The sequence below is a fragment of the Onychostruthus taczanowskii genome, unplaced genomic scaffold, assembly GCF_017590055.1.
Source record: "Onychostruthus taczanowskii isolate IOZ18803 unplaced genomic scaffold, ASM1759005v1 scaffold8, whole genome shotgun sequence".
NCBI lineage: Eukaryota > Metazoa > Chordata > Aves > Passeriformes > Passeridae > Onychostruthus > Onychostruthus taczanowskii.
In genome coordinates this window covers 10,321,109-10,464,916 of record NW_024505892.1, presented here as the reverse complement: position 1 = coordinate 10,464,916, position 143,808 = coordinate 10,321,109, and the positions used below count along the sequence as shown (strand labels likewise).

The following is a 143,808-nucleotide window of genomic DNA, read 5'->3' as shown; positions in this document are numbered from 1 at the left end:
GCACCGTCCCTCCTCTCGGAACCCCAGCGATAAAGGGAAGGCAGTCCACAGCCGGGAAAAAAAGGACCAGCAAAATAAAGGAAAAGAGGAAAAGGTAAACTTGAAAACAACTTCACGGGGTTGAGATACTCAGTTGTGCTTTCTTACTACTGAGTGAATTAGAAAATGACATGCCTATAAAATGTTTCTTCTGTTCATGTCAGTGTGCTGATTTGAATCTCACCTTTTAAGATGTCTTTTCTTCGTGCACAATGTTGGTTATGGATTAATTAAAAATAAGCAATCGCTCTGGGAAGTTGGGATCTGGTAAATATATCTGAAGGTCGGTGCCAAGAGGGTATTTCCAGGCTCTTCTTGGTGGTGCCAAGCAATAGGACAAGAGGCTGCAGAAACAGATGCGTAGGCAGTGCCACCTGAACGTGAGGAAGCACTTTTTTACTGTGTGGGTAACCACACACTGGAACAGATTGTCCAGAGAGGTTGTGGAGTTTCCCTCATTGGTGATACTCAGGAGCTATCTGGACACAATCCTGTGCCGTGTGCTCTGGGATGATGCTGCTTGAGCAGGGAGGTTGGACCAGATGACCCACTGTGGTCTCTCTCTTCCAGCCTGACCCATTCTGTGATTCTGTGACATGTTTACTGCAGCTTGAGGGCAGTTGTTTAAAATGATACCACTGAATTTCTGAAACAGAGCCCAGTGGAACTCATTGACATGGAATGTCCTTGTGGTATAATTGCTTTGAGTATAATTTAAACCAAGATTGACTTGCCTCTTCCAAAGCATATCAAGATTTACTTAATCCTTAAATGAGACCCTTGCCTTTTTTTTTTTCCTTTTGAGATCTGTTGCTAGCTCCATACTCTCTTCAGTTGTAAATGAACAAAACCCCAGCATACTTGAACTATTATCTGTTCTTGGCAATCGGAGTGCTTTAATTTTTGCTTTGTGCTCTGGTCTCTATAAATTTAGCAGATGACCAAGGTAAGAGACCATACAGGAAAGATTCATAGTTTTTCAGGGTCTAAATAAATCAAATATCAATGCAATAGTTTGTTAGCTTCATCAGCCTTCAGCTGTGGCAAGGTGTCATGGCCTGTGGAGGTAGTATAATCTACAAGGGTAGACTTGTTTAGCTGTGTAGGCTACTACTTTTATTAGCAGCTAAATTAGATTGCCTTTGAGTGATAATCCTCTCTCCATTAGAATATACCCACAGAGAGACAGGAGAGGTCTCTTTTTCTCTTTTACAGTTGTTCTGTCATCACCAGTGCTTGCAGTTAAATGTATAAAACCAGGGTATGTCTAGTGTATTTTATTTCCTTTCAGTTGCATGGTCTCTGCTGTTTGAGCCCTTTCAACTATGTAGCTTCTTTGCTTTGACTCTGCTGCAGAGCTGCTTCTCTGCTGTTCATGTCCATGCTTCTGTATCAGTTAATTAGCTCTGGTTTTACCCCTGTGGTCTCCCTGCAGATCACCATTCTCATTCTACTTATGGAAGTCATGCTTAATTTTTTTTTTTTTTTTTGTGTCCCACATACATGGCATATTTATGACACTTAGAGAATTTGGGATACTCTGTGTGACACTTGTGGTCCAGTCTTACACATAATTTTCCCCTGCTGTGTCTCAGATAGTTTCATGTTTCTGTGGGAGAAGAGGCAGAAGCTGTTTCACTGGGATAGGTGTATGCAGTTTTCATTAGGTACCAAAACAAAGAAACTGCCTCAGTACAACATGCTGGCTTTGGGGAGAAGGAAATGGAACCAGGGCAGTACAGAAATCTGGGTGAAACACACAGATCCATCCTGCAGTGCAGCCATAATATGGATGCTTCATGATTTTCATGCTGGTTTATGTTGCCATCTTCTAAAAATATGATGCTGTTGTGGACTTGTGGTAAAAATTCATTAGTAGCATAACCTTTGTTATGTATTTACATTGTTATATCCTTTATATGTAGAACAAATCCACATCTGAGATTTCAGAGTCTGAACCAAAGAAATTTGATAGTACTGGATATGACAAAGATTTAGTAGAAGCTTTGGAAAGAGATATAATTTCTCAGAATCCAAACATCCGATGGTAAGTTTGAGTACTGCTGCTAGTCTCTTGAGCTGTTTCTGTTTCCTCTCGCATGGTATGACAAGAATTAAGTATTTTAACATATAAAAAAGCATTTTACATATGAAAAGTACATACAGGATTTCCTTACTGCCTTTAAATAGGCAACTATTTATGTCCTTGTATACTTCTAGAGCTCAAAAATTTTTTTCCATGCATAGATTCATAGAATAGTTTGGGCGGGACGGACCTTTAAAATCAGCTAAAGCAGTCCCCTGCCATGGCAGGGACATCTTTCTCTAAATCAGGTTGTCTAAAGTCCTGCCCAACTTGGCAATACAAAGCTTCTCAAAATTTTCTGAGAGTCTTAAGATCAATTTTTGAGATACTCTTTTGCAGTGTAAAAGTTTCTAATTTCTGTCAGTGTCTCTTCATTTGAAAATCTGTTTTGCTACTCTGGGGCATATCAAGTCAGAAAACTGATTAACAAAGATGTCAATATAGGAACCCTTGGAAATGTTGCTGGATGTAATGTGGCCACGAGTATAAAATATAATCCTGTGCCAATGCCTTTACATAAACGTGTTAAATATTAAACCTTATATAAAGGCTGTTTTGTGTTCCAAATGTTTCCAAGCTTAGGTGGTTTTGTGAGGATTAAATGAGCAAAATTCTTCTGGCAAATAAAGTAGGCTTTAAAAAAAACCAAAAAGTCCCACAAAACACTTAGTATGCATGCAACTGCCTTAGATTTCAGTTTAATATTTAAATATATGTTTTGGTTTTTATACTGAATCTTAGATTGTGACTTCAGATTTTAAACTAGTTCTTCATATAGATGTGTTTGGAAACCAAAATGTTACTTGGGCACATGCTGATAAGAGGAATGCCCTAAAAGTTACTTTCAAGGAAATAAGACCAGCCTATAAGGTATCTAAGAATTAATACTTTTATAACCCTGTAAAATAATTCTAAAAATTTTGTTTAATTTGCTCATTTACTGGTCTTCAGCAAGTTGTTCTTGTAACAATGAAAGATGGTATTTAAGTTTCAGGGACATCCAACCTCTCAGCAAAACAAGGAAGGCTAACTACCAATTATGCTAAGTTTAACCAGCCTGCTTTCTTCTGCTTGTCTTTCTCTGAATGCTGACAGTGGTGAAATAGTTCATGGTTTTTTTTTTTTTTGCTTTTGCATCCTTCTGGAGCCTGCCAGGTGTCAGCCAGGCAGATGTCAATTGTAGCTGTTACAGGCTTTTGCAATTAGAATGTAAATAATTCAGGAAAATTAATTAGATTTCTGGGAGAGCCAATGTGTAGCAATAAGTTTAATTGTGCAGTTTTTTGAGCTGTGGAGTGATTCTTTTGCCTGCTGTCTGAATCTCTCAAACAACTTTCTTTTTCTTGTCAGGGATGACATTGCTGATTTAGTAGAAGCCAAAAAGCTGCTTAAGGAAGCTGTAGTTTTACCAATGTGGATGCCAGAGTTCTTCAAGGGGATTAGAAGACCATGGAAGGTATGAAAAAATCTGCTCCTGTGATCATAAGTAGGATTTTGAGATTAGATTTTGGCAGAACAAGAAATTTCAAATGTTTTACAGTTTAAATAAATTCTTCCTACGTTTTAGTAACAAAATTTATTGTATATAACAACAAAAGAAAGATGTCAGCCGGATACCTGCACAGTGTCTTCAGCTAGGGGGTGTTTGCAAGTAAGCAATGACTTTAATTACTTACCTTTGAATTACTGTTCAAGGGAAAATTTGCATCCAGTCGTTTACTATTACGCTAAGCAAACTCTAAAATTCTCTGGTTTGATTCTTGTCCTAAAAGTAGTTCTTTTTCATTTTTATAGGGTGTGCTGATGGTTGGTCCTCCTGGTACTGGAAAGACCCTCCTAGCAAAAGCTGTAGCCACTGAATGCAAGACAACTTTTTTCAATGTTTCTTCTTCCACACTTACCTCAAAATACAGAGGAGAATCTGAGAAACTTGTTCGTCTGCTGTTTGAAATGGTGATTTAAGTTTCTGGTCAGAATCAGTGAGATAATTAAGTAGAATCACCTCTGAAGCAGTGAAACCTTACCAAGGTTTCAGACTTAGAGCATCCATAAATAGCTCTCCAAGCTTGGAATGCTTGGGCCATTACTGATTTGCCCATTTGCGTTTCAAGATTATTCCTAAATGGATTTATAAAAGCTGAAAAATAGGTTGTCTTTTATTTTCAGGGTTAACTTGCTACATTAGAGGTAGCTCACTGTAAGCTGGTGAGTGCTGCAGAACCTACTTGAATGGAAATCTAGGGATGGAGTTAATTGCTTTCTGGGTGAGAACCCTATTTAGGTTGTGTGCTTTGTTGTTTCTGTGGGTGGTTTTTTGTTTGTGGTTAAAAGAAGTGGCCTCCCAAACTGTAGTTGGCTTCAGAGCACATAATACTTGAAATGGGCTCAGAAAATAGTTGGGGTTTTTTTCCCATGTGTTACGAGGTGTTGTGCAGTGTTTGCTGAGGTGCCCACTACTGAAGGGGACAGCAGAGTTGCAATTGCAGTAATCAGAAAAGGCAGGAAGTAAAAGATCTTTTACATTATAGTTTGTTAGAGATACCAGCTCATTTAATGTGATTGGTCAAAAATACAGATAACACAATGAGCAGCATGTCAACTGCTCTCATACAATAGCTTTTATTATCCTGGATCCTTGTCTTTAAATGCACTTGTTTTCAGAAAGGTCACTTATTTTGCAGTTCATCTATCTCTTGGACAAGCTCCATGTCATGATGTCCCAGCTTAACATTCATCCTGGCTTTAACTGAAAGTATTTCACTATTCCAGCAATCTGTGATGACTTTCACAGTTCAGAATGTTACTCCTAATGTGGGAAACTGCCTATAGCTTATGAAATGTTTGGTTTTAGCCCTAACAACTACAGGACTTAGCCAAAAGTCGTTCTGCTCAAAGGCTCTGGATGAATGCACAGCTGCTCTGTACCTGAGAGCTGGGGTCCAAGAGAGGGAAGGGTGGGGATCCTTTGATACCTAGGAGCTGGGGTAAATACATCATTACTCTGCTCTGAATATGCTGCTACTTCTTAAAAGGGAGTGAACTGCTATTTCAGCTTCTGCTTTATCTTTTGCTTTCTTCAGGCTCGATTTTATGCCCCCACAACCATATTTATTGATGAGATAGACTCCATCTGTAGCCGCAGGGGAACTTCGGAGGAGCACGAAGCCAGCCGACGTGTGAAGGCAGAGCTGCTCGTTCAGATGGATGGTAAATAACCTGATCACTGGGAGCTGCTGGACTGGGGGAAACTTGAGGGACCAAAAAAAACCAAGGAAAACTTCATTCTTCAGAAGCAGTTTTTCAAAAGCCTTACATGAAATAGGTTAAATGCTACAAGTGACATTATTTAACAGTCTTTTGGCCTCTGAGATATGATCTTTTATTAGTGACCCAGAATAAGGAAGATTCAGTGGAAAATAGAAGAAATTTCAAAAGAGCAGCAGAAAAAACCCCTGCTTCTCTCAGTCTTTGCCTGGCATATCACTCACTTCTTCAAAATTGAGTAAAAAGTGCTTCAAAAGAACTGTTACCTGTTTTTATTTAAACTTCAAAGGCAGCATCGCATTTCACTTCTTTGGGATCTCTTTTTCTTCTAAAAATATAAATAACAAGTGAAGTTCTTCTGTTTTATAGAAGTGGTTGAGAGAGTTCTCATTTTAAAACACTGATTTCACTACAAATATGTGGCTAAAATTTCACAAATCAATGAAGTTCAAAAGTAGGTAACAATGCAGAGTTGCTGCAGAGGCCTTTATTTTCTGTTCTGGGGAGCAGAGAGAAGGAAAGAAACTACTGAGAAGTGCTAATCTATGGACTGCTTTGTGATAGAATTCCATGAGTCAGAAGATTTGCATATTTATTTCTCCTTCTCTGATGTTGGTACCCTTTTATTTTTGTCTTTAAAGAGCAGCAGAGCTCTAATACTGTTCTCATATCAAGTATGTACATAATCTGATTTTATTAGTAAGCACTATTTCAGTCCTTTTACTTAGGCATTAATAAATTGTGTTTTATATGCAGACTCTCAGGCAGAGTAGGTACAGCAGCTATCCCACAGCCCAGTCCTGTTGTTTTAACCAAAACCAGTAGATACAGAGAATAGCAACTTTAACAAAATCACCTTCTTCCCTTTGTAGCAGAGTCATAGTGTTTAGAAACTGAGGTGTTCTGTCTGTCTCTAAGAAGTTCTGATTTAGTCCACCAAATTTAAACATTCACTTCAGCAGTTTGCACAGTCCACCTGTACATGAGAAACCTTTGGCCTGACTTCAGACGTGAAGACACCTTGTAGGGGAGTCATGCTGCTTTAGTGTGGCTGTTGGTGAATACTGTGGGGGATGTTGGTTTTTGATGTGGTGATGATGTTGGGCATTGTTTTGTTTCCTCACAGGCTGCTACAGGATGTTGGTGTGAAAATTGAACCACTGTTGTGGCAGAAGTACAAACAACTCTGCTGTAAAACCATTCTAGCCATGATAGAGAGGAACTTCCTCGTCTGAGCAGAGCCCTATGCCCCTGCTGCTGTTTAAACCAGGCTTCCATTTATGCTTGCAGACTGTCACAGAGATGAAAAAGTGAACAAGTGTTGTGCTTGGTGATTCTATTATGCTTGGGCTCATTAAAGTGCAGTAGTGTACATTTCTGCTTTAATACTGCAGAACTGTTTCCTCTGTACATGAAATTTCAAAAAACATATGCATATTTTACCTCTTTTCTGCACTGCAGGTGTAGGGGGTGCTACTGAAAATGATGATCCTTCTAAGATGGTCATGGTACTTGCTGCTACTAATTTTCCTTGGGATATTGATGAAGCACTAAGACGGAGACTAGAAAAGAGAATTTACATTCCTTTACCATCAGGTATGAAGAACTGGGGAGAGGAGTGGTTAAAAATTCTAATAGCTAAACTTTATCAATATTCCTTTCTAAAGAGTTTTGATCACTTGGTTTAAAAATCTAATTGATACGTGTATGCAAATTCACTTATGGATTCAGGACCAGCTTAAATCTAAACATGAATATTTACCTTTTTAGCAAGTACAGCATCCTTTCCTCATCCTTACCTCTTATCCTCCGTCAATTTATTGTTTATCTTCAGAAAGCAAATTGTACAGACTCAATTTTCTTTTCTGTGATTAGCCAAAGGTAGAGAGGAACTCCTGAAAATAAATCTGCGAGAGTTGGAACTGGCTGATGATGTTGACCTTGCAAACATAGCTGAGAAAATGGAGGGTTATTCAGGTGCAGACATTACCAACGTATGCAGGTAAGCTGACATTGCATCATTTGTGTTATTACTGCTGCAGACTTTGGGAAAACTGTTTGTAAGGCAGCCAGTTTACATGATTAAAGTTATTGGATAAAAATGGACTCGTCTTTTATGTGTGGCTAAAAGGTGAAATACTGCATTAATATGTACCTAAATTTCCATTTGAAGAGTAGTTGTAACCTTGTAATCTAGTAGGCTGTGATTTAGGTAAAATTCCACCTTCTTTCATGTAGACTAAATTCCATGCGTGAGGATTATCCAGAGGATGGTTAACTTGTTGAGTTGCAGTCGTTCTGCTTGGGCTATATGACTTCTGCAGAAATCCATATGTGAGAGGCAACAGGGATAGAGGCTGGAATAACTAAAGTAAAAACATGGAGTTTTCTTCTCTCATGACATGGAAAAGGTGTAGAGTCTTGTGTGATGGTACAAGAGCTGTGTACTCACCACATTGGTTTTTGTGATGAGACTGACTAGAGTTTTCTGCTACCTCCTTCATTTCCCTGAATCCTTGGTACTGTTGGCATACAGTTGTTTGTGCGCCTGTTCTCTAGCCTAGATTCCTGAAATAATTGACTAAAAATATCTTCTAATTCTTCCCTTGTATTTTCTTTGAAAAACTGGAAAGGGAGGGAGAGGACTGATCTGTTAAGGGACAAGTTGTTTTGTTTACATCAGAAGACTTGCACTGGCACAGCTGTGGCAGTGGAAGCTCTGAGATCTGCAGTACGGACAGAGAACCGAAGCTGTTTAAGATGCTGTTGTCATCTGATGAACACCTGTGTAACGCTGCTTTCAGGCTTTGGAGGTAGCACTGAAGCGTGGCAGGGCAAGGCTTGAGCTCCTGGCTGTTCCAGCCCAGCTTCTGTGGGCTTTGAGCAGGGTGAGAGGGCTGGAGTAAAAGCACCTCCCGGCTGCTCCTTCAAACACGGATCCGTTTCTTGCCCACATTCTTAACGTGGTTCTGCAGACACGTGTCAGCGCAGCTGGGAGGACAATGTGCTGTGCCACAGGGATGAAAGCAAGCAGCCTGTACACAAAGCTGCCACCAAAGGCTCTGGCAGCAGGGCCACTGCAGGCTGGGCTAAAAATTCAGACCTCGGTAGAGTTTCCTAAACAAACCTTGCGCAGAGTCTGGGAAAAGAATGGTATGTTAGTTCTTCTGAATCTGTGTTGTGGAGATTTGTTGCGTTTGTGAGGTGGATTTCTGGTGTTCTTCTGATCTTTGGTTCTGCTTTGAAAGGAGTTTGTGCTAATAGGTTCATGTTATATGAAAGAGTTTATTTGGTCTGCTGTTTATTTTGGTCTGTGTATTTTAGCTGTGGTTTTTCTCCTTCAGTCTGTTCCATGTTTGTTGTTTGTAATTAATTTTATATTGAATATCAATACACTTATTTTAGAAATGAAAATACTTGTGATGTTTTTCAGTGAAATTTATGTGTGTATATATTTGTGCACAATTACTTCTGGTTTTTTAACCAAAGCCCCTTTGTACAAATACTATAAAACAAAACAAAAAGATTAAAAAAAACACAAAGAAACCTCTGCATCTGCTATTTGTGGCAGTCTCTGAAGTGATGAGTGAGGTGGCAGCAAGCAGAAATCCAGATGAACTGAGATTTGGATGTACATGGTTTGAAATTACTAAGAAAGTACTTGCATTAACCTATGTATTTACACTTTGTTCATGGTGTCAGCACAAATAGCTCTTGGATATGATGGTTTCATTTATATTGAGACAAAAAGATGTGGATGATTTAAACGTGCTTTTTTATGGTTCAGGCTCTCAGGATATAAGCAGAGTAAAGTTCAAACCTGTATACTATGTCAGTCCTTGCTAGTGACACAAGCAGAACGTAAGAAAAAGTGGACCAAGAGCTCTGGTTTGCTGAAATTACCCTCCTATCTTAAAGAATTTGAAGTGAAGTCCAAAGTTTGCTGAGCTAGAGTGAAAACCAGTCAGAGGTAACACTACAGTTCCTAGCAGTCAGCATATAAGCAGGGGGAAATGAAGGTGAATCTTCATTTTAAAATTCAGGAAATAGAAAATGCATCCTAATTGCAGATCAGATGTGAGTATGAACTAACTTTGAATTGTTGTTTTGGGTGGACTGTCAATGTTGAAAGGCCTTTAGAACAGAACTGGCCCCTGCTGTGTCTTCCAGTGGGTGGCTAACTGTGTTTTGAATAGAGCTTTGGTGCTTCTTCAGGCACCAAGAGTGCATTTGAGAAAGCACCAGGAGTTCAGTTTGGAATACTGGACTGTCCATAAAATGACTTTACAAAAGGAAGTAGTGGTGGCAGCTGCGCTTCAGTTCTGTCAGTGTGTTAAGGTATGATGGGCTTGTTGGTTGGTTGGCTGGATTGTTTTCGCTGGACTTTTCTGATTTTTTAAACTGCTGTCTGGAAGCAAATTAGATGCATGGAATGTCCCCTCACCCCATTGTGTAGCTTATGGTTTACAAATGATGTAACAGTGAAGCGTGGTGGTATTTGGTTGAGATGGAGTTCAACAAGGCAATCTTTTGGTTGTTCTAAAATTTTAGTTCCTGTATTAAGAGATTTTAATTTATTAATTAACACTGAGATTAGCTCAGTTAGACAGAGCATGGTGCTAATAATATCAAGGTTGTGGGTTCAGTTCCTGTACAGGCCATTCATTCAAGAGTTTGACTTGATGATCCTTGGGGGTCCCTTCCATCTTGGAATATTCTGTGATTCTGTGAATTTAGTAAATTCCTGAAGTCTGACAGTTATGGTTTCCTTTAGCGAGAGGGGATGGTACTGAAACAGAACATGCTCAAACCATTTTTCTAAATCCTTCTGGAAGGCAATGTGTAAGTTTTGCTCTCTTTAGAATCTCACCTTCTGATATGACACAATTTACTACTGTGATATCACCGAGATTAAAAGATTCAATCTTTTTTACTGCTAGACAGATTAACAGCATTTTCTTGTTATTATAAGATCTATAACAATGAATTAGCAGGAACTTCAGCCTTCCAGTGTTACCTAATTATCACCTTGCCAGCTCGTCACCTGCTGCTACGAGATTTACTGCTGGAAATCTAAAAGTAGTCAAACCTAACACTAAAGAAAATGACACACTTGTAAAAGCACTCAGTGCTCATTAAGGGCAGAAGTTTGAGGAGCTACAGACAGAACAGATTTTGTTATTTAACATTTAGCTCTTGAGTGTACAGGTTGGAGGTGGATACTGTTGACTCCTCTGTCTTTGAAGTGGGATTACTGTTCAAACCAGAAAACATTCAAAACACTTCAGCTACTCCTTCTATATCTAGGAGGAGTGAAATTGTTATTGCAGTGTTCCTGTTTAAAAATACTATAAACAGCAGCTACATCATAGGCATGCAGTGACATCAGCTAAACTAGTTTGTCTTTACCTCTTTTGCCTAGCCTATGAATAGTAGCTGTTCAGATATCCAGTGAGGATAATGCCATGTTTGAAAAATATGGATAACATGGGATTGTGGCTTGTACAAGCACTTGGAGATCTCCCCGTAAAAGTTGACAGTTCTTTATTGAATCTCTTTGAATGCAGCAGCTTAACTGGAATGCCGTGTTGAGCCTTTCAAACAACTGAACTCAGCATCCTGCACTGAGTAATGATTTTATTTTCTTACCCTCCTGACTAGAGATGCATCACTGATGGCTATGAGGAGGCGTATTGAAGGCTTGACCCCAGAAGAAATCAGAAATCTTCCCCGAGATGAAATGCACATGCCAACAACTATGGAAGACTTCGAAATAGCTTTGAAGAAAGTTTCTAAATCTGTTTCTGCTGCGGACATTGAGAAATACGAGAAATGGATAGTTGAGTTTGGATCCTGTTGAGTTGTGTTCTCTTGAAGAAACCACCTTATGTCTTAAAACAGCTTTAGAAGTAATGGGTGATGTGTCAGTGCACTGCGTGCTCTTTTTAACTTTTGTAATTTAAGAGCAACAGATGTCTAAATAAATTTTTTTTAAATGCAAGTTCTGCATAGCTGTCTTTGAACTAGCTCAGAAGTCACTGATTTGATTTTCAAAATTTTAAAATTACTTTAATACTAGAACTCTTTTCATCAGTTGGTACTGTTGAAAAATTGCTTTTGTGTCAATGAACCCTGTAAGCTACCCCTGCTAAGTGAGTCAGGGGTGCTGAGAACTTGAAAACGGGACAAACAAGATGCAGTTACACAGGTAGTTTTAAATCTTAGAGAATTCTACCTTTAAACAATTGTTAAAGAACCTGTGCAAAGGCTGAGATGTGGAACAGCCACCCTCGTGCTGGAATAGTCAATAAAGTTAGTGAAGTTTGAGCAAGAGGTTAAGATCATCACGGGTTTACGGTAGCTGTTAAATAATATTGAAATACGTCCAGCTGGTGTAAACTAATTCTGTACAGCCAGCAGTGATGCTGTCACATGTGTAGTTTCCTTGTTAGTCTGAGAAATCAAAAGCCTTCTGGCATTAATTCTGCAGTAGTTCTTTTTCCCTTGACTGTCTGCAAGCAGCAAAACAGACTGGTGAGTTGGGTCCTGCTTTACAGGGTTATTCTGGTAAGGCAGCATGTGTTGTGTTTGTACTCAGTTTACAACCCTGACTATACAATTGGCATAAAATCTAAATTCTCATTTTTCATTACTTAACTGCTTCTACATGCCACTTACTATCTGAGTCTGCATTAACCATCCGGGTAATAATTTTAGATTTTGCTGAACAGTGGTAAATTGTAACTAAAGCACCTTTAATTTCTATCCATCTACTACTGTTTGGGAAACACTTCTTCTTGCTAGCTGCTCCCAGTGCAGCCAGCTGTAGCTCTGCTTATGGGTAAACTTCATTATTTTTCATGAACCAAATAGGTCTGGACTTGTTCCAGCTGGTAGATAACATGCTGTATAAAGCTGGCTGTGGAATTCCCGTTCATAATGGTAATGCAGAGTTGCAGTCTGAGTAGGAGGCAAGTGCATCTCAAAGACACAGCTGTGTAAATGACATTATTGTGAGCATCTTGTTCATGTGCCTGAAATTCATTGCTATGGTGTGAGTGACAGCTGGACACGCTGAATAGGGACTTCTGGCAGTGGAGGCTCAAGTTAGACATTGAGATCTTGTGAGAGCTCCTGAATCCCTGGGTGGACCTGGCATGAAGAACCCAGAAATGCAAGAAAAATGTTGAGGTAAGTATACAGGTGTGCACATTTATAGACTTCCGTTTCCAGAATGGAAAACAAATTTACAATTTTCGGATAGTTTTATGTGTCAGTTAATTAAAATGTGTAATATTTTGAAAATGTGAGTGCTCTTAATACTTATCTTTCTGTTTGTGTGTAAGGATGAGAGTGTAGCTGCCAGGTGTTGTTGCAGGTTTCTTCTCCTAATTCACTGCAAACAAACCAGAGTACTTGATCTGTCTCCCACATAAGAAGGGAGGGTAAGCAAACTTTGGACCTTGGCAGCAGTCCATTAAGGGGCCACTTAGACTAAGTGTGATATATTTTGAGAACTCCTAAAGTAAACCTCAACTTAAAAGCAGTACTTTAGTAGTCAACCAGCCCGGTTCACCCTGACTGAACAAAATTAACATCTCTAATGCACAGTATAGGAAGGAAAAGGTGATAGAGGCTGAATTTGTAGCTCAGAGGTTCATTTTGGTTTGGAGCACACAACGTGGTGATGCACAGTTCTGAGGGCAGGAAGGGCTGCAGTGTGGTGCTTGTGAGGAGATGATGTTGCTGTTTCTAGCAACCTACCACTATCCCACCAGGGATTTTTTTGGGAGTGAGGATTTTGATGGTTTGTTTTTTGTTTGTTTTTTTTTTTTCTTTCCAGTTCCCAGTCCCCCCACATACCTTCCCCTAGAGGGCACACCAGTTCACGTCCTGGAAAAATGAGACCTGGCATGCAGGACAGTTGCCCTTTCCTTACTGTCTTAGTTGGCTGAGGTGGTTTTTTAATCAATTTACAAAATAGTTCAGAGTGGTGCCAGCTCAGAGTAGCACTCCTCTGAAAGGCATGAGACTTGTGATTTGGGAAGATTATGTGCATGCTAAAGCAGAAACACAAAAGTTTTAACTTTTTAAAGACTTGATAACTTCAGCTCTAAAAGGCAGCAGAAACTGTCTGGCAGTTACTGTGTTCAAGACTTGCACTCTTTTTTGAATTCCATTAACCTGATTGTGATACTTCTTTCCTGCTGTAACTACAGAAATCAGCCAAGTTTTCAAGCAGTACCAGCACTTTCAGGCTTAGCCATGCATTTGCTGCAGCTGTTTAGAGCAGCTAATCTCCCTGTGGCTGTTGCAGGTGCTGGGTTTCCAGTTTCATAAGGAGGGATGCAAAGAGCACATGCAGACAGCTGCCAAGTTTCCATCTGCAGCATAATTCCTACTGTGTTTGTGCACTAAGGGAGAACTATTGTGTCTCTTGTCCATCCTATTTTTTTTCCCCCAGAAGAAGCTAACTTCAGCTTTGTGCATCACTTCTTATTGGACTATGCAAATGGAGGGGCCAGGCAATATCCATGCACGGACAAGTTTGTCTACACCTGTTTGAGTACTTGCTCTTTGTGCAGTCACCACTCCTGTGCTAATCCTAGCAGTTTCCTGTTCAGCCATGGGTGACACTCCCTCTGCCACCCACAAGGTACTAGAACAAAAAAAAGGGAAGTTTGAGCAGTGTCCCTGTTACTTTGAGCTGGTGTGGTGTGTACCACACTGCACTGCTGGGTGGTGAAGTTTGGCTTGTTTTTTTTACAAGGCCAAGTTGGTGTTAGAAATGTTCCTTTTATCACTGCAGTGCTGTCAGCTCAGTGAGACAATGAGAGCTGTTCCTGTCACAGACCAGCATCTGAGTAGCCTGGATCTCATTAAGCACATGATGTTTCCTTAGAGCAGGAGGAGGGGAGAATCCAGCTTTTCTCCCTCACTCTAACAACTCCAGCTGAACACAGGTAATTCTGATCACTCAGAAGATAACTGTGCTCAGTCTAGTGTCAGGTAGTTACAGTTCTGAGATTTTATTTCCTATTCATTCTTTTGACAAATAATTTTTCTAAGAACAATGAAAAGCTAAGAAACAGACAGTGTCCTGAGTCTGAAATGTTTGGCAAACTGCTGTTTTACGTAAATATAAAAGCACATGAACACAGTCTAATAAACAATTTAAATGTTTATTTGAAAAATGTTAACAGTACAAACTGGCATGAGCAGACTGGGCCTACTCAGCAATAGTAAGCCAGTATTTCTGTAGAATTTAATGGAATTTTCATTTTTCTTCTGGGACTTTACATAGAGTACTGCTGTCACAGATACAAAAAGCAAGCTGGTTACAACTGCTAACAGTTTTTATGAGTGGAAGGGGCCATAAAAATGTAAAGTGCTTGAAATATAAATCTTCCGTTCAAATTTTTGTTTTGCATATATAAAGTGTCAGATCTTTTGAGTAACACAAATGTTTGGTAGTGGTATCTTCCTTGCAAGACATGCTCAACCCTATGAGACCTGGAACCAGGTGGGGTAGCTTTGCTTAGGTTTGCAGGCACAGCTGATGTTTGCAATATTTCTTCATATTTTTTAAAAAGAATGCTATCACTGGACTTAAGGACACCCTGAATTTCATGATCTTATTAGTCAGGACAGCTGACTTGGTTTATGGGCATGAAGGCAGCCAGCATCCTGTCTGAGGTGTGGAAAAGTGACTTCACAGAAGTTAAAACCAATGGTAGTCCTCAGGGTGGAAAGCTGCTCTGTTTTGAAACCTCTGAAAAGACAGCTGTTCTACTTTGAAGCTTCTGAAAAGGCTGCTTGTTTATGGAGAGGCACAAGGAAGTCAGCTTTGGGCCTTGGCCTGAGTGGCCGTTTATCAATTAATCAACTGACTTAGTTTTCTTAGTAGGACAAAAACAAGGTATTAAGATCAGGTGCCAAATACCAGATCAACTAAAAGTGTGTGTTTTAGAAACCAGTAACTCCAAAGTAAATACAGCATTAAGTACATGCTTTCTCATCTAAATTATTTTTCCTGTCTGAAAGGTCTGAAGGCAGGCTGATGGTAGTCACAGGTACAAAGCTGACTTGATCCAGGAGAAGGATGCCTCTGAAAGGTAAGGTTACCTGGCATTAAAAAACAATACACAAAACAATTCTGTGTTCTAAAAATTGGACTTATTCTTTAACTCCCCAAACTTAGTTTAAATCAATGCATCAACCAAGTACTACCCTCATAATATCTCTTATCTGAAGTTGCAATGAAAAATGCTTCCAAAATGTAGTGGCTGTGGTTTCTGAGGGCTCCCTTTGCCCAGTTTCTACATCTGAAATGTCAGCAGTGTAGGCTCTAGCTGCTCAGTTTCATAGTAGCCTAAAACTGTTTGCTGTCAGGACCTACAGCTGATTCTCCTGGACCCAGCAACAGCCTCCAGTTTTATCAGTGTAACATAGAATGGCTTTGAAGACTTGGGATGAGGTCCCAGCTCATGTCTGCAACTGTCATGCACCAGATGAGATGTTCTGCTCATTCTTACTGGTTTACAATCCTGAGTTAAACCTTTACCCTTTTTTAGAGGACCACTTTACACAGGTAGCAAGAAAATAACTATGTGGTTTAGGGGTTGTTTTGTTGGAGGTTTAGTTTGTTGTTTTTTTCTAATGGAGGGGGTGGTTCAGTTTCTTTATACACTCTTAACAAGGCATGAGCAATCCCCATGTTCCTCAACTGGAATAGAAATTACTGCAAGCTGGTTCCCCTGCTCCATACTGACCTCTGCTATGGACAGGTTATCATCCACTTTGCTGAACAGTTTGTTGGGATTAGAATTCTCTTCCCAGTTCCAGTTAGTTCAGTTTCATACATGGCAGTGTTAAACTACTTACTGCCAGTGGTAATCTGCTTACTGCTGGGGAAAGTACAAAGTGTTTCTCCACTCCTTCTACTCTAACCAGGGGAACCCCCTCCCATCTGACAGCACGCTGTGTGAAATGCCAGGGGAAGCACTGCCTCTTTTGTCACTGCAGTTTCCAACCTTCCTGATCTTCTACCCTCCATTTTCCTGGTTTATCAGAAGGACCAAGAACACCTGTACCCCTGAGTGGATACATAAATAAACTGCATGCAGGGCCATTCAGAGGCACAGCTGATCAGCTGCATTTGAAGACATCAGCTGTGCTCGGGGCTGATGAAGCATGCTGCACTGTCAGTCACTTCCCAAAGAATATGGAGTTCCAAGGGACAGCTCTTCCAGAGCTGACTTAGGTTGCTTTAAAGTGCACGTGCTTACCCATTCCAGCACTAAATCTACACTGATTTATAACCTGCAGTTACTAATTCATCTTTCTGCCCCTTGCTCTGAGACCTTGCTTTCCCTAAAAATGTTAGTGTTGCTGTTAACATAGCGACTGGATACAGCCCTTGCAGGCAATCAGCTTTATTTGGGACCTCCTGCCACCTATGCCAGCAGCAGTCACTATGGCTTGGAAGCTGCCTACAGAGGTAGGTCCCCCCCCTTGGAGAACTCCCATGCAAATTTGCAAAGCCAAATTTGAGGCCTTTCAGAACTACTGTAAAACTCCAACACAGTAGGAGTATGAAAAGATTAGGAGATACTGGAATTATTTAGACCTAGTTTCCACCCTCCTTTCTTGGAATTATGTTAATGGCATCTCACAATGTAGTCCTTCGAAGGCTTGATAAAAATTTGGCAGTATGACAGCTCAGCTAAAGATATTTCCAATGAAGTACTTTTCCATGTCTCTCTGAAATGCCTGTGTGTCAGAGGTGCACTTGGAATGGAAAGTTACCAGTAGCTTTCTCACTGAATTCTTGCTACAACTATCCTACAGTATGAGCCTGCTTCTTGGAAGATTCTTTTAGTCAATATTTTGCCTTCATCAAAGCAAAAAAAAAAGAATTACAAAAATTACTTACTTATTTTCACAGGAAGGGAGAATCAGCTTTAAGACTTTGATAATAAGAGATGCTCCAACAACTCCAACAACAACAACTTCCATGAAACTAAACAAGATAGGTAGAGATTGAAACCAGAATCTGCACAACCCTTTTCTCAAGTCTTCCACCCACTGGCACATCACCTACAAAACAGGTAAAAATACAAAGATTGCAAAACAAAGCAACTGCTGGCTTTTGTTTTTTTTTTAGCTACTAGTAAATCACATTAGATGGTGATAATTTTACTTAAACGTACATAAAAGCATGATGGAATTGACTGGTGGCTCAGCCAAGTCTGAAACAGGTGAACATTTAGTTCTCTGTTTATTAAAGGCCCTTTGGAAAATAAAGGACACTTGGACAGAGCAGACAGTGGGTTGCAACTGTGAGCGTTATGGCTACAGAGGAGCCCATGAAACCCATCCTTGCCTAAGCTGGAACTGAACTCTCCAGCTCTCCAGCTGTTACTGTGTTTCCTACAGCTGAGACCAGTGGTCTACTTCTCAGGGGTATGCACTTGGGCAGAGTCAGGAGAAAATGGTGGAATTTAAAGCTAAGCAATATTTGAAATTGTCATAAATTATTAGCTCGGTATAATGTAAATGTCACAACTGACTATCATGAAGTATCTGTGTGGTCAGAACATGGCAATATTTAGAAGCCCAATGGATTCCTACTGGACTTGTCACTGCTGAATGGTCATTTAGGAGGGGGCATTTTTCGGTTTATTTGGGGATTATCTGCAAAAATCCATTGGTCTTAGTGGTTGTCTGTTTTTAAACAACTGTATTTATATACTAATAATTAAAACAATTAAACAAATAGTAAAAGCACCTTGTAAGAAGATGGAGGTTCTATCCTAAGAGGGGTCTCTGGTAACTTGCCAGGTAATGTCTCTTCATCCACTGTAGTTTCTACTTGCTGGATGAGGTACTGACTGGTAGTCTGCAGTGGATCTTGAATATCTGAAGAAGAAGAGCTAGATTTAGGGCAGAGTTTGCTTTTTGTTTGACTCACTCTAAAGGACAATAAAGACATGCTGTGTTTCTCTGCAGAGGGTACAGTTATCAGCAAGAACACAGAAGGCTTTTTTTTGACTTGAGCGGTGAACTTGGTAAGAAGCAGAAACAGTGCAGCCTTTAGCTATGCCCTTAGCTGTAAATTTCAGCTGTCATAAGTTTAAAAGGTGATGGAATAGATTAAAATATTCTACTCCAATTAAATCCTTGACAGTTTTTGATTAAACAAAACTGAAATAAAATTAAGGCATTGAGTAACTTCTATTGCTTTTAAGTTATTCAAGTTTAATAACAGAAAACTGTTCTGTGGTTTGGAATTGACCCAGACAGATATTTCCTCTACAGTTTTCTTTTTCATTCCCAGGAAGAAGGGGGAGCTGTAGAGAAACTTCCATTGCAGATCTGAGAGAGAAATTTACTCCTGTCAGATGTCTGCATTGCAGACTGCCAAGTATCAAGTACTTCAAAGGAGAATAGATTTGAAATCAAACAAATAAAATACCTAATATGAAGAGCTGAATTTAGGTATTTAAAAAAAATAAAAACCAAGACATATAAAACAAAACCTGTCCCTGTTAATGAAGAAATTCTTTCACTATGTAGAACAAGGGATAAACAATGTTCTCTTAGCCTGTAAAGCAATACATTGAATATGGATGAAAATGCTACTGAACAGCTGAGCGATACCTTTTCCTGAGAGGTTGGGCAGTGTAAATAACACGTCGTTGTCCCTTGGCAAGGAGTACAGCATGCTCTCTTTCAAAGGGACGGTGTAGTTGGAATGTCTAAGTACTCTCAGGTCCTTTACTAAAATATCTATTTCTGTTACTTCTTCCTGCTGAACCTACAAAAGATGCAAACATGGTATTACTGAGCTTAAAGCAAGACTGAAGCAGCCTGGCAGAGGACAACAGTACATCCCAGAAAACTCCAGGCCACTAAGATGTACACATAGAGCTGTTATAACATGAACTGGTATTCTTTGTTTTCACCTGTCACACTTCTGTAGACCATACCACATGAGAAAGTATGCTGAACAGACTGGGTCTTGCTTCCTGCAAAAGCACATGGTAGTCAATCCATGGGCTTTTAACCAAGTCTTACATGGTACATCACTATACTCTTGCAGGGAGGCATTTTAGGGCATGGAAAGCTCACGTACGTAGTGAAAGCACTTGCAAACATCAAAATTCTTGCTGAGGCAAGGCTGACATTTCTGGTTTTGCAGGAACATTGCTTGTTTTCAACAACTGAAAGCCAAGTGTTGCAGCATTTGACAGTGTCCTATTTGAAACCCTTGTCTCCAACCAAGAGACAGATGGACTTGGGAGTGGATATGGCATTGGCTGGGTGCTTGCACTCTAGGAAGTTGCTGCCAATGGCTCAATATCCAAATGGACATCAGTAACAAGTGGTGTCCTCAGGGATGGGTATTTGCACTGCTCCTGTTTAACAACTCTGCTGGCACCACGGACAGTGAGACTGAGTGCACCCTCAGTTAGTTTGCTGATGACACCGTGTGGTCAACCTGCTGAAGGGAAGAGATGCCACCCAGAAGGAGCTGAACAGGCTTGAGGGGTGAACCCCTCACGAAGTTCAGCAAGGCCAAGTGCAAGGTGCTGTACCTGGGTTGGGACAGTGCCAAGCACAAGTGCAGGCTGGGCAGTGAATGGATAAAAAGCAGCCTTAGAGAAAAGGACTTGAGAGTGTTGGCAGATGAAAAGCTCAACATGACCTAGGAATGTGCACTCACATTCCAGAACGCAAACTCTGTCCTGGGGCTGCAGCAAAAGCAGAGTGGCCAGAAGGTTGAGGGAGGTGATTCTGATCCTCTGCTGTGCTTATGTGAGATTGCTTTTGACTTAAAAGGAACAATCAAGGAAACAGCATTAGCTTTCTGGTTGTTTTTACTAGGTCCCTATGAAAATCTGAAATGCATTGTGGTGTCTACTTTGAGGCCTGAAATACAATGCCACTGTTGTGTAACAAGTGAAACCACAATTCTTAGGCTATTATCAGTGGGATAAAGACCTCATTGGAAAAGCTACAGACCTCTCAGTGGGGCTTTTCACTAACAGACTCAGATTCTGACATGATACAGATCCGTGTAAAAACTACTACATGCTGACCATGCAATTAATCAAGGCATTATGAATGCTATCCTTAAAAAAAAGAAAAAGGCAGCAGAACACAAGCCAGCTTCAAAAAAGCCTGGCCACATGTAAGATGCAGAGGTACAGAAGCAGAAATATGACAGTTTCTGGCTTGAACAGCTGGATCTTTTCCACAGAACCTCTTTAGTTAGTAAATCAACTACACCATACGCAGGTGATTTTGAGAACTCAGTTCTGCACATTTCAACCTCAGCTGCAACCCCTCACATTGACTGCTATTTGTGCAAATACAGTTAGGATCAGAGGGGTGGAGATGCTTGTTCATCTCAAAATCCATGTTCATTATCAAGATTCAAATTATCTTACATGGAAAGTCTTCTAAGACTAAGCTCTCAGGTGTAGTGGGCTTTCACAGTAAGCCCACGTGCCATAAGAGTTTCCTGCTGCAAGCTGTTCCCCATGCTACCTGCTGGAAACCTTTGGTTAGCTTGGAATAAACAATGGGGAAAACCTCAAGAAGCAGAATGAGCCCGTGCCCCTTTTGTTCATTTTGTGTATTATTTTATTAATCAACTCTTGCTTGTGAGTCTGGCTTTGCTTGCACAAGTTCACTTATTCGAAGTGCATGTGATATAGTTAATGATAATTATTATAATATGAAAAGAAGCATTAAAACTTGAAGTTTCCTCTTGAGACACCCCCACTATTATGCTGCCAACTTTGCTGCTGTCTCCCTCAGTACTGTGTTAGTTAACATTAATTATATCGTTTATGTTCTAATCACCAGCCGGATATATGTAAACCTGGTAAGCCCTGGGAACGACTTGCCTCTCCTAAATTAAAAACAAAAGCAGAATATTGTAGCAGGGCTTTTTTTTACCTGTTTTCCATCAACTTCTGTCACTTCTTCCTGAATGACAATCAGCTGCAAATCAGACGTGGATGACAAAGGCCACTCGTGAACCATGATTCGAACACTGACGGTTCCCAGCTGCTGCTGATCCAGTAAGTTATCCAAGCTTCTGTTCTCCACTGTTAACACACAATGTCATGATTTTCAAGGAGAAACCACCTCAACCAGAAAGCAGTACCCAGCCATAGAGAAAACAGGTGCAACTCCGACACAGCTGCCTTTGCACGTGCAGCACCTGAATGGAGGAGTACCACTAGCATCAAGCCAGAGATGCCAGAACAACAGTACAGAACATCTTAACACTTCCAGTAACTGCTTTTACAACCAGTAGTAATCTGGGCAACAGCTAAAACAGGTGCCATGATTTCTTACCAGTATATCTCCAAATCAGACCCAGAGCAGGCCTCATAACACAGCAGAGCCGTACAGTCCCCTGACTCAGGGAGCCTGCAAACAATGTCACATCTCTGCCTTTGAGGTTTGCATTTAAGCACTGTGAGCAGAGCTCTTTGGCTTGGTTATTGCTGCATTCTTATTTCAGTTGTCCAAAGGAGTTCATAAGAGTAATGTCACAGCCTAGCCAGCCACCTATGTAAATAAACATCTTGGTTTGCACAACGTTTCCCTTCCTCTGAATACAGAAACAAATATGGTCTTTTCCAGGCACACTGCATCTCCTGCTCAAGTTGAGTGCCAGTTCCCTCCTACGTATTTTTCTGTCCCCCTCTCTGTTTTCATATGTGACTGGTGACACCTCCACCTCTCTTCCTACCCAAAAGCTTTCAGCTCTTTCAACAACTTAATATTCTACAAGTACACATGGAACTGCCTTTCTACCCTGGCTGATTGTGGATAGTCTTAGTATCCTTCTCCCAGCTACCACACCTCTGCTTCAGGTGAGGGCATGCTAGAACTGAAGTCTGGAGAAGCACAAGAGCGGAGGTGGGAGATCTCTCCAGCATGCAGATACCATGGGACACGAACTGAGACCAAACCATCCCTGCTGCTAAGCCACTGGTGCTGTGTGTGTGTCACTTGCAGATCTGAGCCTGTCAGGTAATGTGGGATAAGGCTCAACCTGGGTCTCTCAGTCACACAGCAACTACTCAGTGTGTCCACTACTTTTATGCTGTGATCCCTGTCCTCATAAAGCCATTTTTCTTATTTAAAATATAGAAAAATACTTTCTGGTATAATTTAGTAATGCCTTCCATTGCCAAAATAAGTAGCAGAAGGAAAGTTCCCTACAGGTGTGAGCCAGGGCACCGACCTGGTTGCTGAATATTTTCTGACTTGGAGCAGCAAGCATGCACTAAAGGCCCAAAGCCTCTAAGATGCCAAGCAGCTGAAGCTCCCTGTGTTCCCAGCTTTTACCATGTGTCAGGCTGTTCAGCCACCACTACATTCACAGGAGTGACACACACACTTCTAAAACTGACATCTGGGGGAACTTCAAGTGGGGATGTAGGTGCCAAGAATGATCTGACAATGATGTCAGAGCGGTCTCCAATATTCAAAAGCATGATTATTAAGGTCAAGTTTTGTTTTTATATACACTCAGGAGTATTTCCCCCCTCTACTAAAAAGTATCTTGATATTTCTTTAGCATTTTACAAACACTACCTGAATCTGTTGTCAATAATTTAGTAAGTAAATAGTATAAACATTACCTTACAGTTAAGAGAGAGGTACTGTGCTGGAGACTCAGACGCAAACATGGAGGTAAAGAGCTTCAGGTTTCTAGCTCCCAAGTCAAATCAGTATTTTCCTCACTGTTTCAGATTCAAAACTAGTCACAGCAAGTGCTACAACTACGATTTGGAAAATTAATAGGAACTACAGAAGAGTGCTCAGGAGCTCTCAGAATTAGTCAATAAAATCATATCTATTTTTCTGGAGTGAGTTATTTTGCAAGTAAATGACATATTGCCATGGTTTTGTACCAGAAAAAGAGCATGTGATTACTGGTCTCTCTTTCCAGAAAAGAAATATTGACAAATTAATAATTGATCATGCTTGGAAAAGAAGGGTTCAAGCAACAAGGTCAGAGCTCAGAGAAGCAATTTGAAAAAGTGTTAGTATTCTGTAAGTGCCTGACGAGGATGACCTCAGATATCAACTGACTGTATCTCATGCAGCAGAAAACTGTTCTCAATACAACAAAGGCTTAAATCAAATAAGCCTAATGGTCCTTGTTTAATTAATTATACAGTATGCTCTGTGGATCTCCAAAAAATCACACAGTACTTTTTGTTTTTTCACAAAATATGTAGCACTGAATCAGTGGAAAAACAGCAGGTTCAAGACAATTTGAAGTCATTAACTACTGCAGTTATTAAAGTGCAATATTTGTACTATAATATCCTACCCAGCAGAAACTTGTTTGTCCAATAGTTACAGAAGTGATATCATTAAAAGATCTTCCTAACAACAATTCATACTTTTGTTATTGAATCTCCTTCTGGATATATGCCAACTAACCTAGGGACACAGCCATTAGCAGGGTGGAGTCGCATCCTTCTGTTTACATTGTCTAGCTTGTACTGCAAAACATGCTTTTGAAAAGATGGGCAGAGTCTGGATTCTGATTAGACCATTTACACACAATGTGTTAATGTGACTTGATATGAAGGCAGCAAGATTTTTTTGATCCATTTTAATACCAAAATTGTCCTACCTTGGGAAATGTTTTACTTCCACAATGCTCTGGTTTACAAAATACAGAACACACAGTCATTGTAAGCTTTGGTTACTAGACAACAGGGAAGCCAAACACCCCATGGGAAGGAGAAAAAAAAAAAATTAAAAAATAAAAAAGAAAATACTCACATATTACTGTTTGGCATGTTATGTGGGCAACCCCGCTTTTCATAGGAAAGTCATTTAGATATACCTGTCCATTAACATAGGTGATGTTAAAAAGAACCTGAAAGAAAGACAGCCAGAATGAGTGTCTGTTTCCTGCAGCCCCTGTGCTGCAATTCTGCTGTCAGAGGAACACACTCCATACTGACTGATGTCAGAATAAAGGCCATACTTGCAGCTGCTGCGGACTTTGTTTTGTTGCACATTAATCCACTGAATAAATAGAAAAACCGGACAAACCTGTACTTTGTGAAGTTCGCCACTGGTGTTCAGCATCATAACACCAACTCTAATTGCTTCCTGGAAAAAAAACAGAGATGTAAGTTTGAGAAAACACATGAACCACTGCAGGCAGCTTTCTTGTACTGTCCTGACAGAATGACTTCTTACTAACCCCAGAGCACACTCCCAGGCTTTCTACCCAGCAGACAGAAGGAAAAGGAATATGCTTTCTTGTTCCATGTAAGGATTAGCCTGGCTTTTTCACACCTCTTTTTAGTAAAGAGGATTGACGAGAAAGAATGACATCTGCATCCTCCTATGTATAGTTTGTGGTTTTTTATAATAAAGATAAAATAATAATAATCACTTGTTTCACACAGATATAATGGAATTCTCTCATATTAGCTGAAAAATAATAGACCACAAAAGGTAAAAATCAGATCCTCTGTAAACAGTTTTTTAAGCACTCCAGTTAGTCTTCAAAGTGAAGTTAGTCTATACTACAGAATACTCACTTTTGTCAGCAGAAATTCTGTTTCTTTGCTTATGATTCCCAAATTATGCCATACGGGACACCTCAAACTCACAGAAAATGGGGATTTGCTTCTTTCTTTCAAACCCTAATTGCTGTAATTTATTGAATCATTCATTCTGTCCTCTCATTTCTCCCTTGTAATTTCAGGTGCTGCTTTGCAAATGAGACCTTAAGTCTCCCAGCTCTGTCCCTGAAAAAAAAAACAAACTACATACAAAAATCAAATCTTGCTTGCACATAGCTAAAAGTAATGATTGCCACACTGCCTTCCTCAGATACCTCTTCAAAAATAATGTTAAGCTCCATATTTGGCCTGTGGGAGCCTTAAATCATTATAACTTCATTTCATTAACACCAGGACATGGCACTTAGTGCTGTGGTCTAGTTAGCTGGGTGGTGGTCAGTCAAAGGCTGGACTTGATCATAGTCAAGATCATAGGTCTTTCCCAACCAAAATGATTCCGTGATTCTGTAGATCCATTTTCCTCTAGAAAATATCTCCATACCTTCAGCATCTTCTTTAGCTCTGTAGTTGAGTCATTGTTGCACAACCAACAGTTAAAAAGTGAGTCGTGTCTCAATAAAAAGTTGAACATGCTCAGCATTTAAAATAAATAAAAATGTAAATACAGAAAAAAGACTTTCATTTAGTATTTTTACACAACACTAGATTTTCAACCAGAAAATATGTACAGCCTGGTTTAGGAACAGAAAATTCTGAAGCGTGACAAGAATGTCAAAAAATCATTGAAACAATGGGTGTTGATGAGCATACTCAAGTAGCCAGAACTGTCAAAAACTGAAAAACAACCTTCAAGTCTGATTCAGCTGGAATTTGTCATCATGAGAAGAATGGTTTCAAACCTAGCACAGATAACCTTTTGGTTCAAAGTGACTTGGAAATACTTCAGACCCATTTGGCATATCAGTAGGAAAACTCTGGCCACCAAGACCAAAGTGAAATCTTTTCCTCAATGCCCCTTCTATGAAACAGGTTTTTATATTGACTTTTCTTTGAAACTTAAATTCTAACTATTCAAAGGAAATTAAAATTGCCAGATTAGTCAGACAAGTGAACTCTATATAAAATATAAACTGGATTAACAGTATAAACATAGGATATATTCTATCCTGTCTTCCTGTAATTTCCTCAAACCACTAATTTCCTTCTCATATTTTAAGAACTGTATATATTAATAATAAAATAAAAATCCACCAAACTTTTAGATCCTTTAGCTCTTAGCGTTCATAACTGTAAGTCTTTTACACTCTCAAACTGTTGAACAGATTACCAAAACATTGTTCCTTAGTTTTTCTGTTTTCTGGGAATTCAAAGGGCACAAAAGATGGATTTTCCAGGAAGTCTAAACAGTCCTTCATTTTTTAAGCTACGAATTACATCTGAGGTTGTTTTACACAGAAAGTATTTCACAATCATTTTTCAACATCTACAAAGAGACTCACTGAGATTACAAGAAAAAGGAAATGACTGATGAAAAATAGGAAAATCCCCTCCTTTTTTTTTTTTCAATCAAATGCTTTATTTGAAAGTGAAGGGCATGAAGGAAGCTAGATATGCTCAACAATTGACTGTTAAATGTACAAGGTTAGTTATACATACAATGATTAATTTCCTTCAAAACAGCTGTCAGCTCTGTTGGCACAGTATCCACAAGCACTGTTATGAATTCTAGAACATACTTAGAACTTACACTTGAAGAACATGTTATATGTTTAAGAAATTAAATATTTCAGTGGATCACGTCTGTGCTGTCAAAGGTTCAAAAATCAGATCGTAAGGTGCAGACAAATAAGACAGTTTAACCACTTGCTGCTCTGCCACTGAAGGAGAGAGTGCAGATCTCTCTTGCACATGCATTATCCTTCTCTCTCATCCCAAGTCAGTGAGGTAATTTAGCTCCTTAAATTGGTACTAAAACTTTCCCTTTTTTGTCAGACCGTTTTTCTGTCAGTTGAACAAGCAAGGAAGATCTGGACAAGCACAAGAGATCCAAGAACACAGCTGGGAAGAATGAGCTGGGCTCCTTGTTCTGATGCACACAGATTGTCAGACTGCCTCTGCTGCATGATCTGTCTGTCCTTGCAGCATTTCCTTGGGAGACATCTGTCCTCACCACCATCTCAGGTGATGGTGATGCATCTCCATAATGGCACAGATTCATAAAGCTCTTCAGTACCTCGGAGCAATGATCACTATTCCCCTACAGCAGCTGCATCGTGACCCTTGCAATTTTGAGTTCACACACAACAGAGAACTCATGCTGTTGCTGTTCCTGGGACTAGTCTATTCACATCCAGATCCAACAAATTCTACTGAGATCTTCCCATATATTCTGTACATCCATTCTACTCAGTTGTCATATGCTCTCGTTTTGCAATTTATGAACAGGTTGTTCATTACTCTTCTTATCTTCCCACAGAAAACAGCAGTGTTCCAGCTCAGTCTTAACCCTTCCTAGAAGGTGGGTTTCACACTGCTCTCTTCCCATGGCTTCCCACTGCTGCCTCCTGCAGTACCACACTCAAAACTCAATGGGTCCTGCTGTGGCCAATCTTCCTGACCCTACACATACCCCATTACAAAATCTACAGGACGGCAAAAGCAGCAAGATGCATGCCAACTGCAAGGGAAAGCTGGGCAGGAGTGCTGGGGAAAGGAAGCAGCAGCTCACAGGAGAGCAGAGCACCATCCCAGCAAAGCCACTTTAACCCACAGCAGGGAGGAAGTGATGCATGGCACTGCCCCTGTTATCACAGGCCTGACTGGTACCCCTTCAATATCTGCATGTTGATAAGTGCTTCAGGATTAAAGGCCTGGTCTGACAAGCCACACTTGCTAGAAAGTGCTCCAGTGATAATTCAAATCCCCATCTTTCCAGTCCTAGGGCTGAAGACACACACTTACAGAACTTCCTTTCATTTCAACAGAGGAATTTTTTTATGTTACCATAATAAAATTCACAACCTTAGCATGGAAGGGAAGGAAGTGTTTTATAGTGCTTTGTAGACATGTCTTGTGGTTATGTACTTCAGTACTAAGAAAGGTGAGTAACCCCACATGCCTTGTTTTGTGAAAGCATAGTAAGCCAATCCTGCAGTAACAAAGCCACTGAGAGCAGAACATGGGAACTCTTCAATAGTCCATAGTGTTGCACTGTCAATTTCTGGAGAAGCCTCAACTGTGAGTGTAAAACTTGGTTGTATAACTTACAATACACTTTTCAGTTTCAACAGTATCATGCATGTTTCAGACAGGCCTGTAATTTCAAAGGTTCTGAATTCACTGGGATATTTGAAAAAGCAGTGCTTTGACACAGCCAGAATGAAAGGACAGCCCAAGAAGCAATTCAAGTCCCTAAGAATTGGGGTGTGCTTTCAGCTTACCACTGACCCCGTTCCATACTCCACAGCCCCTTGTCCCCTCCTGTGCTGGTAAATGCCTTCACACAAAACTCCAATCTGCACTAAAAATGGCCCTATCATTCTTAATACCCTTACAGGATATAAATGTCACTCCTGAGTTTTTCTATGATTTCTCATCTCTGTTTTAGTACTGCAGCAGTGATATTTACAGCGGTAATGGCACAGAATCTGCAAAGAGGACAGGAAATGTAAGTCATTCTGTTCTAGGACAGCTAGGCAGCAGCTCTAACAGTGTGATGGAGCAGGTTATAGTGAACTAGTGAATTTCTGTGAGCTTGGATCAGCAGAGGTAAGCAGGTAGTGATCATCTGCTATTCCTTTTCTCTTTCACTGTGTGCTACAACAGAATCCAGGAGTGCTAACTGGGGCAGTATAATCACAGCAGCAGCAGAAGAACAAAAAGGAGAAAAGATGTCAGCAAAGAATATAAAGCATCTGGCATAAGTTAAAAGGGAATATTCATTAATTCTCAAAGACTAACACTGCACAAATCTACAGAGAACATTTCACCTAATATTGTTTTTTTAAAAAAAAAGTCACAAAAGAAAAAGCTGATGGGTCCAATCACGGAGGAACTTCAAACAGATCTGATTAAAGATCATGGAAAAACTTTATGCATAGGCAGTGAATACCTGATGGGGTGCACTGTACAGTTTCTCCCTGTACAGGATAACTGTTCAGTCCTACACAGCTGCATCAGTCACACAAACCCCATCAAGATTCTGCTAGCAGCCGGCCCACTTGAAGCACAGCTGTTCTCCATTGAGGCTCTCCAAACAAGGCTCTTTCTGCTACAAGGCCTGTGGGAAGCCAAGTGGGCAGCCCTAGGAACAGATGGCACAATGCCTTACAAGCTGGCCAGCTGTACAGAGACTTGAGAGGCAGGCAATCCCCTCACGGCCATTGCACGGGCACTGCTGATATCCTGTTTGCAACTGAAAAATGTCAGGTTGCCAAACAGGTGAAAAATAGACAAAACCAATAAACTGTTTCTAAATTTGAGAAGAGATCATGGGAAAAGAAGTGTCTGAATAGACAAACAAAACTACCACACAAGCTCATACCACTTGAGTCCTGGCACTCACATGGACAACTGGCTCTAAACAGTTAATTGCATATTGCAATCCAGGGCTCCATGATCCATGCTTCACATAATTCTCTCGTAAGAATCAAAACAGAACTATGTTCTAGAGTCTTACTGCAATCAGGCATAACTGAATTGAGAAGTAACCATGGTAAAAGCTTGACATGACAAGACAGAATTTCACAAGTTTGCAGGATGATAATTTGTCCCTCACATTTCAGAAAATTTTTGTACAAAATTTTCTCCATTGAGATTTAGCATTATTAAACTGCATGACAGTATTTAGGGTAAGATAACTACATCCAGTATTTTCTTAACTAGCTAAAGCTGAACTCTTCCTTAATATAATAATCTGACATGATGCTTTTGCTTTAGTTTGCTTTTCTGAATAAGCACACTTACTTTAATTCCTTCCTTGTTTTACAATGACTCTTATTATAACATGGTTTATCCTTCCCTTTCCTCTGTGTGTGTTACTAGAATTAATTGCCTTTGTATCCTCTCTATTAAACCAACTCATACTATGATATTTTATCATGAGTTTTAAAGGTGAATACTCAGTCTCACATCACAGACACACAGTTGCATCATACTGCTTTCTTTTAATCAAATATACATAAGAAGATGATGTCAGCTCTTTTAGGCCTAAAATTCACATGTGCCAGGCTGCTAATAAAGAAACAGGCATAAAGCAATGGAAGAAACATTCCAGCACATTGCTATAAACAAGTTTCTTCTTTGATTAAAATACATTGTACTCACTGCACCAAATGGTTGACATAGTGAAAATTATTTCCTGCTCTTGTGAAAACCATCTACACAGAGCTTTCTTGCAGGCAACAAATAATATAAAAACTTTCTTTTTTCCAGGCAACTGAACTAAACTAAAAAGAAAAAAAATCTGGTAGGCAAGTATGTTATTTAGAAAGAACTCTGCTAGCCTAAATTATCAAGAGGTAAACAGAATAAGCAAATAACATGGTGTTAGCACTGCTTTCAGCCAGTTCCTATCAGCGCATTAAAAAATACTCTAAAGCACAAAACCTTATTTCTGACCTTGCACCAGAAACATTACTTTAACGTGAAAGCCAGTTGTCTTATTGCATCATTCCCTTTAAATTTTTTAAAAAAACAAAACAACAACAAACCCCCAATTTTGTCTAAAATCAATCAATTTTTAGTCCAGTTTTGTATATCCAAATTTTATGAGGAGAAATAAAAACCAGAACAGACATGCTAATGTTAAAAAAAAAGTCCAGATTTCAAAACAGCTTTTTAAAGAAATTACAAGTATTGCACAACAGTCGAGGCGTTCACATTCCAAAAGAGCTGAACAAAAGCATCTCAGCCTTACAAAATGCTATTCCAGTGTCTCAAGGTTTTTCCTCAGTCCTTCCACTCGGTAAGATCACTGGCATCAGCACGGAGGTAAACTCTGACACCAGCTTTAAACCCCACAAGGAAGAGTTAACAAAACGTGAAGCTGTTAGTAGAGTGGGCTCACAGAGTTGTAAAGCACAGTTGTGTCCAGCCAAAGCAAAGCTGACCATGCTGATGCTGCCTGATCCCAGCCAGTCCCAAGCCATCCTGAGGAAACACCACAGTTATTCTGACCCTACAGCCCACTGTCACTGAGCTCATAGCTTCTGAAGGCAACCTGACAGCATGGCATTCCCACTCTGCCTATTCCCACTGCCTAGGCACTTCTGTTCCTAACAGGCTACCAAAAAACAGCTCCGTGTCAAAAAAGATTGAATCATCTACTCAAAACTTTCTCAAGATACACTGTTCCTTTTGCATCAAAACTGGTCCTGTATGTACAAAACTAAATAGTACAGGAGAAAACACAGGCTTTTATTTTGCTAAGTTTAACATTTAAAAAGAAAAAAACCACTCAAGTAAAGATTTGTGTGTCCCTTTTTGACTCTTAGAAGAAATTTTCTGTATATACTTAGGCCCATATAAAACTAAGAGTGCAGACACTTCCAAACTAGCAAATCACGAGCTCACAAGACCACCTGAGCACAAATGGACAAACTCAGCCCCACTAACAGCACAGCTGTGCCCATGAGGCACTACAGTTCCTAAGTCAGGCCCTACTCACACCCCAAAACACACCTGCCCTATCCCTGGCCCCAAGCTGCTTTACGTGGCACTGCCCCGGCACCCCTGTGCCCTGCTCACACTTCCCCATCCGAAGACAGCAGACACAAATGTGCCTCCGTGTCCTTTAAAACTGCCAGCAGTGACAAAGAACTTTAATGCTACCAAGCTGTAGTTTCAGTGTGGAAGTGTTCCTGGGTAGAAAGTGAACAAGAGCATTAGTCTGAATTACACTGTCACTTGATGAGGCTTTCGGCAAATTCTAGCCCGCACTCCCTTTCTCAGAGGGATAAGCAAAGTACCCAAGGATTGAGCTCCCTCTGCTCTCTTTAGTAGACCTCACTTCAGGAATTCAGGCACTTTTGTAGGTGTCTGAACATCTAGATCCCCATTTTGAAATCAGAGCTATGGAGCTCAAAAGTTCATGAAGAGAAGAAGAAACCAGGAAATAAGGCCAGGAATGAATCCTGCTTCACAACACAGGATGTGCCAGCGCACAGCCTCTACCAGGCTTTCTTGGAAAAGTTTTACTCAAATTACACTAATAAATAAGTAACTCTGGAGGGAAAAAACACATAATAAATTTGGTCAGGTAACAGTAACTTCACATTGGCTAGACAAGTTGACTACAAACCCCTCACAACTCATCCCTCTTGGGTTCACAATTATAACAATTTTAGATGATGTATCTGATCATGATTCAAGCTCAGGCAGAAGTAAGTACCCAGCTCTTCTGTAATTCTAGAGGTCAGAACTCACCTGGTGCTGTGGCAAATCTTTTTATTCCCACTGAAAAGTTCCCTTAAGTAGTACACAAAATATTCTTTCCACTCTTTTAAGAAGCCACCAAATTTAAAACTAATGTCACCAAGATACAGCATAGATATTGGAATAGAAAAACAGACAACACAATGCCCTGTGTATTTACAGATATACACCAACACATCAAAACCCTTTTCTTGGTTCGAATCACAAGTAGGCTAGGCTCAAGTGTGGACCTAATGCAGCGCATACTTCTACAGCACCGAACCATGGAGATGTAGGCAGACAAGCCTGAAAATACAACATAAACACACCCACATTGCACACAAACAACAACCTTCCCCCTCAGACCTGTCACATAGGGCACATCGAATCCTACAGGGACGAACCAGCAAAGGGAGAGGGGAAACCCTGTCTGCCCGCGGCAGGGTCCGGCTCACCCCTCTGAGGGAGCGGGGCACGGGCAGGGGCCGGGGCAGGAACAGGGAGAGGGACAGGGACAGTGGCAGTGGCAGGGCTGGCCCCGGCGGTACCTGTCCCAGCGGCGCGGCCGGGCCCAGCAGAGCGGCGGCCAGAGGCGGCAGCAGCAGCGACAGCGGCAGCAACAACAGATCCCGACGTCCCAGCGCCGCCTCCATCTTGCGACCCGGGAATTAAAAGCAAGTGAAACATCAACAGGCGGGGCCGGGAGGAAGCGGGGGAGGCGGCGGGAGGGGGCCGGCCCTGCCCCGGCCCTGCCTCCGTCCCTGTCGCTGTCTCTGCCCCTGTCACGGCTCCTGTCCCTGTCCCCGTCCCTGGCCTGGCAGCGCCGCCGCCGCTGGGAGATGCCGGGTTCGGGTTGAGGAATAAGGCGCGAGTAGGGAGCTGCGCCTGCAGGAGCCCGTCACGCTTAATAGGCGAATGCAGCCTTTGAAAGCCTTGAGGGAGGTACCCGTATAGATAGTGTTAAGGACTGCAGCTGTCTGTGAAATGTTCCCGGGGGGCGCCTGCTGTTGTCACCTGCTCTGCGTGGAGAGGGTCGTAGGGCCGGAGCAACACCGGGCTGAGCCCTCAGCCCCACGCCGCAGGAGAGGGAAAGCAAAAGCAGGCAGAGTACTCCCGGAGGGAGCAGAAAGAGTCATTGGAAAGGAATAAAGCACAAGATAAAGTTCTTAAGAGCTGCAGGTCAACATCCTAAAGAAGAGGAAGCAGAGGGAGACTTAGTAGTGGCAGTCAAAACCGTGGAAGTCTCAGGCAAAGACGACGAAAAGCTGGACCACCAAGTTCTCAGTGGGTTTGAAGACAAGTGTTTTATTTGCAACAAGAAGGATTGCCATTACCTATTAGCAAAAAATGGTAAGCGTGGCAAATATATGAACACCTTGTCTAGGGAGGTTTTATTACTGCCATAAATTTGCTGTCCTGTTGAAGCAATCTTTAGCCTGATTTTATATTGCTCTATGAGTCCCTATTGGTTGATAATGAACATGAATCATAAACCCCACAGAAACTTCTTATTTTGTATGCAGTTCACATTCATGAGACACTGATACAAACATCTGGCACAAGGAACAAGGCATTGGAAAATGAGGCCTAAGAGAGTCGTATATTGTGAAGTATGTTTCACACACTTCCATGAAACCCTCAAATATGTAATCCCTAAACACATTTATCATCAGCAGTTCCTACTGTTTTAGAGATCGCAAAAGACAGAGCTGACTTATTGCCTTTGTAATATCCATAGATATCAGTAACAGAAGAAGGGATAAAAACTGGCATCTTCATTTCCACCACCTCTCTTCACTATCACCTAGTTTACCTAATTTCTCGCATACTCTTCCTCTAGATTTTTTTTTTTTAAATCTGTTGTGTTTGGTAAATGTAAAAGCAATAGCTAAAGGGTCTGTTCACTGTGCAGCCTCATAAGGCAGAGAACTTTGAGGTAAGTGAGCTCCCCAGCACGGCGATTTGCTGCCTCTCCTGACGGCTGCAGGAGCGTGTTCAGGGATATGAGTGCTGCCAGAATGCAGCTCTTGTCACTACTTGCAGTCATTTGCATGTGCTGGTGGGAGGAAGTTTAAATTACCGAAATTCCTAACTATGAGTTGCATTCTCTAGAACTCAGAGTGGGAGTTGCCTTCCAGTAGGAGACTAGTACAGTGTTTTTTGTAATAGATTCATTACTTCAAATGTATACAAAATGTACCAGAGGCATAATAATTAATGTTATCAAGGTATGTTAAAATGGAGGAAAGCAAAGATCCCTGATCTGCAGAATTTATAGATTCAGCAAAATTCAGGCTGGGTTTTGAGCCAAACTTGAGGAGTTTAGCATCTCACTGAAATGGAATAGCAGATGAATGCCTTTTCATTTTTGGCTATGTCTGCTTGCAAGTTGCCTGGTAAACTATCTATCAAGTAGTGCTTCCCTTCTGTTGCTGTTTCCATTGTTCTTTCCTTTTTCTTCCCATCTTTTCCACCCTCTTTTCTTCAATCCTCTCTCTTACTCTTTTTTTTTTATTCTCCTGGAACTTAATTAGAACTTCAAAAATTATGGACTAATAGTGCTTTCAAGTATTTCTGTTTTCTTCAAATTTCAAAGCTTTCATTAGTCTCACAGTGCAACAGATGTCATAACAGTTTTATTTCATGTAAATGGTAAAATTCCTTGCAATAGCTAAATAACTTATGATCAGTTTCACAGGTGAACTGTCTTTGGGTGAAGGAGGAGCTGCTCAGTGCTAGGAAAAGCTGGGAGCATAACAGGGCTTTCCCTTTGGGCTCAGCTGCAAGGCTCTTAGGCTCCTCCAGTCTGCCAGTGAATGTGTCCTGCCATTTTAAGCTATTATTAGAATATATAACATTTTAAAGTGTTTGATATTGAGACTGACTACTGCTTGAGCTGCTGTGTGCCAGAAGTGGTATATTTAATTGGGTTTTTATTTAAGTTGGAAGTGATGTCTTTGACCTTTCTAAGTAATTGTGAAAAGCTGTTTTTTCTTTGAACCTTCATTGCAGGCGTGGGTTATTAGGAGACAGAAGCCAGTGTAAAGAAGAAGGAAATTAGGATTTAGTTTCTCTTATGAATAAAAAGAGTGATAAAAGCCTGCTCTTAGCAGTATGTTTTCTTACCGAAGTGCAAAGTAAGAGTACTTAGAGTAGCAAGTAAATAGTTAAATTTCAGGCAGCACAGGCTTGCATGAACTGATGTACCATTTACATCCCTCCTAAAATTTCAGAATAATAAATGTAATGTGTGCTATAGTGCTTTCTTTTGTCAATAACTGCTGTATGGATGGCTTAAAACCAGCCTTGAATCAATTCTGGATTGACATACAGTCTGGGAATAAGCTCACAAGAGCAGTACAACACTGCCAACCACTCGATGACAGCACAAACAGCTTTGAGAATTAGCACAATGTGGAGGCAGAACACAATGCCCTGCAGTGCAGATCTTGGCCCCAGGACCAGCCCACTATGTCTCCAGGACCATTCTGCATCGAAAAATAAATTCCCTGCTTGGCTGTTTATAAAGGTGCTGTTATATCTGCTATTACTTTTACTTCTACTTAAAGAGGAGATCCTGCTCTCACCAACCTACACACACCTCTGCACTCCCAGCTCCTGCTCCCCCCTTTCCCCTTAGCTGGTTCCATTTTACTGTACAGTGAGTCAATTCAGGTCACTAATCTGGCAGAAAACAAATTCAGCGATAAAAAAAGAGAAATAGTTTTGCTGCAGATTAGTGACTTGGACAAATCATTATGTGATAAGTACCAGAGCATGATCTGGAAAGAAGTGAAGACAGTGGCCTGAAGCAGACATTCTCTATCCTGGGGAGCAGGATCTCTTCTTTTGAAGGCAACAAGCCTGCTTAGATGAGTTCAGCTGTAACACATAAGCCCAAAAACACACTACATGTGTACATGTAATTACATGTACTACACTACATGTAGTGCATGTGCACTACAGGGAGGGAGTAAGTTCTCTTTGCTTGTCTGTCCTTTCAGAGGTGCTCACAGTACTACAGGTCATGTTGTGACCAGGTACTCACAGTAAATATTGGGACTGTTAATCATTTTAAAACCCTCTAATTAATATCTGTGAAGTAGACTGGGTAAAATAAGCACACAGCCCCTCGGCACCACACTCAAAAGCTGAGTGATCCACATCAAAATGTGCTCTCTCCCATAGGAGGTGCTCCTGGGGTGGTGTGGGCGTGTGTCTTTCATTTTCCACAGCCCCTCCAGGACAGGCTCCCTGGCAGCCTACTCACAGTGTTGTCCACAAAATCGGATTCATTACCTGATGTACAACAAGCCAATAATTACACACTCAAAGGGGTGCTGCACTTTAATTGATGAAAGGTATGTCCTGCCTTGGAGATCAACTCTGAAAAGGGTGTGTCCTATTAAAAACATTATAGTATTGTATAGTATGCATATCATCTGTTTTACTTGAAAGGTGGCCAGTGTAGGACTAGGCAGTCTCATAAAAAGTAGTTATTCAATGTATTCTAGTGCATATGGTCCTGAATGGAGAGGGGGCCCATCCATATCACCATCACCACCATCTCATTCCACAGGAGTACAAATCCTCTTGGATGCTATCAAAGGCAGGCAATAGGATAAAATCCTTTCCTTTTCCGTGAATCAGTCTAGTGGCAGTGTCCTGCACTGTAGGTGTGACAATGAAGCTGGTTTATTTTCAGATAGCGAGATTGGAATTTTTTTTTGTGTTCTTGTGGAATGCATCTGAACATTTCCATGCATATATGTGTAGAGAAGGTGCATATTTGGAAAGGAAATTTAACATGAACATAGATGTCAGCAGCTAAATTTAAATTTTTTGTATTTTGCAAACTAACTGTTGTGATACAGAGCACAGTAATCAATTAAAGCTCATTCTCTGTAAACAGGACTGATATTTTGTTTCCAACTTCATATGATTGTTGTGAAGCTCCATAAATGAAAAGAATATTGAGTTCCTGAATGCAGACTTTTGTTAAGTGCATACTTAATTTTCTCTGACAATCAGCCCAAAATGATAATAATCAAGTAGAATAATTGTCTTGCAAAAAGCAAATGAAATGTGAAACTGAGGTGCTCTGGATTCTGTTAGAAAAAAATGGGAGACATGACTAGTTTGGGAATTAAGGTAAAGGTTCTCTGCATGGGAATTGATTGTTTCTCCTTGTTCTGAGCTCATCACTCCTGCTGCACCTGAAATCGGCTCAGTCACAGAGCAGCCAGTTGCTGCTCACCTCGCTGTGACCTGTGCTGTCAAAAGCTGCCTTTTTGGTGCAACAGAAAACAGCTCTTACAGAAGCACACACTACTGAGGCCAGAGCTTATATTGGGAAATTCAGCTTTCTTTTACCTTTTTGTTTGAATACTGTCTGCTCCTGAGTGTTCTCATTTCCAAACTGCTGGGAACATGAGTCTCCATAGAGCAAAGTACCTAGCAGTAGACCTGGTTCAAAGCTTTTTAGGTGGAAATCAGAGGGAGATTTGTGTTTACTTATTTAGGACTCCTGTGGGTCCTAGCAGAATGTGACAGCAGTCCCAGCAACAGAAAATCACGATGGCTCTGGCAGTCTCCTGAGAAATGGGAAATGCAGGGTAGGGCCTGCTTTCCCAGATTTCAACAAGAATCCTAATAGGAATCTACTAGAAAAAGGGATCATGTTGCAGAAGTCCCAGTGGTGTGGTGGCAGTGCCAGTGCTGCTCAGGCTCTCCTGTTTGGAGGCACTGGGTGCACTGTCAGCGTTGCCTGGTGTGCCTTTGGGGTGTGTATGTACAAAGGACTGGGAGCCTGGGTACTGGGAGCTGGACACTAGGGACTAATATCTGGGGTTTGGTGCTCATAAAACAAACACTGACAGAGACAGACCAGAAAGAATAAGAAAAGCATTATGGACTGAAACAAGATTCTTTATTTCAGTGCAGAACAGAGAAATGGAAGTTACTTTGCTTTGAATGAAAGTACTGAAACTAAAAAAATGAAGCAGATAAAATACATTTGTGTAGTACTAGGAATCCTTGGATATCAAAGCAGTGAAAAATTATAGCTATTATGCTGCAGGATTCAAATAAATATTTACATATCTTTAAACTAATGCACTGCTACCTTGATTTATGTTATATCACTGGTAATGTAGTTTCCAGCTGTATAAGATTTTACATATCTTTAAACTAATGCACTGCTACCTTGATTTATGTTATATCACTGGTAGTTTCCAGCTGTATAAGATAACTACCACTGAAAATGCTATCTTAGCCATCAGTCATTTAGTCAGTGATTTCTTTATGTTTAAAATGCATTGATGCAGAAATAACACTCTGTATCAAGTCAGCTATCCCAAACCCCAACAAAATCAGTCTCTTTTTTCTACCAAAAGAATGAATTTGATCAATTTTGTTAATTACACTGCCCTTTGGTTATGTATTACTATACATAACCAAAGGGCAGTGTAATTAACAAAATTGATCAAATTCATTCTTTTGAATAAATAGTAAATAGTAGGCCCAGTTCACAATCAAATAGCATGAACTCATTGTATTAAAGTAATGAGAAAGTACTGTTTAAAGAAAAGATTGCTACACTGTCATCCTGCAGCACCAAACACAATGGCTGCTCAGGACTGGGCTTTTTCAATTACAGCACTGTTTTTCAGCTTGAATCAGGACAAGTAATTTGTTTTCCTATTAGATGTAGATAATTTACATCTTCAAAGGTACCAAAGCAGACTGACTTAGTGGTTTGCAGCAGAGTCAATAGCCTAATTTACTGATTCAGGGATGCTTTTCTAAATAATAAGCATTAATTACACAGGTATTGCTGTGAACCAAGCCCATTGTCCAAAGGAAGCACTTTTCTTGTTTAATTAAAAGTGTTTACTTAGGAATATATTTTTATAATGGATTTGAATAGCTGCTGTGCAAGTTACTAAAATCATATGCCTTCCTGCTCACACTTGTACCAACACACACACAAAAAAATAATAAACATGCAGTAAAATGCACCATTTAGAAAATAATGTGTAAAAAAAAAAACTAGGTGTTTCCTAGCACTGTGCTGGGACATCCTGCTTCCTTTGGTGGGGAGGAAGATAAAGGTGTAAGTAATGGAATTATTTCCCTCTTTTCCAAGTGTTCAAAGAAAATCAACAGGTGCATTTGGTGGAAAATGTGGTCTTTTTTTGCGTTCATAGTCTTCTCCCAAATGGTTGTGGATAAAGACTGTGTAAGACTAGTGTTCTGCTCTAAGTTGTGGGCTTGGCTGCTTTTTCAAGGCAAAGTCAATGAGTGTCTCCTAAGATCATGTTGAAAAGGAACATCTTTATTAAAGTGTTTGTGCAGTATGTATGCATGTGTCATGATTTTCAACCGGCCTTTCTGGAACAGCGTTTCCAGCGGCTGCAGTTGTTAATGCTGCTGAGCTGTCCTTTCTCTTGATCTGGAAGTGGCGAGCTTTAGCCACACCACAAGCTCCAAGCTCCCCCCTGTGGCACCACAAATTTTATTGTGCAAGGAACACACTTTGCTTTGAGGAATTCGTAAGCAAGACCTCTGAACTTTGAGAAAGTACTTGAGCCTATGCTGGAATGATTTGGATACAGCCCATCCTCCTGAGCAGACCTCTGCATCAGGGCAGGTGATCCCAGGGATTTGCTTGTGCAGCTGGGTCTAGCTTAAGTTCCTTTGAGTAGAGGTGAGGTGACAGACCAGGGAAGCGAGTGAAGGAGGGTGTGTGCCACATCATTATTTAATTGTATTTTCTTTTTAAACAGTGAAGTCTTGTAGACCTTCAAGCCTTAATTTGATTTCCTCTACCATGATTGAATCCACTGGATTTGTTTCGTTTCTTTCCCCACACAAGTGAGAACAAAACCAGGTCACTCATCTTTCACAGCCCTTCTCCTGTTAGAAATATTCTAAATAGTGCACTTTGTGTTCAGCTATATCTAAGAGAAAAGTAATTTACTGGCGAAAAATAGACACTCACCTGATCATCACTACCTGCTGCCTTCTCCCAGTAAAAGGGGAGCAGTTCTTGGGCTGAGAGATGGCAGTCATCCTGTGTGAAGAGAAGTGTATTTCATTTGATGTTTTCTTTCGCTGTGTGAGGGTAGCACAGGGTGCCATACATTTTATGTTCTGTTTCATAGCACCTTCTCTTGACAGCAGTGGATGTGGAACTTTGAAAGCCAGATTATGGACAGAAGTAAAATGTAATGATCCAATCCATGGTCTTCCTAAGATATGGTGGCCAGCTGTTTCCATTTGTGCTGACAGATCTTCATGCCTCATTTTACACAGAAAGTAGACTTGGCTATTATAGATCATTAGAGCATTTCCCTTAAAGAGAGGAATTTTCAGTTTCTCTCCAATAGGACTAATAGATGAAAGTGTTACCATATTCTTATAAACTTTATTCTTGGTTTTGGTGAGTGACTTTAAAATTTCTGAAACAACATAGGTGAATTTACAATAAGAGAATAGGATCTTGCTGTCTTTCCATCTGGCTCTTCCTTTCAACCTCTTTCACTGGGGTTATTCGGGAACATTTCTCATCTCTAGTTCCATCAGGACTAGAACAGTGTCTTGTTAAGTTTGAGCTGCTAGGTATTAAAGACTTTGAAAAATTGTGCCAAAAGGAGCTGGAACTCTCTTCCATCTTTATTTATGGCTATACATAAATTACAGATTATGATTCTGTAGCTTGCCTTACTTCAGAGACGCTTCACTGTGGCTAACAGTAGTTGCTGTAGTTAAGTTGGGAAAAAAGATACTGATGTGATTTTGGCTTGATGTGGTACCTCTAGGTCAGGTTTTAAAATCTGTGCCTGAGTTTCTTCAGTAACTTTAAGGGATTTCAGAAATGGATGCTTGGTCCTCTTGGTTAGGACAAAGTAGTGAGAAGCCTCTTTTCAGAGGGTGCTTTTAAACTGAAAAGCACCTTCTTGGGCCATTGCCCTGTTTCTTCCTGTTCTCTCACAAATTTCTAGAGCCATCCCATGATCCAACCTGTGGTTATGATCAGACTGGTTTTGATTTATGTGTGCTCACTGCCACTATTGAGAAGAGAGAGAAAAATGCTTAAAATATAAAGTCTATTTTATAGCATGACAATTTATATCAAGTGAAGAAAATGGAATTCAACATGATAAAACTACTTGATGCCTTTTAAAAAACCACTATGATGCTTTTTTAAACTATTTTTTCCAACACTTTGTTGAAGATCAGTGGATTTTCCTGAAGAGTCAGGCATTTTTCTGTTTTAGTAGTATTGTCTTGAAAACTCCTGTTTTAACTTGATTTGGAGCGTTGTCTCTCCCTGCACTTTAGCCATTCACCAGAAGGTGGGGCTTAAGGTATTGTCAGTGAGCTAGAACTGAAGGAATGTCACAAAATCCTTTGGATTGGAGAGTTTGGAATGTGTATTATCTCCTCCCTATTTTGCAGAGGAAATCCTGGATCAGCATGACAGCTCCTCAGGCCATAGCACCTCGCACTCAGGAATCTTATTGGTCCCAGACTGTCTGGTACCAGCACAATCTAATGAAGCCAAAAATATAATCACCTAAGACACATCAAAGAACAGAATCATTGTTCCAAAAATGAGGATCATTGTGTCCCTGGAGATGCTAGTGATGTTCTTTGGGATTACTGGGAAACTAATGAATGGGAGAGAGAGGAATGTTTGCCTCATGTTTCTGCCCCAGTGCCAGCAGGCACCACTGTTACGGAATGATAGAACAGTTTGGGTTGGAAGGGTCCTTAGAGGTATGCAATTCCAGCTCCCATGCCACCTTCCACTAGACCAGGCTGCTCAAAGCCCTGTCCAGCCTGGTCTTGACTTGTGTCCCCATGGGCCAGAAGCTTCTCAGCTTGATTCCTGTGTGGGGGTTTGCAATGCTGGGCTCTACACACCTCTTGGCAATCTTAGGTTCATGTGGGCTCCCAGGGAAGACTCTCTGGCATCCAAACCGCTGCTGCCTTGAGGTGGAGTTCACTTGTCAGCTGCAATCATTGCACTGCAGTAGCAGGAAGCCTTTTGGACAGCAGGGACCCAAACCCCACAGTGCCTCGAGGAGCAGTGTCTCAGATGTTGAACCTGAATCAATTTTCTGTGAGGCTGTGACAGAGCAGCAGGGGTACATAAGGGTGTCTGCAGTGACTTGTGTTACCAGGATGCTGCACACCAATGGGCTGCATGGAAAAGAGCATTCTCCTGGCTTTCTGCTTATATACACAAGTTAAGTCCAGTCTGGATCATGCTAGATCATGTTTAGTAGGTAACTGGAAGCTGGATAGATTTGTCTAGCTGCTTTATGGGTGTACTCAGGATTAGGACTTCATACTGAAGAGTACTTAACTAAAAACATAGCATCTCCTTAGCTTTCCTCAGCTCTAGTTTGGGAGGAAGGATACCTGCCTTCTCTGCATGATGCAGGGAGTGTTTGACTTGTAGCAGCTCTTGTTCATGCTCTTTTATGGATCAGAAAGATACTGTTGGGGTCCAGTTATCTTTGGTGGAAGTTCATGTAGATCCTTTTCCTAGACAATGTGGATGGGATGAGATTTTACCCTTGCCCTTACATGAACTTTTTTCTGAAACTGTGTGACCTGAGTAGCTGCTCTCTGTAGTGGCAACTCATGTCACAGCGCCAGAAATGCCTTTTTTGGGTGAAACCAAAGTTTCACCTAGATCCTGTCTTTGTCAGTGTCCTGTCTTTGGGAATGGCTAAAGGCTGATGCCTAGGGAAGAGGAGAAGAATAGAGCAAATGTATAGCAATATACATTTTGTTCCCTACAGTACTTCTCTGATCAGCAGTGATTTTCAGCTGATGGATTCATTGAACTAGAGATGCTGCCTTTATGTTCAATTGCCCTTTTAGAGACTTGGAACAATTCTAGTGGGCACTTTTCCCAGACCCTGTTAGTCCTGAGGCTAAATTCCCACCACCTCAACTGAGAAGCTGTAATGGACCCGTTGGAAATCACTTCAGTGTTGAATGTAACAGATCCCCTTGGTTAGCCATCTCGGTGCTGACAACACTGATTGGTGAAGGTGTAGTTCCTTCAATTTTACACCCATTCCAATGAATGGTGCAAAATCATTTGCTCAAGGTAGCAAAACCCAAGAGGGGTGGCAAAAATTTTGATCTATTGAACCAGAATGAGTGGTTCAGTGTCCTCATGAAAAAGAAAAATAGTTTTCTGGCTATTTTATTTCAAAACAATAGACTTATCTCTGTTTCAATTACATGTCCTTTTTGAACAGTGAAGATAAGTTCTGCTGTGTATTCAAAACATTAATCTCTTTCCTATCCTGAAAAAAAAATCAATAGGCTCAAAGCACTATTGGCACCTAGCAGTAGCTAACCACAGCTGAGAGTGAGGTTAACAAGGCCAACCCACTTGCTCAGGAAGTTTTTGAGACAAATCTGAAACAGAGTGTTCCTGTCTGGCAACAAAGAATAAATTAAGTGTTTTTCTTAGCTCTTAAAATGCATTTAAATGCCAGCATTCTCATGGGGAAAATTGGTTTCTGAAAAGAATTTGCATCAAAATTATCTTTGTACCCACTTCTTTAGAAAAAGAGTTAATTGTCATTTATTTTCATAATTACTGTGCCAAGTATTCCAAGTATGAGGAAATACTGAATTCTGCATCCAACTTGCAGCAGCAGATTTGCTCCAGACATCCTCATCTCCCTGAAAATTGATGGCTGTTCCCCTTGCAGGGCGGCTTGGACGGCGTGCTGCAGCCCTTACTCTGAGGCAGACCTGCTATAGACCTTGTTTGTTCTGGTGCTGCCAGAGTCCAGCAGGGGTGGTCTGGTTCTTCCAGGTTTCATACAGCAGGAGAAAAGAGATTAACCCTGCCAAGAAATACAGGCAGAAAAAGGAAAGATACGCAAGAGCAAGGCACCAGAGACTGCTGAGAAATTACCATGATGTGGTAAGGCATACCTCTAAGGACCCTTCCAACCCAAACTTTTCAAAGGCCTGTGGAGGTAATCTAGATTACCTGGAAGTATAAATGCAAAGGGAATTAGTTACATTTCATCTCTGTCAGTCTGCTCAGGTGTTCTTGTTCAAAGTGAAGATGACCTGGTTGATGCCATTAAGCCAGTTTCACTGGATTTTTTTTTTTTTTTTTTTTTTTTTAGTTTTCCATGGTGGACACATCACAATACTGTTCTCTTTTCCAAGCTGGGGCTGGAAGAAGGAAGGACAGAAGGAAGAGGAACCGTTCTTCTAAGGGTCAGAAATGAGAGAATTGGGTACCTTGTTAAAGAGATGAGGCTTGAGCAGATGTCAGCCCTTCAGAGCAATTTGTCACTTGCAGAAAATCATCACAGGAGAAAGCAAGGCAATATCAAAGGCTGAAGGATGACAGAGGCTGAGAATGGTCACCTAGGGAAGGTCTGAAAGGTAAAAAGACATACCTTTAATGAGGTATAGCCAGTGAGTGCTAGGAAGCAAGAGGACAAAAATAGAATTAAGAAAATGATTTGTAGTAATGTTCTGAAGGAAGTGGGTGCAAGAGAGGACAAAACTGGAAAGGAGAAGGGCTGTGAAAGATGTGAGAAGAAACGACAGATTTTAGGGAGTCTAGGAAGGTAAGAAAGCTGAGACACAGAATCAGTCATCCAGAGGTCGGCATAAGTGAAAGATGATATGCAGGAAAAGGGTGGAGGGGACTTAGAGGAATCTGGTATTGACCAGTCAAACACAGAGGGCAGTGCTCAAGCAGACCAGTGAGGGGGTAGTCCATGGCAAAGGTGAGATCCATTTTAGTGGAATTTCTGTATGAAATACAGATCATACCTGCAGGGCAAATCAAGGAAAGAAAGATGCCCGGTAATCAGACAGGCACCAGTGTGGAGGCGAGAGTTAGTGAGGCTGTGGTTAAAAGGTAATGATGTGAGGGAAAGGTGATGACCTCCAAGTTGTGACCTCCAAAAGAGGTCATCCAAGAGTTATGGCACAGCAGTGTCAGAGAAGTTGGATGAATTGGTAATGATGGGAAGAGGATGAGAAAGAGTAGGAAGGTGTTGGAATTATTGATAATGAGACGAAAAGCCCAGCAACTTCTTTCCACTTTTTTATCCCTGGAATAATTAATTGCTAAGAAAGATGTGGGAAAGAAAAGGAAGAAGTACAGTGACCACGAGAATGAAGAAATGGTGGGATGCTATTTGAGGATAAGGAGGGAAATGTTAATAAAAAGGGAGGAAATATGGTTAGGAAATGGAAAACTGAGGGAAGACAAAACAGTAGTGCTGGAGAGGATAGGGAGGCAGGTGCAATTGGAAAAGACCTTTTGAAAATGCTACTTGGACTCCAGGGTTCTTACTGTTCTGAACAGAAGGGGAGGAAAATGCAGGTCCCTGTGACTCGGAGGTGACTCTGGCAGCTGCAGTGTGCTCAAACCACTGCTAGTTCTTCCTGTGACAGGCTGAGTTCCTTCTCCCTGAATCCCAACAGCCCATAATCCACAGTCCCATGCCACATGTCTCAAATAAAAGTACATTGTCCCTGAAGTAGAGAGACAACTTCATCAATGCAAAGCTTAATGATAGAACACCCTGAAAGACAGAAATACCCCAGAAGAGCTTTGCCCTCTGCTGTGTTTCCAAACTGGTCGTTCAAGTATGCAGAGCCACCATGCTTTGAAAAAACTTTTCTTCTGAGGCAACAGCAAGAGAGCTGTGCAAGAGAGCATGGTAGTGTCACGTTCAACAGAGCATCCTTCATGCCTGGGGCACGGGCACAGCTGCCCTGTGTTGGTAGTGTCTTCCCGCCCCATTGGGCAGCCCCAGGTGTGCCCAGAGGCAATTCTGCCCTCTGAGCTGCCCCTGTGAGATCAGCCAGGCAACACTGGGCTACTCTGGGGGCATCCATCTCAGGGAAACCTTCAGATGACAAGTCCTAAGAGCCAAATATCAATAGTGCCTGCTGCTGAGTTCAGGAGCAGGAGCAGCCGGCTCTTGTAGGGTGGCAGCCACGGCTGCACATGGATCTGGCCTTCCTCCTGGCCCTGGTGACAGGAAGACCATTCATGAAGAAATCAGGCACAACCCTTCAATGTTTTGAGGATCTGCTTATGCAATGGCAGCATTGTTTCCAGTCACCAGGCTGACATGAAGATTTAGGCAATGGAGCTGCTCAGCAGGAGGGCCCTTTCTGAAGAAGAGGAAGCACAAATATCTCAGTGCTGCTGGAGGCTTGCTTGGAGTGTGTGAGAAACCTGTGGGGCTTTGGCTAATTCCTATATGCAAAATGAGCAGGAGGGAGGATGCCTTGGCCAGGATTCCCCTTTAAAGATGGGCTTAAATAGCCTGCTCTGTGCATGGGCCAGAGAATTTAATAGGTCTGAGTGATACTTTATGCTCATCAGGCAGCATTTTGTAAAGCTCCTTGAGAAACCCTGACTTGAAAATTGGAGGCGGGGGGGAGAGTGGGATGGTGAATAATATTTTGGGGATGAGTTCTTGACCTCAGAAAGTTAATTTATTCTTCTTTTCTATTTAATTAATGAAAAATCATGTTTGTTCCACACTTTTAAAATTATCTGTTCAAGATCTGGAATCACAAGTATTTTGAGTCTACGCAAGTAACCCTAAAGGTTGAAAATCCTTTATCTTTCTTCCAAATATCAGTAGATACACCCACAGTTAATTTCAGGTTTTAAATACCACAGATGCAAAGTCACCTCACTCTGCAGATCACCATCTGCACTTTACCATGTTGTCAGGGTACTGTTACTGAGGGATAATGTGACCTCAGCGATGTGACTGACAGTAAATTCATAGGGTCATGCTGTGTAGCAACTGGAAGAATTAGTCTTGACTAGTGAGATGCCTCTCTGCCTTGTAGCTGTCAAAATCAAACACTAGTTTGAAATTCATTGCACTGGGTGCCTGCCAGAAAATGCAGTTCAATGCAGTTTATTTGAATTCCAAGTACCCTGAGTAGGGCTGAAGCTGGAGTAAACAATATCCCTAAAAAACCACTGTGAGGGCAAGGCAGTTATAGTCATTAAGGAAACAGTAAGCCTAAGCTGTGACCAATCCTAGTTATTTTCTTGCCAAATAGAGCCGTAACAATAGCCTTCTCTTTTAACAGAAGGATCTCAGAGAACAAATATCCTCTACTGCTGTAAAATTACAGTTGTCTTCTCACTCCTAAGTTTCCAGGAACATGAGTTTCATGGAGCCCATCAGGATGGGCTGTCACTAACTCCTAGTGGTGGGGCAAGGGGAGTGTTAGGGCAAACAAGCTTGGACAACTTTGTAAGTCAGTGGAGTTTATAAGGGCCCAGCAGACATTTATTGGTTGGGAGATGAGTCCTCTACTGCTCTCACATTCACAAAGAACATCCTCTCAGAATCCTGTGACTGCTCACCTCTGTCCTCACAGGACCAGAGCTCCCCATCTCTGTCTCCATCCCCATCCTAGTCACCCTCCCTGTGCCAGCAGCCCATGAGTGTCCCTGCAATCACTGCTCTGAGCTGCTGGCCATGGTCTCATCAGACAAAGAGGAGCAGTAAGGATAACCCCTCCTGGACTATGTCCTTAATGCTCCTAGTTTCTGTCAGAGTAGCTGACTGCTGTAGGAATTAAGGAGAGGAAGGTGAAAATGGGGGTCTAGAAGTCCTAAACTCTTCATCACACAGACAGGCTGTGCTGTAGGGCCTGTCCATGCAACTCAGATGGCCTCTACCCCCTGAAGTTGTCACAAAAATCTTGCTTATTTTGGCAAAATGGCAAAATTTTTTTTGTAGAGGCTCAAATTCACCAAGTCTCTACTGGAAGCTGTTTTCCCCTATGTCTCAAAGTTACCACCATCTGCAATGTGGGCGGTACAAGCACCATGCGGGAATGGCAGCTTAGAATCCCTCCATGTGCCTTTCCAGTTCAGTGCTCTTTTACTGTGGAGGGCTCAGTGCAGAGGGATGAGGCATTTTTCCTGTTTTAGAAGCAGCCACAATCATGTTTTATTTGGAAGAACCCATAGTAAGAGTGGCCAAACTGACACACCTTTTATTAGACTGCTGCTTGCCATGATGAAGCTTTCGGGACTCGACACTTCATTGTGCTGAGTGAGCTTTAGCAGCTGAAATGGCCTTGAACCTGGACAGACAGTGTTGCATCTCTGATGGCGCCCATCATCAAAGCCTGTGTCAATCAGTCTCTTTCCTGACAGTTCCAGGGTGTGAAAACTGATATCCAGACATCACACTGGCAGAGATCCTCTACCACTGGGGATTGCATGCTTTAGGCAGTCAACAGCACCCAGGTTTGACATGCTGCTGGACTTGGGTTTTGTGACACCAGGCAGGAACACAGGGAACTTGTTCCTGAGGCTTTAAATACAAATTTTGCAAAGACTTTCATAAGTAGCACTTATATTCTGCTATTTTAATGCTGACTAGTTGCGGTGTTGAAAGGTGTTTGGCAAGGCAGCAATGGCTGAGTTATATCAACTCAGTCTCACCAAGAGATGAGGAATAGGGGATCATGACATGGCATTATTACATTCACTGTTCTGACTAAACTGCATGGTAGATTAACACAGCTCTCTCCATATGCATAAACACTCAAAGGAAAATATTAATTTACTCCAGAAGCTGAAGCAATTGAATGGAGAGGTGCAGCATTACTGCCACCCTCTATTGTGGTATGTGACAAGGGGTGGGAGAATTACAGGCATGGCTTCTGTGAGAAGCTGCTAAAAGCTTCCCCATGTCTGATAGAGCCAATGCCAGCCAGCTCAAGAACAGATTTGCCAGTGGTCAAGGTTGAACCCATGAGTAACAGTGGCAGCATCTCTGGGATGACGTCTTTAAGAAAAATTGCAGAACAGCAACTTCAGCCAGAGAAATGAGAATATATGAGAGAAACAGCTCTGCAGGCACCGAGGTTAGTGAAGGAGCAGAAGGAGAAGGTACCAAGTACCCGAGCACAGGTTCCCCTGAAGCTCCTGGTGAAGACCCCTTGGGAAGCATGCACTGAAGCAGGCTCCTGGAAGAAACTGTGGACCCATGGGGAGAGAGAGGAGCTCACAGTGGAGCAGGTTTGCTGGCAGGACTTGTGACCCATCCCCAGAACATTGGAGTAGTCTTCCTGAAGGACTGTGTCCTGTGGAGGGGACCCACACTGGAGCAATTCATGCAGCTTGTGGGTAGAACTCACACTGGAGAAGTTAATGGAAGAGTGTCTCCTGGGGGAGAAACCCCACACTGGAGCAGAGGAGGAGTGTGACAAGTCCTTCTCTTAAGAGGAAGAAGCAGCAGAGATAACGTGCTGAACTGACCACAGTTTCATTTCCTGTGTCCCTGTGCTGCAGTGGGGGAGGAAGTAGAGAAAAGCTAAGTAAAGTAACCTGGTAAAGAAGACAGGGATAGAGGGGAGATGTTTATTTCTCATTACCCTACTCTGATTTCATTTGTAATAAACAAATTAATTTTCCCAAGTCAAGCCTATTTGCCCATGACTGTCATTGTTGAGTGATCTCTCCCTACTCTCATCGCAACCTGTGAGCCTTTTACTATGTTTTCTGTCCCCCATCCAGCTGAGGAGGAGAGTGATAGAGTCGCTTTAGTGGGCACCTGGCATTCAGGAGGAGCTGCTAAAATGGAGCTCAACAGAAGCAGTGCTGGGCACTTTGTTCATAAAAGTCATAAAATCAGAAAATAATTTAGTTTAGAAAAGACCCTTAAAATCATTGAGTTCAACCAAAGCCGATGATCTTAACACCGAACACTGAGCACTGACATTGCTATAGAAGAATAGCATGGAAAATACATGTTTTCAGACATAACACAAGAAAAAAGGCGTGCCAGCTCTACAGCTGCCTAAAAAACTTTAGTTACTCCTTGTTTGTTTGAAGCATTTTTTAATGACATAATCTCCTCTTCTTTAGTTTTTGTTTCAATGAGTCTAGCAGATGGGCATAAAAGAATTCTGATTCCACTGACATTCATCTGGCAATTTCATTTAACTTAAGCAGGTTTTCATTTTCTTCTGGCAGGTTTTTTTTGGAATGTCTACCTAGAAGCTGGATTGGGTAAATACCCACATATCTTCAAGAACACATGCCTAAACCATTTTGTTATTATAAAACCAGAAAGCTGTCTTTTGGTTTAAGTGGGAGGTTTAGCAAAACATATACATGTAAATAATTAACAAATACATTAAAGAATCTGTTTCCAGGCAAGTAAACCAGAACAAAAGACAAAATTCAGCAAATAAATTATTGGCTACTTGTGATTTGCCCATAACAAGTATATCTTCTACACTGTCTTCTTTTTTAAAAATGAGCATTTATTTTACATGATGCAGCTATTTGTGCTTCTACCAACCTGTAGCTCACACTGAAATAGGCAACCTGCAAGGAAAAGGAGTGGCTACCAGGTGCATGTAGTTTTACTTTGCTGGAAGGTATTTCCTGTCTCTTCTTCAGTCTCTTTTCTCTCCATTAGTGGCCTTCAATAGAATTGTACACTTCAACTCAAAATAATTACATTTTTAACATGCTTAAAACTATTTATGTTAATTTTGGAGTAAAATGCACACTTAGGCTTATGCATTTCAATATTCCTAGGATTTTGTGTAGGTTTATTGTTAAAGCAGATGCAAAACTTTTACAAAAGAAGGGTCTCAGATAGTTTAAACAAAATTGCGTGAAATGGTGGTTGCCGTTAGAGTAAGTGGTCAGAAACTTCTTGGCAGTGTTTAATGTGGCATTCCTCCTTTCTCATACATAAATAAAGCAAATGTCACTGGAATTTAATAAAAGGCTGCTATGTTTTCACTTGGATCTGAAACTGTGATTGTAGATTGAGTAGAAGACACTCCACAGCAGATGTGGCTTTAGCTGTTGGGGGCTGAGCTATGCTTGTATTGTAGCCCATGCTGCCATACCTGGGCTCATGCTGGGGCTGAATCCTGCTTCCTTGTATCCAAGTGAGCTGCAGCCAGTGCTATGGAGAATTACAGGGGAGAGAAACTCTCTGTACAGAGCCCTTGAAATTGCTTATAAGTATCTTCCAATTTGGCTTACTGAATTTCTTCCTTTATATGTCTCTGCCTGCCTGTGTCTTCCATTTGTAAACCTGCCCCTACAAACCATCGGGAGTACCATTTTTATCTCACAGCCTGCAGCTCTCTTCCTTTGCATCAATGACAAACATTCTTGAAGTCAAGAGTCAGTAAGTTTGTCCACCAAATGCAAAAAGCTGCTCCATTAGCTGGTATAAATAAAAGAGCTCCACCAAAAATGAAAGGAGGTGAGGCAAGAAGCTCTGCTAGACTAAGCCAGCTGAAGACCTGTTTCAATGGGTTTTCTAGAAATCCTGAAAACAAACTGCTGGTGCACTGCATTTTCTCTGCTCAGGATTTTCCAGCATATAATGAGTATTTGTCTGGCCTCACATGGCTTCAAGAGAAACATTTGCATAAACAAGAGAGAAAGAATCAGCAATCCCAAATATCCCTTGTCTTGGTTTAAAGTATAATTTGATCTTAAATGTTACACTAATATCTACTAATACACTAATTAGCTGGGCTAATTACAGAAAATTCATGTCCTGCAAAGAAACAAATTTCACATTGCAATAGGAACAAGTCCATACTCACTGCAGTATGGTATCTTGGTTGTTTCCTGAGTAATCCACATTCTCAATGGAATTCTGTCTTTTAAATGAAAAACCTCCAAGACCACACAGCCTATACAGGTGAGCATAGTGGATAGTTTCATCCAGACAGATGGATGATGAACATGCACCCCTGCATGTTCAACCCTCTGTCTCTCCTAGATGCACTTGCATAGACCAAGCAATGAAGAAACAACTGAGGAAAACAAAACCCTTTCCAGATTTGTGTACTCTGCAAAGATTCACCCTCTCCAATACACTTATATACCGTTTCCCTCCAGTTAGTAAGTGCCATGGTTTTTCCCTTTCCAGAGCTGTGATTTAAAAAGCAGCAAGTGAGTTTGAGCCTACTGAGTAATGTCAGAATCCATGGGGGATCCCTCTGCCACCCATGACCAGCTGGGGGTTGAGAGGGGCTGTGTGGGTGCTGGAGGGGCATGCTGAGGCTGTTCCTCCTGCCTTGCCAAGTACCATTTTCTCTTAGGGCAAGCTCAGACATCCTTGTCCGGGAGTGCTGGCACAGTCACATTGTTCTACTATCTACATCCACTGAAATTCCCAAATGCCTGCCATGTACAATGATACCTTCCTCACACAGAACAGCTCTTGCTGCAGATAACAGGCAGGATTTGGATTTCTGCAATGCTGAGATCCCTGACTCTAATAGATACTCTTTACCCAGGTTTACTTCCTAAAACTTTGGATCTGAATATCCAGATCTCTCAGTGTGGTTGTTTTTGGTTTTTTTCTCTAGCTGTCATGCTTTGCTAGTGAAGTGTGCTTTCTCTCAGAAGCAGCTGGTGTCCCATTTGAGAATTGCATGTCTTTAACCATTCAGTGTTCAAGTTAGTCCTTGACTCATAATCCAGAAAGGGCCTTTCAAAGCTGCACTTTGGCATTCCATTCCTCACAATATGACTGATGCTATTGCACTGGGAACCACATCCTTGAGAATGGCACTTAGGAAGGAGAGAAGCAAAGCTGAAAGGAGATAATGAAGCTGTGATGCTCAAGCAGGAGGGATACAGCGTTCAGAGCAATGAGGGGTACAGTGACCAATGATGCCTGGTGTGATGCAAAGCCAGGAGGCTGCAATGGACAGCAATCTACTAAAAATGTGGTATTACAGATGTGCCTTAACTCGAGCTTCCTGAAACCCTGTCATCTAGAGACTCCTTCTATTTGCTATGCTGCTTGGTTTTTAAAAGCCTCTCCCAGGCTGTAGCAATCAAGTTCTAGGAGGAAATATTCCAGGAGTGGTGAAAGACAGCCTTCTGGAGATGCCCACAACTCAGGACTCCCTTCGCTTTTCCCAGCATGGCTTCCTGATTCAGTTCTGGACTACAGTCCCTACTTTGTGCATGGCTGCTCCAGTCTCAACTTGCTCCCAGGCTTCCTTACAGAGCGCACCTTGCAATGAAACGAAACCCAGGTGTAGTTCTGCAGGAGGCTGCCCCATACCCAGTGTGGTTAAGCAGCTGCCAGGTTTGGCGCCCTATGTCCCACAGAGCTCTCCAACACCATCCCACTGTAACATCACAGGGTATGTAGCCTACAGTGTTCTGCTGTGAACACGCATTCAGCTCATCAGTTAACACTGATGCTGCAAACTATGAAAATGCACATATGTGAGATGCAGGGCACAAAGGAATACTGTGTATTCACTGATGCCAGTGAGGACCTGGCCAGTATGCCCCTGTGGGCTGTGGGACCCCGAGCAGCTTGGCTAGGAGGGCCAGAGTGGTGAGTAGGGCTGGAGTCCCAGAAGCAGTTATGTCCAGCAGCAGAGATGTAGCCTGAGATTTTGGAGCTGCTCTCTGCCTGTCCTCCATGCACTCAGCCATGGAGCTGTGTGGCAGCATGCCAAAGCCAGTGTCGGGGCAGGAGCAGGTGTGGAGCCAGATTCCTGTGCAAACCCTGCCCCTGTTACTTACCTTCCTTTGATTTGTACTTTTTTTTGTTTGGTTTGTTTGTTTCTTTGTTTTTCCAAAAAAATATGGTGCTTATTTTCCCCAGTATCTTTTGTCTCACTTCATAGCAGGCAAGAACTTTTATGCCCATTTAGTTTTGTTTTGATTTTATTTTTGCTTAGTTTCCACAGCAGAGGACCCATTATTAATTGTTACAGAAATATCCTTCAGCAATGCAGCAAAAAGTAGATGGGGGATGTGGGCTGGAGGGTTGCAGGAAGAGCCAGACAAGTCGGACTGCAAAGTGCCCTGTGGATTTAACAGTGCATCTCTCCAGTGCAAGGCTACTGAGGCAAAAAACCCGGCCCGATATGGGATGGAAGTTCGGAAAGAACACAAGATGATGTGAAGAAGACAACCCGGTATAGAAAGTTCTGTATAGCGAACCCGGTCCCACGAAGGACTGAATACCCACCCCAGCTGGGAGGGCACAGTGCCACAAGGGGAGAAGACAGATACCTACACGAGGGTGCCGGTTACACCCGTGCGCCAGCTGAAATTCCCCTGGGTGCCGAGGGGCAGGCTCGGAGCACGTCGTCTCCTTGGGGAGGCGCTTCCCGAAGGATCCAGGTGCGCTCACGCCAAGGCAGGGGATGCTGCGGGCACTGGCCGCCGGGGCGGGCCGGGCCGCGGGGGGCGGAGGGCTGTCTCCCGCCTCCGCGGGGCCGCCCCGCTGCAGTGTCCCGGCAGCCCGGGAGGAGGAGACGGCGGGGCGCGCAGGCCCCATGGCGGGGCCCGCCGCCCCCTGGGCCGCCCTGCTGCTCCTGGCCGCCCTGCTGCCCGCCGCCCTGCCAGGTACGCCGTCCCACGCGTGTCGCTGTCCGGCGGCGTGGGCAGGGAGGTGCCGCGGGCGGGGGTTCAGGGGCGACGCGGTGCTTGGGGATGCCCAGCGGTGCCGCTCTCTGCCCCGCCCGGCACGGGGCAAGCGCCGCGGCGGCACCGCGGAGACACCCGGCCGAGCCGGCCCCTCCCTGCCCCGGCGCAGGCACCTGCCGCTGTCCCTGCGTGTGCGGGCCCCTCGGCCGGTGCCCCCCGGGCAGGAAGGGGAGCTGCAGAGCCGGGCAGCCTCGGCACCGAGGGTCACCCGGCTCTCGGAGAGCACCGAGGGTTACTCGGGACCCTCCGTGGGTTAGCCCGCTGCGGCTCTGCCGCGTTTCGGGCAGCTCCGGAGCGCAGGGCTGCAGCCCGCAAGGACGCTCATGGCCAGACGCGAGCAGATAGTACCGGAGGGTGACAGCCTTCCGCTTGCCTTCAGCCCGCGGATGCCTTTTCCCCCCTGGAACCTCGTGGTTCCATCGTCCTGTCTTGGGCTCTGTGAGGAGCCCCGCTCGCTCGGTTAGTGGCACTGACGCTGGGCAGCCCAGCGCTGCATCTCTCCGGGACGCCAGAGAGATCTCTCTTCTCTTCTCTTCGTTCCCGCCGCCGGAGTCCTGTGGATCGCACCCCGTATCAGCCTGGGCGAGGCTGGCGCTGCTGTCAGAGCTCCCCGGGCCCGCCGGATCAGGTTTAAGCTGCTCTGGAGGTGGCGTTGTGGGAGGCAGCGGCAGATCTGCCCTGTCCTTTCCCTTGAGGAAGCAGTGTGCGATCACTGCAGCCCCCGCGGCACTTTTTGCACCGCAGACAATGCTGAACCGAATCTCCTCAGCTTGTGGCCACAAGGTCTGCACCAGAGTACGGCTAAAGACAGGGTATAGACACACATGCGGAGGCATTTCAGCGCCAGAATGTATCTGTTGGGGTTACAGTAGCCAGAGCGACACAGGGCACTTGCCCCCAGGCTCCGGATGTGCTGGCTGTCCCATCTCCAGCCCCGTGCTGTAGTCGCAGAGGAGCCATCCAAGGACGATAGCATCCTCCCCAGCTCTCCTGCAGCTCTGGGCTGTGCGGCGGAGCCCGGGACTTCATGTCGCCCGTGGCTCCTGTTGAGTTTTAGCGGTCAGCTAAACATCCGGAATGGCATGATCTGCTTAACCGGGAACTGTGGTCTCTCTGCAACTTGCTGTCACCGTCTGGGTTAAGCGTGGGGTCACACTCCTGGAAGCGGTTTTATAATAGTGCTCCCTTATGGCAGTGGTAAATGGAGGGGGAACTAGATCTCTGGGGCTGCCTGCTGGAAAGTGAGAGGAGGAGGGAAGGGAAGGGAGTGGGGGAGTTTTTGTTCTGCTGGTGAGGGAAACATCGTGAGAAATGTCATAGCCTCTGAGAAAAAGTGTTAGCTGTTGAGTGCATGCAGGCTCTTGCTTCACTGACTGTCTCAAGCGATTCTTGGAGATTCTGATACTTCACTAAAAATTTTGCATGTAATATCCATATAGTCTTTCCTTGTTTGCAGTCCCACACCAATGTGCTGTAAAAATTAGGCCAATTTCTGAACAAACCCAAATGTGTTGGCATAGTGCTGCACAGAGCTCTGCGTGCTTCCCAGCTATGGAACTCTGGAGCACACCAAAACCTGCTGGAGTGGGAATACTGCACTGTTAACCCCAGAGTGGCTGGACAGGACTTGATGTGGGCTGCATGTGTACTCCCTGTCCTTGTTGGTGTGCTGGCCACATTGAGTGGACACCACTTTCATTCTCCAGTCTAGAGAGTAGTTTATAAGCTACTAAACACAGGCTGTGTCCTGAGCAAGTGCAGTCTTGGGCAGGAGGGCTGATGGGTTCTGGAGTTCTTTCTCAGGGGTAAAAGCCATTGCTGAGCATTTTTGCTGCCCTTGGTCCTGCTTTCTCACACTCTAGCTGTGTTTGAACTGGTCCTGCTGACCACCTTTACTGCTCTGTCTAGAGGACCTGTCCCAAACCCACTCTGCACTTTGGAGCCTTTGTCCAAGTGCCATGTCAATGAGACAGGGAGGCTGCCTTGGCTCAGCAGATAGGCTCCAGTGAAGTGAAAAAGCCCTTCAATTTTTGTCTGTGGAAAGAAAAGAAAAGAAAGATTTTTTTCCCCAGTAAGGGTCTGGCATTGGGCTGATGCTGTCACCGACTGTGTTCTGTGTATCAAAATAGAAAGTCAGTGTGGGGCCTGTGCCCAGGGTTGTTGTGGCAGTCCTCTGGCCAAAAAAGCGTAAGAGAAGGGTGTTGTGCTGGAGCCAACTCGGGGCAGATCCCATTTGTGTATTGCCAAAAGAGATTTGTTGCTTGCTGCCAGATCCCATATGTGGAAGAATGGATGCTGACTACAGAAAACAGTAGTCACCCACCCACCTTATTAGTTTAGACAAACGGTATTCAGGAACCACCTGCGGCCAGTGGGGGAAATTTGGGAGAAACATTAAGAAGAGGCTATGCTCAGAGCAAGAGCCTTTCTGACAGCAGCAGTAGCTCTCATTTTCCTTCCTTGTCTAGACTGTCTGACACAAACAGAGAAAGCAGAAGGGTCTCCAAGGGAATTTTCCACTTCATTTAGCTCTGAGGAATGTATCTTCTCGGTTACTTAGGACAGTGCTGTAATGGTCTTAACTGTATAGCTCCGTACCAGCCTCTGGGTGTGTCAGATGTATGAAAGCTCCTGTGCCATCCAAGTCTGTGATTCCAGCTCTTCAGACAGCACATGGACTGATTTTGGCTGGATGTGTGGTTAAGAAGATGCTTGCAGAAGCTGATCTATACAGAAAGAAATTAGAAGGGGGGGCTGAGTCGATGATGCAGCAAGACAAAGACACGCCAGCAGGGGGAATGGGATTTTGTGTCTGTGATCCAGTGTCTTGAGTGAGCATTCAATTGCCCAAAAATATAGCTCAGATATATTCAGTGATCATATTTCCTATGCAGGACACCAAAAAGTGACTTCTAAGTCCTTCTAAGTGACTTTGGTGTCCTGCATAGTCCACTTAGGTTGGACTTTATATCTGCTTCACATTGTATGCAGCTGTCTGCAGGTGGGCTGTTGTCTTCACATGAAGGAAGCATAGCAGTATTTCTACCAGGTGCAGTTTCTGGTGCGTGTCTAGGACCCATGGTTTCTCTAGCTGGGAGTTATGTAACACATCTCTGTCTGTCACTGAGGAAGTGCTCAGGAATGTGGCTAAGTTGGCACTGGGATGTGCTGGCACCAGGCATTAGGTCTCTTAAATTTATGCTGTTGCAGCTCAAGCATAATCAGGACTGGAACCTCTTCCTAACCAAAGACCTCTAGATTGAACCTGTGTTTAGTAGCTTGGGTGTGATCCCAAATATGCAAAAAGCTGCAGCCAAATCAACACTTTTCCCCCCCTGCTTAGTTCTGAAGTGTCAGAATCTGCTTATCTTTTTGAACTTGAGTTACCTGTTTTCATAAATTAGTATTCCTTTACTCCCCCTTTCACCTGCCCAAGTGAACCACAGCTAGGTATGCTATGCATGTAGGAACAACAAATTTACCTTTTGTTGTGCTTTCTGCTGGGAAAGAAGAGGGGGCATGGATGGTAGGCATGTCTCCCACAGACTGCTAATGCACTAAGCAGGAGAAGTGGTCACTTCCCCAGAGGACATGGTGTGGACATTGATGTGCCTTCCTCTTGGGAAACCCCTTGCTGCTATTTTCTCCCCCAAGCTGCAGGTGTACCACACTTTTGTGCAGCCTTGAGAGGGTTCCCCAAGCCCAGCAGACTCTGTACTGATCCTTCAGGCAGGTGCCAACACTCCCTGTTGTCTTTTCTACCCCTGCAATTGCCACGTGTAATTTCTCTTTTACAGCTCCCTAAAGCAGCAACACTGTCACTGGTGTGCTGCACTGCAGGATTGTTTTTATTCCTTTGAATGCACATGAAATTTAATTAACTTGCAACTATGAGTGTTTTCTTTATTCCTCAAGATGAGAAAGGTGGCTTCACCTCGCAGCCAGTGCCCCTGCCCAGCACAAGAGGGAGGGATGAACTGCTGGGTTGTGAGGCAGTGAAATCCAGAGAAGAGCAGCAGATACTGAAGCTGGGAAGATCCTTTCCTCCTGTCTCTTGAGAAGCCCAAGTATTTTACTTCCATGTGCGTTGAGAACTTGCATTTTGGCTATGTTTGCACTAACATCATAGCCCCTGAGGAGTGGTAATGGCTTGCATTTTCAGGTCAGTAGAGGAGTGATGGGTGTCTTGAAGAAATGTGAGGTTGTCTAAAAGATCCTTTGTTGTGCATGACCCAGTAGAAAGCCTTTGAAATCGTGTTTGCATTTTCTTATATGTGTTTGCTATACTGCTGCTTTTTCCTGATGTGCTGTTGGCTGCAAAACCTACAGTCTGCGTTGAATGTTCACAAACTGAAGTGCCAAAATAAGCACTGCCAAGATCAAGACAGTGGCTTAAATTGCACAAGATTTAAAGTAAACCAAGAACTGCTGAGTTCTTCTGCTTTGCTGTCTGTTCTCTGAGTCTCGGGACACACGTTTCTTAATTTCCTCCACACCCTGGGTGCCTAGGGATTTAGAACGGTGGTGTGGTTTAGTCCTGTGTCTCCACTGCTTGCCTCTTACTAAAGAGGCATTTAGACCAGCGGGATTTTGCACTGCCCTTGTACCTGGCTAGACTGAGTATGCACACTCTGATCCTAGCTCTCACATTTATTCTTACTTGAGGCACCAGCAGTTTTTGCCTGCAGCACCTCTGTGGTTGGATTCATTTCCTTTGGGGGTGTACAAACACCTGGAAAGTGTCTGTTTTCCCTGGTTCCTCTTTAAACTTAAGACAAGCTTGTAATGAAAAATAACTTTTTCCACTGTGTTCCACATGGTTGAGTGCTTAACTGCTGTACCAGTAGCAGAGCTAACAAGAGCAACATCAAACAGTGTTTACACAGCGTCCCCTTCATTGCCTGGTCTTGATTTGCCTGAGGAGATGAGAGCTTGTGCTGACAGCAAAACCTGTGCAGGCTGCTGAGCTCCCTCTGCCTCCTCCCTGCTGGATGGGACCTGGTACCCACCTCTCTCCAGACCGCTTGTCCTGTGTCCTGCCCTCCTGAGACACATGGCTGCTGGGTCATGTAGCTCTGGATATGGCAAATCCTCCTCCCCAGTTCCCTGGAACTGCTGTCTGGGATGTCACATAAGGTCTTTTCTCCTACTCAGAGTTTCTGCAAATGTGTACTAAAACTTGAGCATGTTTTGTACTGTTCACAGCACTTTCAGGATGCTTAAAATCTCTCTGGGATAAATTGTACCTTTCTCAAGCAGCAGTCACTGCACCTCACTCTGATTGAACCTGTAATCTCTAACCCACTGTTAGCTCTTCATAAATGACATCTGTGCAGTGGGACACAGGAGCTTTTCCCACCTGCCAGGCTGGGCTGTGTACCCTGGCTTTGTCACATCTCTGTGCTGTGGTTAGAGCTGAGCACTCTTCAGTGCTTCTGAAGTCAGCCTGCATGTGTCTCCATTTTGGTATAGGTGCATGAATTTGGCAGGTCTGTATTTAAAGCAAATAGTCTTAAGAAGTGGAGAAGCAAGGAAAAGTGGAAGAAAGACCCAAGACATGTAGAAATTGTGTGCTCTAAACAGAGACCTTTTCCTAAACAAAGAGAAATTTTTAGTTACATCAAATGTAATACTGAAATCCAGTGGTAAGAAAGTCAGTCCAAGCTTCCCTTCATCCTGGAAGAACACATAAAATGTACATCCAAATTTAACTATGTACATATAAAAAAGTGGTCTGGAGAAGAGTGCATTTTAAATCAACCCTCTTCAGTGAGTCACTCAGTCATCAAATCAGCTCTTCATTAAACAGAGTAAATTACTCTTTGAGGACTGTGGAGTGTGTTCATATTTCACAGTTCCAGTGCAGCTATTCCACTCTTACATAGTTATTAAGTCCTCTCGGGCATCCTGCAATGATCCTGGTTCCAGCAAATCTTTCCAACTGTTGTATTCTTCCTGCACTAAACTCATTATTTTTCCATTGGAAAGGTTGGTTGTTCTTAGTATATACATTTGCTGTAAAATAAGAGGCCACTCTTCAAATGGTTATTTGTCATGTTTACTGTAGAGTAGACTGCAATATTTTGGCTGAAACTTTTTTTTGGGAAAAAGTGCAGGAGTGCTGGAGCTGGAATGTTACTGTTTCCTTGTCTTTAAAAATAAGACAGAAATAAAAGAAATCGGATAGTCAACAAAATTTGTTTTGGTATTCTGTTATGAAGTGCTTAATCCCTTCTTTCAGGGTGGTGTCTTTGGAAGGATGTACAGAAGGGTTTAGCTGGAATCAAGGAAAAACTACTGAGTATGCCTTAAAATTCCTGCAATGGAAAGCAGCAAATGTAACTGGCAAAACATGCTGCCATGGCTGGAAGTTTGTGGTACCCAGAGAACAGCCCAAGCCCTGCCACCTGCCTGGCCAGCCCTCTCAGAGCCCCTGGATGCTCCTGCTGCTGAGGAAGGGGAGTGTGGGAGCAGCACCTGGTTCCCAACCCTAACACCCATCCCACAGCCTGAGAAGTAGCCAGGCTTCGTGTTTTCAGCCTCAGGAAGACAACGTTTAATTTTGCCTTTGCTGCTGAGGTCTTGGGGCAGGTCTGAGAGCACTGCAGGACACAGGCTGTAGCCAGATGGATGGAGAGTTGGATTTAGGTGATATAACTCCTGCTGGGTAGTGTCTTGCTTCATGTGGCAGCCCCATGGAAGCACCTAACAGCATCAGAATCTGCTCCTGCACGAATAACTGAGCTGCACTTTCGCACAGCCTGCATGTCTTTCCCTTTCGTCACCTTTTGAAGCCATGCCGAGGTCAGTGACATAATTGTGTGGTCTTCAGCAGGGGATGAGTTGCAGATGGCCTCAGCTCATGCTCCAGGAGGCTCCAGCAGCGTGAAGCCGACAGCGATCCGGTGACTTGGCCGAGGGCTCGCTGCACTTTTCAGGAGTGGGTGCTCTGGGTTATGTGTTTGCAGCCTTGAGTGGGTGCTCTGGGTTATGTGTTTGCAGCCTTGAGTGGGTGCTCTGGGTTATGTGTTTGCAGCTGGCTGGGTCAGCTGAGCTTCGTGTCCCAGCTGTGCCATCGGTCTCATGTTTCTGGTCTCCCAAAGCAGAGGTGCTAAAAACAATTTAAAACCAAATGGCAGTGATGGAAATGCTCCATTTGGCATTGCTGGTCTGAGACTTCAGGCTGATTTCAGGTTGCATGTATTTTTAATAAATGTATTTGATAAGCGTCTAAGGTTGTGTTACTGGGGAGGTGGGTTGGGGATCACAAGGCCTGGTTTCATTCAAAAGTCTAGGACAGACTTTGAAAGTTACATCTCACCTTTCCTGAGCTCCACTTGGCACTGTTTTAAAAAGGAGCTGAATGCTTTTTCCATGTTGTGCTGTGCTGAAGAACTGCCCCAGCTAAGACTCTACTCTCTTGTACTTGAAATTTTCCAAACAAGAAGTAATGACTGATGTCTTGTGAATTGCCCAGTTGCCCAAAGCTGAATGTATTCAGAAGCAAAATTGCTGTCTTTAAAAAGAAATAAAGCCAAAAGAAAATGAAATTAACTAGAAAAGCTCTTCTGTGATAGCACAGCAACAGTATTGAAACCTAGAAAGTCTAAACCTTAGATAGCAATATTAGCAAGCCAAATTTCCATGTTAGATGTGTACAGTGATGTATTATTTTGTTTGCAATGTGGTGGTTGCTCTTCCAGAGCACTGGGCTCCTTTTCTTCACTCTTAATGGCTACTGTAAGTCAGGCCGGTCCTCCAAGAGCCTGACTACATGCTTAAATGGAGTCAGGGGACTGAATGCTCAGTGGGCACTGTACATGTTTTCATGAAAGCCCTTCCCAGTCGGGTCAGAGCTGCTGTGTTTCAGTTGCTGAGCACAAATTTGTTGCCACAAGATGTCTCAGACTGTATGTGCTCCTCATCTGCCCTCCCAGTACGTCAGTCCCCAGTGCAGGATGTGCCTTCCCCTTGGAAGTGCTGACTGCTGAGGGCCAGACACCTTTGCAAACACACTTTCTTTTCTTTGCAAAAACACCTGTTTAAATTACTCTCATGGAGGGATGATGAGTGGTGTGAGACATTGTAGGATTCTGGTTGTGTTTGGTATCACATTGTGCAGGTTGGGCTGGAAACCTGCAGATGATGATGTGACAAAAGAACAGGAACGAGTGTGAAAGCTTGGAGGGATGGAAACTGATTTCAAACCACTACTTAAGTGAAACTAAAAGAGAAATGGTTTTGAACTGGCTTAAGTCTTTCCTTGTGGTGGTGACAAGCCAGCTGTCCCATTTTATGCTAGCACAGGGTAGTCACAGGCAGCGTGGTGTGGGCACAGCTGTGCTTCCACAGCAGCCCAGTGGGAGTGTGTCTGGGAGAGGCTGGCATTCACACTCCCATTGGGAGTGGAGGGAAGGAACCATCCATGTGTGTGTCAACAGAGGGAAAGGAGAAATAAATACAAGAAAAAACAAGATTTTTTTTTTTTTTTTCTAACACCAGCAGGGAGAGAGGAAGGATTCAGCCCAGTGGAGAGAGCTGAAGTGAGAGCTCAGATAACTGGTGGACCTCAGGGTCTGGTGGGTGCAAGCATCAGAGTATCTGATGAGTTAGTGTGGATGTTTCTGAAAAAAGGTAGTGTGTTTGAAGATGGGGGAGTTATTTTTAGCACTGTTCTACCTGTTGCTTTTCTTTGGGAGAAGCAAGATTTTCCTTTGGACTGGACACTTACAGAACAAGCTGCTAGTAATTGTAGTGAGGGTGGCAGAAACAGACCCTATGAATCCAAACATAAGAGCCTCATAAAATTAGACATAGAGTTTGCAAGATTTTTGGCAATATGAAATGAACCATTTGGCTTTTTCAGCAGTTGGACCTTTTGCAAATATATTTTTTCTCTGCTTGTGCTGTATAAATATATTTTAAAACCCCCAAACTTTTGTTATGCTTGTAAGTAGTCCCCATAAAAACCAAGAAGGCAAAGAGTGAAACTTCAAAATGCCTGTAGGAGCTTTTGAGTAATTTGGGGCCTCTTTGTATGGAAGGAAATCACTGTGTTTCAGGAAGCTTTGCAGCTTCAGCAAAATGTTTGTGCTACTGAATGGTAGCAGATGGCCAGCCCACAAAAGGTTAGCAAGTTGCTTTAGTTACTTGTAAAACAGTGCAAATTCCCTTGCCTTGCTCTTAGCAGCCAGCCTTGGTTTGAGGGATCCAAGCTTGGACCTTGTCTCTGCTGTTGCTGCAGGGCTGCTTCCCCAGCACTGGCCACAGAGAACACCCAGATTCAGGCTGCCCATTACTCTCTTGGGTAACCTGTCCTTGCCATGCAGATCTAGTCAAAGCCCTGTGACAGCAGAGATTGCCACTGCCACAAAAGTAAAGGTTGGTTTTCATCAGAAGCTCAGGTTTGAAGAGAGAGGGAATTATTGTTCATCACCACATCATTATAGGTCACCAGCATTTGTGATGGATGGGTCAGAGCTCACAAGCAAAGCAGGCAGTGCTGGGCAGGTGTTTTGGTGTTTCATTCCTCTGTACTGCACCAGTGCCAGCTTGGTGTCACAGGTCACCTCGCAGCAGTCACAGTGGGCTGATGAATACACCTGTCCACTGCATCCTTCCTTCCAAATCTCCTACTTTGGGTGTTCAAACACCAAACATGAATAGCATTAAATAGGAGTCCATGTACATTGGGACATAGCTCTAGCAGCCTGCTAGCTATGGCATGTTAAAGACTCTGGAAGTCCTTCTGAGACTTGCTCTCCTGATTTTTGTACAGGTTTTGTTAACAGGGAGGATTGATTTTCTTCCCCAGAGGCTCCTCTTGCTATATATCCCACTGGTCAGGGATATTCTGTGCTCTGTGGGAAGAAGCTGCAGGTCTTGAACCTCAACACTGGAGACCAAACCAATGTAGATATGTGAATTTTCAGTTCTAAATATCCCTGGGCTAACCCAAGGAAGATGACAGATTCTCTTTTACAAACCTGCAGAGCTGTGACTTCATCTTTCTTATATGTTCAGATGCTTTTTAAGGTTATTAATTGGGTAAAACCTTTGCCAACTGTCCCAGTACTGACAAATCGTGATGGGGAGAATCCAAGTGGCTGCTGCCATTTGTCTCAGTTGTGTCAGCTCAGCTATGATAGAACTGCTTATAATGTGTGAAACAGCCCAGGGCTTTGCATGAAGACATTGCTTTGAATATGACTGCAGAAAGTTGCTCTTTGGAAAAGAAATTAAACAGGGAAGTAATTTATCATTAATGAAAATCTGTGCCTATCTGAGTCCAACCTAATACAGAACTCCAAAGAACAGTGATCATAGGATTCTGTCCATTTCCCTGGCATGCGCTTTATCTAGGATTTTTGAGCACTTTGGGAGGCTGGGAGGGTGCACCACCAGCTTCCTTTTTAGGGTAGAAAGCTACATGTGTACTTTTTGAAAGAACTTTTGCAATAAATAATGTGGAATTAAGTTAATTAGAAGAATCAAAGAGGGTATTACTTCAAGACGTGAACCGTGAACCGTTTCATATCAGAGATAGATAAATAATATTCTTGTGGGCTTTATTTGCATTTTCCCTTAAGAGGAAGCAGTTATTTTAAGATTTATGTTATTTTAAGATTTATGTTTTCCAGTCTCTGTAAAGAAACTTAATTTCTGAGAGCTGCTAATGAAAGGGCAGAGACTAATGCTGAGACTGAGTTTTGTTCTTAGCGAACCTGCACCTTGGGAAACTAACTTTTCTGATTTATAAAAGGCTTTGAAATGTGAAATAAAAATGAAGAGTTTTAAATTTTATTTTCCTTCAGTGTATGATGAAGCTTGAATTCCTACTCTCTGACTTTGTCAGTCTGAGGCATTTTTGGCAGTTTTGAATGGAAAGTTGAACATGCACTTCAACTAGAGATGGAATGGAAAGACTTTACGTAAACATATGAATCTCCAGTAGATTCAAAAATCTGTGCTATTTCACTGGGTAACGGAGAAGATTTATCTGTATTGAAGTGCTTTTGGAGAGAAGTATAAATCAACTATCCCATATGTAAGGAGGATGCTTGGTGATGATTTGGTGACGTCTGTGGTATGCACAAAGGAATGAACTAAAAGCAGACCCACAGCATCCAGGTTGCCAATGCTTTGGATTTAAACCCAATCTTCATTTCAGAAGTGTCCTACTAATCATCTTTTTCCTTTTTTTTTTTTTTTTTTTTTGTATAAGTGAAAATCAGTTTTCTGAATAGCAGTTGAAACCATGAGGGTTTTTTTACTAGTTGTGGCTTGGTTAACACTTGTTGCTGTGTCCACAAATGACTGATGTAATCAATTTGCTGAGTGTTAAGTGGCCGAGATGAACAGTTTATCAGGGGATGTGAAGGTGACTGAGAGTTGTCACTTTCCTCCCACAGCCTGTCACAAACCAATACAGAGTAGGCTGTAGGCTACCATTTGTCTCCCGCTTTCAAGATGGGCCATGAAACATCCCAGCAACCAATAGCTGTGAGAAATTTGGAAGGAAAGTGGGTAGAAGAATTTGGATAGAAGAATTTAATTGATAATAAAATTCTCAGATAAAGTGAGTAATATGAACGAAGCATGCAAAGCTTTGTGCTTTATGGATGTTGGTAAGCCTGATGAGGGTGGAGTGAAAGCTGGTGCAGAAGGAGAGCTGTGCTTCCTCCTATGACTTCTCCTAATCCTAGTCTGTATCCTCCCTCAGTATAATTACATACAATGTTTTCTTCACCCTTTGAGCAAGCAGGGCCTCGTTCTTCACTTGAGTGCTTCTGTAACATGCCATGGTTTTAATGAGATTGCACGGATATGAAAGGAAAGCAGATTTAGATTCATAAGAAATGATCCAGGTGCACAGCATAAAGATGCTGCCATGGTTTAGTTAGCCTCCTAATGAGCAGTGCAATTTTAATAGGTGTGTTTTCCTTTCTGGAGATCTATGGCCATAGCTGTGGGGAGCAGGACAGAGGCTGGCTCACAGAAGCACATGCTCTGGCTCTGACTTGTGTCCCCTGCCAAGCCACTTCAAAGCTACCTCAGGCTGCGGGCACAGGGGAGGGAGCAGTGGTGGAGGGAGTGCCTGACAGCCTAGAAACAATATTCTCTTTTTTTACTACCTCACCTGTGGGCATCCTTTGAGGTCCAGCTAGAGGGAAATAAGCCATCTCATCTGCAAGCCTGTGCAGGGGTGACAGTAAATGTGGGTAAGCTGAGGTGCAGTAACTCACGCACCAGGACCCACGTCCAGTCTGGGCAGAGCAGCATCGTGCAAGCTCCATGCTGGTGTCAGCGCTGGAGAGAAGGGCATTTGTGGGCTTGTAATCCTGTCATCCTTTCCACCTAGCCGTACCCATGTGGGCATCAGCTGTGGTTGGAGTTTCTCCTTCAACTTAAAGAAAGCTCTGTATATGTTTCCTCATGTGGAAATGAAACATTTCCTCAGTGGCAGCTTCACAGAACGTGAGAAAGCCACTGTGACTAAGACAGTCTGAGCAAATATTCTGTGTTATTCTAGGTTTTCATGAATAAGAGTGTTGCTGCTCATCATGGGTTGCGCAGCCAAAATCCTGCCTGGGTTCCAAGTGGCACTTTAAGTATCCCCATGCCTCTGGCAGCCTTTGAAATGTTTGAGGGACAAGCAGTAGACTGGGGCAGTGGTGAGCAAGAGGGAGCCCTGCTCTCCAGGAGCTTGCATGGAAGAGCCTGTTGAAACCCATGAGTACGCCCCAGGCATCAGTGAGAGATGGATGCATGACTGCCCTTGGGTCTGCCCTCAGGAGCCATGGAGCTGCTCAGGGGGATCCTGCTGCCTTTGGAATCTCTCAGGGATTTCTTCTCCTACTTCTCCTGCAGTCAGAGAGAGCAACATGAACTGTGCTTAAAACCCACTTCTCCCTGCTAAGGAGAGTGTTGCCAGTCGTGATCCCAATGGGCTTCTTTAACACTGATTAAGTTGTTTCCAATGCTGTCAAAGGCCCCAGCTTTTGTAGAGGTGGCTGTGAGGAGAGTGTGAGGGTGGTGCATGTGTGCAGGTGGAAGTCAGGGATGTCCCAGGGAAGATGTGGCTTCCAAGTATTCAGGACCATGTTGTGGGTTTCTCTTCTGTGCTCTCCACTTCTCTTTAATGAACAGCATGTTTTCAATACGTTCTTTGACAACAAAAATGCACATTAAAACGTAGTATCAGTCAAGTGTCCACAATTTTAAAGAGGAAACTAACTAAATTGTGGGTCAGTTAGCTTTGTGGCAATGCTTTTTTTTTTGCTCTTAACTTTCCTGGCATGGTTTTGATGTATTGTGTGCTTCATCTTAGACTGTTAGAAACAAAGAAGTGACCACAGTTTATAGTAAATGAAGGACATGAATATGAAAACAACAATGAAGTGTAGGTGAAATGTGGTGACTACAGTCATGAACATGGTGTGGGAAGACACAGACTTTGAAGGGGGGGTGTTTTATTCCTGACAATGTCTTGCCATGGTATGAATTGCTTGGTGTGGGTTCATGTTTTAATTTTCTCAGGCAGGTTTCCTTCCTGTCACTGAACTTCTGACTAGGGCTAGAGCACAGCCTGTACAAGGATTATCTGGGGGAGAACAAGCTCTGTTCTAGCTTTATCCTGTGCTTTTTTCATGTTTGTGATTGAAGTCAGATTAAATCCAGACTGCACCATTTAAAGCAGCCTCAGGCTCTGATTTATCTCAGAAACAGGGCTTAAGATGTTGTAAGTTGATATTTGTGCTATTTCCAGTGAAGCCAAGAGATGAGAGTTTCTTGCACACTAGCAAGAATCTGAGTGTCACAGGAGCTGCCAGTTGAGACAGCCAGGAGTCTCGTGAGGTAGTGTGGTGTCAGCACTGGGAAACCTCAGGTGCATTTCAGTGGAGAAGGACTAGTATTCCCTTTATGCTGCAGATGAGGAGTTGAAGGGATGTATATGGAGTCATTTGGGGTCAATGGCTTTATCAGATCCATTGACACCTCAAACTCTTCCTCCTTGTTGATTTAAAAGAAATAGGTGATCTTTGCTATAAATTTCTTTTTCTGTAAAATCAGTGAGTCCCCCTTCTTGCAAATCAAATTTCCAGTGACAGGCCTGATGAAGTAGAGGTTTCCACTGAAGCCAGGGAACTTCGGGTTAAACTGGAGAACCATAGGCATCTAGTCCCTTCTTAGTCTCTTCCATTTTTAAGTTTAGAAAAGGTTAGACTTGAAGTCAGTAAACAAAGATTGAAAGGATACCTGTATTAACATTTAAAACTCAGCCAAATAGTATAGGTCTGATTTTTATTTGGTATCAAAAACTTAAAGACCGTAAGATGGCTGATGGTACCACCTAATCCTCAGACTGTTTTCTGGACTCTCAAGGAACACCTGAGTCAGAATTATGACTCTGTCCGGCATAGGAAGAAAAGTCCTTATGTTGTCAGTCATTTTGGCAGTATCTCTGGCTGATATGGTTGAGCCATGTAAAAGAGAACAATCGACCAGAAATAAAATTATTTTCACCAGATGAAGAACTTCAAAGATTTCAAATGCAAGCATGCTAATATTATCAGGACCTTGAAAGATGCATTGATGAGAATCCAAAAGAAAAATAGACTAATATCAATGTGAATTAGTATTAGACAGCCAGGTAGAGGAAATGTATCTAGACAAAGGGATAGTTCGAGTGACAGGTTTAAAAGCCACCTTTCAGTGCTGGTTTTGGAGTAGCTGGTTTGAAAAACACTTCCAAAATGGGTCTGCCAAATGTTCAACTTTTTCCGCATTTTACTTATTAGGGAATTGGGAATAATTAAAGTTTTTATGATATACAAAGTACATTCTTCATAAATGCTGCTCCCTTTTCTGTTAGCAATTGAGGATTTTATTTTAGAAGGGTCACACCCCTACATACTGTTCCTGATTTACAGAGTGTGCTATATCCATCCATATCCATCGCACTGCCTGATGTTTGGAAGCTTTCAGGAAGCTTGCTGTTGGAATAGGTTTCATGTTTTGCACTCCCAGAAGTGGCTGCTGAGTTGAGCAGTGGGCTGTATTTCTGCAGGAGCTGAAACAGTGGCCTGATGTAAACCATGTGTTTTGGAGCCCAGGCCATGCACATTAGTGTGGGTGGCAACAAGGAGCCCCAGGGCCAGAGCTGTGCAGCCAGGAGAGCTTGAAAATCACCTGCTCAGTTCTTCTGGACTGTGAGGGGTTTCTGCCCTCCCATTGGACGTAAAGGAGTGATGACTTGGTGCCTCTACCTCTGGAGCAGGGGTAAATTTCAAAATAAGTTGGAGAAAAGGTGTGCTACCAAGGCTTCAGCTGGGAACTATGAAGGTTTAAGCTGTGAGAGCAGTGAAGAGCTTTGAATGCAGTCTTGAATCAAACAACTCAAATGCATAGGGTGAGGGATATATTTAAGTGCTCAGGAGACTGATGTCAGTCTCCAAGTGACAATTATAAGTGAAAAACGTATGCTGTAGTGGCACAGCTATGTAAAACAAAGCAAGGGGGCTGTTTATAAGGCACAGCTGTCCACAGCATCTCTTGAGAAGAACATGGAAAGAGAAAGATGGAAAATGCAATTTTTAAAATTATAACAGTGGTGTTCTGTATGGCTCAGAATGGATGGCTGTTGCTGCTGCAGCTCTGGGCCCAGTTGAAGGAACTGTTTCCGTAAGTTTTTGTTGCTTGGTTAATGCATGCAGCAAAGCACAGCTTACTGAGTCTCAGTTCTCCCTTGCCAAGTATCATGATTTTACCCACTTGTAATGCTGGCTGGAGACACTATCCATGCCTTTGTAGTTGTCATTTTAGAGGGAGCCGCAGGTGGGCCCTAATCCATCCCTGCATTTATTGTTGGTTTTCTCTGGAACCCTTGACTGACAAACCCTTGCCCAGGTATATGCTATGGATGGTTGCCCTGATACAAATGAAGATTTTCCATCACCTGTGATGCCTGTTCAAGCCAACCAGTCACCTGCAAGGCAACAGCGTTAGAAGGCAGCTCTGTCCTCATGGTGACTGGCAAGAGGAGGATGCCCTGCCAAGGAATGTGCACAACCACATACCTGTTGTCCATACCTCACATGTGGTTGCAATGACTGTGCACTTCTTCTGTTCTGATGCTGGAGTTCTTGGTTGTGCCCATACCTGCCTGGTAAGCAACATGGTCACTGATGATGTTGTGCACTTTAAAGGTTTTGGCTGTATAAATATGCTAGCAGATGTAGATGAGCAACTTCATGATTAGGGCAAGATACCAAGGGTGCAGTCTCCAGAGAGAACAGACAATTATAGCCCAATAAGTTAATGGAAAGGAGTCCCCCAACTCAGCCTGTGGGTGAAGCCAGTAACGTGAAGGCAACCCCGTACCTTTGCCGGCTGGTTTCACCTGCTCTGTCCCCTCAAGGAACCCCCTAAGCTGTTGTCACTCCAGTAGTGCCTTTCCTCCAACTCAGTGAACAGGCAGGTGTTGGACAACTCCCTGAATGGACCCTTGCAGACCAGGGCCATGGCTGCAGTGTGTTCTGACAGCCTTTGTGAAGTTCCTGGGGGCCTTTGCACAGTGCTTTGATCACTGGAGAAGCCCGGATGTAAGGTATCCAGAGCCAGTGGGTGTGAGAGACGGACATAGCCCAGCCTCAGAGGGCTCCTTTCAAAGGTTGCTGATGCAGACAGAAGCCTGGGCATTGATGTCAGTGGGAGAATGTGAAGCCTTCAATAACTCACTGTTGGTTTTTCCTAAGTCGTAATACACGTGTTAATCGTGTAGAATTGCGTCCCTGAGTCTGAAAAGTGCCCTGATCCACTGTGCTTAGCATTCAGAGGGCTCTTCAAAGGGAGCACTGGAAACTTCTGTTGACGCTGTCAATTTAAAGAATGTCCTCCGGATGCCAGGTAACTCCTCTACAGATGTATAATGAATTGCTTTCCTTAAATCAGACATTACCGCTGGATACTGGTCCTCTGCCCAAAACTCCTGACTGGAGCCCAGTGAATTATGGCACAGATTCCATTGTGCTTTGCAGGAACTAGAGCGTTCCAGTCCCTGCTTTCTGCGCCAAGCAGAAGTGTGTGGAAATGTGCTAAACTATTTTTTCTTTTTTTTTTTTTCTGCAAGAAACAAAGGATTTTTATGTCGCTCGCCTCTACTGCTTTAACTGATTATCTTATTTCCAGGAGGAGATCTGATGTTGAGTGTATAAATTAGTTGCATTTACAAGAGTTGATCAGCCCACACAGGGAAAAGTCTAACAGTGCATTTTAAAATGCTAGGGGACCCACCAACCCGGTCAGCCTCAGGGTGGATTTGTTTTTCCATTTCAGTCCTACTTTCTCTGATCATATACTTAGCCTTTTGCATGTGTTAACTGCTGCGCTGCTCTGAAGATCCCCACTAGAGCTCGTGTTCTGCTCTGTGCCAGGGCAGGTCTGGGGGAAATCACTGCGCCCAGAGTCTTGTGCATTTGGAGCAGTCAGCACATCACAGTTTGGAGGGCCACATCAGCACTGTTTGAGCTGGCTCACCCACTGCAGGAAATATCTTTGCAGAGTGAACTCTTCTTGGGATGGCCCCGATCCAACCTCATTGAAGCTGGTGAATTGCTCACATTTTCTTAACCAAGCGTGGGTCATCAACTTAAAAAAACCCCATCAACTTTAAAAAAATCCAATAACACTTAGACAAAGTGACATGGGGCATTAATTTTTGGGTGGAAAACAACTATCTTCCTGTGGTATTGTGTTTGTCCTCTTTCTTCTTTTCTTTTCTGTTGATATGGCTTGGAGATAGCTGTATGGTGACAGGTAACAGTCAGAGTATGTGATGGTAAGGAGGAGAGCAGCCACCCCTGTGTGGATTGCTGGATGAGAAAAGTGAGATGTTTTCTTTCCCCTGTGCTTTTCAGTTATAGTAAAATAATGTTTTTCTTTTCCTATTCATAAATAATCAAAGGTTGAAAGCCTTAAGTTGCACAAAGGACCACAAAGCTTAGATGCCTGGCTTTGCTGGTAAAGCTCTGCTTTCACCTTGCCAAATACACTCTGTTTCATAATCTATTTCAGATTGGGTGAAAAAATAAAAAGGTGTATCTGAATTGCCCCAACCCTTAAAGCCAATACACAAAATGATTTACCTGCTGGAAGATGGTAAAGAACCATGTGGAAAACAGCACCTGTTGGGGGCATGAACAAGAAAGAAGTGATCATGTTGCAAACTATTTTTGAAAACAATAATTTTTTTCCTGGTGAAGGTCTGGCCATGATACAGCCAGTACATGAACACTGCCACATAGATGTGGGGCTTCACTCTTTGACTTCCCTAGTGCTTTCTGTGGAGCTGGAATTCCTCAGTCTTTCTGAACCCCTGGGCAGAATCCTGTCTTGGTTTCACAAGCTGCTCAAAAAGGGCACCTGTAGAGTTGGATTGGGATGTGTTCGCCATGTGTGTCCTGAATTGAATGTCACAGCTGAAGCAGTTGCATCTAGGAGTTGCCAATACAATAGGTTTTATGAGTATGAATGTTTTATGAAGAGTCTTACCTCACAAACGGAATTAAATTTAGAATTGCCAGCTAAGGAATTGAAATAGTGTATTTTTTTTTCCTGTTCATTAATTAACTATATATTTTTTTCTTTTTTTGCTACAAATACAGCTGACATCTTCATGGAGGTAGGGATTGGATGCTTATAGAAATGCGTAGTATGCAGAGTTTTGTTTCCCAAAGAAGTAGCTCAGAGATCTAGGAACCGCATCTGGCTGAGGTACTTTTGTAGTCCTGGTGGTGGTTTTGAGTGGAAACGTGCAGGGTGTCTGTAAACTTAGTTGCTCAGCTTTGAAATTGGATTGCAGATTTTCAGTGATGCAAGGTTCTTACCTCAAAGGATGATTAGCTGAGCTTACGGAGCAGTTAAATTGTTAAGACAGGAATCTACTTTTTCAGAAGGATGAATGAACTGAGCAGTTCAGTACTTTTTCTTTAACCTTTCATACTGTTTTGTCTGGTAAAGCAGCAGTAGTCTCAAGTACAGAGTTCAGAATCAGTAAGTGTCATTTGATGCTTAGAACTTAATTTAAAATAAGTTCTATTATTAAAATAATAATAAAAACTGAAACACCACCTTTCCCCTAAAAAACCCTGCAAAAATCCTGCCAGTTTGCCGTTGCACTGCAGATTCAGATGATTTTTGTTCAAGTTGACCATTGCAGGGTTTCATTTACCAGCTACCATTTTTGGTCTTTTCTGATGACTTTGTTACCTCCTAGCAGCTGCAATTTCTGCCTCTAAGCTATTACTTAGGCCATGGCTGGGTCATTGTACTCAGTCTCCCAGACTTCCGTCTGACGTGAAAAGAGAGATTGATAGTTGTTTATAAACTATATGGATATTGTCTACTAGCTGTGCCAAGTTATGTGTCATCTCTGCAGCAGAACATATTTTATAGGTCCAGTTTTCCAGTCCTGAAATTATGGTGTACAAAGTTTTTGTTGACTATGGAAGGCAAAAAGAAAAATTTGTACCTAGACTTGTGGTGGTAAATTGAAGTGCTTGAATTTTTGTGACCTCAAATTTCAACTACTTTTTCTGCTTGTATCTTAATAGGTTTGAGTTGTTTGGTATGTTTTCCCCTGCAGTTATGGATTGATTGCTAGGGGTCAGTACTTCCCTTTTCTTCTGGAACTATTTTGTGTTTTCCTTTGCTAGATAATTGATGAGACCCTCTGAAGAATCTGTATGATTTGGCAAGTGCAAGCTGCCTCCTTGTGTGGTTGTTCAGAGGATGTTTTACCCTCATTAGACCTTGTGCTTTGGGCTTACATAATTTGTAAAATGCTTTCCTACAGTACAGGGACATTTTGGCAATACTAGTGGACGTTTCATCTGTGAGAAGTCAATCTCAAGGCTTTAATCAGTCCTGAATTTTTGCAGCCAAGATACTGTACAAGGATTCCTGCAGTTCTAAGTAATGTTGGATTTCTAGACTGAAGAGAGTGAAAGGGGGTTACTCTTTCTCATTTTCGAGACTACAGAAAAACATTTTATTTTAATGTAATTGCAAGTAGATCTTTAGATGAGTTCTGAAGATGATTACCAGTTGATTTAGTTTGACCAGAGTGGAAGACCAGAAAGCTGTTGCATCAGTTTTGGAACAAAAGAGAAAATCTTTACAGGGGTAAATAATGGGCAGATGAGGCAGGCTCAACCTTAAGTTCAGTCAAGTACTTGGTAGCAAATTCTTTTAAGATTGTTCAAGGCTATTGCTCCTGGAGGAGTAGAGTATCCCCACGGGAAGGGGCATCACTGGGAGTTGAATGACTTAAATGATGCATGGGATTTAATACTTCCTCCTCCCATCCCTTCTCTAGTGAGTAGCTTAGGACAGTTCTAATTTTTTTGTGTGATTTTTGTTGTTGGTGATGGTGGTTCTGAGGGATTTTTTTGAACATGAATGAGCCTGGTCAGGAGGACAAAACTCTGGTCTTAAGGATACAATGAGTTTTTCTGGTTGCTCACTGTCTACAGTCCCAGGATTATTGTCCTTGTGGAAATCCAGATTTTTTTTTCCCAGAGCCAAGATGAGAGCGGAGACCAGGACAAGGGGATGCTGAGGTTCAGGGGCTGTGACTGCAGAAGACAGTGACTCTGTGGGGACTTAAGGAGTGTTAAATGTCCTTCTGACTGGGAAGTGCTAGCCCTTTGCCATGGCTAAATCTTGTGGGACAGCAACTTGGTAGGTACTTCTATGGGTAGGTGTGAACCCAGCTTCATCTTCCCCTGTGTGGCTGAGGTCAGGGCCTTCAGCCTTATCCCAGACCAGACTGATGGCTCCTGGGCTGTGGTAAGCTCCTGCTGCTGCTCTTCATTTTTAATGAGAAGTCCCTTTCTTGTAAAGCTTGGAACAGACTTCACAAAAAACCACTTCTTTTGATGGATCAGCAGTTGTCAGCAATGCCATTTTAACTGTTGCTGATAACTCCATCTTGGGTGCCTTCAGACTCCTGCCGGTCAAACTGTGATGAGGAATGACAAATAGAAACTGGAACTAACTAGTGAAATAGGAACAATGGTGATAGAGTGTGGCGCTACCATGAGGAAAGTAATTGAAGCCTTGGGAAGCCCTGGTTTTAAAATCTCAGCTGATCTCCTGCATTCAGCCTTAGGGTCGATACAATTCTCTTTGCCTAAAACCACATTTGTTTTAGATCGAATGCTTTCCATATGGCTCTCTGGCTGGGCTGGTTCCCTTTGTATCCTCCATCCCTTGCAACTCTCTATTTTAATTGCATGAGAAATTGATGAAAAAGATGAAAACTGCAGCTTTGACTGGGGAAGCAGAGCTGTTGGGCTGCAGTGTTCTTCCCAGAACATGCAGGGCTGCTGAGAGAAAACCAGCACAGTGTACTTCCACTGCAGCCTGGGAGAGCGTGGCTGGTTGAGGGGAGATGTTACTCACCTCAGCCAGGCCTGGGACACTCAAGAGAAATGTGGACATCTGGGCATGTGATGCTTACTAATGGCACATGGGCTCCAGTGAGAGCCTAAGGGAGTTGGGCTGGCTTTGTCCAGTCCCAGGAGGACAGGGAAACATCTCTCAGCAGCCAGCTGCTCCTTGATGGGAGGCTGCAAGAAAGTCATTTCTTGGTGGGGGCAAAGCACATGTAGTGCTGTAATGCTGGGCAGCAGCTGCAGGTAGTTGTTCAAGAGGATTGGGTTGGATATGAGGAAAATGTATAAGAAATACCATGGTAGCAGGACCAGGAAAGGGATCATACCCCTGTATTTGGACTGGTGATACTCAGCTACTTTGAGTTCTGTGTCCAGTTTTGGGCCCCTCACTACAAGAAAGACATTGAGGTGCTGGGGGAAATCCAGAGAATGGCATCAAGGCTGGGAAAGAGCTGGAGCATAGGTCTTATAAAGGAACATTGTGGGAGCTGGAGTTGTTAAGCCTGGAGAAAAGGTCTCAGGGGAGACCTTGTTAATCTCTACAACTGCTTGAAAGGAGGTTGTAGCATGGTGGGAGTCAATCTCTTCTCCCAAGCTGCAAGTGACAGAACAAGAGGAAATGGTCTCAAGTTGCCCAAAAGGAGGTTTAGATTGGATACTAGGAAATTTTTTTTTCACTGAAAAGAGCTGTCAAGCCTTGAACCAGTGTGAATTCTTAAAAGAATGCTGCCAGCTTCTCAGCAAATGTTAAAAAATACCCAGCTTGCATGAGGTACCTTTTACAGTGCTCAAGGGATCATATTATGGGAGTTTGGGAAGTCAGGAATGAAGGCATGTGCAGAACAGACATTTTAGATATGCGTCTATTGGAGAACAGAACAATTAGAGATGGGTTTAGGAGAAAAGAACCTGGTTTTGATAGTAAAACTGTTCTGTGCTTCATTTTACACTGAACTTTAGCTCTTCCCAAAACAATAATGTACCAGTGTGCCTGAAGTGGGGAAAGGGGTTTTAAAAAAAGGAAAAGGAAAAGATTTAATCAGGAAAGCTACAAGACATCTCCAGTTTCTGGCAGGAGTCCTTGTATTACGATATATTTTCCCTTTCAAGGTCTTGCACCAGTTTGAAGGGCCTGGGAAAAGGCACTGTTGAGTATTGTACATCCTGCTTGGAAAGCTTGTTGTTACTCCAGTTTGGTTTTACAGAAACAATTAAAAAGCTGTAAAATTATGCCCTTTGTTCTGATCTTTATAGATGTGCTTCCAACAGATATACGTGGACTGCTGATATCATGTGCTTCATAGTAACTATCATGGGGTTTGTGTGTGTGTTTGCTTATTTTGTGAAGAGAAAGGCATGCCAAGCAGACCTCTGAGAGCGCGAGCTCAGTCTCCAGATGGCAAGTTACCTTTTCGGTGGAAACCACCTTATGGAGCAGGATTCAGGGGTCCACACAGCAGATCCCAAGGCTATCCCCGTGGATATGGAGAGAGCAACAGAAGGATGAGCTATGCCCCGATGCCACAAGAGCGACAAAACCAGGAAGCAAGAAAACTAGGTGAGTCAAATTTCCCTGATAGAACCTAGCTTAGCTAGCACTCTTCTGCAGGGGCTAGGTGAGCACATATCACATGCTGTCCTAGGTATCAATAAACCCTTCTTCCTGTAAATGAAAACACGTGTTTAATTGTGTTCCATGTCTTAGCAGAGGGAGGGTATTACTTAGAGAATAGGGTAGAAATTGTAGGAGAACTCGATGCTTTGTTAAAGTGACACCATGGGCAAGTTTGTCATATTAACAGCAGAGGGAAAGGGTGGAGAGAAGAGCCATAGCTCAGATTCTGCTTGCATGTGGTGGGACCACTCTGAAATCCATTCTTCCTTATAAATGAAAAAGGTTACAGGAAACCTTCTGTTTTTTCCCTGCATGCACAGCCTCTGAATCAGTTCATGTGGTTTCACTGCCATCAAGGAGCTCACAAGGATGGAGCCAACCTGTCTATAGGTCATCTTTAACTAAAAGAAAAGTCACAGGTATGTTTCTTTCGCATCTACTGTCAATGAGTGGAGACAATTGGATGCAAAGAGATAGCTTTGTGGTTTTTACACTTTTACAAAGTCTTTTGGTGCTAGAGCTACTAGATTTTTCTCTTTGTGGTAAAGAGCTTGATGGATGTCTCTAATTCTCTAATTCAAGCAGGATTAATAAAATAGTTCAACTTTGTAACATGGTTGGTTGAGTTTCTGAGGTCCTGGTTTTTGTTTTTTTTTTTTTCTTTAATCTTCTCCTCTCTGTCTACTGACAAATGTTATGCATTGCAGTAACTGCATGAGAAGACTTGATTAAATCAAAGCCAGGCCCCCTAAAATTATATACCTTCTTTCTCTCAGATCTATAACCCCTTTTTTGAAGGGCTGATTACCAGAAGCATCAACCCAGCAAAAGTTTTCACTTACATTGGAGAGAAGTCATTGCATGCTGCTGTTAAAAAGGATGACTGAGATTCTGTCATCTCCATGCCAGTGTGCTTTTCACCCCCTCACACTGTGATGTGAATGGCATGGGAATGGCAAAGTGTTTAGGAGATTTTGATGGTGATAAACACCTATGCCAGAACTGAGAATTGTGCCTGAACTGTATTGAAATCCCATCTCACACCTTTTCCTTTCTCATGCTCACTTTTTTCTTCAGGTGCTCCCATTACAAAACTTTGTAAATAGGTCCCCTAAGCTACTTGTGGGTAGTAGATGGGTCCTCTTGGTCATTTTTGTATAGTAGCTGTTTGGCATGGAAAATCTGGAACTGTATGAAAACTCTGTGTTAAAAACCTGTTTGGAAGAGGGGAAATGTGCCTCCCTGCTACCTGCCATTTGTGCAGGTAGTGCTGGGTTTTGGGCTAATGCCCTTCTCTTGCTGAAGAGAAGGGCAATCTCTCTCTCAATTTCAGTCATATATGAGTAAGATCCCTAGAGAATGAGATGATCCTCCAGAGTTTACTGGCTCCTTTCCTTTCCTGAGACATCAATATTTTTTCCAATGTTGCTTGTCTATAAAACACTGTCTGGAAGGTCGTGCCTTGTACAATCTGTGCCTTTGGGAGACTTGGAAATAGTTGCCATTACACTAGTAAGGAAAAGTAATAAATCTCTCATTGGCCAGTAGATAGACTAGACTAAAACAACTCTGATGGACAGATAGAAAAGGGAACCTCATCAAAATATCAAATTAGTTTCACTTAATTTTAAAATTTTGTAAATTATTTGCAAAAGGTACTCTGATATGTCAAAACAGCCCACTTCAATGATTTTTTTCTTTATTTTTCTTGCATACCATAAAAAAATAAAGCTGAATTCAAACAACCTGTTTGAAACACTCAAAACCATAAAATATACACTAATTCTCCTTGTGAAAAATTTTTTGAAGAAGGTTTTATTGCCCTTCAAAATAAAATCCGATTTTAAAATCTCAGAATTTTCTTTAAGACAAATTTTCTGCTCTCCATGTACTTCTAGCAGTGCATTTGCCAGAGATGGTGAATATCAGGATGTTAATAAAACATTTGCTGTGAGTAACAGTTTGGGGACAAGTAGACTACTGAAGGATTGTAGAATGTATTAGTACTATGGCCTTGCAGGCACACAGCTAACAAAAGAAATTATCTTTCCATGAAATACCATCAGTAATCAATGGAATTAATTTTCCACTCCCACTTGTATTTCTAAATCAACTGTGTGGTGTGAATATTATTACGTCAGTTGAAAACATTTGCTGTTTTTTAAGAGAACTCCAATGTTGTTAATGATATGCTGTTCTGTTTTGCCTTTTCAGAGGAGGAAGAGGTGGAGGTGGCACAAGACATAACTGTTCGAGTTATGTCCTCTCAGTCTGTGCTTGTTACTTGGACAGACCCACTGTATGAAAAGCGGAAGGTTGCAGCAAGCAGGTACTTAGCCCTGGGTTTTTAAATGGCTACTGAAGGGGAGCTGCTGCCAACACTCTACTGAATGCTTTTGCATTCATTTAATTGCTGTTGGTTATGAGAATAATTTAGCTTGCCTTGTAGCACCCTGCTTGTTATCATTTAGAGATCTGTGTGAGTGTTATACTCACACAGGGGTTTACATCTCTTCTGAAATGTTGCCAGCACCAGCTCTGGTATTTATTTGGCTGTCCCAGTGTTGGTATATCACCACAGCCAGAAAAACCCCAAAGATGCATGGGCAAAGAAGGAGCGGGGGCGAGGCACAGCCCACAGAGGTGAGGTGTTGAGTTGTCAAAACAGACTACAGCTTCGAGATGACCATGCTGTAGGTGGAGTGGGAAAGACACATCACTGCAGCGGGAAAGACACCCATCATTGCACCCTGCATCCTTTAACCCTCCAGAAAACCCATGCAGTTGAGGCTGAGCAGGCTGGGGCGCCTCTGAGTGAGAGCTTGGCTTGTGGCAGCATGCTGCAGCAGTTGGAGACCAAAACAAACAAGAAAATGGGCTGGAAACTGCCAAAGATCTGAAAACGCTGGATTGTGTTGCTCAGCCTGGGAATACTGACGAGCGGTGTAAACTGGTGCTGAAATGCCCTGAGAGTCACAGCAGGAAAACTATTAATTTTAGATGTTCTCTATTTCTTTGTGGAAGCAGTTTTCTAGGCAGACAGGTGGGAACTGAACCACTGGTGCTGCTCTGGGAGCAAGGGCCTGCCAGCAATCCAGCCATGCTCATGGCCATGGGGTCATCTTGAAGAGTCAATCCCTTGGGGTGAAAGCAATCACACTCCATTAGAGGAAGGAAAAATATGCTGGGTTTTGTTGTTGGTACTTTGTTGTTTGCACTTTGGTAGGTTCCTCCCTAAGACCCAGCAGGCTACTAGAGGGCAAAGCATCCCTGTCCCACTCTGGTTCTGCTAATACTAGGCTCCCACACTCTCACTTTTATTTTCCTGTGTTTCTGGTGCCAGGCAGTATAATGTTCGCTATCGGGAAAAGGGGGAATCAGCAAGGTGGGATTACAAGCAGGTGTCCAACCGGCGGGCACTGGTAGAGAACCTGCTGCCAGACACCATGTACGAGTTTGCCATCCAAATCTTGGAGGGAGAAAAGGAAGGCAAATGGAGCGTGTCTGTTTACCAGCGGACCCCAGAAGCAGGTATGCATTCAAGGGGTCCTTGGGCTAACACAAGTCATAGGGTTTGAGCTGTGGAATAGGGCTGACTTGAGGGAAAGCCAGAACGAGCCAAGTGATTGCTTGGGGCAGCAGAGGGTTGAGAGTATGGGAAAGGTCTCATTGCTGCTGCCTGCATCCCTGTAGTAGTGAAGCACACCAGGGGAGCACATCCAGCTGATCTTGTGGTGCAAGGAGAACAAAGGAAAGTGGCATAGGAATTTTTGCAGGATGGTTCAGCACCTTGGACCCCTGCAGAGAGATGTGCCCCTTCCTTTGAGAAGAGCAACCTGGCTTCCATTCCTCTTTGAGGACAGCAAATTTAAATCCTCCCTCCACCATGGAGAAGCTGTCAGGCCCCTTTGGTACAGGGAAATTGTCCATAACAAATGACTGTGTCATTCTGGCTAAGCCACAATAGCAGTCTTGTGCAGATTTCCTGTTCTTAAAATTATGGAATAAAATTTCACTATGGCAGTCTGAGAGAGGGATGTGACAGAGACAAGCATGGACCTGAGCCATGTATACTCTTCATGTTTATCTTTGAAGTAGCTGTATAGGAATCTCTGCTATGGAGCAAAAGGTGTATGCTGTGCTGAGTCTTACTTGCCTCTTCTGTGTATGGCTGTTTCCCAGCTCCTGCCAGTGCACCTGAAAATTTGGATGTTTGGCCATTAAAGGGGAAACCAACCTCTGTAGCTGCATCCTGGGATGCTCTTCCAGAGAGCGAAGGAAAAGTCAAAGGTGAGTCCTCACTGTTGGTTTCTAACTCCCTGAAGGAGCTGTTGTTCCCAAAGGCAGACTGCTGCTCTGCAGTAGGCTGGAACCTTGGCTGTGCCAGGATTCTTTCACTTGATTAAACCCAAGCAAGATTTACATGTTTCCAGCCCGGTGTCTCCACAGTGCCACTGAGAAACCACTGTCCATGTCTGCCTGGGATGTCACAGAGGTTCCTGGGGTAACATGCATGCACATTTTACCTCTTCTTACATTAATAGGCAGGTCAAAATTAGGCTAAAGAAAGAAGTTTCCAGAAAAATTTTAAAGAATTAATTGTAGAGGAAAAATTGGGTGGTTGTCAAGAAAGTGAGTGGGTTTATGTTGTGTTTTATTTCTAGTTTGTCATGGAAGGAAATCCTCAGCTTAAGAAGAAAACACAAATCTGATTTCAGAAGATCTCATGCATAAATCTTTTGTACTATAGTGTTATTGGACATAGTCATAAAGATAGTTTGCCAGTTGGCTAAGATTTGCGTAGAATTAAAGAAAAAAGAAAAAGTTCTTTCTGGGATTTTTTTCCATTTCCCTCTGAAATTGAGGCTGATTTTTTTAGCCTCCTGTTCTTCAGTGGTTAACAAGATTGTGTTCTCAAATTACACAAGTTTTTGGAGGTCTCTTATCAGCACTACAGCATCTCAGGATTTGAAAAATCATTGGCCTGGAGGGGCGTACACTGTGTCTGTAAGACCTGCTTTATGTGTTCTTCAGGACAGTGGTGGAATTCCTTCCTTTTTTGAAGTCAGTAGAAGTCTTGCCAATTACTTCAGTGGAGCTGCAGTTGTGTCCAAGAATCATTCTTTCTGTAAGAAGGGTCATGCAGGGACATTATCTGATATTTCAAGTCTGCTCCTAACTTTGACCAATCTGTAGCCCTTTGTGCAGTTTTGTCTGCATTGTTATTAGATGATTCATCCAAGGCAATAGTTTTAAAGATACCTAATATTTAAGGGCTGAATTCTTATACACATTATATTTCTGTTTGAGTATGAAGTGTTACAGGAGATGTCTTATTTTTAAACTAAGTAAATGACAAGATATTTTTACTGGCTAAATAAAATCACTGAATTAGCATTTCATGGGCATTTTGATACAATGTAGTAATCAGGATTTTTTGTCTTTTGATCCTTTTGTTTTTCAGTCATGTCCATTTTTATGTATTTATACCACATATTAAAATAATGGGAAAAAATATTCTCCAGTAGTCATTTAAGAGTTATCAGAAGGTACACCAGTGTCTCTGCCATGAAAGCAATGCCTGTGTAAAAAGAAGAAAAAGAAAAAAGATTCAGAGAAAAGGGATTTATGCCTTCTGATACCTTGATTTGTTTTTCAGTGGAGCATTAAATGTATTTCCATATAAAATATAAATTATTTTTTTCCTTTGATTTTGATGAACTGTGCATGGATTATTTCTTGACAAAATAAATATGGGCTCACTCTCAGGAAAAAAAAAAAAAAAGATGCCATTATGTTATAGAGTTTTCTCATTGTGGCACTGTGGCTCCTCAGGTATTATTGTGGGTTTTTGTATAGGGAGAGAAAGCTGGCAACCCATGAAATGTATTATCCAAACCCTGGGTTTGTCTGATACCTGTGCTTCTTACAGAGGATTTGAAAAGAAAACAGAGTTTGCACAGATCTGGCATCTCACCTGTGCCTCTTGGGAGTATAATGGGAAGATTCCTCTTTATGCCCAGATGCCCAGAATTGTTCCTGTAGGGATGAAATTTCTCTCAATACAGAAAGCTAAGACAGAGCACAGGTATCACAGTAATTCAAAACTCAAAGGTGAGAGCAGGGTGAGTTTCAAAGTGGCAACCAGACCTTTCTTTGCTCTCTCTGCTGTGGTGATTCACCCTAGCTCTGGCTAAGCACAGTGTGTCATATTTAGAATTTGTTGGACAGACGTGATGTTGCTACCATTTGGCAAATCTGCAGTGCTGATATTTTCTGGTAGAAGTTTCTCTTCTGAATAAGAAATATTCAACTTAACCTACATATATACGTGTATCTCTCTCTCATGTCTTTATACTCCAGCTGTTGACTCAGCGTGCATTGCCAGTGTATTAATTTTAGTAATGCACGTTCTAATTCATCCTACCCATACAGTCTGTCCGCTGGAAACAGGACTGTTTTCAGTTTCCTCCTTCCAACCGTCTGCCAAATCATTTCAGAATACATTCTTTCATACGCCCCGGCTCTCAAGCCATTTGGAGCAAAGTCCATCACCTACTCTGGAGCTACAACATCAGCCATAATAGATGGTCTGCAGGCTGGGGAGCGCTATATTTTCAAAATTCGTGCAGCAAACAGGAGGGGACCGGGTCCTCAGTCAAAAGCCTTCAGTGTCGTCATCCCAGCAGGTGAGCATCAAGCCATGAACCAGTGCTGTAGTTCACCCACTCTAGTCTTGGTCCCAGTTGTGTTAATCCTTACTGACTCAACTCCTCTGCACTCTGTCTGACCTGTGGGATTTGACTTCCTTGGTATTGTTTCTGTTTGCTCTTTTTATCACTATATCGTCCAAATAAGTCTTTGTCACTCTGCAGCATGCAAAAGGTCACTTTTATGGACATTTTAGCCTCTTAAATAAATGCATGCCATAATCTATGACAATACTATGTGTTCTTGTTATCCAAAGGCCAAAGAATGCAATGCTCTGGGTTTTTGGCTGCTCTGTTCCTGATAGCTCCCACTCTTGAAAGTCACTTAGTGTCTCACTCAGATACTAGTCCTTGTGTTTGGCTCTTGCCAAAAAGTTACTGTTGTAGGGACGGAATATTTGCTGGGTTAAAGGTGGGCCACAGCCTTTCATGGGATAATGCAGCACCATCCCATCAACATGACTAAGTTCTGCTGAAGATTTGATTTCCCTGAAAGGGTGTTGCAGTCCCTGATTTTACATATTTGATTTTAATTGGTCTAAGTTTTACCCAAGCTACAGTAATTCCACATAGGTACCTTCCTACAACCCAAATCTTATCTTGGCTGGACTCCACAGCCTGGTTAATACAGAAATAATTATTGCCTCATATTCTCATAAGTTTTGTTCTTGCTACCTGGGTGTTTTCTGATTTTGGTCAGTTTTTGTGAATCTTCTATTGTTGTGAATAAACACTTTTCTTTTTGCCTCTAGCTGCTCATGAGGATTCAGTTGCTCAGCAAAAGACAAATATCCAAGATAATTCAGAGGCTAAAAAGACTGGGAATGCTGGCTCATCTGCTTCTCAGAGTTCTTCTGTTTCTTCAAATGCCCAGCCATCACCTTCTTCTAAGCAGCTGTCTGTTCATTCACCTAGCGTTAGTGATAAAAAGAGTCTTCTTTCTGAATATAAGAACAAAATCTTGACTCGAGGAGTCCTAAGTAAATCTCAGTTACCTTCTAGAAAGACAGGAGAGCAGGAACCTGATCTCCAATCCACTGAGGTGACAGATGATGGCGATTTCTCCCAGGAAGCTACAACATCACCACCAAAAGCCCAGGACCAGGGGAGAAATGTTAAACCTTTGTTCCATAGTCGGCCAATCCACCCTGTCCTTGCCTCAGGGAAGATGTCTATTCGAACCCACTCATCTGAGGTGTCAAGCCAGATGGGCACAGAGGAACGTGAGCCACCAGCACTGTTACCATCATCATCACAACACTCTTCTGCCTCATCCGCTCCCAGATACACAGATAATGAAACCAAGCAATTGAGACAAAGCAACAACAATGTGCCTTCTAAGACCTCTTCCCATCCTCTGCCTGCCAAAAGTAATGGTAATGTGGAAGGGAAGCCTGACCCCGTGCTGGTGAAAGAGTCTTCTAAAGCTTCAGAGCCTGGTCGCCAGGCCTTGCCATCAAGTCGGCAGGCTGCTGTCCCTCTTGAGGGTGTCTCAGGCCATCGCAGTAGGTCTGGCTCTCTAGGTCGTTCACACCAACCTGCTTCAAAATCAGCAGATTCCCATGCTCATAGTAGCCATAATGAGTTTGACAGTGAAGAAGCAGAGAACAGAGCAGGACAGCCAAGTTCTAGGTTGCAGCAAACAAGGCTATCCGCAGGCTCCAGTTCCCGCACATGGAAAGATTCAAAGTCAGCGGTGGCGGCAGTCTCATCAAGGTCTGCTGTTCCTGGTTACACTTCACCTCACTCTCGCTCCTCCACCAGTGCCAAATCCAAGGGAAAGGATGTTGATAAGAATTATAAGGAGGACTCACAAGATGAAAATCCCTTATTGCCGTCTTTGCCCTCTTCCAGGCAGTCTTCTTCAGCAATCTACTCCAAGAGAAGAAATCCTCAGGTCGATTCTGATTCCCTCTCCAGAGAGACACATGGTGAAAAATCACCCCACTCTGACTCAGAAGAACAACAAAGTCAAACAGTTGCTCCAGAAAAGCATTCTCTTTTGCAGTCTTCTCTTTCCAAATACAAACCTGAAGAGCAGGGCAATCGGGAGGTAAAAGAAAAGCTTGCTCGATCAAAACCAAGCGAGTCTTTGCCTAGAAAGACACTCTCTTCTCGTCTTCCAGTGGAGAAGACCTCTCACTCACAACCTCCACAGAGGGCACAAACCAGTCCTTCCATCCTGCATTCAAGGGGCCGGCGCCTCCCATCTCACCGTGCCATCTCATCCCAAAGTAATGAAGAGTTGCAGGAAGATGATGATGAGGATGAAACAGAGGGCAGTGACAGAGCAAGCAGGCAGTCTGTGTTTCTTAAAGAGGTGTCCTCTTCTAGGGGATTATCTGCTTCTTTCTCTCAGGGAAGCTCAAGTTCATCTCAATCAAAGCAACAGCATCCAGGTTCTCAGGTACCTTCCTACAAACCAAAACTCACTCAGCCAGACTCCAGTTCTGCCAGTGATACAGCAAAAGACAACCAGTATAATCAAAGGCTGTCACACACTTCGAGACAAACTCGTCCTTCATTACCTACTCGCTCAGGAGCTACTACCAGAACAGTGTCCCAAACAGAGAAGAAAAAGGGCTTGTTGCCCTCAAAAATGTCTAACACTGAACTTCTTCAAAAAGTTCCTTCCCCTTCTTCATCTAAATCTCATCAGTCAGTTTCTAATGAAGAGGATGATTATTACAGTGAACATGATCAGAATGAAATGGAAGAGAAACCCACATCTTTGGCAGCAAAACGGTCCCCTTCTGTTTCTAGAGGTAACAAAAACGTATATGAAGACACTGCTAGCAATAAAAGAAAATCTATGGACACTCTTCTACCTCACAAAGTAAGTTCTGAAGAAGAAGAGACAGAAAAACCTTCAATATTAAAAATGTCTTCTCCTGAGTCACCAAGAAGCTCTGCCATAGCATCACAGATTACTCAGTCCTCTAATAAACATACCCCATCTAAACCAAGCTTTGTCTGGCCACGTTCTTCTGCATCTACCACCACACACACCATTTCTCCAGCAGTTTCCTCCACTTTGTCTCCTCGTCAGCGACTATTGAACTCCAGGCTAGGGAGCCCTTCTCAGCGCCAATTTGTTAGACCTCCTTATAGACCAGGTATCCTGTCTTTGTTGTATTAATGTCACTAATCCTGCCTTTGTTGTATTAATGTCACTAATTGTGTTTTTCCTAGGATCAGCAGTTAGATGGAAAGTCCTCCAGCAGGATGCAGGTTCAGTTATTTAGTATAATGTGTTGCTTTTTATTTTGGTGGTTGCTGGGAAGCCCAGTTCTGGAGGACATTGCCGATTTGGTGTAATGTGGTGTCCCAGACCCTTTCTCCTGTGGTCTGATCTGCACAGGATCCCGTGATCCACAAAGAGGGTGACAGAGTTAGGTGCTAAATTGGAGAAGTTCCTTATTGAGCAATGACTTCACCAAATGCTCATTGAAAGCCCATTTGTACTCAGAATATGCCAGCCTCTCAGGTATGTAGCTCTTCATCAAGGATTGCTAAAAGACCTTTGTATGTTCCATAGTACCACCTTGCCCATGCCTAGACAGTGAGGTGTTTCCTTGTGTTTTCTTTGATGCATTTTTAAGCCACTTTCCTCTTTTTTCTAAGTGATAGCTCAGGGTTGCCCATACAGCCAGGTTGAGCCCATCACAGCCAGGCCATCTAATACATTTATGGCTGTGATTTACCCCAAAAGTTAGGCTTGCTTTCTGACAGAATGTCTGCAGACCTGGGTAGTAGAATAGAGGGTCCACTGCACATCAAGGTATTTATTCCACATGTCACCAATGGAAAATCCCTGACAGCCTCAGTGACCTTGCTAGGTAGAAATACCTTTTGTCCCTCCAATGCATGGACATCCAAAATAGTATTTAGTGATTTGAGTGTTTTAGTAAATACCTTCTGTGTTATCCATAGGTAGTAATGTTTGGTTTGAAGTGTCCTCCCTGCTACACAATGAGGACTGTGCAGCTGGGCTGTTGCATTTGCTATGCTTTACTCAGTGTTGTGTAGAGATTCACCAGCTTAAAGAGCTTTAAGATGGGAGTAGACCTTGAATAATACCATGGGGGATGAGATGTATGGCTGAAAAAAATAACAGATTTCTGTATGGAGGTTATTTAAGGTTACTAGTAGCAATGCAGTTGTGAAGTTATAGCAAACAAGTGTTCAGGTAATTTTTTTCCCCAGTCTATATTTTTCCCTCATTATATTTTTCTGGAGGCAAGTCTCACATAAGATGTGAAATTTACTTCCCTTTCAGAGCTGTGGGGCCTACAGCTCAGTGCTGCTGCTTCTCCACTTCTGACGTGAGTGTACTTCTGTTTAGCAGTAGTTTTTCAGCTAGAGAAGGAGATTCCTTCCTTTTCCAGGTTAAACAAAATAGGTGTGGAGATAATTCTTATGCCCTCTCCTTTCAGTTTGTCACTACATCTTTGTATAAGGATAGGATTGAACAACTGGTTGTGTTTAATAATGGTTTCTTTCTTCATCCCATTTCTGAAAGATCACTTACAAAGATCACAAACATTTTAATGACTGTAGTGCCATGAAGAAATGTTGCCCTGCTTTCTTAAAAAAAAAGAGGGAATAGAGAGACCAAATAAACATGATAGAGATGAACAATGAGTGTTTATCCTCTTCAGAAAAAACAATTTCAGATTCTTGTGTCAGCTGCAAAAATCTGGCAATGTCACTACAGTTGCCCCAAGAAGAAGTGGAGTGCCTGGTTTGTAGAGTGTGGTGAGGCCTCTTTCTGTTCTTGTTTATATTCAGATCAGCCAGAAAATGCATTTACTTCCAATTTAAAATATGACTTGTAGGTTGCACTGCTTTCTTCAGAATAGTGTGTTTTCTTCCCTGTTTCAGGTTATAATGGCAGACCAAATCTTACTTGTAAAAATGGAAATGGAAATGGAAATGGAAAAGTAAACACTGGTAATAATGGAAAACCAAGTGGACAGAAAGTAATCAATGGCCCTCAAGGAGCAAAGTGGGTAGGGTGACCTTCTCTCTAAATTCAAGATGTTTTGGCCTTTTACTGTACTTGTATTTTCATTAAGAAAAGCACTGTCCCCCATCAATGCAGCTTTAAAGTTTAGTTTCCACTGTTCCACTGAAATCTAATGACAAATCCTGGGTTTTGTTATTTTAACATTTTAAATTTAAAACCTGATGGGTTGAATTTTAAATTATAACATTACTCTTATAAAATTTAGAGAAATATTTTTTCATCAAAGTCAGTGAGATTTGTGCTCCCCAGTGACTTTGGGACTCTTGACACAGTGGGCTGTTGTCTGCTCTGCATTGTGAGTGGAGACTGCCTGGAAAAGCTGCTGTGAAAGATGTGTTCAGCAATGCTTCTCCCAGACTTGCACCTCAGGTAGAAGATCCTGACCAAGACTTCTGAAATAAAAAGTGCCTCCATAACTGTCACAATGCTTTAAATGCACTTATGCAGGTTTTTGTTTCCTCATCTTTCCAGAGGTGTATGCAGAAGAGCTCAGATGCCATTGATAGGAAAACCCCACAAGCTGCATACATGCCCATACCTTGTCTTTTAGCATCCTTTACAATGAACTTTTAACCAAGGAGAGCAAGGGAAAGAACTGGTGCTTCCTGCATGTTTTCCCAAGAGCTGAGCAGTAGGACTCTGTGATCAGCCTCCTTGGCATTAGCAGAGCTGCCTGCACATGGCATGACACATAAAGACATTTATTTTATGGCCACTTCAATCTTGCCATTTTCATTAGAGGAACATTAAAAAGTGCATTAGATGGGTCACATTCCAGGGAGGCATTTTGAGAAGCATGCCCAATGTCCTTCAAATGGATTCCAGAAAGTGGGCTAGGAAGGTCCTTGGAATGCCATGGGGCATTTCTCTGCCTCTTGAGGGGAGGGCATTGCTGCTAGCAGGATGAACACCTTGCAAAGCAAGAGGATCTATGCCAAATCTGGTGCCTGGAGGGCTTCAGAGACTGAGCTCGTAATCGGCTGTCCTTCCTGCTGCAGTCTTTTTCTCAGCTCCAGATGTAAGTCTGTCTTGCCAACCTGGAATTGCTGTTTCTGTCCCCTTCCCAGTTTCCTCACAGTACTTAACACCTTTTGCATTTTTGTGTTCTGTGGCTCAGTGTCTGTTACCTCAGGTTAAAACAGCATACAGTTCAGCTATTTTGGGTTGAAATAGCAAAAAGGACTGAATTATAACAGCAGTTAGCTCTGGAATTCAGTCCAAGCTCTCAGACATATTTGCTTTATGAGACAGAGGCTTTTCTTCAGTCTCCTGCCCCAATTAAAATCTTAGCTACTTTGTTTTCACTGCCATTTCAAAATAAAGTAACTAGTCTAATATTTAATTTTTTTTTTTTTAGTTAGACGTAATTCTAAATCCCATCTTGAAAATGGGTCCATGTCATACCAAAATCAATATTATAGGAATTCACCTTGGGAGTCGCACAGCCAAAGAAAATCAAGGGATTTGCTCATTTGCACACTGGAGCTACAGTAGGTAATATGAATATGGCTGTGCAGCTCTGGACCCCAGTTCCTGGGACTCTGCTTTCTTCAGCAATGATATTTCAGTGGTTACTATACACTTCATTTTAAAAGTTCAAGTGTGTTGCAGCTATTCCTGAACATCACACTTAGTGGCTGAATTTCCCCAGGATTTCTGTTGCTGTGAAATTTCATTTCCCCTCCTCTTGGGTTAGCTAAACTTGAGTCCATCTATTGCTTTTAGATTGTAGATCTTGGCCGAGGGCTAGTGTTAAATGCTGAAGGAAAATACCTCCAAGACTCCCAAGGCAACCCTCTCCGAGTGAAATTAGGAGGGGATGGACGTACAATTGTTGGTAAGTTGCAACTTCCTTCTTACAGAAAAAAGCTCTACAGTTGTTGTACACATGGTACAAATCCTTGAGCTGTTGAATGCTTCAGGCATCCCCAGGCCCCTTGCAAGCCATTTGGAGTTGCTTGTGCCTCAAGTCTCCACCAGAGTCAGCACATTGCAGGACCTGGGGAGGCTTTGAGTCACCCTGTGAGATTCCAGACTACGAGGCAGCAAGAATCACTCAAGTCCATCACACTTGTATCAGCATTAGAAAGGACTGCAGAACTGAGCCAGAATAAGGACTGATGAGTAGAATAAGGGTTGATGATTGTTTATATCTTTGTATGCATACGAATAATTATTCCCCACTGCTAGCACTGTACTAGCCATATGGATGTGTTTATTTCATTTTTTCTTCTAAAGCCGACCACAAATAGTAAGAAACCCTGTTTGTGTTCTCTGAAGACTGCTGTTAGCATGTCAGTCCATCTGTAAGATCTCTTGAATACAAATTTCAGTGCCTATTGTTAACCTGTCTGCCATGAATATTTACAGTACCCAGAATTTGGCACACAAATTTATCTGCCATGACAGCATCTTGCCAGCTCATCTCAGATTTTCCTTGCATGTGTTTGACATTAAGGAGCAGAATATGGATTCATCATACATTTCATCAACAGTTAGTTGATGAGAGTGACTTAGATGAAACGCTGTCATTGTCTGCACATTGTGGTTCTGAAATGAAACGTCCCTGGAGCGTTTATCAAACAGCTGAAAAATGTGAACACCGTGGTGGTTTTTTTGAGGTTTTTCTGAACCACTTTCCAGCTTCCCAGCCATGGCTCTTTCCTAAGTAACACTCTCCTTCTCTGTCAGTTTACTTAGAGAAGGTTCTATTCACTCTATTCAGTGCTTTTGTAGCATCTACTGTGATAAAACACAGTAATGCTTAATGCTATAAGCCTGAAGTGGATTAATGATGAGATTTTTTGGTTTTGTTCTTCTCTCTTAGATGAAAAGGGTGCTCCAATGGTGAGTCCTGATGGATTGCCTTTGTTTGGACATAGCAGATTTAGTAAACCTGTAGCGAGTGCACAAGATAAACCAATAATAAGCCTTGGAGGAAAGCCTCTGATTGGTCTTGAAATGATTAAGAAAACAACCACTCCCTCAACAACTACTACAACAATACCTACAACAACTACCACGACAACCACCACAACCACTACAACAACTGTTGCTACAACCACCACCACCACCACCACTCCTGAACCGACCACCACTGAGCCGCCCACCAAGAAACCCACACCAACCTGTCCTCCAGGCACCTATGGAGAGTATGATGATGAAGGCAACTTGCTCCTGGGGTTTGATGGCCTGCCAGAGTGCAATGCAGAAGGTAATTTCCTTTTGTGCTCTTTGAATTTCCGTGGCTGTGCTGTTTGTTACAGCACAGTTACACGGATGTGGAATGGTGGAGAATCTGCCTCTGAAGATTTTGGTCTGTTTGGTAAGGTAGGAGCTGAGACTACAGCTCATGAAGAAGGGTTTGGGTGTTAAATGGATTTTTACTGGAAAATGCCAGTTTTCACCAAAGCTGAGGTTTTTTGTGAAACTGTGTTGTTTTCAGCAAATTTCTTACATTGTGTTGGATACACTTTTATCACATATGTTCACTCACAGGGGTACAAGTATAGGCAGTAGCTTTGTGGTCAAAGCATTTACATATAAATTTTTCTCATTCCATTTCAAGCCAGGGTAGGAGCTGGAAGAGCTATACATTTTGTATGTTTTGTGTTCATTTATCACAATGAATTCTGAAAAGTCTCTCTTTTGAGCCATAGTGGAAACAGCATTTGCAAAGTGAGATTCTTGTTCTCTTGCCAGCCCTTAGAGATAGACTGTCCAGCAGGAATGCAGCACAGCACAGATGAGAGCTGGTGAAAGGCAACCCAGTTCTCCACAGATAAGGCAGAGAGTTCTACACTGATTTCTTTGGTATCTGAAGATACAAACCAGTGTTAGTGCATGTCATTTTTCCTTATTGCAGTTGTACAAGCTTAAGTTGTGGTGCCAAACTGAAATCCAAAGTAAACACATATAAATGCACTAGAGTCTTTGGGTGTTGAGCCTGTTTCCTACCATGTTTTATGCTTTCAGCACCTGGATTGCAAGTGAGTTAGCTGCTCATTTTGCCAAACCAGATCAGGGTGCACCATGGTAGCCCCTTACCCATCCCATTTTTAGGTAATCCTCAACTCGTTCTACCAATGGGCAGCACAGCCATAACTATACCAGCATGTTGTCAGTCAGACATCTGACAACTGCAGCAGCCAGTTTTAATGGGTAGTGAAGCCCCTTTACCTTTCTCCTATACACCTGTATCTCTTAAGTCAAAGTAGATTTACAAGTGGGTTATGAAACCATGGCCTAGGAAGCTGAACTGTCACTTTGAAAAGGGCAGTGATATAGAAAGGTGTGGCTCCAGCAACTCACAGCGAGTCTAGGGATGGCATCTTGGGAGAAGATCTCAGAACAGAAAACAAAATTCCCTTATCAGAGGCCCATGGAAGTTAATGAGTCAGAGATGCCAGCTCCTTGTGCAGGTGAAATTAAAGTGAGTTCTATGTTAGAATTTATTAACAATTAGCCACATCTGACACTGTGCAGTTATAGAAGCATGCTTGCATGTGTAGCTGTGCACAGATGTGTACGCATACACGCACACACATACACATATTCATGTAAAAATCATATCATCATTAAATATTGATGAGTTTTGCTTTTCCCTATGGAAAATTCATAGTTCTTAACTGTACTTACACAAAAAAATTGTGTTACAAATATTGTTATATATAGTCACTCTCATACTTTCAAAGTTGCCTACAGGGACCCATGGTTTTTGGTAGTTAGAATCCCTCACACACCCCCCAGCTCCTTTTGATTATCTTAAATGTTGATTACATCCTGTAATTTCCTCTTTTTTTGCCTGTGCTGTTTGTTACCTGGAGGACCTCTTCTGAGAATACACAATGTAAGAACAGTAGAAGTATATGACACATATCTGGGGTTAAACTGAAGGTAGGATCCAGAATCTGAGCAACAAAATCCTTTGCAGTGTTACGTTTAGCAGAGTTGTGGGCTGGGGAATTTTCATGTGATTTTCTGGACATTTAAAAAATTCTGCTTGGGCTTTTTGCCTTCTACCAGATGGGCTTGCTGAATCTTTGAACTTGATAGAGGCATGAATGAAAATTAAGTTTTTATTCAGGCTGTGTGTTCAGTGAGAATGGCCTTGAAGTAACAGACAAACAGCCTGGCATTTTGACAGTATGTCTGCAAATGCCTCACAGTGGAAGACTGAAAGGATGGTGCTGGATTTCTGCTTCTTACCTGGTCCTTAAGGCTAATTACTTTATAGCTTTTGCAATATTAGTCCCTACCTGGGAATTTTGAAAGCTTCTCTGAAGAGTCTTTTTCAGTTTTTTTTAAAATCCTAGTGACCTGCTTCAGGATTAGATAAACACAGGAAAACAGTCTGCCTGTTCCACAAAGGAACTTGCTAGCAAAGTAAAGTTCTTTGTGGTATTTATTTAATGATGGCTGTTATTGTTTAACAAGAGAAGTGTATATTTCAAGAGGGTAAACAACTACTATTTGAATTATCAAAACAATGCCATTTTCACTTGACCATTTGCATTATATTAAATCGCATTTTTGTCTTGTCTTTCCCTTTAATCTGAGTCTAGAAATTACTTCACATTGTTTAGTGAAATACTTTTTCTGCCAAAGCTTGATATTTGTTGCTAAGTGCTTTATTCACAAACAGACAGGGTCTGCAAGTGCCAAAACCCAGCTCCAAATGTTCTGCCTAAACTTTGGCAAATTCTTTTATCTCTGGCAGGATTTTTTCTTGATCCAGCAGAATTTATTATCAGCTTTTCACTAGATTCAGCAGTCTTTAACTTTCAAGGAGGAGTTTGGCCACACAAGTGTGATTTGTCAGTGAAATCAACTAAATTTTATTCATGAACTCACAGAGGAGAAAACAGGTGGAGACTTAACCACGTGTGATAAAAAGACTTAACCATGTGTGATAGAATCAAGTGATAGAATTTGTAAGACAAGACAGCAAGACTGTCCTTACAGATGCCAAAAGTCTGTGGCAAGTGCTCATAGGAAGATTTGGCCCCATTTGTTACAGGCAGGGTTTACTCAAAAGATTCAGCAAAGGGTGATGGAGCAAGGCGAAGAACTGCAGCTGGAGTATTTACAGAAAATAATAAAATGAGAGGTCTGTTGGGAAGTACTCTTATTGTCATTATGACACAGCTAATGCTAAACAAGCACAGTCACTGAAACTGAGTACAAAAATAGAACATGAAATTTGGCTTTGCCAGACTGTACATAGGCCAAAGACTTACTAACTTATAAGCATGGATGAATTGAAATCTACCCATGGAAGATTTGAAATTTCTGCGTATCTGATCCTCTTGATTCCTTGGATGTAGACAGTCAAAGGTAAGTGCAAACATTATAGATGTTGGTTGATGTTGGCCAGTTGTACATAGAGCTGCAGAATTCAGCAAATAATCTACTTTGTGACTGACTACCTTCAGAGAAGTCAAGTGACTTCCAAGGAAATCGTCTCCTGAAGATGGGCTGCAGAAGTCTACCATGAGGAAATGTCAGTCTCATATATGAAAGTCTGACAAGAATAAACCCATTTCTTGTGTTTTAAAGCTTATTTCGGCATTAAAATCACAAAGTGTATTTAAAAGAAAATTATTTTAGGAGAAAAAAAAAGCAGTTTTACAGTAATTGTAGTTCTAAAAAAATCAGCAAAATGAAAATGTATCATTCAGATTATATCTGTAAACTATTTAACATTGACAATTGAAACTTTGCATTGTTTGCAGTTCTTGTTTAGTGAAAATAACACTATTGCTTCCATATTGAGTGTTACAGGAGTGTGACCAATGTATGTGAAGTGTCTGGAGGTCAAAGCTGTCTTTCTCTTATCTTTGTTCACATGCTGGCCACTCCCCAGCCCCAGCATTTCATTGGAGACTTCTGATGGTACCTTCAGCAGGTTACAGCACAGTGCTTGTGCTTTGTTTGCATGGCTTTTTATGACTGTTCTGAGCTTTGTGTACTGTTTGGCTTCCTTGAATTACGTGGAGAAACGTTTTCCTCAGAGCATGCAAGAAAGCCTTTGGGATTTGACAGATGAGGTACTTGATGGTTGATGTCTCTGGAGCTGGAGTCATGTCCTGCAGAGATAATGAGATAATATCAAGGAATAGTCAGCTGGGAAGTCTATTGGTGCATCTGTGTTGGGTTTTGGGATGGACCAGTAGAGTGTTTTTGATGTGCACCTCATTATCATCTGTCTTTGCTATGCTTTCATTTGCATCCTGGAGCAATCTCACTCTGATTTCCTGAACTGAATTCATGCTGGATGAAACTAATGCAGAGCAGTGCTTCAGGATTACACCTATGTGGCCCAACCTGTAATGGGCAGCCATTCCATAGGATCAGAGTAGAGCTAGTGCAGAGTAAAACCCCAGAAAATCCAGCACTAATTACTTCATTCTACAAATCCATTCCTTTGGGGCTGAATTCCTTGCAAGACCATTGACATGTTCTATAAATGTCATGGCTCTGTGGGCTGTTTGTTTTTATACCTCCACAAAAATATTTGGGTAGAAATATTTAATTCCTTGGTTGTTTTTTTTGGCATATAATGCTTTCACATTTGCTGCTTCTGAGACTATAAAATATGGTCAAATCCAGATGTGATCATTGTATAGTTGCTGGCAGCCTATCTTTGCTCCAGAGCAGCTGGGGCCTGGGGCAGAGCTTCTGGAAGGTGATTACTCTTAATTTTATGTAGCAGCCCTGAACCTGTTTTCCCCCAGCAAAACTCCTGACTACTGCAAATAGCTTCTCATCTGTTATTCTCAGTGTGCAGGGCAGACTGTCACTGCATTATTTGGAAACCAGGAAGTTATCTTTTTCTTTACAATTCCACTGGCTAAATATTTTTATATCAAACTTTATTCCAGCATTATTTGAGTGAATTCTTATAGCATTTTTTTTTTCTTTCTCTGCCAATAGATGCATTCTCAGGACTGGATTCAGATGTGACAGCAACTCCAGAAGCTTATGTGATATACGATGATGGTATGGGTTAACTGTAGAAGTCTATTGCAAGTGGAATGTTGCTTTTTTCTCTATCTTCTTTCTTTGGAACTGGGTTCAAGGAGGCAGATTGGTAAATGGGAGCTTAAGCAAGTGATGGTGAGCTGGAAAACAGTTCTGCATCACATAGGGAGAGAAAGTGTCCAAAACCATCTGTTTCTGGACATAAAATTCCCTTTCTATCAGTCCTGCAATCGAACAGGAACCTATTGAGGAAAGAAATTACTTTTTAGAGCTGTGTCATACAGACACTGCTTCAATCCTAGATTTACTTTCTCTGGTACAACTTCCAGCTCAGTCAAAGTCAATTACCTCCTCTAAAATACAAAATCCAAATAACATTCAAGGCCTGAACAATTGAAATACCTTAGTGAGTTGTTTCTTTAATGTGTAGTCTGCATTTAGACAATTAAGCATGCTCATACTGAATAAGATCACCTACATATAAAGTAACTGATCTGCTTAAATCATATGGAATTTATATCAAAGAGACTTAAAATCAGATGAAAGGAAAAGAGAGAAATATTTTTTTAGAATATATTCATGCCATCTTGATATTATAATCAAGGACATACAAAACTTAGCTGAAGAGGAAGTGTCAACTCACAGGATTTAATTGTAAGTTTGCATAGGCAGTGCAAATTCTCAATTACTGGAACTGAAATTCACTTTCTGCCATCAGTGACATCTGATGTTCTATCCGTTTTAGTCTTCAAATTCCTGCTCCTGCCCCACATATGGAAGTGGATTAGTACAGACCTCAGTTAAACAAAAAGGTTTTTTCGTAGAATTTATGGCTCTAGAACAATGAAAGTTTTTTTTGTTTGTGGTTGTAATGCTGGATCTTAAGTCTAACCAACAACAGAAAAACATTTTAAAAGAGAGCACAGCAGCTGAGTGGAAGATATTATAGACATTTGTACTTTTAATTCCGATCACTTCATACTGAAACTGACATTTAGAATGTGGGGAGGAGGGCATGAATTAGAAACTGCACAGGACATACATCCCATTTCCCTTACATCTGCATGGATGCGGAATATCCTCAGTGCACAGGTCTTTTGCCAGGCCTCCCCTTAGATACAGGTCACCTGCAGAATACACACGCTTTAGCAGTTTAAGCACAAAACACTCAAAGACATGAGCCGAGTTCCCCAGCGTGCCAGAGGTCACGGCAGAGATGCCAAATGCTACTTTCCCTTCATTTTGTGTGTTAGTCAGGTAGCAGAGTAGTTTTTCAAAGAGCACTGAGTTAAATAGGACTGAACATAATGAGGCTCATGCGGGCAGTTTGCCTTCCTTCATGGCCCTGCAGGGACCACAAAGGGAAAGTACTGGACTCAGCACCTCCAGTCACAAGAGGGTTTGAGAGCAGTATTGAACCACCTCTAGGGCTTTAGAATTGCAACACAGAGTTTTCTTAGTAATTTTTTTCTCTCCCTTCTCTACTTCCTTTGGCATCTGAGGGCTTTGGGCAGGGATTAAATTAATGTGCCATATTCTCTTGGGGCTTGTGAGAGGAGGTGGCAGATACACATTCAGGACATTGCTGTACAAATATATTTGTTCATTTTCGTCCTGTTTAACTGTGTGAGTGAGGTCTAAATCAGCAGTGACATGAGTATTCTGGGGCAAAGACTGTTCTTCTTGTCCATGAGTTTGGTAGAAACCATTGCAAGGCTGAAGTTTGACCAACCTCAACACAGAGTTCTGTAAGGAGCATGCAGTGGCCCCACCAGGAGGGTGTGTAGCACTTCTTTGGGACTGTGGCTGGTGACAGAATTGTTTCCCTTCTCATAGTTAAGCCAAAATTATATGAAGCCTGCTAACACTTTCGTCTTTTGTTTCCTCTGAAGACTACGAGTTTTTTGAGAGCACTTTGCCACCAACCACCACCACTGTCACCACTACCACTGCTCCTACGACGACAGAATTGGAGATTGTCTATCCAGAGACCAGTGTGGGTGGCACTGGCCCTGTGTCAGAATATGATATTGCTGGGAAGAAACGCTTCACTGGTAAGGATGCTCTTTGGCTTATGTAGCTTACTACTTGTGCTGCAAAGAATTCTTGTTCCAGCTAGGCCAGCCCTTCAGCTGAGACCATTGCACAAACACATCCAGAGGAAGTGTGTGTGGTCCTTTTAAGGATTGCCACCTTGGAAATACAAACAGCAGTACTTTTTTCCTTGCTTCAATGCTTGCATGTTTATGCGTGGGCCCACAATGATTTTGTTGAACTAGTAAAAACCTCTTTGCACTCTTGCAGTGTAAGTGCTCTGTTCTGTGCTCTGCATTGTGTTTGGTCTAGCTGAAGTTAGTAAGACAGCAAGAGTGTCTACATCAATTCAGCTTAACTGCATCTAACTTCACACCAGTAGTTCCAGCAGAGCAAGTCTCCTTGTAGGTGTGAGTCTTCCTCTGGAGGATCTGATTCTTTTCCACTGATCTGTTCAACCCCAATGGTTTCATCCACCTTGCACAAGCATGTATGTCATGGGTGCTTCAAAGGGTGCTTCAAAGTCAAGGAATGAATGGTATTTTGGATATGAATTTTCCAAAAAATAAATCAAATAAAGATAAATATGATTTTGGTATTTGAATGTTTTCTCAGTAGAAGGCATTTGATGAAGACATGAACCATGTCTTCTGTGTACATGAGCCATTCAAGTGTGTAGGTTGGTGTTGCAGCACTGACTTCAGAGCTGCTCTGATTCTATGTCAGAGAAGAAGCTGGGGGCCAGAAGAGAGGGATTTGGAGATTGTAGGGAACATTCCAGCTTCCACCCCAGGCTGATGACACCCCCTGCAGCTTTTTACATATTTCTGGCACTTGAACTGAGGTTAAGTCAGCTGCTGACTCACCTGGCATTTCAGAAAAGAGTTCAGGGGATGGAGAATCATCTTTGACATGTCTTGGCTTCCCTTCCAATATCCACAAGCTTCATGTGGCTTAGAGTGAAACTCTGCTGCTGGAATAAAATATTTGTTTTTATATACGCCAAAACTTTTTCCAGTGCATCTTCAGTTTCCCTGTCCAAACAATTTCATGATGTTTCTATTCAGCTCTCTCACTGACAGTGCTTCTTGATTCATTTAGCTGGAGAGGCTAAAATTAACTTCATTGCAAGATCTGGAAAAAATTCCTTTAGGGCATGAAATCCAATAAGATAAACCAAGAAACGTTGGTTTATGAACATTTCAAGGCACTAGGGAAATAATATTACCATTTCAATGAATTGTATTATTGCAACTGAATAAACATTTCCAAAGCAAGTTTTATAGTCCTTCCTTTGAACGTTACGGTGACTTTTAAGGCAATAAAAAGATGGTTTAATCTTTTCCTGAACTGAAGAGCAATTCCAGTCAGTATAAAGCTTTTAAAAATAGAAGTTACAGGTTGGGAGCACATGCCTGGAAGGTAGGCACCCACGGCTCCTGGTCCCTTAGTACCCAGGGGACCACAACAATCCCTTTAAACTGGTTGGACCTCACCTTGGAATTACTCTTCACATTTCTTTTGTTGTTTTGCTCCAGCTTCAGGATGTTTGTGTAAGAACCAGCCACTTAGACCTGTAAAGTCTTAGATGATTGAAGGCACTGGCAGGGATCTGTTCCCATGCCTGAAAGGCAGAATTTGGGTGACATTTTCATCCCATCTTCCAGAGCAGCTAGAGGTAGCATGCAGAGGGTGCTGCAGTCAGACTGCTCTCTTCTGCCTCTTGTAGCAAAGACAGTCCTTCCACCTTTGCATAATTTGGTACAGTTGTGAGTGTGGGGTAGGTAAACCTGAATGCTGACATCCCGTTCCCTCTGCTCATCAATCAATTTGGCTGTAAGCCGTGATTTGTTGGCAGTGGTCTTTGGGCTGGAAGGTGAGGAATTTTAAAATGCACCACAAAACTTGACTCTCTTCAGAAATTGCCAGCCTGTGTGCTACTGTGGGATACCTCAAACTGCTAACTAAATGCTGTCCTTCCCTGTCTTTTCTAGCTCCTTATGTGACCTATCTCAATAAGGATCCAGCAGCCCCCTGCTCCTTGACAGAGGCTCTGGAGCATTTCCAAGTGGAGAGCCTTGCTGAAATCATTCCCAATGACTTCAGAGAAAAAGAGCAGCGTCCCCTGAAAGCCCCTCACAACATCACAGTTGTGGCAGTTGAAGGCTGTCACTCCTTTGTCATTGTGGACTGGGCCAAACCTGCTCAAGGAGACATGGTAACAGGTACCCTCCTGAGGGTTTCTCTCCCGATGGGAGAGTGGAGAAGGGGAAGGTTTTCCTAAATGGCCATTTGTACTAGTGTCTGCACAGTCAATGTATCACTTAAAACAGTGAATGTACTACCTCTGTCATTTTTTTGCCTTCACTTTTTTTTCAATCAGAATTCATAAGTGGGTGCTGTCCTCTGATATAATGTTCCATCATTATTAGCTAATGCTAAGACATTCTTACAGGCCAGGACTTTCCAGGAGAGTTAGGCATGGAATCACTTTCATATTCAAAGATGTTTCAATTCCTTATAATCCTTAAAATTTACCATGACACCTAGGGATATCATTAATTTAAAATTTAATTAGAATACTCACAACTATTTCTCTTTCCTGTTTATAGGCTATCTGGTTTACAGTGCATCCTATGATGACTTTTTAAAGAATAAGTGGTCAACCAGGACTGCAGGATCTACTCACTTGCCCATTGAGAACCTGAAGCCCAACACACGGTAAGGATTTGGTCCACTCCTTTTCAGTTCTGTTAAGGAAATAAAACAAATTTTGAGAATTGTCACTTGTTTCTCTTGGTCTTAGTAGAAATGTTTACATCTGGTTTAGATTTTACTCATTCTGTTGGACAGCAAATTGTTCTATAGATTGCACAACAACAGCCTGATATCTTTAGCATATTAACCCTGGGGCAGATGGCAGTGTGCACATGTATATGCGTTTGTGTGTATGAAAACACATATCAGTAACAAAGAAAATATCGTTTTAAAATGCATATTCTAATCTTTTGGATATTCAAATACTTGGGGGGAAAGTATACTAAAACATACTAAAATATGCTAAAATATACCCATGATGTGACTTGATGTGATGTGGGCCATTCCAACATATGTGTCACCAAGATTTGATGCCTGAAGGCTGCTGGGGAAGCGCTGCCCACTGGTCTGTTTTTGCTTTCCGTTCACATAAATAGTGCTGGAAGAGAAGGCTTGGTGGTATAAGGTGAGGCTGTGGCAATTGCTCAGAAGTCAGTTGAGTAGGAGCTTTAGGTCTTTATCTTACAAAAAATCCGACTGAAATGGTGGAACAAGAATGCATACTTCACATGGTACTGGAGTAATTTGTGGCAACTGGGGGCAAAGTAAACAGCTACAGAGGGACTGCATTCAAATTACTCCTTTAGAGAGTGTCTTGCATATTTATCTCTCAAATTCTGAGCCTGAAATTCTTTTGGTGCTCCCTTGGGCTCAGCCCTTCACATGCTGCTGTCTGCAGTCTCTTAGGCACTGTGGAAGGTGTTGCTCACACAGTGGAGAGATGCACTGGGACTGTGGGCTGGAATTAGCATGCCTTACTTGATGCTGAGCTGCAGATCTGAGCATTGATTGCTTGGACAGGCACATAGGGTTTGTGCTAGGTCAACACAGAAGAAAGAAACAGTGTCAGCTAAAGTATCTTTTCTTTCCAAGACAATTTATAGGCAAAGGGAAGGTTCTGAGCAGTAAAAGTAGTTGATTGAGAACCTCAACCTAGGAAATAGAATTGTTTGAGCATGGCCTTAATCTAAAACCTTAATAGACAAAATGATAAGATAAATAAGTTATGAAAAGCTAGTGCAGTGTAGCCAATTGGTGGGTATATGATGAGGCATATTTTTCTGACCACATCATGAAACTTCTCCAGACTTCAGCATAGTCTCACACAGGTTTACCCCTGCAGCTGCTCCTGCTGTCTGGGAAACATCCAAGCACCAAGAAATCACAGTATGTTTAAAGAAGTCTCCTCCACAGAGACTTCCCTCCATCCAAAGAGTTCTGAGGACATGACATCTCCTTGGGAGAGCCAGAACCTGAGCAACTTCAGCAGCAGCTCCTTATGAAGCTGCACAAGGGCCATGTTCAGCCAGGGACACCTGCAGTGTCAAAGACCTGGAAAATTAGCAGGGGAATGCTAATTAGGGAGAAGCGGGATAAGCACATTCAGAGTACCTACAGAGTTAAAAGCAGAGAGATAAGATGTTACAGGAAAACATGGTCCATCTTATCCTCTCCTGTTCTGTCTGCAGTACTGTCAATCACACACTTCATGAGGCATTTTCTTACATATCCAAGAGCTAAAAAAAAGGCCACTTATTCAGAAGATTGGTAATCTAGACATTAGTGACAGTCTTTGAGGCTGGTTCATGGTATGTTAAAGAAAAATTTCTTCACAATGGAGATCTTCAGTGGTGTGGTCTGCATCTGCTAGCGCTCTCCTTACAAAACATTGTTTCAAAGGTATGCAGGGTGGTATGTGGCACAGCTCCTTGTGGGTTTCACCTGTTACAGCAAGATGGAAGAGGTTTGAGATCTCCTGTTCCTAGACAGTGATGGAAGCACTATGGAATGCAGACCATTCTGCCTTTGTGTATCTACATCCTTGTGACTTGAGGACTCCCTTTCCCTAAACAACTCTCCTCTTGCTGCTAGAACCTGTTCCTACTTCCACATCCCAGATTCCTCTGTATGCCCAGCCCTTTTCCCCTTCACCAGTATTCATTCCTCCATTCTTACTTTGTCTCCCATGCAGACCAGGGAGGCATTGCCTTTACACCCCTGCTTCTCCTGGCTGCAGCCCTCCATTTCTTGCTTCTGTGCTGTTTCTACCTTCCAGCTGAAGCTCTTCACCTCTTCAGTCTTTCAGTCACTTCTCCCTCTCCTGATGCCCAAAGGACAGTGTCGAAGGCCAGGGATAACTCTGCTTCTCATACCCAACACCTAAAGGGCTCCAGAACACCAGAAGGACTGGTTGCAGTGAAAGGTCACAGGAGTTCTGCAGCTGCTGTCCATGCTATGCTCAGTGCAGGGGAATTGGTGGGAGTTGAGCTGCCAGCATGTCCGAGATGTGCATTAACTCCAGGCTCCAGGTCACAATTTGTCTATATTTGAATGGAGTTTTATGGGAACAGCAAGGTTGTAGATTCATGTATCTCCTTGAACCTAGTGACTGTCTTGTTGAATTAGGGTACTGTGTCATGATAGCTAGGTTCAAGCAGGTGCTGTTTATTTAAGCATATTGTTTCTCCAGCATCTTCCTGAAGATGATATAACATATTGGCCTCTATTGTATGCTCTGTGAAGGCAATAAAGGCTTCATGTGGGGTCTGTGGTGGAGAACGAAGGATCTTTACAACAGAAATTGTATGTATCAGCCATTCTCATTTACATTCTCCAAACCCACAAACTGAAATGATTGCATACTTTTTGTCTTAAAAATAACTCCCTAACCACTAGGAAAAGATACCATGCGTAAGAAAATATGGCATGAAAGCTGAAGTTAATCTAAAGATTTTGTGTCTGCATTGTTAATGCATTTTGTGAGAAATGTCTGATTAAGTAATTTACTGTAAGCAGATTCTGTACTGGCTACTGGGCGTCCCACAAGGGGCTATGGGTGGTGCAATTTTGCAGCATGCATAGTGTATAAGAATCAGGTTGGCATCCTGGCTGAAGTCAGCACCAGAGAAGATTTCAAGCTGTCAAAATATCCTGGAAAACATCTGCCTGTTATTTAGGTTTTACAAACAAAACAGAAATCTATGTTTAATCCATGTCATAAATTTTCTCCTGAGGCCTGGTCTGACCTCCATTTGAGAAGTGGAAGTTTTTCCATTAGTGAAACTCTGGTCAGCTTCAGTGGGTACAGGAGCTGCTTCCTTGTGATTTGTGATTGTAAACACTAAAATTACTTTAAACTTTGTTAAATCTTTAAATCAATAGTTTTGACAAGGTCCCTTCCCTAACTTTAATTATCAGTTGTCACAGAAGATGATGCAAAGGGCTGGACAGCATCTGCTCAACAATTAAATCAGTCTTATGCAGTCAGAAACATTATAATTCTTGCCATAAACATTTCAGTTCCCTTCCTGAGCATGCTTAGACTTTTTCCTGCCTTTTTCAGGAATGCTGTGTCACTTCCTGATGGGAGTAGCTAGATAGTCTCATGATTTAAAACACTGTCCTTCACCCCCATATCTCCATGTCTTCTGAAATCTTTCTCTGTTCACTTGGGTTTTGTTCAGTCTGGGGCTATTTTGATCCCACAATGCCTGCTACCAATCCAGACTTGTACATAGTATTTCATAGGAGGTTCTTAAACATTTACTCAGGACTTATAACTGCAAACAGAGCCTGGTTCTTCTGTTTCATGGGGCAGATACACCAAAAATTTCTATTTCCTTTTTTTAGCTTCATTAAAACAAAGCCATGGTATGTCTAACAAGCAGCATCAACCACAGGTGGCTGCTTTGTGCCACCAGGGCCACACAAAACAGCTAAGATGTCCATGAAACCATTGCCCCGTGCAAGTGGTAGACCTATGTGGCACATGCCTACCTCATACCAGCTCTGTAGGAAGCTCCTCTGCCAGCTTGGGTCTAATGTCTTATTATAAAATTAGTTGTAAAAATTGATGAGGGATGTAGTGGTGGGCCATTTCAGATGGAGGGAGACACTTTGCATTAGCCTGTGAACCTGCAGGCACTGATTGACACATTTTTCTTATGGAAGAAAGGTGTAGTTGTAGCAAGAGGATTTTAGCCCTTGTAGAAAGAGGATTTGAGCCCATCCTGCCATCTCAGCCTGCCACTGAGCAGAGTGCTGGGCTGAGGATCCATGCAGGCATGCCTTTGGCACGTCTATAAAAAGGAATTTGCAGCTAACTAATTTTTTTAAAAAGCTGCTTCCCTAATTATCCTGCTGAGTGATTCTCTCACTTTGCTCTGTGCAGTGCCAGCTATTTAATTCCAACAGAATAGAGACACCTTGAATAAAGTCAAATAATAATTTTTCTCCGAATGACAGGTATGTTGAAAAATTAGTCATGTAGCCTGAATGAAAAAACATGTTATATATTCAATGCCCTGTTACAGTCCACTATGTCCTTTCTTGGCGTGTCACTAGAATTGGTATATAAAATCTCAAGGGAAGTTTATTTGTAGGACGAAAAGCCTTTTTGTTGCCAAATGAACAACAAATGGTACTGCATCTGTTGTGATTCTTCTGTGCCTAATAGTAGCAGTTCGTACAGTTCTGCCTAAGCAAAGTGTAAATCAAATTATATATTGCAAATTTTGTTCGTGTTTCTATGTGATGAAAACCAGTCAAGTTATACTGATTTGAGATTTCCTGGCAAATTCATCAGCTGAAGGATTCTGACTAATGAAAATGTCAGATTCCTGGACACAGAATGGCTTTGGCAATTTCTTTTTTTTATTTGTCATGTCTGAGAAAGAAATATATCCCAACTGCATTATTTTATTGACCTTCTTAATACAGCAGTCATACCATTGTCTATGTTTAAATCACAGGTCAGCAAATCATGAGATCTGGCTCTCTTTCTGGTACAGCTAGAGCTTTCATGTGTATATAAAGGCTTAGGAATCAATTTTGCAATTTAGCGAAGGAAAATGTACTCATTACTTCATCACTGGCTTTTTTTTTTTTAGACAGTCAGGCAGGCAACATGAACCATCATATGCCCTAGATGGGCTTCTATGTGTGTAACAGGACAGCTGAAGGCATAGTTGTCCTGATTGCAGAGGTAATAATCAGTTCCTGCAGTATGCATTGGCTACAAATCTGTGTGGTTTTCCCCACTAATAGAGGTGCACACGGTTCTTGGGCTGCTCTCTCTCCTGTTTCAAGGGGCATTATGGCACTCTCATGTCTGATGGGAACGCTTTGATGCTACCATTAATACGTGTGTATTAAGTGTCTTTAAAGTTGCTCAGACAGTGCCACTGTGTTGAAAGGTGGTATCTGATTATACTTCTTTGGAGGCAGTGGGAAGTCAGGCATCCATACTTTCCACTGTGCTTTGAAGCATTATGGGGAAAGTGTGGTCTGGAAGACATCTTTCTCTTGCTCTTCTGAAGGAGTTACAGCAAACACTGAGCTCAGTCAGTTAAGTGCTGTGTTGCAGCTCTTTCGAGAACCACAGTGAGGAATTGCTGCCTTGTGTCCTGTCCCTATGGACAGGCTTGTGCTGCTCACCTCTGTCCCAATCCAGGTGACAAAAGTGCTACTGAAGGAGGTGTGGATGAATGCAGGGCCCCATGAGAGCATTGTCAATTTAGGATTGAAGCAGTTCAGGCTGCCATGCTCTGATTGGGTGGCCAGAAGTGGAGAAGCACATGGCAGGCTTTTTGCCTTCCCTCTCCTCTTTCCCCAGACATGCTAAACACTCTTTTATACAAAAAAATCTAGGTCAGTAGTTAAAAACAGGGGCAAATTTTTCTGCCAGCAAAGTGATTGTGCTGGGCATGAGCAAAAAGCACAGCCTTGCTGAATTCTGCTATTTATCATGATTTCTTCTTGCCACAGCATATGTGTCTTTAAAAAAAACAAACTTATGAGTTGTTGTGAGCACCATATACTCATTAATTGAAAGGAACTGGCTGCAGAAAGCAGTAGAGGAATAGTTTTCTGGTATCAGCTGCAGGACACAGCAGGGAGAGGGGACATGTCCCTCATGCAGGTGTGGGAACGTATCCCTCAGAGGGTCTGACCATGCATGTGCTCCAGGTGTTAAGATACAAAGTAAATCTGATGCCATGGATGAAGTCCAGACTATTTCAATTCTGGTAGCTTCCACAATGATTTCACCTAGATCACGTACCTGCAATTTTTAAGGAATAAACGAGATGTCTTGGCACATACCCTGGAGATAACCACCTTGGCAAAACCCAGTGTTCATGTGACTACCACCCTTTGGCCAAAGAAGAAGGATTTGCACATCTCTCTTACCTTTTCATAAAGATCAGCTTGATTTTAAGGCAAAACAGTTCACCTTGCTTGACAAAATTAATGAAAAAATAAATCCATTTTGCCAAAGGGCTGGTTCAGCCATGTGCCTTCTGGTTTATCACTGTGAATAGTTTCACAGCCCCAGAGAGGGGCTTTTCAGGAGCAACCTCCAGGCCCTGCTGTGTGGTTAAGTCTGAGAGGAGCAGATACAGCTGATGGTACAGGAAAGTGCACATGGTAAATAGTGAGTGGCAGACTACAACCACCAAAGTCCTTGCAACAGGATCATGTTGAATTTCCCTGCCTCCTGGTAAAGCATCAGCATCCTGTCTCAGCCAGTGTGGCATGTGCAGATTAAGCAGCACTAGCCAGGTTTTCATGAAGGATGGGGAGAGCTTCACCAGGAAGAGCAGCCTGATGTTTTTGATGGAGTAGACTCCCTTTCAGGAGCTGTGATACATCAGGACTGCTGTTCAGGTGGGACACGCTCATGTGAGGTATTCCAGTGCTTGGTGGCGACCATCCATGCAAGTAATCACTTGCCCTGTTATGTGTGTAGAGCTTTTGGACATGTCTGCTTTTGGATGTAGATGCTAAATCAAGATCCAAATGCTATGTGGATATTGCAGAGGCACAGTCATTTTAATTTTTTTTTATTAATTTCTTTACAAGAGTGAAATTCAAGCAGGCAAGAAAGGAAAACCTAAACTCAGGAATTTAAAAAATGCTGTGCTGGAAATTTTGCAATAATCTTCCATTCTAGTTGATTTCTGTTGGACTGATACAAATATAAAAGGAAAAGAAGAAAACATTAATCTGGGGGAAAATGTCAGGGTAGGCATCAACTAAAAGTCACTGTATTTGGAAATTAACTAAAAATGTACTTACATGTATTTTTCTCTAAGGGTGAGGATAAATTTGCTTCTATTGAGAAAAGAATGGGTTCATAGTGGTGATTCATGTGCTTTCAGTTAAGCATGTGATTTAAATACTTTGGAGGAATCAATAAGACATCATGTGATGCTTTCTTCTTTTGCTCAAGTATTGTGATCTTAATGCTGCTGGAAAGGTCAAAATCTTAGCTTCTGATCTCATGCAAGTCTGATGCAGTTTTTCTTTGCAGTGGTGTTTACACCACTGCTTCCCTAGGAGTTAATCTGGTTTAAAACTGTTCCTGAGATCAGAATTTTATTTCCTTGCAACTTTTTCTTTTAGTCTTTTTTTTTCGTAGAAAGTGGATGTCGTTGTATTTGGGTTTTGGAAGGGAGATGATACATAAATAAGTGTTCCAAAAATATGCATGGGAGCAGTTGCAAAAAGGAGATATTTGTCTGTAACAGGCAGCTCATACTCTGGCTCAGTATCCAACTCCATGCAAAGGATACTCAGTGGAATTCTTCTGCTTTGATTCTTACCCTGTTTTAGTATTATTTATAATTTAGCAATTGCAATGGAATCTATTTCAATATTATTTCCCCTCTCTTCTTGTTTCAGGTATTATTTTAAAGTCCAAGCCAAGAATCCCTTTGGTTATGGACCTGTTAGCTCTTCAGTCTCATTTATCACAGAATCTGGTACGGTTTGCTTTTTATTTTCATCTTAAAACTCATAATAACAGATGTGCAGGACAATGACTGAAGCCAGCATGCCAATAACAGCCATTATTCTGGACTTGCTGCTTTCATAATATTTTGGGGATTTTAGAATTTAATTATTTGGTTTCAGTTAAGCTAGGAAAATAATACGCACTCCTAATGCCACTATGAAAATGTAAGTGATGTTAAAGTCAGCTCCAGGGGAACAGGAAGTTGAATTTCAAATACAAATGTTCAGCAATACAGAAACAATGGGAAGTTTAAAGTCTTTGATAGATTGACCAAACATTTAGTAAATTAGTTTACTAATTGTGAACAGCTAAACAGTTGGAAGTAGTTGTCTCTGGAAGAAATACAGAAAGCAAAGAAATACAGAAATACAGACAGGCAAAGTTCTCTGTTCTCTCTTTTTTTTTTTTTTTTTTTTTGACAAGGAATGCTGCTCTTTCACAGGGTTAATAGTACATTCAAGAGCAACACCCCCTTCTAAAAATAGTGGGTTAAATGGGCTAGTTTTTGCCTGCTTCTTCTTCTACTTCCATTGAGACAGAGGCCAGTGACTCCACTGAATAATAAAGAACAAATTTTTCAGTTTTTACTTGAGTGAAAGTTCTTGTTGTTTCTTGCAAATTTTGCCCTTTCAATGACAGAGGGTTTGCACAGCATTTGCCCTTGCTCATGTGACTTCCCTCTGTAGTGCTCACTTCAGAAGCTCCACTAACAACTGTGGAAGTAAATCATCACAGAAGGGAGACAGAAATGTAAGATAAGTCAATGGTCCTAGATAGCATATTCAGATTTTCATTAAATGAATAAGAGGCTCAAGTATTAATCCAAGGAAAATATTTGACATTGCCCCAGATGGCCAAGAGGGTCAATGTCATCTTGGCCTGCATCAGCAATAGTGTGGCCAGCACAGCCAGGGCAGTGATTGTGCCCTGCCCTTGGCACTGGTGAGGTCGCACCTCATGTCTTGTGATCAGTTTTGGGCCCCTCACTAAAAGGAGGACTTTGAGGTGCTGGAACACATCCAGAGAAGGACTGTCAAGCTTTGGAACAGGCTGCCCAGGGAAGTGGTGGTGAATACCCTGAAGGTATTTAAAAAATGTGTAGATGTGGCACTGAGGGACGTGGTTTAGTGGAGGACTTGGCAATGCTGAGCTGGCACTGGACTCACTGATCTTAAAGGCCCTTTTCCAACCTAAACAATTCCATGATTCTGTACTGTATCTTGCAGATCATTTTCCTTCTGCCAGCATATGGTCCTGAATGCCTGGTTTTCCCATCCAAAATCAGCTCCCTTGTGAACTTTATTTAACACGCTACATACACCAAATGTAAAGTTTTGTTTGCAGCACTGATCTTTCATTTGTCCTGGCCAAAGGTGGCTTTGCAGCTGGCACAAGTACAAAAAACAGTTGCTAAATGCAAGGCCATAGTGGTATAATTACAGTAATGTAATAAATCATAAGATAAAGAAATTGCTAATTCAGAGTGCTCTTCTAATGCAAGTGGAAGGCTTGAGCTGATGGGAATATTCAATAAAGAATGCTATCACAGGATGAAGCACCTTTTTGAAAATGTTCAATCAGTGACTCCGTATGTTTCATGTTATAAAACAAGGTTTGGAACAAAATAGTAAATTTTCTATGTGTTTTTTTTCTTCTAGACAATCCTCTCCTCATTGTTAGGCCACCTGGTAAGTCTTACTCTGTTGTTTCATTCATAAAGTGCATAAAGCCTGTGCAAAACAGTTTTGATATAGGAATTAGAATAATTTAAACATGCTGGTTTAGGTACAGTTTCAAGCAGGAACAGGTAGTGATTAATAGAATTCAGAAAACATTTTTTGTCTTAGGACCCATTATTCTATTTTCTGAAAAGAAACCTTGTAAAGATGTGTTCAAATAAGCACTTGATTTTGGCCCATCTTTTTCCCTGGTACAACAGCTTTAATTGCTTCTTATAAAGCAGTAAACTATGTTACTTCAGTATCTGTGTCCTTCAGGTGCCTAAGCATAGCTTGAGTAGCAGGATCAGGTTTCTCTCTAGTTCTGCTGCTCATCTGTAGAAATCATCATGCCCTTATAAATGCTAAAAAATTCAAGGATTTGTTACTGACCTGAATAATATGCCACAAAGCTGTTTAGATGGCTTTGTATTTCCAAATTTGCAATGAGTTAGTTCAGGCCATAGTCAGAAGATCTGATTTCTGGGTGCTGGGCTAACCCTGCTGACTTTAACATTGGTAGTGTAACCCCAGCCAGAATGCTTAGAAGAGATGCAGGAAAAAAGACCTCATGGTCACTGTGCTCCATCAGCTTTCCTAAGGTGTTAAAATGGTTGGTTCTGGATTTTTTGCTACACTTTTCATGAAAACAGAGTCCAGTATATCCCTTCCTTCTCTGTTTCATTGTGCTTGCTAGTCTGTTTTATTTGTGTCCTCAGAAGCCACTGAGGATTGCTGATCAGTGGTTGCTTCTCACATGCAAGTGTTTGCAGGATTTGGTCCATGTGCCCAGTGAGAGGAAGAATGACTAACAGAAGAAACTTCCAATCTCATTTGTAAACCAGCTGGATATAGCAGAGTGAAAACAGAGCTTCGGGCTGTAGCTAGAGACAAAAGTACCAATTATCACATTGGAAGCTTTTTGTATCATTCTGTATACATTAATACAACAGCAATTTCAAAATAAATTATATTGTCTTGGCAGTACAAAGCAAATATTTAGGTAAGCCAGTAGGAATATTTATTCTTTTGCAGTACAATTAAGGAGTCCTATCTGCAGCAATGCTCTGAACAGAGTTCCACAGGAAAGGTCTCACTTGTCTATTACTGGAAACTAACCTGTTTTGATATAATCTGGGAAAACAAAACAGAGAAGTACATTTTTGATATGATCTTTTAAACCAAATAGCAAGAAGAGACTTCACAGGCTATTGCTCACCATAGAGTTCTTAACATTTGTTCTTCTGTAAAAGGGTTATGTTTTATAATCTTAAAAGGCAAGTCACTGTCAGACCTAAGATCAGGCTGTGTTAAGAAGAGAAACTGTGTAACACTAGGTAGAGAAGAAGTTTTACTGAAACAATTAAGACTGTTTAAAGCTGTGGTTCAGTAAATGAAATTATATTTTAATCATTTGAACAGTTATTTTTGTCTACTGCAGAGGAGGGATTTAATAAAGTCTCTAGCTTTATTTTTAATAATATTTTTTCTTGAAATACTATTTCTGAGCATGAAAAAGTCACGCGTTAATCTGTTGCAGCATGACTTCTGAAACATATTATTAGATGTTAAACTCTGCAAAACTTGGACTGAAGTGTTAAAGTCTGTGGAATTTATTTTTTTCTCTGAGGTGGTGAGCCTATCTGGATCCCATTCACTTTTAAATATGACCCCACCTACTCAGACTGCACTGGCAAGCAGTACGTGAAACGAACTTGGTACCGCAAGTTTGTAGGAGTGGTTCTTTGCAACTCCTTAAGGTACAAAATTTACCTCAGTGATGACCTGAAAGGTAGGCACCAAGTTTAATTTCCTGCTACATGATTGTCTCTTCATCTTCTGGTTTTCTTCATTTCATATGTGTCAGAATTGTGTGACCACTATGTGAGACTCCTTCTCTCAAGAGGAATTAGCAGTAGCTCTTATTCAGCTGCATTGCCTGAAAGATAATGAAAAAAACTTCCCATATTATTGAACTGGGGTAATGGGATCATCTCAATGGCCTTCCAGACTATGCTAATGACTACTGTAGTGTCTTGGTATAGTTTCAATACAGTGTTTGAACAATAAGAGATAAAGGGCCCAGTCTGTTTGAGAAAGAGAGCTCCACAGTTTTTAATTTTCGTTTGAGACTGAAACTAATGGTATTGACATATTGAGAGTTTTTTTTACTTTCACATGATATATTTCAACTAATCCAGTTGAAATTCTCTCCACCTGTCATCTGTGGTGCACTGCCCTAGGACTTGCAAAATGGGGACTACTCCTTACCGAGCTGTAACCCATTTATTTTCCATAATTTCTGCTTCCATACTGTGAAGGTGGCGTCCTCCCTCTTTCCGGTCACTGTTTGTTCATTGGTAATACTGTCACTGCAACATTCTTCCTGCTTTCTTCCACACCTATTTTCCTGGTGCTAAAGAGTATCCCAGACATAAGTATTGCTCAGTTTAGTAATCTGTCTGTATCACTCTTCAGATACCTTCTACAGCATTGGGGATAGCTGGGGCAGGGGTGAGGACCACTGCCAGTTTGTGGATTCACACCTGGATGGAAGAACGGGACCTCAGTCATACATCGAAGCCCTGCCCACGATCCGAGGTACAGCAATGGGGGAGTGGGATGCTGGCCAGGAGCCTGTTATCCCATCTGTAGGATTAAGGGGTAAGGAGCAGAGTAGGGAGTGGAGCTCTGTCCACAGCTGCTGGCAGCTCTCTGAGGAGTCCAGCTGAGAACAGATTATGCAAGTCCCAGAGGACTTGTGGGTGCAGAGAGAGAGAGAGACAGACAAAAAAAAGGAGCATATGATGCAAATACTTTGCAGTGATAAAATGCAAAAACAAAAGAAAAAATAATTGTATAGATCTGTGAAACCTTACTCTTATTGATAAGATCTGCTTCACTGAACTGAGATGCAAAATCTCTTCCAGGTGCCTAAAGGGACCAGCTACATCTTTGCAAATACAGCTTGTGTGAATGATTTCTATTAGTTAATTCAATGCAAAACACAAAGGAGTATGTCTAGTGACTTAAGGTCAGTAATTTTATCTGGCCTGGTAGACACACCTGTCTCAGAGGGAAAATTCTTACCTTGAAGGAGTTCCTCTGAGCAAACTGTTCACCTCACATCACCAGGTAGAAGATAGGTTGCTTCCCAAAATGAAACCAATCATAGAAGCCAGCCAATTTTTTCAGTAAGTCTGTTGGTTTAAAATGTTCAGTTAGCTTTAGTGGTTTCCATGTTAAATTATGTGTTGATATTCTTTGCATGGTGCTGTTACCAGGAAGAAACTGAAATAGTCATTGATATTTATATATCATGGTGAATACTGTACTTCTTAGCTCAGAAGACAGATGATTAATCCAGATGTGTATACACTAGGTCTGAGATAGAGAGCACACAGAAGTTTTGTTATTGGCACAAGCCATGGGTGTTTCAGATGTTCCAATGCACGAGCTATGTGGACAAGAATGCTGCACCTCTTCTAATGCTTTAAGCAGTCACATTCTTTCTGCAGATGAATTAAAAGGGGAAGGGAGGGCTTAACTCAGTATTTACCACATGAAATTATACCTTTTTTTTGTGTGAAAAGCTGACTTTGGTGATAGTCTCTTAAGCCCTGTGAGATAATGTGATTTGATGGTATTTTTTGCCTCAGAGTCCTTCATATATTTAAACTGACTTAGAAACTTCATAAACACAGCTGAAATTTGCCAACTTTTTGGAGTGAAATGCAGAAGCTCTTTGGCAGACCACAGCATTACACAATAGTTAAAGATATTTTGAGCAGTAAAACCAATCAAAACTACAAGAAATATGAAGGACCAGAGTTAGATCATTCAAGAAAGATCTCGGCCCAATACCAGGGCTAGCCAATACCCTTTTGATACAACTCCCTGCCAGACAGTTTGTAAACTTTCATTTGCACTGAGGGATTGACTCTCGCTGCATCTGGTACTTTTGTTAAACTGCTGTGTCTGTGTCCTGGAATACAAATGGGTGTGTTTCTCCCTGCAGGGTATTACCGCCAGTACCGCCAGGAGCCTGTATCGTTTGGACGCATTGGATACACAACACCCTACTACTATGTGGGCTGGTATGAGTGTGGTGTGCCCATCCCAGGGAAATGGTAGCAGTCTGCTTTCCTGTCTTAGGTAGACCGTGCTTTTCAAATTATTTCTACCAGAGGACTGTGAGCAACTGATTTGGAAAAGGAAAAATAACAAGATAAATGGGGCAGACCAGTGAAGACCAGCTGCTGAAGAACACATCATGAAGACAAACATGGACACCCTTCACCAGCCTAAATCTGTGGTGCTACTTGATTTCTGCTTGGAAGCAGGGATAGGATATAAGTTTCCTTCTTTCCTTCCTCTTCTGTGTCTTTAAGGCACAAAGAGAATGTTGCAATGTGTGCAACCTGTGAAAATTAGGACTGTATTAGCCATGAAAATTTGGAAGTTTATTGTATCTTACAAGAACGACCTAAGCATGCTGTGCTTGCTTAATGGGATGCTAAACTGTCTTTTGCTGCCCCATGGGGCTCCCCTATGCAATCATGCCATGTAACTGGCCACCCACCAAAGGCAGTATATTCTCCTGAAGACTTACCCTGTGGGTTCATCCACTGCTGGACTAATCACCAGGTCACAGTGTAAATTCACTTTGAGATATATCTGTATCTATATCTATATAAATACAGTACTGTACATCTGCAGAAATACTTCTTAGAGATGCTGAGATCTTTTTGTTCACTAGATTATGTTTGGAATTTTTATGTAAAAGGTGCTGTTAATTCTTTGAAATATCGGTATGCACAATATATTAACTGAGGAAAGAGCTGTATTCTTCTTGTGAATACTGCTGATGTCACATTTGAATTATTGATCAAGACCTCTGTCCCACTTCCTTGGCAACCTTTGGACTGGATATTCAATGGGTTTCTACTCCTCTATCCATGTTAGAGTGGCACTGTGTAAAGACACATACACAGCAGTTCATCAGCATCAGTTAAGCTTTCTATACTTTACTATTTAAAAGTTTTAGTGCAACTTTCCTTCAATCCATTCTCATCTTATTTTGTATGTTATTTATTCCTTGTCAGTATCTTTCATGTTACTGTGCAGAGGCATAGGATGAGTAATTTGGAAATTAGAAAATACTTTTAACTTATTTGCTCTCCAAAAAGAAGCTCAAGCCACCAGTACAGGAGTCAACTAGCAGGAAGCTCATTTGACCATGGGGACAAATTGGGATACACTTCTTTTTAAATACTACCAACATCTCTTCCAAGCACACCAGAAAGCAGAAAGTGACATGAATGAAAGGTGTAAAGATCTTTTTTTTTTAGAACGCATTTGGAAGCTTGCAATAATGCTTCATGGTAACATCTCAAGAACCTTTGCTCATGTTAGTAAGACTCACCTGTTCTGGCAGCCTGAGAGAGTAGCAGTAACCTGGGGTACAGATCCAGTCTCTGGTCCATCTTTCACTCTTGCTCCAGCTTACATGTAGTGTAGGTCTAACACCTCTTGAGTTGCTTCCTGTAGTTATTTTAAATTGTATGGGGGCAAAAAAGGGAATTAAAGTGATTAAAAGAGCATTTGCTTTTTGTGGTGATTTGGGTTTTAACATTTTAATTTTGCTCACATATTTTTGCTTCAGTACAGTGCCAAATATATGGTCTTGAAGTGTAACTTTTTTCCCTAATAAACCTATGATACATGGTTCAATTTCTATTTCATCCTTTCTGGTCATCTGTGTCAATCTGTGTAATCTACGTGACAAATAGTTAGCTTTCAAAAAGTCCTCCTTGGGACAGAACTAAGTGTCAGCTTTTTGTAAGGGACTGGGAGCATGTGAATGTGTTGTTCTCTTTAGAAGATGGTTTGCAGCTAGTGTGGAGTTACCAAGGGCAAATCATGCCTGACCAGCCTGATCATCGTCTTCATTGAAATGACTGCTGCCATGCACAGGGCAGAAAAGGGAATGTCATTGGCTTCTGTAAAACATTTGGCATGATCTCCCACTCTCTGCTTGTAGCAAAACTCATGGAATATGGCTTGGAGAGTTGGTCTTTAAGGTGGATGTGAAGTTAACTATGTTGTGAGGCTCCAAAGGTTGTGATCAAAAATAGCGCAAAGTCCAAATGACAGCTGGATGCAAGTGCCACCCCCAGGGGCCAGTACTGCGTCCAGTATGGCCTAATGACCTGGATTGTAGCATGGAGGGCATGGATGCAGTGCACCATTAGCAAGCTTGCCACTGATACTAAACTGGGGCTGGAGAGTGGTTTTTGTGCTGAGAGCTGCTCTAAAGAGGGACTTCTATGGGCTGGAGAAATGAGATGTCAGGAAACTCCTGAAGATCAGCAAAGGGAAGTGAAAAGTCCCACATGTTGGTCCTTGTGGCAATACAGGCTGGGATGACTGTCCAGAGAGCAGCTTTGCAGAAGAGCTGCATTATGCCTTCAGAGAACACAGGTAAATTCTGATTTGTTCATCTGAAGAGACACGGTTCCTTCATTCCCTGGTCGAAGTACCTTTGGGGTGGGACAGTCCCATTCAGAGATGTCTCTAGGGGTGAATATCTCAGACAGTGTTTTTTTCTGCAGCCTCAGCTGAGGAGGAACTGGGCGGTGCTGGGGTAGGCGTGGAGGGCATTGTGCACTCTTCCCCTCCAGTGTAAATCTTGTCTGAGGCTAAACCAGCCAGGGCAGAGTCAGCAGTAGGGCACAGGGGGGAAACAGATGAAGTACAATGGTATGCAGTCTGTTGCCTTCACTCTGAGGTCTGGATAAGTCCTCTGTGCTGTACGAGGTGATCTGATTGACACATTTGCATCCTTTGCGCCTGCATAGGGTAAACCTATTATTGTGATACTAGGTCGTTTCTTGAAGAGATGATGTGGATCTTGCTCTTCGGTCATCTAAGAGGTGATGGGATTACAGAGGTGACTAAAAGCTGTGGGTTAGGAAAGCCATGCCCCAGTCCAGATCCCCTCTCCAAGGCCCTGTCAGTGTCCTGAACAATGGACAACCCTCCTCTTTCCTTCCCTACTTCCCTGCTCTCTCCATGACTCGCTGGTGGTGCCATGTCAGCATAGGAGAAGCAGCATACCTGCCTGGGAGATAAATTGCCTCTCAGCTGAAGTAGGTGTACAGCTTTGTGGCTGCCCTGCATATCAGGGAGTGTCATACGACTTTGGGTACTGCTAATTGGAGAGAAACGCGTTTTTTCCTCTCTCAGCTCTCCTCCCATGCCCCTCTTACTGGAGACACCACATCTGCATCTGGTTTTCGAGCTCTTGGCGCCAGCTCAGAGAATGCCATGTCCCTTCAGAGGCTCTGAGGGGTGTTGCACCACCCCTGCTTTCTTGTCTAAGTGACCTTGAGGGAACAGGATGGGGGAGGAGGAGGAGGATCTCCACAGAGAGAAAATTCACACAGCTTGGGCCTGCATCGCCTCCGGTCCAAGTCTCTCAGGGGTGGAGGGATGCCAGGACCCTGCCTAGTGGGGAATTGTACAAAGCTGAAAAAGAAAGGGATAAAAACACAACAGAGGAAGGGGTGGGGAGGAAAAGGCAAGCAAGCTGCTCAAAGCATTGTCTGCCCTGGTCAGTTCCAGATGCAAATCTCTGATCACTGTACCATATTTTTGTGAGAATTGGGATTTCTGCCTCAAAGGCAGCAGAAACAATTGCCAACATGTGACAAACGCCAAGGGTTCTCAGGGGCAGCCAAAGCCCTGCATGTGGACCCAGCATGTGAACAGAGGAACTCTTTGGTGATGAAGGAAGCACTGAGTGTCACTTGGAAAGATAATAGAAGGCCTTTGTGGGAGGTAACCCAACCCTCTGAGCAATGTGAAGTGATCCTTGCAGTTCCTCTCTATGAGGAACTGTACAGTTTTCTGTCTGCAGAACCCAAGTCCTCTTTTCTTACCGGGCAGATAGATGCTATCCAAGTGAAGAGCAGTCTTTCTCTGGCAGAAGAGAAAGAGGAAAATGGAGAAGGGAATGAGGTCAATGTGGCAGTAACCCAGCTCTGCTTCCTAAGGCAAAACTGGCATCCATGGATGTTTAAAGTCCCACCCAAAGAGCCCTGCCAGCCTGCCTGAGGGCCCTTAGCTGGTAACATTTGAAAACAAAGCCATGCCTTATACTGCTGCTCTCTTTCTCATCATGCTTGTGTGTAAAGCATCCATAAAGCAGGAAGCACTCCCACAGGACTCCTGCCACATCACTCTGCCAACTGCATCACAACAGGCAGTGGAATGTATGAGCCTGGTGAGAATGAGCACTCGGACAGAGTAACACCAGAATGGCAGCTGAGTGCAAAAATCCTGATGTCAACACTGGAGAGTCAAGTGTCAAAGGCAACAGCCTGGGGGCCAGGTCCTCAGGTACCATCAGTTGCCATAACTCCTCAGGGCCAGTTGTGTCACCAGTGGCAGTGTCACCCAGCTCCAAACATGGCCTCACCAGCAGAAGAGCTAAAGAACCTCCACATGTCACATGCCAAGGAAGCACGTATTTATGTTAGTGAAGCTGAGCCAGAGACTGAGCTTCAGGAGCAAGAACACAGCCAGTGGGCTCAGGGATGTACTTCTCCCCTCAGCAGAGGAAAGCCTGCACATGGAGTGCATTCTGCCCTCCTGAACAAGGTCAGCTGGAGGACATCAACGAAAGGATGACCATGATGGTAGGGCACAGGATACACAGGGAAAGGCTGAGCACTGGGTTTGTTCAGACTTGGGAAGGAAAGGCCTGGCTGGAAGTGATTTGGTATCTCAAATGGCCTAATGGAATCGTAAAGAAGATGGACCCACAATTCTGTGAGTCATACACACATTGAAAGGCTTGAGGGCAATGGACACAGACTGCAACATGAGAAATCCAAGAAATATTAAGAAAATGTGTGTATCATCAAACTTATCAAGTACAGGGACAGCAGCCCAGAGAGGTAGAGAAAACTCCATCCCTGAATGTGCTCATGACTAGCCTGGACAGGGCCATGAGTAACCTGATCTAACTTTGATGCTGGCCTTGTTTTGAGGTTTAGGTGTGTTGGATCTGATTTTCAAAGTTTCCTCCAACCTGGAGAATACAAGTCTATGAATGATATCAACTACTCTGTTATGCAGCTGGACAAAACAAGAATGAAAATTTCACAAAAAACAAAGTTCAATCTCCACACATTTTCCACAGTGGATTTATTTATTGGACAAAAGCAATCATAAATTCACAGAATGGCTGAGGTGAGAAGGGACCATTGAGAAACATCTAGTCCAATCCTGCTGAAAGCCAGATTAACTATAGCAAGACCATGTCCTCTTGCATTTTAAAGATCTCTGATAATGTAAACTCCACAGTTTCTCTGCAACCTGGGTCAGTGTTTAACCACCACCCCACAATAAAAATTATTTTTCTTTTGTTTAAATGGATTTTCCTGTACTTGAGTTTGTGCCCATTGACTTCAGTCTGTAACTGGATGCCACTGAGATGAACCTGGCTCTATCACATCAGCTATATGATTCCACTGTGCTTTCTCTTCTCCAGACTGAAAAGTCACAGGTCTCCCAGCCTTTTGTTATATCAGAAGTGTTCCGGTTCCTAAATGGAAGTTGTAAGCTGGCTCCGAGATAATACATGATTATTTGTGAGGAAGTGCGGAATGTCCTGAGGGCAAAAGCAGGGAAGGGGTATGGTCTCCTAGACTCCCTTGACGAATTTCTGACCTTGGTTTCTTATTGTGAGTAGTTCCTGCACATGCATTCCAGATGTGACTTGTGGAAGCTCTCAGCTGAGCCTGAGGATCAGGTCACCCATGACTGGGCAATACCCTCATGGCTTGCAGAAAGCCTCTGGATGGCAGAAGATACTGTTTGGGCTGGACTTGTAGCAGGTCCATGCTGCAGGGGATGAGTGGAGGGACAGAGGAGTGGAGGTTTAGGTTGGATATCAGGGAAAATATTTTTACACCCAGAGGGTGATTGGGCACTGGAACAGGCTCCCCAGGGAAGCGGTGACAGCACCAGCCTGACGGAGTTCAAGAAGTGTTTGGACAATGCTCTCAGGCACAGGGTGTGACTCTTGGGGTGTCATGCACAGGGCCAGAAGCTGAATTCGATGATCCTGATGGATCCCTTCCAACTGAGCATATTATGTGATTCTATTCTGTGTTCATTCATAATTTCACACACATTGTGAGAAAATTCTTGTAATGAAGGCACAGTTTTAGTTCAGGAGCAGCAAAGTCCATTCTCAGGTCTTAGAGAGAATCTTCAGGAAGAAGTCTGTCCCTCACAAGATAAAACTTGCAGCCTGCTCTGTCTGAAGCTTTGGAAGGTTCTAAGTTGAAACAAGTACAAAACCACTGTGTGATCCTGCTGGGCTTTCACTGGTGTTAATTTTCCTAAGGTTGCAGGCAGTGTGATTTTCTCAGGAGTACTGTGGCAACAAGAACCAGTTTATCTTGTAGTAGGAATGAAAGCATTACTGACTGGTTCCAGGAGGCTTTCAAAGTCTTCTTGAATATAATAGCAATCAGGTTTCTGCCCACCTAATTGCTTTTCACACCTCCATCCTGGTCTTTGTTATGTGAAGGTCTTCTTTATAATTAAAAATATGGGCTGTATTTGTTTAAACTGCTGATAAAATCACGGAAACTTTTGTTGATTCTCCATAATTTACCTCTATTTTTCCCTTTCATTTACTTTCTTCCTTTGGTAACTGGAAATTCTTTCTTGGAGCTGAGTGTCTTTCTTGAAGCACTATGTCTTGAAAGTATGATCTAAGGTATATCCAAAAATATGTCACAATTTCACTCAGAGGTTACTGTTCCTCCCTGGCACCCATGGCACAATCTGTATCGTCCCACCCAATGCCTGCTAGCAGATGTTTAACCTGCCTTGCCCACACATTTCTCTCCTGCATAAACATAGCAGATGTTAATGCCATGAACTCCAAAACAAATGCAGCAGCATTTCCCTCTTCCTTCTTGTCAGTAGCATCATGAGGGAATAAAACAGAGGCAATAAAACACAGGAGAGGGCGTAGGGTCAGATCTTCTCTGCTCCTCCATCTCACCCAGCATCTTTGTCTTCATGCTGGCCCCTGTCTTGCCTGGTCCAGGCTGCAGAACCTCTCCTCCTTGTGCTGCCCGTGGGTGCCCCTGCTGAGCAGGAGTGCCTGCATTGCAGGTCTTGCCTGGGGCAAGCTCATGAGCTGGAGCCAGCCACCAGTGAGTCACCTTCTCCCAGACCACATGTGCCATCACACTGGGCAATGAGGATCATTTTGGGTAGCCGTGGAAGGTCATTCATCGATCCCTCCCTTCCCTCCCTTTGGAAGGGAGGGAAGGGGCTGCTTGAAATGGCTCCTCAGAGTGTTGCAGCTGCCCTGCTCTTGGGTTGGGACAGTGTGAGAAAGGCAGAGGGACAGTCTGAGAAAGGCAGAGGTCATCTGCACAGCTGCACCTGGCACGCCTACTGACATCCTTGGGCAGATACTGGGAGTCCTTTCCCCCAGGGAAGGGCAGGGTGAGAGCCCAAACCTATGCCATGGTGATCCATACAGACAGAGCTGCCTAAAGACAAGAGCATACACGGGAGAGGCTGCCCAGAGCAGATACACTGTGTATCTTTTTGTTCTCTACTGAATCAGCAGAGTTTGTAAATACAAGTCAGCTGAGGTCTGTTTAGCTTACGCTGCTAATCAGCAGTGAATAAACAAGAGAAAATTCTTCCAAGCTCTGAGTATATTACAATTTCCTCTCTCTAAATGTGAGAAAAAACAAAACCTGCAAAATGGATAGCATTGTCAACAACAGCTTTAGGCGGTGCAACCTAAACAAAACAGAGAAGTAACAAACCAGAAAGAGGATTTGTCCATTCATTTCAAGCAGCATTATGGGTTATTATTACATCTACTCTTCATTTTTTGGTGCTGTCCTGCTGTGAAACTTTACCTTGCAAAACTGCACACTGATGGTCTTGTCCAGTGTACTGCATCAGCCTGGCTCCTGCACAGATCATCTGCAGCCCCTTTGCCCTCCTACCAGGTACTCTGCTGGTCCTCAGCCTGCCAAAGCTCAAAACTGATCTTGCCAACAAACTTGGAATGACTTTCAAGGTGACGGGGAATCTTCCTCTGAGAAGAAGGCTGGTGATTCCTAGTTTTACTGCTCGCTTTTTGCACAGAAATGGTCTAGGTTAGGTCAGGGCTGACCAACCATTTCCCTGTTACCTTTACTGCTGCTGCAGCTCTTATTTTACATTTTAAGGTCCCCTACTAGAAAGATGCTTTAAGATCTTCTATTACAAAAAAAACCCCTCTGCTTTGGTTTCTTCCTTTTGAAATTTTCTTCTGAAAATTATTCAGAAATTCTGTGCTGAGAAATCTGCTTGGACTGTTTTTCCTTAAAATACCAAAGATTCAGAAACTAGAAAAAAAATCTGTGTTGCTCAGAGTAACTGATAGGCCATTTTTTCATACACTTAGTGAATTCTTATATTTATTATGTAGTATAATATTTTATACATTAATCAATATATCACAAGACATTTGAGTAACTTGTACTGAAAACAGAATTGCTTCAAAGAGATAGCACATAAGATATAGGGACAAAGTGTTTTATAAGAGTTGTTTGAGCTGCACCTGAAGAGAAAAATGTATGGCACTGAATGATATAATACGAATAACACATGGTATATAGCAAGTTCTTAGTGGGTTCTAGAGACATTTGGATGTTTCTAACAAGTAGATTAAGTAGGTATTAGAAGAATGATGATGATTACAACTTGCTAAATTCTGAAGACATGTGGAAATCTTTCACTGGTTCACCTTTTACAGCACTCTCAGGAGACTGAATGTCTCTTGATATTGACAATTACTCCAAACAGCTTGAGGTTAATTAAGCTGAGTGATCAAAATGTGATGCAGTTTTTGTGATCCCTCAAACTTCTGAGATTCCCAGGCCTTGGCTTCCTTTGCAAAAAGAGACAGAACACAGTCTGCCAATGGAAATGTTCTTGGTTCAGGAATCTTTGCTGTGCAGCAAAAGCAAGCTGCTGAAGACAGGTGTCTTGTTTCTCTGTGCTGTGGGCTGTTCCTGTCATCTTGCTGTATAACTGCAGATTTCCTTTCTTGTCATCCAAATTTTCATTTTTATAAACATTCTGTTCACCTGAGAGGTCACAGCTCCGAAGAACAGCTTCAGGCTTGTGAAAAACATTTTCTTGAAATAATCCTGAAGTGTGTCACTTGGGAGGTAAAAATGTTGTGGTGTGGGTTATTATCTGCACTGTGTAGAATGTTGAGATTTTTATAGCTGCTCTGTAAAACAAGTGAGATTGCCTAATTTGCCTCTCTCCCTTCAGGGCTTTGGTTGTTGGCTCCATTATTGTGGAGGTGAGCTTCTACACGGTTGGCATTCACTTTTCTATAGCTGTTATCTTCCACCAGCCACATCAAAACCAACACATTTGTTTTCCAAACAGAAAAAGAGGCAAGTATCAGTACTATGGCCTGGTGCCCTCTGGGGTTCTGCTGACTTTGCCAAGTGTCCCTTGTTCATCCCTTGCACGCACCTGAACCTGAGGTCTCCTTATGTTAAACACTTTGCATTTCATTCAGTAGCAGTGCACCAAAGCAATGCTGATTTCATCCTCTTGGTTCTCGCTCTGCCAAAGAACAACAGGAAAGGAGATTGCAAGAATGACAATGGAACAATCTCTGAGGGTTTTCCTCTACAAGAAAACCCCCTGATAAATATTATCCTTGTCTTAATGTTGCTTCATGCAATTACAGAAGTATAAAAGGGACTCTTTGGAATCCTTGCTGAATCCTGATGCTTCACAGGACTGGACTTCGGATATCTTGGGGATGTCTCAGCATGGGACAAAATTCGGTCATGGGTTTCTCCAAGTTTCACTGCTCTGTAGAGACTTGTGCATTGTTTAGGAAGCCCAGTTATAGGAAAAACCCTCAGTATGGGGTCTTGTTTTCAATCTTGCATCTTTTCCACAAGCTTTTGTTTCTGTTCTTGTCACTGAGCCTGAAAAAACTTTGTAAAAAGGCACTTTGGTACAGACTCCACGCATTTCACACACATGGGTCTGTAGTCATTTCCAGGGTCTCAACTGACAGCTGGAATTGCAACTTCCTCCTTCCTTTGGGTCATGAGGGTGTGGGTTAGCCAGCTGCCAACATCTGCAAGGAGACCGTCTGGAGCTGGAGGCTTCAGACCAGATGATTAATCCCCTTCCTATAAACCCCCTAAACCTCCTTTCCTATATTGCAGTAGAAGACCTTTTCATTCGAAAATGCAAAATCTGCCTTCTGAAAAGCTGAGGTTTCCTATTCAAAAAAGTGACATTAATTAGTAGTTAGCTGACTCATTACTGGACTGGGGACAAATTATGGTTACATTTCAGTTGTCAGCCTCCACAGAAGAACATTTAGAGATCTTGAATTTAAATTGGTATATAAAATTGGACAACTGTTTACAAATGCAATAAACTGAGTGCTTTTGTTTGGTTTCATGTTGTAGTTTCTGCCCCTATGTGCTGGCAGGAGAGCAGAGCAACTCAGACCACAAACTCACACTGGGGGTCAGAGGAGATGCCTCTGTCTAGCTTCACCTGAGAGGATCATTTCTTTGAGGCCAGAAATGATTAAAGAGAAATTAATATTTTAAAAAGAATGTACAGTGCCACATAAGGGTCTGTTTGCCATTTCCCCCCTTCCTGACTCATTCTAGGCATCTGTTTTAGTCACACAGCTAATGTGGCTTTCTCTACATGCATACTATTGCTGTGTTTCCCTATTTTATGAGAAATGTTTATTCGGCTACTGTTATGCTGCTTTGTGTTTTATGATGTTGAACTGGGAAGTGGTTCTCCTTCAAGATCTGAATAGATCTAATGGGAAATAATGCAGCCAGAATATACAGGCATGGTTTGACAGAAACAGTCAACCCTCAGATAAATTGCAGTTCCTGCACTTAGGTAGGAAATGGACCCACAGAGAATCCAACAGAGCAATGCCAGGTTTACATTTGGCTGCCCTTTGATGTGTGGATGATCTAGTTGATGTCTGTGTTGATATGGACAGCTTAACCAGCTCTTGAATTCCAGGAGAAACTCAAGAAATGGTGCACCCACATCTGAATATGTCCTGCTTGCTTAGACTTGTATTCTGGAGCTGTCAACTTTTTGTACAGAGCTTAGGTAGCCACATTCAGACACATGAATTTGCTTTTCCAGTTTGTCCCTATGAAGCTAGCAGAAGCTAGCCAGCTGTTGAGGGCTGGGAGCCAGCTACAGAACAGACTCTACTGTTCCTGAGAACAGCCAGTCAATCAATCACATGCTTTTTTCAATGCTGTATGATGAATACTTCATATGAACCAGCTACAGGGGAAACTCCATATAATAAATGTTGGCACCACTACCAACATTTGATATTTTCCACTTGCAAATGGTCTTTGAAACAAACTGTGCTGTGCTTCCAGAATTTCTGACCAAACATGCTCAGACAGTAAGTAACTATAATCTAGAGCTGCAGGAAAAGGAAATGGAGGGTAAAAATGCTTTCTCATCCTCCAGAAAATAAAAGGGGAGCAAAACAAATTAAGCAGGTAAATGTGAGTGTTAAAAGAGACCTTTTGGAGGTCTGCCATTAAAAAATAAGGAGAGATGTGAGCTAGGGCAGTGCTGAAGTTGTGTCACAGGGAGATGTGGGAATACCTGATACTAATGGACTTTACTGTAACTTCTCTATGTGCCTGACACAAGGCAAAAGAGCTGCCAAATGCCAAGACTAGAACTTTGCTTCCAGTGGCCAGAGAGTTTCTCTCTAAGCTGGTGGCACAGATGGTAGTAAGAAAGAGGAAGATATTTAGGTATGGTTAAGACATATTCCCACAGGAGAAGCAGTTGAAAGCAAGGAGATTTGAGTGTCCTTCAATGGCCAATAAAATTGGGACAGGCCCATAGCAGACTGCAGCTGTCCTAGGAAAGATTTGGAGAGGGGAACACACCACAGTCCAAGGACAGGTTGATTAAAAATCCATTGTCCTCTCTTGAGATTGATGTGAAAAAGAAGCAGCACAAAGCTTGGCATCCAGCTTGTGGAAAGCCAGCTTCTATGAAATTGGGAGGAAAAAGAGTTAATTGCTGAGGGAAGGAGGCAGAACTTCACACTGGGAGATTTTACTTATTTTATGGAGCTTTTTCTGGACTGTAGAACTTTTATAGGTCTCTGAAGCAACATCTGAGCAAGCTAAAAGCCCTGCTGAGCTGGAAAGAGCACAAAAGTGCAGTGAGCTAGAGATAAGAAAAAATATTTAACCCAATTTATATTTTCCCTTTTTGTAATCCACACCTTATTCATATGCCAATATTTGCTCTTTCTACCCCATCCCTCACCAATAATCCTTTCAAAGCCCTGAAGCATCCGAATTTTTTTTCCCTAAAGAACATTGCAAGGGTCCTTAATATCTTACACTGAAAAATAATTTTGCATTCCTAAGCCTTGCCATTTCCAAGACGTTGGGGACAGGGATAAAAATCCATCAAGAAATGAAAAGTCTTCAGCATGGTTTGGGGTTTCAGTGGTTTCACTGTTTAGCCTGTGCTGAGAAGGCATTCCAAAGTACACAGCTCCTGCTAATGCCACTGCCAGAACACTACTCCCTCATCCATGTTTTAAATAGTCCTCCCAAATATATGAAGTAGGAGAAAGGGCCAAGAGTGGAAAGTGCAAAGCCCTAACAGAGCCAGGACATTCTGAGGTGAGTATCTACATTACAGCCAGACCATGGCTGGCCAGGATGAGTTCGTGTCTGCTCTGTACTGCCAGTACAGCACACGGTGGTGTGGGGCAGCTCTAATGCTGTGCTTTTCAAGCCAAATCACTTTCCTCTGTGATTGAGACATCCTATTCCAGGTCCAGGCCTCCCTTGCCTCCTGCAAGTCACAGGTAAGTTTGCTGTAGTAAGTAGTTTCTACAACTGCCATTCATTTTCCATTTTATAAACACGATGCTGAAACTAGAAGGGGATTGAAATGCAGACCCACGTTAAACACCCTGTTTGGCACTTTGGGGTACTATAAGAAGCCTTTTAGAAATCTATGGAGTGCAGCAATCACCAAAAGAGCCCCAGCACCCCCATCTCTATAAAGTCTCACTATGAATCCAATGTTCACACAGACTTGTTCTGAATTTAGCATCTTCTGTCAAGGAAATGCTGAATTATATGAACACTTTTGAAATGTGATGTTTTCTTCAGAGCTGGGGTGAGGAACATGTTCATTGCTGAGAGCCAAGTACACCCAAGCACTCTGGCAGGCCAGGTCCCTTAATGATGTCCAGTAATGGAATGGAGGGAAGTCAGATGGCTGGGGACTGTAAGACTGATGTCACAGACCACAGCTGTCCCCTAGCCAGCCTGGTCACCCATACCTTCTTTCACAATTTGGACCAGAAGGTATGGGGGGCTGCTCTCAGGTCTCACTGAAACTCTTCTGCAGGCTGAGCAAACGCAGATCCATCAGCTTCTACTCACAAGGCAAGTGTTTTAGTCCTGACCATACTAGTGGCCTTCCACTGAAATTTCTCCAGCTTATTGGTGTGTTCCTAGTATTAGAAACTTCAAAACTCCATGTGATATTCCGTACATGGTCTGTTCAGCGCTGAGTGGGAAAAGCAGACACTTCCCTTAACCTGCGGGCTGTGCTTCTGCTCACACAGCCCAGGGAGCTGCTGGCCTTCTCTGCTGCTCTTGGACAGAAAGGACAAGAGAACAGTCCTGATTTTGCTCATGCTTAAATTAGTCACTGATTTTATCCTGGCAGGCCTGAGAGCAAAATTAGGATCAGAGTAAAGAGCCTCAGTACTTGGGCTTTGTCTCCCTTCATGAGCTAAGCAGCAGAACAACAGGGGGATGCAAAAACCAACTAAAAAAAATAGCTAAAATACCTTGAACCACAAACCCCAGTGAATCTCTAAACTGCTTACTACTAAAACTTCAAGGGATGAGTGTAGAGGAAACTCCTGTATATCTGATTGACACAGCTAAATTTGCCTCCCAGCCCTGCACCAAGACCTTTCTGGGCAGGCACCTCCTCCCTGTGGAGGTGCAAGACCAAAGTCCGTGGAGTTATCAGCCTGAATCTTTAACTGCTTATCCATTTTCCTACACGTCCATGTGACTGCTGCACAAAACACTAGCCATGAGTTTTCTGGGACTTAAGGGACCTGCACCACTCCTCTAGGTTTCCCTCAAAGCTCTGCCCTGTGAGGCCCCCATGCTCCCTTGCAAGTGTGTCATATATTGAACTGCATGACTGTACAGACTCCCTGCTTATAGTGGAGCTGTATCCAGCGCTGCAAGACACAAAAGTGACACAGAAATTCAGAGAGGTGGTGAAATGCTGGCTTTATGAAGCCAGTAAGAGCCAAAGGAAAATGTTTGTATTCCTTCATCAAGCTGAGCTGACTGTTTACATCTGTGATTCCTTCTTTACATATTTTGCACTTGTGGTCATGGTGCTGCTCAGGAAACGCTTGGATGGACTTGAAGTCAGATGCCTACAGGATCCTGGAGGCCTGGGGGGACTGTTGCCACCAGCCAGCAGGACAGTGGCATTACTCTGATCAGAAGCCTGGAGCAGTGACATGTTGCATTTCAGGAAACAAGAAGACTGAAGTTACAAATCTGCTGAAGGGTTGACTGCAATGAACCTGGAAAGGTTGGCCATTTCTAGTAATGTGTCATATTCTTTCCATCTGCAACTACAGACTGCAATTTCAGCAAAGTTTGGTTAATTTAATTTCCAGTGTTTTTTTCTTTCTTTGTGATGCTCTTTGCTCTTCAGGGGTCTGACTAATAGCAGAAATGTTACAATTCTTTCCACTTTCTTACTGCTTGTATTTGCAGCCAAGCGTCGTCCATCCACAAGGTTTAAGTATAACCAGCATTTTGCTGACCATTGCCAAAAATATCCTTATAGGCAAACCATCTGAAACACTTACACACAAGAGCAATTTCCACAGGTGATTTTTGTGTGGTCTTGGGAATCCACAGAGGTTCCAGCTGACTGGAAGATGGTGAACATTGTCCTGGTTTTCAAGAAGGGAAAAAAGGAGGAAGCTGTATGAGGAGTGGCTGAGGTCACTTGGTTTGTTCAGCTTGGAGAAGAGGAACCTGAGGAGAGACCTCACTGTGGTCTTCAACATCCTCACGAGGGGAAGCAGAAGAGCAGGTACTGATCTCTTCACTCTCATGACCAGTGAGAGGACTTGAGGAAACAGCGTGAAGCTGAGTCAGAGGTTTAGGATAGGTATCAGGAAAAAGTTTTTCACCCAGAGCGTGGTTGGGCACTGGAACAGGCTCCCCAGGGAAGTGGTGACAGCACCAGCCTGACAGAGTTCAAGAAGCGTTTTGGACAATGCTCTCAGGCACAGGGTGTGACTCTTGGGGTGTCATGCACAGGGCCAGGAGTTGGACTCGGTGATCCTGATGGTTCCCTTCCAAATCTTGTGATTGTATGATTTATTTACTTATGGGCATTTGCAGGATCAGAACATGAAACATTTGTATTTAAGAATTTCCAACTTAAAGAGAAGAGATATGTCTTTATGGGTCCTGGGAAATGTTTCAGGTCATTCAAGATAAAGATTCTGAACTATTTTCTGGGATGAGAATCCATTCCTGGACAAGGACACTGCAAGCAGATATGAAGTACTCACTTAATTTAGGAGATTGGAAAGAGAGAAGAGATTAGATAGCCCTTAGCCTTAGAGTGTGCTATTTAAATGTTGCAACTCACACAAAATCACCAAGTGTTAGTCTACCTCTCACCCCAAAGGTAGTTGTGTAAGTTAAGCATTTTTTTAAACAACAAATTCACACTTCTCTTCATTTACATTCTTGAATTGGAGCATTTTGCTCTCACAATGTTTCCCATGAGATTGCAACAGCTGAGCTCAAGAAATTTTGTGCCTCTGATACACTTCTGCTACTTTGATTTCAGAAGTCAGAGGGCAAGAATTGTCCTCCAAGATAGCAAACCTGTCCCTAAGAGCTGACAGTGCTTCATTTGGGCAGCACTGTTCTCTTGCATGACAGCTGCATCTTCCACTGAACTAACTGCATCTGTCATCCCTGTAGGGGTAGAGATGGCTCAGTGATCACAGAGAGGACAGAGCTGCACTGTCTTCCGTCTTTGGTGCCTGCTCCTCCAGGCAGGAATAGTCATATAAATTACAATTAAAATGAGCCTGAACTACTGACTTCCTTCAAGCTCAGTCCAGAGATTAGGTGATTTATGTTTTTACAGGCTGGATGAACTGCAAGCATCCTGGCAGGTGTTACTCACATCCCAACAGGTAGCTCTCAGCACCCGAGTGCAAGCTGAGCTGTTGCCTTTTTAGTTAGGCTTGTTAGCACTGATTTGGGAGAGGTTGCCAGAAAGGAGCTTTCTCCCTTTCCCTTTCTTAACAAAGACAGCTTAATGTTTAACCACTTGTGAATCACTTGCTAGACACTAGTTTCTCTACTCACAGATGTTTTGGAAGGGTTGGATCAGTACGGTTTGCTGTGGCTTGTGGAAAAAATAGTTGGAGCTGAACAGTTACTGTCCTAATAGCAGCCACATCCAGCCCTGCAGGCTCACTTCACTTCTGGTGCCACTGACACTTCCTGAGCAGTGTGGCTGTGCCCAGGAGCACTGTGGTTCTGTCTGCTGTAATGGGGGCAAAGAGGGAGGTTACTCTGCTGCCCTTGCATTACAGAAACCTGGGGCTGTGTGACACCAGCATTCAGTTGCAGCAGGAGTGTGTTTTTGAGGCATCTGCTTTCCCCATGCACAGCCCCACATGTGGGTGCAGATAAAGTCATGGCCTCCTCAAAAATCCACCTTAGTTATTAAGCACAGTGTTTTGAAAATAGCTGAGCATTCCTTGGAACGATTACATACAGCAACAGGAAAGCTAGGAAATAATAACTAAAATATAATCCTGCACACAGAGAGTGAATCTGGGAAATCTGTTTTGGATAAAGGCAGCACAGCCCCGAACTTTCACCGAGTTTCAAGCTACAGTCTCACGCAGTTCAGAGAAATATCTGCACCTGGCCCTCCTTCGACCTCCTCCAGAAGCACTTCTACTCCTGAAAGCCTCCTGCAGCTTTTTACAGCTTTACTGCTTTAAAATCCCCTTGTAGCATCCCTGTGCAAACATGTGATCTTTGAGGGTATTTCTGCCTCACTTTAAGAGCTCAGAGCAACTTGTCTGAATTTTTGCTGTGGTGCCTGATCTGGTCCAGCTAACAATCATATGCTGGGGAACTAGAGTCTGTGGAAATATTTTGATCACAAAAATTAGGGGTAAAATCTTGCCTTTACTGATGTTCATAGGAGACTTTCCATAATTTTTGGCTGGGTGAGGTTTTAGCCTGAAGCACTGCTTGCCTTTAACATCACTGTGAGGAACGAATGTGGACTCACAAGCTTTTTAGGAGACGTCAAAACTAAAATGAGAAAGAAATGCATGCTAGTCAGTGTTAAAGAAATTTGTCAACCTGATATTTATTTTAGAACAAACAAAATAATTTCCCTCTGTTCTCCCCACCTTAAATGGCTAAAATATTTCCTTTCAAAGAAGCCAATACTTCCAAATAATTTTGCCACACAACCATGGGAGTCTCCAGCACCTGCAGCACAGCTGGGTGGATTTCCTGCGCAGTCAAGGAAAAGAAATTGACAGGTTTTGTGGAAAGATTCATCCCACCCTGAAGTGGGGGAGGGATGTAGCTCTAGGCAAACACCTGAGTGTTGGTGCCTGCTGCTTCCTAGAGGTAGGACTCAGATGCCTAAACACAGGCCTCTCCCTAAGGTGCAGAAGAGTATCTTGTGTTCTCCCTAGACAGGAGCATGGGAAGCTGTGGGTCACCTGTAGGTCTGGTGTTTTACCCCCCAGCCCCACAGTGTGCCTGTCCTTAGGCACTTATATTTAGGTAAGGAAATGAAGGTGAATGCATGGGCTCTGCAAAGCCAAAATTCCTTCTGGCAGCACCCCTAACACTCAGGGAGCATCACTGTGAACTCTGCACCATGGTAGGACCAAAATATTTGTCGTGACTTCAACACGTTTGGTGTATCAGATGCACAGTGAGGATAAAGGCAGGGTAATTAAGCCTGTATTTGCCAGCAGCCTGGTCAGTGAAACCAAGAGATATCCCAGACTGTTGCCTCCACAGGGTCAGAGAGAGGGCACCACCAATACCTTAGAAATCCCCACTTGTCAGAGGATGACTTTTGAAATAGAGACGTTTTAATGCCAAGGACAACAAACACGTTTAGGCTAAAGGACAGATTGCTGGATGATTGCAGACACAGGCTTTCTCTTTTATTTCAGAATCCAAATGCCATAAGGTTTCTTACCAGTTTCAGACTTCAGTGATTTGATTTTTTTTTTCTTGACCAGAGAGGAATGAAGAAAACCAAGAAATTAGTAACAATGTTCTGCATTTGTTTGGCAATCAATTTCTTTTTGCTTTAAGTGTGTTCAGCAGCTCTACATCTCTGCTGAGTCAAGGATATTTAGTGAGCAGCAAGGGTGAAACATATTAACTTCTAAATAACTCCATTAAAATTGCAATGAGAAAAACAGAGAGAAAAAACTTCAAAGTTCAAACTCTTGTATGAGTTGGCATGTTCCCCTTTGTTTATTATCTGTACTGGTATAGTGCCTGCATCAGGGAGCAGTAGCCTGCTGTGCTTTGGAAAGTGGCTAACAAATGTGTCCCTGCTCTTTGGCCCCTACAAGCAAAGTCAGAGAAGAAGTGTAAAATTGATGGAATTCAGGTGACATATAACTGAGAGAAAGAAAAGCTTTAGGTCAAGCTTGTGGAAGAGAGAGAGGTTAGAATCTTTGGTTTCGAAAGACTAAGTGTATGAAATGGAATACAGTGGAAGCCATTTTCAGCACTGACTTCCTTTAAACAATAACTTGTTATTCTTTCATTAAACAATAACTTTTGTTCTGAGCATCTTTTTCTACTCTGGTGGTGGTTTCCTTTTGGAAGCAAATTGCTCAACTGGTTTATGGTCCAAGGGCCCGTTCCTGATATAAATAATGTGTGCACACAAGGGCTGGGTGGGAGAGGCTCCTCTAGCCCTATAAGGACTGCCAGGATCTGGCATTCTTTTATGACCAGGAAAGAAGAAATGTTGAAGTCCTGGAAGAGAAGAAAAAATTATACATAACAATTTCAAAGAAAACGAACATTTCACATTGAGTGACTGGATTCTCTATTTTCCAAATCTTTATTTTGATTTTGACCTTTTAAAAATGCTTCCAAATGGTTTTTATTTTTTCTCAAATAACAAATCTTTCAAAAGGGAATGCCATTTCAAATGCTAGAAAGGAAATCCTTGGGATGCCAGAGAGTCCAAGTGCTCCAACTATTCCCCAACTTTTATTTTTGCGCTGAGGACTCTGTGCAGTGGCAGCTCCCTGTCAAGATGTGGGGAAGGCTGGAGAGAGGGGCTTGCCCATGTCATGGCTCTGGTGGACAGGCTGGTGCTGGCTGCTCCCACAAAGGCCGGCTTCAGAAGGACCACCACCCAGCACCCCTGTGGCCTTCCACCCCATGCAAGAACATACGTGCGAGGGAGGTTTTGCCCTAAAGCCATCAGGACTTGTCTTCTCTCCAGCAGCTGTGTCAGCAGTGACAGCTGGAGGTACTTACAGTCTTCAACAGCCCCATTTTGTCCCAGTTTGCTTCTGACCACATCAACCCCTCTGAAAAGACAGGTGTTGCATCCTGTTCTTTTCAGACATGACCCACATGTTCATTCACTGTAGAGATAGGTGTTTCTCTGCTCACACTGGCTGCCACTGTATAATTTCAGAGAAAATTGGTGTGGAATGGTCTGGCAGCCAGCAGAACCATGGTAAAGCTGCCAGGGAAGCATCCTTGGTTCTCAGGGGAAAGCAGCCACCTGGTGGGTTTTAATGATATGAAAGACTTTCTGAACTGATCCTCAAATGGGATTTCTTAGCATTAGGTTTGCATCTCAGAATGATCTGTAAAACAATTTCATTGTTTTTACCCACCTGCCTACTGGAATCAATGATGGTCCAGCTTGCCTCCTCTGAAGTACAATTCATAACATCTTGAAAGCCCTAAACTGAGTTGGATCACATTCCCAGCATCTTCCAGGCATCCCAAATCTGAGTTCCCAGAACCACTGTCCCCTAAATCCTTCCAAGCTGGGCTCCCTTACTCAGTGGTTTTGGCTGCCACAGGGAATTTGTGGCTTGAACCTTGATGGAGTCTGAGTTCTGCTATCAATCAAAGGAACATTTTACTGACACTGTGAAAAAAAGAAAAAGAAAAAAGATAAATGGAAAAAAGAAAGCAAAAAAGAAGATGAAAAAGAAAAGGAAAAAATAGGGGATAGCATGTAAATTTTGGAAAGTATTGTGACTTGGGAAGCAAGTATAAATTGGAGATTTAAGGAAAATCTCACAGTGTTTATGTCACAAGAATTCATCCTGCTGAACTGGAAAGGACAATAATGGCAGAATGAATCTTGGAAAGAGCTACTGGCTGTGAGGTGTTTATTTCCATTTCATCAAACAAGTGAAATACTGGACTGCAGTCATTTCCATTCCAGAAAGCTTATCTCTGCAAGTAAGTGGGAGAAACTCAAGTCCACCAGAGGATGAGACCTTACAGCAATCAGCAGTTTTGTAGCTCATTATCTCTTTTTTTCAGCTCATAAGATTGGTTTCCCTATAAATATTTCAACATCCAGGAGAATGTGGTGGGGAGCCAGAAGCCCAGCATGCATTCAAACCTGCTGTCATAAACTTGGTCTCACACTGAAGTCGTCCTGAAGCCTGTCCCAGCTGTGAGTATCATCTTACACAAGCTAGAAGACAGGAGGGCACTGGACACCTTCAGATGCCCAGTGTAACAGCCTTAACCAGACAGTCTGATGTACAGAGATGGAGGGTAAACCTGGCTCCCACCCCTCCATGTGGGCAGCAGAAGTGAAACCAGGCATCTGCCTGCTGCTGCTGCTGGTAAGCGTAAATAGTGTCACATGCTTTCACATTTTATCCATGTGGTCACTGAGAAGCAACAGTCCCAGACTGCTTCAGCTGCTTAGAAATAAGCTCTATAGGGGAAGGACCAACACATCTTTGCACAAAAAAGTAGCTGAGCTTTCTCCCTTTCCTTGCAGTGGATGCCCTGCTCCTGCTCACCACCTCACTCTCCTTCCATTCCTTTCCAAACTTTCATTTTTCACAAAACTATACAAGCAGTGTTAGTTCTTACATGGAACAACAGTGCAACAAGCAAAAGAACCTCAGTTATGACCAGGCATCCTTCCAAGGAAGAAGAAAATTAACAACTGTGGCTCCAAAACTCTTGGAAGGGCTTTGTTGAACATATGTCTGTGGTAAACAGAAATTTCCAAACCTTAATAAAACACCTTCCTTCTCATAACACAGATGGAATTACTGGAAACTTACTGTGCTTGGTAATTGATCAAGCTGTTTAAAATAGTAAGAGAAAACATCAGTTGCAATGTCAGTGAAAAATATTTGCAAAAGTGCTGATGAATATGATTTTAATCCCATATAAAATTGTGGTGAGAAAAAGGAAATTTCTATTGGATGGTCTCCACAGTAAACCTTAGTTTTTGCTTGGTATTAATCCACCCTGAATAGCTTCTGATCTGATTATACTTTACAATAACGTGGGAAGGAACACCAGGCAAATCATTCACTGTGCTTTGTTCAGGTAACATTTCACATTAAAAGAGAACAGGAAATTAATGCTGAGGGGAAAAATACATTGATGGACTTCCCTGATCATTTTAAACCTTCCTTAAGTCCTAGAGGAGAAGGTGGTAACAAATGAGTGGTCCTACACTGGGAGACTGGTACATTTCCCAAGCAAGACTAGGCCTGCCAAACCCTTGAAGGAGGCAGAAATTTCAAAGGCTAGTTTAAGATTCTGGTTTGGTTTCTTGTCCTTGGAGGGGCCGTGGGGTATAATTGCAGATTCAGCTGAGTTTTTGCAAAGCTAATGCAGAACTAAATATAATGACAGAGTAAAATTTCAGAAAAGTTTAAGTCTGGCTTCCATTTTTGTTCTCCTAAGTCAGGAAATTAGATTTCCATGGGAACATCTACAAAGACCTTGGTTTATTCAGCCTAGAGAAGAGGAGATTGAAGGGAAAACTCATACCAGTCTACAGCTTCCTCACAAGGGGAACAGGGGGTAGGTCTCCTCTCTGGCCACCAGCTGTAAGACCTGAGGGAATGATATGAAACTCTGTCAGGGTGGGCTAGGAAAAGTTTCTTCACCCAGAAGGTGGATGGGCACTGGAATAAGCTCCCCAGGGACATGGTTATAGCACCAAACCTGGAGATCAAGAAGCTTTTCAATAAGCTTTCAGGAACACAGTGTGATTCTTGGGGTTGTCTTGTGCAGGACCAGGAGCTGGACTCACAGGGTCAAGAGACCCTTGTGGACCCCTTCCAGCTTAGGGTGTGCTATGATTGAATGATGATTCCATGAAAGAGAACAGAGATACATAAGATTACCTGAGCAAGGTGACCTGAATATTAGAAATAGGGCAGCCATTGCAGCATGAATGTTGTTGTCAATTGCTTTGGAGATGCCTGGCTCAGCTGAGGTGAATGAAGCTGTCTCCCCCTTCCCCAAAGTTCTGGGGAAAACATACTCCCCATACTTCAGTCCTATCAGCCCCTTCCCCAAAAGCAGAGGCTGGGGTGTGTACACCAGTCTTTTCCATGGAAAGGTCCCTGGGAAGGGTTGTAATTACAGGATGCAAAGACACAGCAGGCAAATTCTTTGCTGCTAGAACTGTTGTTTGCCTGGCTCATCTGAACCTTAAACTATTGAGCACCACCTCTCATTTTTTGTGGCATTCCCACTAGAAACAGCATTGTTTAGCTCATTATGTTATGAGTCCCACTTATTTTAATGATGTAAAAAGCTCCATTTGCAAAGCAATTATGATTTGGGTATCTAAAGAAAAGATGAGAAAGTGCACCCAAAAAAAGACCCTCAGCTCTCCCAGATTTAAATACTTATCATTTTGTGCTCTGGAGATGAAAAGGAAACTTGGAGGAGATCAGACTGGAAATGACAGTGCTCTTTTGAATTACAAATTACAATTTGTTACCGGGGCACTGGAGAGACATTATCAGCAGGGTGTCTATAATTTGTTGACATGTACAACAATTTGGAATTAGGTACATTTTAATATAGATGCCTACTTTAATCACAGTGTGCTATCAAGGATTTTCGTGCTGGGATTTGACCTCTCCTCTGTGTGAGTTCTATGTTCCCTAGTACCAAAATGCTTATAAACACTTTTAGCTGCCCTAAAAGTGGTGGAGGTGGAGCTGATGGTTCTGCACAATGGTGGAAGAAAGATCCATGAAAAGCCATGCAGCCCTGTAGCTCTTTGACTCCAGGCACCTCCTTCCCTTCCATTTATTTTTTCACCTACTTGTGCAATGTTCCAGTTTTCCTTTATTAACTGTTTGCAGCAGCTTTTCTGTAAGGAAACAACAGAGTATGAAAAAAATATCTTTCATAATACCTGTTTGAACCTCCTTCCACTATGCAAGCTGGACCACTTTAAATCCCCAGGACAAAGGATGAAGTTTATCAGGTGAAATCACAGATGTTTCTCCTATTATTTAAAGTATTGTTCTTGCAACAGAAGCTGAGATAGAAGGGTGTTCAAAGCTGCATCTCAGATTTGGCCTTTTGACAAGCATACAGGGAGTTTTGGTTTCTGTTCTCTGTGGTTGTTTCACATTTTTACACACCACATTCAGTCTTAGAACTAGTATTGGAAAGAGTACACATTGAGCCATTTGATAATATGATATGGTTTATCTTCTGCATTTGTGTGACATTCATTAAAATGTGCATTTGGCCTGGGACTGTCCAAGAAGTGGGCACTGCAAGAGTCCCAACTCTGCTTCAGGAAGAGAAAAAGATTCAGAAAGTTAGTTATGGGACCAGCTCTTGAGTAGTGTGCTCCTGAGATGGCAATTCATACTAAATTACGGTGGTGAAACACACCAGCAAAAAGTCAAGTAAAAAAATTGTCTCAAGAGCATGCTTCATAAGGAAGAAATTCTCTATCCATTCTTAGAAATAGGTCAGCATACGGAAATATGGGGAAATTTGGGATGGAGAAACTGGGGATGGGGAACTGTATTGGAGGCAGCAAAAATCCCTGCCTCAGTTGTCTGAGTTTGGCTCACTGCAAACCAACCTTCACCATGTTCCCTCAGTGTGGCAGAAGACTCTGAAAACAGAGAGGAAATCTGAGCATTCCTAAACTACTTGAAATGTGAAATTGCTTTAGAGGACATTTCTAAAGAAAGAGGCGAGAGAAAAACAGTGCCCTTTACAAAACTGTCTTATTTTTCCCAAACTGGGATGGCAATAGTCAACTTGACTCTGAAACGGTGAAACCCACCTCTGGTGTTATCTGAGACAATTAAACAATGTTGGGTCAGGAAAAACTTGGGCTTTGGGGTCCCGTCCTTGGGACTGGCTGGTGATGGGTGTGCTGGGATGGGTGGCAGACCCCACATACTGAATGCTGGTAGCCACAGCACCTTACACCAAATTTCAGACCTTCAGCAGTTAAAGCCAGAAGTCAGAAATTCATCATATGCCTCAGGAAAAGAGAAGCCAAGGTCAGGTACTGTCAATGTCCTCAGCCCATGTAACAGCAGAGAATTTCTGAAGTTAAAATGAGGATGGGCATTTCACCTTTCCCCAGAGTTGCAATGAAACAGTCTGTAAAACAGCAGGAGTTACCCTTCTGCCATATCGAAATTTCAAACCTGGAAAAAACAAGGCTGTCATACTGATGCTCACCGAGCTGGGCCCACAGTGGTCTGCAGAATGGGGCTTGTTTCCCTCTCTTTGCCTCAGACATCAGAAATAGTTGATAGGACTGTCCTGCAGAGACCAGGAGCAAGACTTAACTCTTTAACACTGGCATTAAAGTGCCCAGGGGCAGGGTGTGACACTCCCACTGAGTGTATACATGTGCCAGACTGTGGCTAGACATGTATGGTGCAAATTCACTCACATGCATCTGAGCCTGCTCAGTCTCTCCAGATGCATGAACTGGAGTGTGGAGACACACACAGGCACAGTCCATCCCCAGCCTGCTCCCTGTGGTTTTCCTCTTGCCAGAGGTATGCTGCCTCTGCGTCCCTTGCTGCATTTCATCTCTTCAGGTGCCAGTGAACTGGGAACAGCCACTCCTGCACGCTGCTGGACATTGCTGGCTGGCAGCCCCTTGGCCTTCTGCTGCTGTGTGACCAGTGGGTGAAGTCATGCAATTGTCTGCAGCACGGAGAAATTTGAGACACCAGCCCAGCTCTAGGCTGTAAACGCATCCATCTTAGTGCTGTTGTCACTCCCATGATTAAAAGGGGGAAAATGGAAAGAGACAAACTGTCGTTGGAAGACTAACTTAATGAAATGGGAAAAAAAGATCAAAAAGGAGCTTGATTAATGGGCTTGCATCTAGGCCAAGAGATACATACACTGAGAATTCCTTTGACTTATTCCTGTCCACTTCCCATTTTGAGGCACATTGAGGTAGGGTTTGACTGCCTGATGCCACGTGCACGCTGACACTGCACCAGCAGTGACAAGCAGATTTACACAGACTCATGTTGCCTTGCCATCTCTCTTTCCTTGACTTGAGAAGGATCTGGACAGGGATGGGAAGCAGACTCTGATAAACTTTGGCATTATATCTCCATTCCTGTCACACTAGTTTCCAGTTTCTCGTACCCCTGAAGTGACTATGGCCCCGAATGAACAGTCAAAACTGCTACAGCAAATAGTGCAGTGAAAACTTTGCAGTCACTGAAAACTGCTTCTCACAATTAGGCATCATACTGCCTCTTTCCCAGACTTGGCAGTAGGAGAAAAATTACATGTCCAACAACACCTCAGCAGTGATGAAAGTGCAGAGTTCTGTGCATTGCTTAGTAAAACCTTCAATTCTGCTGTCCAGGAGAAATTCTGAGCCTTCATTTGGAGAGGATTAGCAAAAATGATCTCTCAGCGTGGACTCTCCTGCCTGCCTGGATATTAACAGCAATGGATAAGGTGGGCTCTTTCTGTGTGAGATTTGCTGAAGACTAAAAGCAATACTGTCAAAGAGCTCCACAGGTAAAACTTGGCTGGACAGTGAAGGAGTGACAATCTTTGTCACAAAACTTTGGCTTCATTCCCATACAACTGTTGAATACTTTCCATATAAAATGTAAGGTTCTAGTTTTACTAGCTGGAAAATGCCATGAGGATTTTATGCAGAGATTTTGTTTGCAGTTTTGCCTTGTTAAAAGTTTGCTTTGTTTTCCAAGTCAGAAGACCTTGTTCTAATGCAGGTCTAAAAAGCATCTAGGCTGTCAGCACTTCCCAGAACTATTTTTTCAACTTGTCGTGTGCTAGAAAGACTGACTTCTCCAACCCCTTCCCAGTGCCTGGGGGAATTCTGCTGGTGGTGTTAGAATAGAAAAAGGGAGAGTAGCCTTAGAGTGAATGGACAAGCTGTTAACCTTTTCTTCTTGCAGCATCATATCAGAAATACATCGAGGGCCTGTTTCACTAATTGACTCCAACCCTGGAAGACATCCAGTCATTTCTAAAAAGAGTATGTCATGGCTTTTGCTTTTGAGAATCTGCAAATGGTCTGAATGCCCAGAAGAACAGATGCTGAGGCTCATCAGTAGCTTGAAAGCAAGGAGCTACCACCGGCAGGCAGAGCTGTGAGAAGTTAACATAATGGAAAAAACAACACATTTTCCATGTAAAACTTCTCTGTTAAGTAGAACACGGCTGCATGAATTTTTTAAGTATTAAATAGTCTTCAAATCTCATTTCATCTCCCAGAAAAGAGGAAATATAAACAGACCAAATGCTGGGAAGACGGAGGAGATGGAACTGGTGACTTGCAATCTGGTTGCGAAGAGACCTTTGCACCATGGGTGATCAGAGATATTGTGTTGAGTACACGCTGTTGAGCTTCTTCATGGGGCTGAATTCTGGCTGATGTGGGACTGCCTGAAGCAACCATATTCGTGCCAACATGCAGAACCATGTACTTGCACATGGCAGCTAGCCTTGGCATAGCATATGTGATCAGTCCTGCCTTCCTCTCCAAACCCCAAGGTACATAAAATCTATATTCCTGTAGGCTGAAACACATCTGAATGAATGAACGAATGAATGAAAGAATGCATCTGAAGGGCATTGCATTGCACGGCCAGCAACACTGTTCAGCTGATGTGACTGAAGGCAGTCACTTGAAGGACAGTTTCCCTTAGGGCAGGAACCAGTTATAGAAATGGAGGATCTCTGAAATGACCCCATCATGGACCCGTAGGGAACGATGGCAGCCCCATTTCCCAAAGAGGCAGGAGTAGTAGAAGTGCCTTCCAACTCAGCTGTTCCCAAACTTGTTAGCATGGCAGCTTGTCAAACTCAAGCTGCCACCCACATTGGGCACAAATCTCCCTGGGTTTGCCTTTCCTATACACACCCCAAGCCTATTTCCAGAGAAAATCTCTGCCTGTTGGCTGAGGCTGCCTGCGGTATGGCTTGCACCAGCCTGGGCCCCCAATTCTTTTC

The 143,808-nt window shown here is 42.5% G+C and overlaps 3 protein-coding genes across 4 annotated transcripts in view; 2 read left to right on the top strand and 1 right to left on the bottom strand.

Annotated features, from left to right (window-relative positions):
- KATNA1 (katanin catalytic subunit A1) overlaps positions 1-11,390 on the top strand; it is an 18,212-nt gene extending 6,822 nt beyond the window's left edge. Inside the window, exons 4-11 of the mRNA XM_041423794.1 lie at positions 1-94; positions 1,965-2,086; positions 3,476-3,581; positions 3,920-4,078; positions 5,206-5,332; positions 6,851-6,985; positions 7,265-7,391; positions 11,051-11,390. The exon at positions 1-94 is cut by the window's left edge and continues 90 nt beyond it. Coding sequence (XP_041279728.1) covers positions 1-94; positions 1,965-2,086; positions 3,476-3,581; positions 3,920-4,078; positions 5,206-5,332; positions 6,851-6,985; positions 7,265-7,391; positions 11,051-11,249 — 1,069 coding nt within the window. The 3' untranslated portion in view covers positions 11,250-11,390. The remainder of the gene's footprint in view (positions 95-1,964; positions 2,087-3,475; positions 3,582-3,919; positions 4,079-5,205; positions 5,333-6,850; positions 6,986-7,264; positions 7,392-11,050) is intronic.
- Positions 11,391-14,557: 3,167 nt separating this feature from the next.
- GINM1 (glycoprotein integral membrane 1) lies at positions 14,558-33,095 on the bottom strand. 2 transcript variants are annotated; one of them, XM_041423841.1, is made up of 8 exons: positions 32,940-33,095; positions 24,497-24,556; positions 24,221-24,317; positions 21,359-21,510; positions 19,052-19,208; positions 18,180-18,310; positions 17,325-17,488; positions 14,558-15,497 (listed from the first exon to the last, which is right to left on the bottom strand). In XM_041423841.1, exons 1-8 carry the CDS (start codon positions 33,042-33,044, stop codon positions 15,389-15,391), a joined length of 975 nt encoding a protein of 324 aa, XP_041279775.1. In that variant the 5' UTR covers positions 33,045-33,095; the 3' UTR covers positions 14,558-15,388. The 2 variants fall into 2 exon arrangements, with proteins under 2 accessions (XP_041279775.1, XP_041279776.1); XM_041423842.1 differs by lacking the exon at positions 32,940-33,095 and adding an exon at positions 24,994-26,494.
- Positions 33,096-54,756: 21,661 nt separating this feature from the next.
- On the top strand, positions 54,757-117,764 carry FNDC1 (fibronectin type III domain containing 1). The gene is made up of 20 exons (XM_041424037.1): positions 54,757-54,826; positions 77,714-77,923; positions 78,301-78,399; positions 80,195-80,309; positions 81,324-81,511; positions 82,163-82,270; positions 84,481-84,669; positions 85,443-87,806; positions 89,575-89,702; positions 91,445-91,556; positions 92,547-92,933; positions 97,655-97,720; positions 99,595-99,756; positions 101,731-101,961; positions 102,349-102,457; positions 110,237-110,316; positions 112,007-112,036; positions 113,697-113,858; positions 114,545-114,667; positions 116,085-117,764. Exons 1-20 carry the CDS (start codon positions 54,757-54,759, stop codon positions 116,198-116,200), a joined length of 5,049 nt encoding a protein of 1,682 aa, XP_041279971.1. The 3' UTR covers positions 116,201-117,764.
- The last annotated feature ends 26,044 nt before the right edge of the window (positions 117,765-143,808 follow it).

Excerpts from the sequence above, each read along its gene's own strand:
- FNDC1 (XM_041424037.1), top strand. The coding sequence starts at position 54,757 with ATGGCGGGGCCCGCCGCCCCCTGGGCCGCCCTGCTGCTCCTGGCCGCC. Across the intron at positions 97,721-99,594 it reads TTATGTGATATACGATGATG|ACTACGAGTTTTTTGAGAGC; the intron begins GTATGGGTTAAC and ends TTTCCTCTGAAG. Across the intron at positions 112,037-113,696 it reads CCTCATTGTTAGGCCACCTG|GTGGTGAGCCTATCTGGATC; the intron begins GTAAGTCTTACT and ends TTTTTCTCTGAG.
- GINM1 (XM_041423841.1), bottom strand. The coding sequence starts at position 33,044 with ATGGAGGCGGCGCTGGGACGTCGGGATCTGTTGTTGCTGCCGCTGTCG. Across the intron at positions 21,511-24,220 it reads AACATGCCAAACAGTAATAT|TGGAGAACAGAAGCTTGGAT; the intron begins GTGAGTATTTTC and ends GTGTGTTAACAG. Across the intron at positions 19,209-21,358 it reads CAGAAGTTGATGGAAAACAG|GTTCAGCAGGAAGAAGTAAC; the intron begins GTAAAAAAAAGC and ends CATCTTTTGTAG.